The sequence below is a fragment of the Mauremys reevesii genome, linkage group 6, assembly GCF_016161935.1.
Source record: "Mauremys reevesii isolate NIE-2019 linkage group 6, ASM1616193v1, whole genome shotgun sequence".
Taxonomy (NCBI): domain Eukaryota; kingdom Metazoa; phylum Chordata; order Testudines; family Geoemydidae; genus Mauremys; species Mauremys reevesii.
The window spans coordinates 95502162-95646340 of NC_052628.1; the positions used below are offsets into that span (position 1 = coordinate 95502162).

The following is a 144179-nucleotide window of genomic DNA, read 5'->3' on the forward strand; positions in this document are numbered from 1 at the left end:
CATGAACAGACTCACTCCTAGGCACCATTAACATTCAGAGGCAGACCTGGTCACTGTCTCCTATTCCCACTCCAGGCTTTATGCCTTTTTTCATGCTCCACATTATGATTGGAACAGCCTCCTGACTTATACCATATTCCCTATATCTTCGAATCACTCAAAGTAAACTAGTGATAAAATGCACAGGCCAGTTTTTGTTTTTCAACTTGACTAAGTCAGTTCATGTTTTTGGATTGCCCTGATTATTTTACAGAGATTTGAGGATTTGTTTCACATATTTTGAGCGTGTTAGTGCCATTTTTTGTTATAGCACTATATAAATAATAAATAATCCTGTGCGATTGTCACAGTGTGAGCATCCAAGAAAACTATGATAAAGCCACCTAATGATGACATTAAGTCACTATTTCTGTTCTGCTTTAAAAAAAACCCAAAAAATGAGTTTCAGTCATTATGAGTATCTCTTTACTTAAGGAACATTGCCACCTAGCAACAGCCTAAAAGTATCCTCTCAGGCTGTGGGACAAAAGCTATAAAGAACAGCTTCAGCAGCAGCTCCTAGAACATTTCAAATAGCATTGAAAATTTTGTTTTTGTTCCTTTGCCACTAGCATTCAATGCCAGCTGGCTTTCTGCAGAACACAGGAGAGAAATAGTTAGCAATTGACTTTTGGAAGCACGCTTTAAAAGGCAAGGTAGGTACAGTAGTAAAGAAATTTAAAAGAAAAGCCAAACTATGAGCTAAATCAGAGGTTCTCAAACTGTGCGTTGGGATCCCAAAGTGGGTCGCGACCCCCTTTGAATGGCGATGGCAGGGCTGGCTTAGACTTGCTGGGGCCTAGGGCTGAAGAAAGAGCCCCACTGCCCAGGGCCAAAGCCAAAGCCTGAAGGCTTCAGCCCTGGGTGATGGGACTCAGGTTGCAGGCCTCCTTCCTGGGGCTGAAGCCCCTGAGCTTCAGCTTTGGCCCTCCTGCCCAGAGTGGTGAGGCTCGGCCTTTGGCCACCCTCACCCAGGGCAGTGGGGCTTGGGTGGGCTCAGGCTTCAGTCCCCCCTCCTGGGGTTGTGAAGTAATTTGTGTTGTCAGAAGGAGGTTGTGGTACAATGAAGTTTGAGAACCCCTGAGCTACATTGTTCCTTTAAGGAACAGCATGCAGTAAGGGACAAGGTAGAGGCACATCAAACCTGGAGACTGCTCCGAGACACATCATGCGTCATGCAGCAAGGAGAGATTAGTTGCTACATGACCCTTTGATAGTGTACAGAGTGGACTCCCTCAGCCACAGACCCATCTTCATTTGTCCCTTCCTTCCTCCTCTGGAAAGTCTAGCACCGGCTGTAGCATTAAGCTTGCAAAGTGCTTGCACTCTTTGAAATACAGTTGACTTTGTGTTTAAAATCAGAACTGGTATAAATTAAAAATAGACATCAGAGCATATGGCCTAGAAAGATGTTTGAAAAAACATTTAGAACAAAAATTAGTACAACTAATTCAGCAAAATGATGGCTCAGGGAGAAGACACAATTTGCCAGAGTGACACACAAAGACAGGCCTGTTAAAATGGACTCAGGGATTGTCTTCTTGGAGAAGAAACATGTATGTAGTGGCATTGCACTGAATCATCATCAGAATACAATAGTGTAAGTGAACTCTGTACAAGTAAGTAATGATGATAGCCACAGTTATAACACTTTAGACACTTTACCCCAAAATAAGAAACATAGCCAAAGAGGATACACAAAACAGTACAAATTTTGGATCTCATTTTTATTTTAAATGAATATAAAACACTAGCAAACAATGTAGTTAAGTGACACTGTATGATACGGGAGAATAATAAGGCACAATACGTCTGTAGAAATGTTTAAGTCTCCTAAAATATGGATGTAAAAACTCACTCTAGCTCCGGTGGAAGAATAGATTAATCTGCCATAAAACTCTCTGACCACACCCTCATGGGTAGTGGGAAGCTTCACATAGAATTTTCATTTTTAATGCTCTGAAAAGCCAAATTTAACATAACTGCTTTCATAACTCTCAGAGAATGAGGTCAGAACAGCTACACAAGACCAAAGTACTATAAAATCAGTATTTTCCCAAACCCTTCACTGGTACTAACAGGCTTTACTAAAATAGCTAAATACTACTTAGATTAATTGAAAAGTTATTGGAAGCTAAAAGAGAGTTCCTTATAGCTATGTTAGCCTCCAATCAAGGCCGGATTTATAACTTACGTGCCTCTAGGCACATCATCTTCAGCGCCCGCCCTGCCTACAGCTAACCTTCATGTTGCACACAGTTTTAGAGAGGTCAGGTGCCCCTAGAACGCTGATGTCCCTAGGCATGTGCCTACTGTGCCTAACTGGAAATCCAGCCCTGCCTCCAGTATCTAGTCAATGAAGAAAGAGAAGAAATAAAGGGAAAAAATTGGAATAAGATGCAAAAATTACATTATATTAGAGATAGGTGACAACTATTCCTTTGGGATAGAATGTCTAGATTACTTTTATTGGCCCCTTAGTTGTCTGCGTAAACATTCAGCTTTTTGTGTATAGTCTCCAGTCTGTTTGTGTGAACTCCAGGTGTAATATAACTTCTGCTGTTTGAAATGCTCTAAGTCTTGCCCACACTCTTTCCTTACTGTAGATGTGACTCAAAGTATTGAGTTATGTTTAATAAAATCAGCAATATTTTGCTATAGACTTCTTAGAATTCTGTAGTTCGACTGCACGGAGAGGCTATAAAATGGTACTGCACAGTCCCTGTATCCTGTGAACAACAGCTCTGTGTATTAACAGAGGAAAGATCAGGGCAGGGGCATGGTCAGTGGATTCATCATTACACACAGATCCACTGGCTAAAGCAGGGGTGGGCAAACTACGGCCCGCGGGACTGTCCTGCCCGGCCCCCGAGCTCCTGACCCAGGAGGCTCACCCTTGGCCCCTCCCTTGCTATCCCCCATCCCCCGCAGCCTCAGCTCGCTCGCTCCGCCGCTGGCGCAATGCTCTGGGCGGCGGGGCTGCGAGCTCCTGGGGCAGCGAGCTGCGGAGCCCGGCCTGACCCAGTCTCTGTGCTGCACGGTGGCGGCGGCTGTGTGGCTGTAGCGCCGCCAGCCAGCGGTGCTCCAGGCAGTGTGGTAAGGGGGCAGGGGACAGGGGGGGTTGGATGGAGGGCAGAGGAGTTCGGGGTGGTGGTCAGAGGGCGGGGGTGTGGATAGGGCAGAGGTGGGAAAATTATGGACCGCGAGCCACATCTGGCCTGCGGGGCCATCCTGCCCAGCCCCTGAGCTCCCTGCTGGCCCCGGCCCCTCCCCGGCTGTCCTTCCTCCCCCGCAGCCTCAGCTTGCTGTGCTGGCAGCGCGGCATCCTGGCTGGCTCCGGGGCTGGGTGGCGTGGTGCAGGGGCAGATTTACAAGTGAACACAGGGTGCCCTGACAAAGACCCCCCAACAACAGGGGGACCCAGGGCCAGGCACTCGGGCAACTCAACACTGGCTGCACTGAAATCATATGCAGGCGGGCGGTGCAGATGGCGGGAGCGCAGGGAACGCAGGCGGAGGACTCACGGGGAGCACTGGGAGGCCACGCAGCCGGCCAGAGAGAAGCAGCCCTTTGAAGGGGAAACTGCCGCTTCTCTCTGGCTGTGCGGCTGCCCCTGCTCCTGTTGAGTCCTCCGCCCATGTTTGCGGGGCCACATTCCAAAAGGGGCTGGGGGGGGGGAAGATGGATAAGGGGTAGGGTCCTGGAAGGGGGCGGTCAGGGCAGGGGTCCTGGAAGGGGTGGTCAGGGGTGGGGGTGGATGGAGGGGGTCAGTTGGGGACAAGGAGCAGAGGGGTTGGATGGGTTTGGAGGTTCTTAGGGGGGCAGTCAGGGGGCAGGAAGTGGGAGGGGGTGGATAAGGGGTGGGGGGCAGGCTGTTTGGGAGGGGGCACAGTCTTCCCTACCTGGCCCTCCATACTGTTTTGCAACCCCAATGTGGCCCTTGGGCCAAAAAGTTTGCCCACCCCTGGGCTAAAGCCTACACACAAGGCACACACATTGGATCACATATACTACTGCACCCTTCATGAACATAAGAACATCAGAACGGCCATACATAGTCATCTAGCCCAGTATCCTGTTTTCTGACAGGGCCAATGCCAGGTGCTTCAGAGGGAACGAACAGAAGAGGCAATCATCAAGTAATCCATCCCCTATCATCCACTCCCAGGTTCCAGAAGTCAGAGGCTAGGGCCACCCAGAGTATGGTGTTGCATCCCTGACCATCTTGGCTACAGATGGACCTATCCTCCATGAATTTATCTAATTCTTTTTGAACTTGGTTATAGTTTTGGCCTTCATAACATCTCCTGGCAATGTGTTCCACAGGTTGACTGTGCATTGTGTGAAGAAGTATTTCCTTTGGTTTGTTTTAAACTCCTGCCTATTAATTTAATTGGGTAACCCCTGATTCTCATGCTTTGTGAGAAGTAAATTAACGCTCCTTTATTCACTTTCTCCACACCATTCATGATTTTATTGACCTGTATCATATCCCCCTTAGTTGTCTCTTTTCGAAGATGAAAAGTCCTAGTCTTTTTAATCTCTCCTCATAATCTCTCCAACACACAGCTATTTAGTTAGTTTGTGCCACAGGGACCAGGATTTGGCTTAAAAAGACTGCAAAAATGTAAACTTTTTTTTGCAGTAAATAAAATACAATTGAATGTAAATGAATAAAACAATATTTTCTAATGAATCAAACTACAGTTTTTTATTTAGAAAGAGTGCTTAGTGTGGGAGACTTTGCAGGCCCTCTGTGAATGAGTTTACAGACCCCACACTAAGGGTTTGTCTTCACTACTGGGGAGATCAACGCTGCCCTGTCCTCATCATTACTTACCACTCTGCCAATCTTTGGCCTTGTCTTCACTACTGGGGTAAGTCGACCTAAATTACGCTACTCCAGCTACGTGTTAGAATAGTATTTGGCTAAGAAGGCCCCACCACTCATCTGCTGCAGAACATGCTCCAAATGGGGACCCTGCTTAAAAGAGGACTCTGACAGTCATACAGGGGAGTGTGAAGGGGAAGCTATCTACAGGAAGGAAGCAAGAGAGTTTGTAGCTTCTGGGGCAGAGGTATCCACAGGGCAAGGGCCTGGACTGTGGGTAAGACCTGAGTGGGAATCCAGGGGCCTGACTCTTTTTCTCTCTGTCCCCCACCCAACAAGGGAGAACAAATGGATACTGAAAAGTGAGCTGGGAAGCCCCAACTGACTATCTGAATTGTGAAGTGTGTGTGAGCAAATCCCTGCTGGAAGGGAAGCAGATTGCTGGGACCTTGCTCCAAACTGAAGAGAGAACACGGGGAGGTAGGAAGTGTCCCAGGGTGTGTGTGTGAATTGGGGTATCAACTAGAGAGCTTGGAGTCTCTTCTCACTCCTTCCCTCTTGGGCCCTGGCTGGCCCAGTGGACAGGGAAGACCGGGTCCTCCTCCCACCCTCCCCTCCCGCTTCATCTGATCAGGAGAACCTGGGGGATGGATGCACTCTAACTTGGATTTGCCCAGGAAGACCATTTGAAGATTCTGGGAACTGTTGAGCCATGTCCTGCCCGTTAGACCTGCTGCCCCCCCCAGTGAAGCCCGTTACGCATTTAGTAATAGGGTGAATGTCACCCTTAAAGCTACAGTCCAACATATTGTATTTACTGAAAAGGCAAATCCCTCTCTAGTTACAGCTGCATTACAGAATGTTTGGCTAGATTTATTAGGATGTGTGGGTAGCTACAGGCTGTCAGTGGTGAATAATTTAGAGAAAATTTTTGCCATATTGTAAGATAATGAGGGCTATATTTACATTCTGATCATCCTTGAGCCTGCTCTATGGGCTGTCCTCAGCCTGACCCTTCAATCTTATTCTCGACAGATAACAGAACTAACGTATAAAGCACCAAGTATAAAACCAAATAGCAGCTTTTCATTTCATTTACATGTCAATGGCAATGTTGCTGAGATTCATAATTCATCTGCAAATCTCAGTTCACTATAGTTGACAGAAATTTGACAGCAAAATGCCTGGCTGGAAACCATCCAAGATATAGCAGTTGTATTCACTAAGACTTTACCTCCTATGGAATTTCAAACCAATCTTACACTTTCTATTTTTCATGTACGGTTATCTGAGATGTTTCTTCTCAAACATCTTATTAAGCATTAAGCCAATGTTTAAATACAAGTTCAAGAAAATACGAAATGCATAACAATTCTTCAGCAGTCACATGAGGGATACAGAGATTTGGAAAGGCCTGCATTATCCCATGCCTTTGATTGGTGATGTAAGTATAAAACTAGTAATAGTTGTCACCGTTTCAGGGTAATTGCAACTGCATTCCCTTTCCGTGGTCCCTCGAGGGCACCCACTAAAAGACTTTTGACTCCCAGCCATCACCTCTCTTGAGCAGAGACCTGCATCTCACTCCCTCCTTACCATTGGTTTTAAGGCTATACAGCAACCTGGAATTACATTATGATATCCCCAGAAAGCCAGACTGCCTAAAAAGTTCAGTGGCTGTGCATTGCTTTTTCTCAAAAGACTATGACCAGTGTATCAGCCACATTTATTATTTACGCCAGAGCTTCTTCTAAGCGTTATAGAGAAAACATATTAAACAACAGAAGAATCCACATGCACACTAGAAAGCTTACTAGAGGTCTCCTCCAATTTCAACCTAGAGCTGTTGTTGGATTTAGTCAGTCCTGCAAAACCTACAACTAGTTTTTCCCTATGGCCACCAGTTCATCTCTCTTAGATCCAGAAGAAACCCCCACAGCTGGACAGATTGGCTGTTTCTTTATACAACTCCAAGCCTTGGATGTTTGCCTCCTATAATAGGTAATCAGCAATCAATAACTCTTTCCTCAGGCATATCTGCAAAAGGCTGGATTTTTGCATAACTGGAGTTGAGGAATTTGTATTTACCGCTCCCCTATGGACTCCTCAGGAATGCCACTTAATACTTATTGTGCCAAAAGTCCATACTTGTCTGAAACACTTTCAGTGTAGTCTTATTTAAACTCCCAAGCCTCACATCTGTCAAATCTCACCCCAGTAAGATTACACATAATCTCAGTCCACAATAATATATAAATTTAACACAAAATAAGGTCTTTCAACAAATAGCCACCTTCTTGGGACTTCTGATACAGTTAAGAAAATATCAAAGAAGGGAAATTAATGCAGAACAGAGGAGGAATTTAAAGAAATACAAAAGTGATTAGGGACACAATCAAAAATATTAAAAAAAAAAAAGCATGTAGCATATGAGTGAAGATATATAATAGTTCTTTTTTGTTAAAAGTTATTTGGCCAAACAGCACTATTGCTTAAAAAATGGTACAGATCTAATGAATGTCTCTGGAGCATAGGCGCCAACTCTGTGGGTGTTCCAGGGCTAGAGCACCAACAGAAAAAAATTAGTGGATGCTTAGCACCCACTGGCAGCCAGCTCCTCTCCTACCCCCCCAGCACCTCCTACCCGCCAATTAACTCCTCCCGCTCCCTCGTAGTGCCTCCCGCCTGCTGCGATCAGCTGTTCTGCGGCATGCAGGAGGCACTGGGGGGAAGAGTGGGGATGGGGTGCACTTGGGGGAAGGGGGTGGAACTGGACAGGAAGAGGCAGGGTGGGAAGAGGGGTAGGGTCTTGGGGAAGGGGTGGAGTGGGATGGAGCCTGAGCAGGGGTTGGGCACCCTGCGGAAAGGAGGAAGCCGGCACCTGTGCTCTGGAGAAGACAAATACTATGTCTTTTTTGCTTGTGTTTCAGCCAGTGGCACCCCTAAAGTATGACAAGTGTTGGGGGCATTTTGTTCTATGACTTGTGCTCAGACTCCATGAATAGTGAAGGCTTTAAAGGAAAAACTACCTCTTTTATTGGTACAGATTGTCAATGCTTCCTGAAAGAATGGCTGATTAATAGTTTCTCTGAAGGAAATATCCATACAGCCTCTACTCTACAAACCAGCACCTGATGTTGGCAGTCTGACCAACTATTTGTATCTCATCTGCCTTTTCTGGTTAAAATTATTGAAAAGGTGGCAGTGAAGCAATTTGCAGAGTATCAGGTGACCTCCGGTCCCTTGGATGCTTCTTAGTCAGGGTACTGACTGGACAGGCACTGAGATTGCACTTGTATTCATAGATCATGTTCTGATGATAGATGAAGATTTTGATGTCTAATATTATTAAATCTGTATGGAAACAAAGTATTCTACAAATGTTCTAGGGGCTTTAGCTTATTTAACTTTAGACGATATCTGGCATTAGACTTTGATCCTCTAGTCCCTAGGCAAGGCAACAAACATAACTTGTAAAATAAGCAATTGCACTTACCCATATTACATCATCAGTAAAACAAATACCAAAGGGATGTGGCCAGCTTACATCAGGCACCACCTGAATCAAAATCTCTAGCTATGTGCTTAAAATGGTCTAGCTCAGGGGTTCTCAAACTTCATTGCACCGTTATCCTCTTCTGACAACAAAATTACTACATGATCCTGGGGGCGTGGGTGGGGCGGAGCCCAAGCCCCGGGTGGGGGCAGAAAGGGCCGCAGCTTGAGCCTCACTGCCCTGGGTGTGGGGAGAAGAGGTGACAGCCGAGCCCCGCTTGGGGTGGAGCTCGGCCTTCTGCTTCTGCCCCGACTCCCAGCAAGTCTAATATTAAAATGGGGTCACGATCCACTTTGGGGTCCCGACCTACAGTTTGAGAACCACTGATGTTCAGTCTATGTCCATCATTTGTGATCTTATGTCACTAAAGCTTCTGTGGACCATGTAATGGCCAGCCAGGTAGTGGCATTCCGTAGTAAACATGTTATGTAATTTGTTAGTCTTCCATCCTAATACATCAATACCAAGAAAGCTGCCAAAACTGAAACAGTACTGATGGAGGTAGTTGCTGGGTTCGGCTTGAATATGCACATTGCTGACCCTGTCCTGTTACTCAGTATGGAGCAGCTGACAAAGATGACAAGAACTGAAAAGTCAATCTGCCACTCTTTAGCTTTCTCATGTTTCACTACCATACAACAGAGTTAGCATAACTAACTCCACAGCTTCATAAGCTTGATGTTACAGTGTCTCCACAGTGACTGCTGAAGGGCACAGAACATATCAGTGGTTGCTGCTATACAAACACCCAAATCTTTTGAACATCCTTCAGTGCTATGTTGTTTCTCAAATATATGACAATTGTCAGCTTGATATCCCATCCAGACAGGTTAATAATGAGCTGGTTGTAATCTGAAACTGGAGACTGCTCGATGGTAACGGCCAGGGATGTAGTTTTGTCTGGATTAATATAGTCCAGTGCCCACTGCTTCCTGCCTGCTTGCCTGGCCATCAGCTCACCTAACTGAACCAAGACAAAGTCACTGATATATTCAGGTTGCAAAGCAAAATGGCATTCAGCTCCATGCTACTAACAGTTGCCTCCTGAAGCTTATCCATCAACCAATGAATGCTGAACAGCCATGATGACAGGACACAGCCTTGTTGAATTCCCATTGAAATAGTAAAGCATGCCATGTATCTGCCATTGACTCGAACACTGTTTTCCATTCCAGTACAGAGCTCTTCTATCAATGGCACTATCTTCCAAGGGACACTAAGCTGTCTCATCAGATCCCACAAGCTTGCTCAATGTACTGAATCATAGCTTGATGGAATTTATAAAAAGCACTGCACGCATCTTATTTAATTCAGCCATAAATGTAAATTAATTGTTTTCACAAGAGGCAGGCATCTCTATCCATGAGTGAATTGCAAAATCTAGCCTTAGTGCATAGGCTACATATTTTCAGCATTTCTCACTAAACAGGGATTAATGCACATGTATACATAGTGTGTATGAAGTTATGTGATAACGGTACAGAGTCTCAGAAAGGTACTTTCTTCTAAGACTGTACAATAAATATTTTGTTCCTGCTTCATTGCAGTTTCTGTCTAGAGCCTTCACTCAACCCCTCCTCCCTAACTACCTGCTACAGACTTAAAGAAAAATACCTATCTTCATAGGGCTATATCTGTAGTAAGGGTTTTCCTATGGGGAGGTAGGTGCATGTCTCCTAAACTGTGCCTGCCCTCAACTTGGTTGTGCGTGAGTCGCTCAATTAAAGTGTATCAAACAGAAGCATGAGACACTTTACTTGTGACCTTTATTTCTTAGATTCCTTGACAATCTGGAATAAAAAATGACTTCTTTTTCACTTTGGCAACACTTGTAGTTTGTTATCAGGCGTTATAGTAATGCGGTGTCGGAACGCTCTCTCCACCTCTCCTTGGCTTGGATAATAAGCTGCAGCTCCTCAACAGCTGCCCCTTCTCCTTGGCAGGTGTAACAAATACTTTCCCTCCTGTTTCAATCTACTTTAGCCATTACTTGTCATGTCCATAAATCCGTATTGAATTGACACCAGTGGATCCTGTTACATGTAGAATGAAGGGTGAAGAGGAATTGTACAGAAATCTGGAGGATCATAATGGCAGGAAATTGTTTTTTGGGTTAACAAAAAAAGAGGAACACTGAAATAAAATATGAAGAGATCTTTGCGTGAAGGATGGGAACTGTATGGTGACTAACCCTAAAGAGGTGATAAAGCTATGGAAAAAATATTTTCAAAGGCTGTTAAATAAGAAGAGAGGGTTGTGAGTGCAAGAACTGCCAGCAATTATGAGGAACCCTCAAAAGGTATTGTTATCTGTGAGGGAGATAGAAGAAGCACTAAATAAAATGAATGCCAAAGCAGCTGGTGAAGATGAAATAACAGTTGATATGATCAACGCAGCTGGAGATACTGGAGTAAAGTGGTTCATAGATTACTATGTGTTTGCGGGATCAAGCAAAGATGATGACTGGAGAACATGACTGATTGTGCCTCTTTGGAAGGATAAGGGTGATGCAAATGACTGGAGCATCACCCTGTTAAGTGCATCTCCCTAAGTCCTTGAGAGAGTTCTGGAGGGAAGACAGAAGGGCAAGGTGGAGGAAGATAAAAGAGAGGAGCAACATGGCTTTAGGAAGGGAAGGAATACTATAGGCACAGTATTTGCAGTAAGACAGAAGTCTGAAAGAATGATAAATGGAAGGCATAACAGAGCATATATTGATTGTGAAGAAAGCAAATGACTTGGTTCTGTGGCAGCTGGTGTTTTGAGTATTGAGATCAATGGGTGGGGGACTTCAAGAAGTGGAGATAGAGGTGTTGAATTAAGCGTGGTAACAGTACATGGAATTTCACAGAGTTTTGATGTGGTGGCAGGATTGAGACAAGAGCGTGCTGACTCCACTTAACTTCATACTAGTTATGGAGTTCAGTAGGATAACCAAGCCTGTGGAGAGGCAAAGAAAACTAATGTATGTTGATGATCTGGCCCTTTTGACTAACAACAAAGAGGAATTGGCAAATATGGTATCAGAGTGGGTGTACATTTGAAGACTATGATTTTAAGGTAAACACAAAGAAAACTGAAGTTATGCAAATAGGAAGGTAGAAGAAGAGCTGTTAATTGAAGTTTCAGGAAGCAAGTTAAAGCAGAGGAAAAAAAATTGTGTATATGGGAAATAGACTTACTACCATCAGACAGAGATTTGAAAAAATGAGAAGAGGAACCCAATGTACATGGGCAACAGTGAAAAAGGGGGCAGGAGTACTGTGGAACTGGCAATTAAGTAACAAAGGAAAACTGTATGCTCTGTGTGCGTGTCTTTCCCAGCCTACCCTATGGTTTGAAACTGGGGAGGGGTCTCAGGGAGATAGTGAAGAAAAAGAGGATACAAGTAGTAGAAAATAACACACTGAGGAGAATGGCAGGCAAGTGGAAGGTAGCATAGGCGGCAGGTTTGTATAATTTTTGGTGGGGCCCAAAATGGTGGTGCCCCCCCGCTCCCGCCCTGTAGCCGTATATAAATGAAGCTACACAACCACCAGTGCAAGAAGATTACAAGGGTAAAAAAAAAGAAGTCAGTCAGAAGCAGCACACTTGCCTACTTCAATATTATTATATTTTGTTGTTTCTGTTGTGATGAAGAAGTGGAAATCTTAATATTTTCTCTGAATACTGTGTTGGTGCCTCAGTTTCCAACTGCAGCCAACCAGGGAAGGGGAAAGGGTGAAGAGATCAGGTGGCCTCCCAGAGAAGAAGAGACAGAGAGAGGAGGGAGGGAGTGTCAGTTTGAGCTGAGCTGGGAGTGGGGGAGGGACCCAGACTTCCCTGGGGGGGCCCCCCCAAGATGGACCTGACAGAGGGTTTTGACAACTGTTTGTGTTCTGTTTCTGTTGTAACTGTGTTCCCTAAACTGTCTGTGACCTCTGTGTTTCTGTGCTGTCTGCTGACTGCAGAGTTGGCTGCAGTTGGGGGGCTGGCTGCTGCCTGGTTGCCCCCAGGACCAGCCAGGCAGTGCATGGTGAGAAAGTGCATGGGAAGGAAGAAGGGTGCTCAGGCCTCAGCCAGGGCTCAGGGTGGGACCCAGAGGAGACTTGCCCCTCCCAGAGTCCTGAGAGAGAGGAGGCCAGAGTCCTGACTGGCATTTGGCATTCCCTTTCCACCACAACACAGTCTTCCACACCGCACCACTCCCCAGAGTCTCACTCCCTACTCCCTCTTCCTCTCCCCCTTTCTCCTCTTTTCCAGAGGCCACCTTCCACTGTTCTCTCTCTGTTCTCTCTAGTTGGCACAAATAACTGAAAACTTGAGCAGAGAAATGAAGTGAACTGCTGAAGCACTTGATTGAGCTTGGTTGGTGTGGATTTTGGTGGGGGAAGGAGGGTGCTGGGGTGGCTGGGGGGGGGGGGGTGGGGGGCATGGGCAGCAACTGTTGCATGGGTTGGAGCTGCATGGTGGAGAGTGGTCTGGTCTGAGTGGCAAGGGGGGCAGGGGGGGGAGAGGAGGGGGGGGGGGAAGGAGGAGGGGGGGGGAGGGGAGGGAGGAGGGGCAGAGGAGGCAGGCAGGGCAGCGGGGCAGCAGGCAGGGGGGGGACAGAGGGGAGGGGGGGGGGGGGAGGGGTGGGGGGGGGGGGGGGGGGGGTCCTGGGTTGGGGGGGGGGTTGGGGGGGGGGAGGGAGGGAGGGGGGGCTGGGGTAGGGGGGAAGGGAGGGGGGGGGGCAGGGGGGGGGGGGGGGGGCAGGGGGAGCCGGGGGGGGGGGGGGGGGGGGCGGGGGGAGGGGTCTGGGGGGCAGCTGGGGGCTGGGGGGGGAGGGGGGGGCAAGCCAGAGGGGCTGGGGAGGCGGACAGGCGGGCTGCTGCTGGCTGCTGATCAGCTGGAGGCTCTGCCTGGTTGGCCCGGCTCAGGGCTGGCTGCGCTGCAGCCTGCCGCTGGAGCCCAGAGCCGCCCAGGCTTCCCAGCGCGCCGCGAGCAGAAGCCGAGAGCTCCTCCACAGCCGGCGGGGCAGGAGGCTTTAAACCCAGCCGGCCCGGAAAGGGAGCCCAGAGCTGCGCGGGGCCCCCAGGGCCCTGGAAGGGAGAGCAGGCGCCCGCCAGCCGGCTCCTCTGGGCCTGGCTCTGCGCTGGCCGGCGGGGAGCCCAGCAGCGGCGCCTTTAGGTTTGCGCTCTGGGCCGCGGCTGCTCGCGCCGCCTGCCGGGGGCGGGAGCAGAGCCTTAACCCCCCAGCGCCGGCCGAATCAGGCAGCGCGGGGGAGCTCTGGGCTCCAGCTGAGGCCAGGCCCCTGCAACCTGGCTGCCTGCGGCCCTGGGGCCCTGAGCCCCGCCTGCCTGCCCAGAGCTGGAATCAGCCCGCTGCGCCCAGAGCGCCGGCCGGAGCTGGGAGCCTTTGGCTTTGGGCTGGCCTAGGCTCAGCCTGGGGCTGGGATGGCCTGGGCTTTAAATTAGAGCCACCGCAGCTGCGCAGAGAGGGCGCCGCCCAGAGCCTCCCGGCCGGGCGCGAGGGAGCCCTCGGCCGCTGGCCGCGCGCGCGGCGCGGAGGGCTGCCTTCTGCTTCTGCCCCAGCGCCTGGGGAGGCCAGGGCCGCCTGGGGATGGGGGGCTCTGGGCTCCCAGCTGCCAATCAGAGGCCTCCCAGCCGGGAGGCCTGCAGCCGGGGCCTGGGCCGGGCCTGGGGCTGGGGGCAACCTGGGCCAGAGCCATCCGGCCGGCCTCAGAAGCATGGGGGAGCAGCCGTTGGAGCCCAGAGGGCCCCCAGGGCGCCCAGAGCGCAGGAGCGCGCGAGGCTCTGGACTGGCTCTGCTGCTCCCTGCTGGCGCAAAGGCTGAGCAAGGCCCTGGCTTCAGGCTGCTCTAGCTGAGCAGAGCCCCTGCAGCAGAGCAAGCTGCCTGGAAGGTAGATTATGTCCATGGAAGAAGTTAGGGGGAAGATGGACTTGGGACTCCCACTGAAAGCATATGGTTGAGGTGGGCTGGACATGTGATAAGAATGGGAGAGTAACCAGGAAAGAAAGCATAAGAGATAGAAGACACCAAGAAACAGTGTGCAGGACCAAGGAAATGATGATGGGTCCTTTGAAGAGAAGAAGGACTGGAATCCCAACACCTACATGCCCAAGCCCTGGACCTCAAGGAGTGGCCAAGAACGGTGGGCACCTCCAACCTCATGTAAATGGCAAAAGGAGTCAAGAAACGAAGGTTTCTGCTGTGGGCACTGCCCTTAGCTGCACTAGGTGCTGGGCCTGCAGTGAAGGTGGGCCTTGCTGGAAGGGGGCAGCGGGGTGTCTAAGGCTGGGCGGGAGGGGGACTGCGTACTGTCTGGCAATGGGCAGCGTACAGACCTCGGAGCGTTGGCTGAGGTGTAGCTAGGTGACCAGGATGGGGAGAGGGATCAGTTGATGCGCGGGGGGAGGGGGGGAAGGGGGCGTAGCTTAGCGGGTGTGAGCGGACTCGGTGAAATCCCGCCTCCGAATGGAAGCGGAGCCGGAAGCTGGCGGCGCGGGACGTTTTGATCCTGCCCTAGGATTCGGAAGTTCGGCCCAGGAGCGGCTGGCAGCATTGCCGAGTAACGGCGCGCGAGACCTAGCTACACAGACCGCTCGTTGGACGCGGCCATTTTGAACCGTGGTAGCACCCAATGGGTCGCGAGCACCAGTAGTCACGTGTTAAGGGGCGGTTGGGAAACCAAGGAAACCTCCCCGCGCGCTGGCCGCTGGCTGATAGCTACAGAGGGGGTGGGTGCCGGGGTCGGTGAGCCCGGCTGGCTGGGCTGGGCTGGGGGTGGCGAGGCAGAGAGCGCGGTACCGAAGAGGCTATGGGGAGATGGGGGCGCTGGGCACGGGCCTGCCGGGGGACGGAGGGCGGGGGGTTAAATCTGTGAGCCGGGGTCGCCGTGACCACGCTTATTGGGCACGTGAGGGGGCGCGCGCATGTCGGGCAGCGCGGAGTGTGGCCCACATGTGTGTCGTGGTGGGTCTCTGCCAGTCGTGCATATTTGCGACTGATTTTGAACTTGCAGGTGGCGCTCGCTGTTTGGTTGCAGTGACTTATTTGACTCTCTGGAATCAAGGCTCCCAGTCTGTTTCCGTTACTGGCTGGCGCTAGTAAATCAGGTAACTCAGAAGTGAAGGCTTACATAGCTCTCGAGAGGGGCGTATTGTGAGATCAGAACGAGAGAAAAGCTGGGATCAGCCTAAGCAGAGGTCAGTCGCTTCCTGATCCCATTCCACACACACTCGGGTTTGGGGCTTTGCCTGTAACGATACAGATTCAAGTTCTACTGCTTTAATAAATGATTTACTTGGAACAGTTCATTGAACGCGTAGAACATGAATAGTTTTCTGTGATTGGATCTTATTACATAAATTATTTGCTTATGATATAAAACTCAGCATACTATACAGTATTATAAGGATCTTTTTAACAGCAAGGAAAAAGACAAACATTTGTTTAACAGCAGGGATGGTAGCTTTTGAGGGCATTTTGCATATGCAACTTTTGAACATTTTTCAGAGATCCTGGGCACCTATAGCATCTAGTGACTGCAGATGGACTTTTTTTTTTTTTTTGTGAAAAACTGATCTTTATTTTCCAGAAATATACAAACTTATTCTCTCATTTCCCCATCTTCTTCTTCTTCTTATACTCCTCTGATGTACAGGACATTGTTACACCTTAACAAAACTTCACCAAGGTGTCCTGACAATGCACCATCGATGTATTCTTCTGTGTTTGCAAGCTGCATGTTCATGTAGCCGTCGACAGACACCAGGTAGCCCTTGTACGCCATCCCCCACTTCAGCTTTTCTCTTAGACTCCAGCGGGCGCACGTGCGGCCCTGCGAGTAATTTTTGTTTTTACCGCTGCCTTGTGCGAGGCCGCGTTACCATGAGCTTGCCCCTGAACCCCAAGCCCTTCCTGAACGGGCTGACGGGGAAGCCGGTGATGGTGAAGCTGCAGATGGAGTTGGGAGGTTTAGCACTTGTGAAAATCAAGCCCTATGATAACGCTGGGTGGGAAGGGCCAGTGGCAGAAAGAAATCCATGATAAGAATGTTAGGGTTGTCTTTGATAAAATATATATTGGAAGTATATAATAGAAAACTGCTCGTTGTGGGAGGTTTAATACATCATAGCCCACTGTCTACTTTACCTTCATTTACTGTCATGTCTTCAGTCTGCAAGGCAATACATTCCACTTATCATACATATATACTTTCTTATGTTACATTGTCTACAAAATTAACACCCAGTCTGTGAAGAAAGGGAAGCAAAGTTGGACCATGTTCCCTCTTGTTGGTATCATTTATAATTGTCATAAGAGGCAATTCAAATCCTTCCTAGTAAGTTTTTCCAAAAGAAGCATATAAAGCTGTAGTTTCCACTGAAGGAGCTTCTTAATTAGATTGTGCTTGAGCTGTCAGTAAAACAGATGTGAAAATACAGTGCTCTGTTTTTGAAGTCTTCCTGAATCTTACAGCCTACAAGTAAATAAATGGAAGACTGTGCTTACTCCTGACTCTTCCTTGCAAGAAATATGAGAAAGTGGTTGTGTGAGAGACGCAGTGACTTAGTGTAACTTTTATATGCCTAATTGTTTTTTTTTTAAAAATCAGATTATTGCATCTAAAAGTGGAGGAAGTGGTTGACATTCTGAATAGCCAATGTAGTGGCATGGTGTTGGATTTTACAGTTGGGTATTATTGGTTATGGAAGCATAGGGGTTTGCTTGTGTTTGTTTGTTTAAGGCCAGGTTAGTGTGTTCATATTCTATGTCTGTGTGTAACCATCAACTTCTTGTCACATACTAACATCAGTATTTGCTTAATCTCATGCAATGGTTGATCACAATTTCTAGTTCAGGAGGAACTTTTAGGAAAAATATAAGTTTCATGCCTTGATGGAGATGTAATATATGCAAAGTATGTCATTGCAACACACAAATTGTCTAGTCAGCTTCTATATTTCCAAACACTTTTTCAAATTATTTCTGTAGGTTCTATCAGTACAGGATACTTGGGGCTTGTTTGCACTTACAGTGCTGGAGCAGCATAGCTGCTGTAGTGCTTAGTGAAGACTCTGTCTATGCCATCGGGAGAGCTTCTTCTGTCAGTATAGGTTTTCCACCTCCCCGAGAGACAGTAGCTATGTCGATAGGAGAAGCCCTCCTGTCAACGTAGCGCTGTCTACATCAGGAGTTAGATCGGTATTACTATGTTGCTCAGTGTAGTAACATAATTATACTGACATAAGTTTGTAGTGTAGATCAAGGCTCAGTTTTGATTCATGTATAAAATTCCCATAACTCTCTTAAAATATTTGACCTTCTAAGCATCTCCAATCTCAGGGTGGTCCCAGAACCTTTTGTTGGTCTCATTATTTGTATTATGGTTCAGGGTGGATTTGATTTAAATCACTAGTCAGGAAGCCTTAATTTAGTCATGGATTTCTACATAAAAGTGCATTCTTGTTGGTTTTATAACCTTTAATACATATTCTTCACAACTCAGAGATAGATGTAGGTTTCATTTTTAGAAGGTACACATTATACAATTTTAAGTGATTTATTTTGAAAATTTTGCAGATTAGTTTTACAGCTATATCAGAAAATGAATGCTTGTTTGGTTATTTCATTTATCATAAACAATGAGGAGTCCAGTGGCTCCTTAAAGGCTAACAAATTTATTTGGGCATAAGCTTTTGTGGGTAAAAAGCACAAAAGCTTATGCTTATGCCCAACTAAATTTATTAGTCTTTAAGGTGCAACCGGACTCCTTGTTGTTTTTGTGGATGTAGACTAACACAGCTACCCCTCTGATACCATTTACCAAAGGTAATTGAAGCAGATAGTTCACCTCCCAATGGCTTCATAAATATCTCCAATTCAACAGGTTAATAATTAATATTTGGAGGATTTTCTTGCTATGCAGTATTAGGAGGAGAACACCAGACAGACATTTTAAATTGTTTTATTTAACTATAACAACAACTTTATGTATTCTGGATTTTTCTTCAACAGCAAACGTACAATATTTTAACAAAACAAGCATATGAATTTTTTAATTTAGTTAAACATTCAAGTTTTTTTTAAATCAGGTTTGTTTTTGTTAATTTTTTTTAACTAAAATAGTTAAATTAAAATTAAATTGACTATGTCAGCCAAGTCAACATAAGAAACTTAAACTATTGGCTTCTGCAGCTAACTCCGTCGTCTTCACTTTCATTTTCCTGTTCATTCATAATCTGGAAAAGAAAAGGGGGGGAAAAAAACAAGCTTTCCCGCCTTTTCAGGTCCCAAATGATTTCTCAGTTTGGAATGAATTCGTCTGAAGGAAGTAAATATTCTTTCTACACTGGCAGAAGAAGCTACTGCTGTTAAAAGTGAGATTATCACTTCAACAGTCTCTGACTCCAAGTGCTTAAGTGACTTCCACCAGTTCACTGGTGTGACTTTCTTTAAAACCTCATCAGCAAGCACATATTTCTTGAATGGTTCACCCTTCACTCTGAAGTTTATTATAGTTGGCATTATGGAGGGATGATTGCTGGATGTCCATGTCATAGCCAACTCCTCCTCTTCAGCAGATAAGGTTTGACCCTGGTACCGAGTATTGAGAATATTTGCAAGAAAATGAGCTGCAGATAGTGCTTCTCCCATTTGTTTTTTTAATGCTTGTAATTTAACTCTGTCATTGCATATTTCTCTTTTTAAGATCTCACTCAGTTCCTTCCAGTAAATACCGTGTCTATAGTATTCCTTCCCTTCCTAAAGCCATGTTGCACATCTCTTTTATTTTCTGGCCAATGGGAACTTTGGGGGAGGTGCCCACAGGCAAGGGGCTGCAGGGACTAGTGCTGGCCACTTTCCCGAGCAGTGCGGGGCCCACAGCACCACAGGGGCGGCAATCCCTTGGGCTGGATCCAAAGCCCTGAGGGGCTGGATCCGGCCTGTGGTCCGTAGTTTGCCCACCCCTGCTCTAGACCTTTTGCACACTGCTCAATTTCTCCTTCATACACTCTATCCAGCAATTTGCCTGTGACATCTGCTCTGTTGGGTGGACTGTATCCTGGTCTTAATGACTGAACCATGTTAATGAAGTGTGGGTTCTCAGTCATAGGGAAAGGAGAATATGTTGCATAAACAAACCAGGCAATTTTTTCATCAATTACCTCTTTTTGTAATCTGCTGGTTCTTATCACAAACTTATCCATGGTTGTTTCTGGATGATAGCGATTTTTTTTCTCTTTTTTGCTACAGGTGATATACTGTGGCCATCCATGATGTGACTGAAACACGGTCATTGGTAGATAACTCTGAAACTATAGTAAATTATGGTGATCTTTAAGGTGGATAGTCTTCAGAATCCTGTATATTGAGGATGGATTCTCCTAAACAAAATAAGTCAATGCAGTTATTTAATTATTACAATACTGCTCATTTAGTATTACTCATTGCATTCACTGACACTCAGTACTACTTTAAAGGTGAAATTGTAAAAGGAACATCTGCCTATTTCAGCTATTTATTTTTTTATCACAACTGCATCTAAAATGGTAGTACCATAGAGTAACAACTATATTTTTGCTCAAACGTGAGAATTCAAGAATAGTCCAGAAGGAAGACAGGCAGTCCTTAAGAAAGAAGTATGAAATAAAAAAGTTTACCAACCTGAAGATCCTGCATGTTCAGACATGTTTCTTTCATCATTTTCAAGGCAGCTTCCTCCTGAGAAGAAACACTTCTCATGATATTGTTTCATTCGGGCAGGCAGGCCTTGCATTTTTGTTGTTGCATTGTTTGCATTTTGCAGGCATGCCTGTCTTATCCACAGGTAGGGGAACTTCATTAAAATATTCCCAAACTGGGTCTCTTTTACAGCCTGCTGCCATTGTAGGTTTTCCTGTCTAGTGAGAGAATGGTATGGTAGATCTCAAATCAATGAAGGCTACACTCAGAAAGACCTCAAGACTTCTGGAATATGGTGCTCAAACAGTTTCACTTTTGTTTCTACCTGTCCCTCCCTTCTCACATTTATCTCTAGACTTCTTCTCCTTGTCCAGATCTATTCTGCCCCCAACAATCTTCTATTCTCTGAACTTTTTGAAACTTTGCACTTTTAGAGAGAGGTAAGGGATTAACTCTGCGTACACAAATTTGCAGAGGGATGATAGGGTTGAGGTCTGTTATTTCTCACCTCTATATATTATTTATGTATGTATTTATTAAACATTTTTGCTGTTAACAAGCATGTTACCTCTGGAGACACAAATCCACAGTTTGAGAACTGCAAAACTAAGCATCTCTGATGGTATCTTCTAGACTGAGCACTGAGTCCCATTGTGTAGATGGAAAGATTAATTTAAATAATCTATACAGAAGCCCCTGGAATCCCTTAAAATTGGGTCCCTAATCCATGAACTATTGGAATTCATTTACAAAACTTTTCTCAAACATTACATGAATATATTGTCTCATACTATAGAATTAGAATTTATAATCCCTATTCCATGATGAGATATCTTTGAGCTATAATGTATCTTAATTAAAACTATCTTTAGATAGGTTTTTTCCTCCGAAAGCATTTTATAAAAAAAATCCGATTTTTTTATTTAAATCACTGATTTTTATTGAACCTGTTACAGCAGGCTAGAGACCCTAACCATGTATTAAGGCCCCATTGTGCTAGGTGCTATACCAACACATAACAGAAATACTTAGATCATAAGCTCTTCTCATTCTAAAATGAGAGAGACTGATACATAGAAGAAGCACAGGGTAACAGTGAGATGATTACTTCAATTCTTTTAGCATAAGAAAACTCAATTTCTGTTCTGCCTGCAGTCAGTGAAGCAGCTTCTCAGTGGTTGCAACTGACAAGTTCTGGTTTTGATTATTTTCTATAGTTGGACTATCCCATAGTAGTAGATTAGATTCTTGTCCAGCAAAGCACCTGAGCACGTGCTTAACTTGGAACACGTGAGCAATCCTAGGAGCAAGGATCTCCCTGTATGTATCTCATTGCTGGATCAGGACGTAAGTCAGCACCAGCTTAAGGCATTGAGCGTTCCACAAGAAGCACCCAGCATGTGGCAACATGGAGCCTTGAAAGGTTAGCTTTGTAGTAGTTAGCATGTTGACTACATCTGTGAAGGTATCAGTGTAAGGGTTTTTCTTTCCTTCCATCTCATTCAGTTGGGTATAGTACTTTAAACATAATGATATTGTCTTTGTATATGTGCTGAATTTAGTGAATTGTTTGAATGTAAGCTTTAGTCTGGCTTTTTTAATACTGTGTGCCCGTATGTTAATATTGAAAGCATGTAACATTAAATCTACTGTTCAGTGGAATCAGTCTCTTTTATTTTTTTCTTTCTCCCTCAGTTTAGAGAGAAACTCAGCACATGAATAGAAATGATTGACTCAGTCAAAATAAGGAGACAGAGCACATTGGATTTTTACTCTCACTATGAATTTCTCTGTGCTGTTCAAGGCTCTGTCCCACTAAAAACTGTGAAAGCTAATGTGAATCAGGGCATTCTTGAGCTAAATGCAGATCGCCTCAAGGCTCCTGACTGGGCACCACTTCTGAATGCTATCAGGCATAATAAGACTTTGACTTCTGTTGTAATAAGAAGCTTTCATCAACTGGGTCTTGGAGAATCAGGTTTGTAATGAACACTTGAGATCTTAATTATATCTGTCTAGTTGGGAATTCATTACAGGAAAACTGGGAGTTTTTTTAAAAATGGTTCACCATCATGTCCTCTTAATTAGAGCACAATAGACCAATCTTGTGTTGAAAGCTGAGTTATCACAACATAGGATTGTGTGGTATGAATAGCATCAGCTGGAGACACTTAGTGGAGCTCTCTCCTTTCCTTTTAATGGTCCACTAGGTGGTGGTGATAAAAAAAAATCCAAGAGGTATAAAAATGAAATTTTAGGCATTACTTCTTGGGGATAGGAAAAACTTACCCTATGGCCACTTTATTTGTATCTGTTAGGGGATTCCCTCCCCCCCCCCCCCCCCCCCCCCGGGGTTTTGGCTTCTGTGGGAGATAGGATACTGGATTAAATGAACGACAGTTCTGATCCAATATAGCAATTGGTGTGTGTATGGGGAAAAAAGGAATAATTCTTCAGATATCACAATCATAAAACAAAGAAATAGGAAAAAATTCTGGCCCCACTTAAATGGCAAAAATCCCACTGATTCAGTGGGACCCGGATTTTATCCGTGATTCACTTTTGTTGTTTATTAGGGGCTGACAGACCTAAAACCTACTTTAGAAGACGAATTCCAGCAATTCGATCAAAAGACATGACTACTCAATTATGTAAAGCCATCAGAGGTTGTCTGAATATATCAAGTGCTCTAAAAAATTTGGAACTTGAGGGACTGCTTCTAAGAGAGCGAGATCTAATATTTTTAACAAAGGTAAGACTTCAAATACACAAAAAAACCCAGTGTATGCATTTAGCAATAAAGATGTTGGGTAAGATTCTATTTTGCACTTCTTAAAGGTTTACCACAGATGTAGGTGGAGCTATGGAGATTTAAGCTTCTTTTGCCCTTGATTATTCTCAGGGTTGGAGAGGCCGCTAGTGTAACTTAGACAGATCTGGGGACCTCTCAAAGTTACTGCAGCCTCTTCAGGTTGTCTGGCATGTTGCAGCCCTCCCTCTGACATGTCATCCCAGCACTACCCTGGCATGCCCCCTTCACTGGGGCTTAAGAGGGAGTGCTTAGAAGGCAGATTTACAGCTATTTTCCACAGTTTCTGCACTAGGAGAATCCTTCCTCAGACACAAATAAGGCTTTTAGGGACCCTTTGCACCATTCTGGCCCTTCTACATGCATAAAGGATCCATCGTGGGAGTGAGGACCACTACTTTTTCTTCAGATATGTGCTATTAAAATATTGCTGTTCAAGCATTTAAAAAATGTTTTCAATGATTTTTATTTTGAAGGGGTTGGCCAAGACGTCATCTTTGGAGAGCATGTCATTAGCACATTGTCCAATTGGAGATGGAGGATTGGAAAGTAAGTTTTGAAATTTCAAAGAAATAGCCTAAGGTGATCTGTGTCTTTTGTGTTACTGCTTTTAAAATACCTTTAAAAAAAAATCTCATTGTTCCATCCCTATTTAAAGCTGTATTGATTATAACAGAAAACAATCATGTTCACTTTGAACATTGTGAAATTTTGTGTGTGAAGTGCAAGACTTGTCATTGCTGTGACTATATATCTTTTTCTTTTTTTAGTGTTTGGTTTTGAGCATTCTTCACACTGAAATAAAGTAGTACCCTACTGTATGCTGCAAGCAAATAAACTCTTATGTTGAAAAGTTCTTTTTATAAATGCTTACAAGGCATGAAATACATTAGCTAGCATTTATATTAAGTAGAATATCTAAACTGCTTTAACATGCAATATAAAGCACTTCTGAAATATACCTATTTTAAAGATATTCCATGTTTGTATGCAAAGAGTTATGGAACAGTTAAAATATTTTTATTTAAAATAAATAATATACTTCACTCTTCTACAGTAGTTCTTCGTTCAAGGATCTAGATTCTTTCCAAATGCTAATTATGCCTTTATAACACTACCGTAAGAAACATGGTAAGTATTATTCATTTTAATTATCTGACAGTAATTTTTTTTTATCTTTTTAACTTTAGTAATCTGTCAAAGTGTGAGAAACTCAGCCAACATCAAATCTATAAATTTTACAGGATGTAATTTGACCTGGCGGGGAGCAGAACACTTGGCCAATGTCTTAAAGGTAACCTGCCTTTTGTAAAGGCAAATATTTAAATGGATTAATATAATGTATATACATTGTGATTCATAGCTGAGTCTAGTATGTAAACACAATTTATTTACATATTTTAATATTAATAACATTCTGATACCATAGGAAAAGCCCTAGTGTAATTTACTGCTAGTGTCACATTGGGTTCCCAATATTCCTCTTAAGATGATATCTCTTCAGTGAGAACTGGTGCTAGCAAGATATGCATATATGGCTATTTTTTTATTACATCCATGAAAATAATATAGGTTTATATGATGAGAAATAGTTCATGTCATATGAATGTTTAAGACTCCAATAATATAGCTCAGCACATTAATGTAATCACAGTTCTACATATCCTGGTTTGATTAAGTGACTTAGGCCCCAGTTAAACAAAGTACTTAAGCATCTGCATAACTGCAAGCAGTGAAATCATTGGGACTATTTGCATGCTTAAAGTTACATATATGCTTCTATACCACCCAGGATTAGGGCCTATGAGAGCACAAATAGTCGTTCTAATTTTAATTGTTTGCACTACACTTTAGCTGCTGTCTTCTTTTTGTTGATAAAGAAACAAGCTAAGCTTATGCACATCAGTAGCTCAAGGAAAACTACACCTCTACCCCAATATAATGCTATCCTTGGGAGCCAAAAAATCTTACCGTGTTATAGGTGAAACCGCATTATATCAAACTTGCTTTGGTCCGCCGGAGTGCGCAGCCCCCCCCCCCCCCAGCACTGCTTTACCGCGTTATATCCGAATTCATGTTATATCGGGCCGTGTAATATTGGGGTAGAGGTGTATTGTATTTTTGGCAATACAACCTCCTTTTCTATCCCAAGCATTGAGGTCCTGATCCAATGCCTATGGAAGAAAATGGAAGTCTTTCCACTGAGTTCAGTGGGCTTGGATCAGGACTCTTGCCCTTATGGGCTGTATTCAATCATTTGGAAGCTGTTAAAGCATGAGAGACAAACAGATGTGCTTAATTAGAGCTGTATAATTAAAAATATTGTCTAGATGGCTTTCTAGCTGAAATTTAGGCCCAAATAAAAGACAGCCTGGCTCCCAGACTGTCTGAAGTATACACAGAGGCTTTTGTTAAAGACTCTCTACCTTCTTTATTGAATGAGTCCTTATTTTCTGTTAAGCTTTAAGCCTGGCAAAGATGCCCAAGAATGTGCTAGCTTTTGCCCAATACCCTTATTGAACTCTGGCATTACTTGTCTAAAATTCTACCTGGATGACTAGAAAAAATGAGGACTGTAACGCTGCTTACATAGGATTTTTACAAAAGAGACGTGGGTCAAACAACGTTTGTCAGCTTCTCTGCACTGTCCTACTGTTTTAAAACCCTTCAGAACTGTACTATCACACGTAGAAAAAGTCTTTGTTCCTCTTTCTACAAAAATTTGGATTTGGTCCCTCTTTCATTTCCTGGATTAAACTTTTGTACTCCAGTCCTAGCTTCTGTTGTAACCACTCACATCATCTCCCCTCCTTGGTACAAGACAGGATGTCCCCTGTCCTCCCCCCTGTTTGATTTGGCTTTGGAGTCAAATACAAATTAGAATGCCTAGGGTTCCCAAGAGATGAAAATATGCCTACATGCTGATTTTATATTTTTATTCACTACCAACCCTCTTCAGAATATCCCCAATATTACAAACCGCTGAATTGTTCGGGAAAATTTCAGGGTAGAAAATAAATTGGCTCAGGTTGGCAGCTCTCAGTATCTCTCAGGGGTGCTTAACTTTGCACTCTCAGATTATAGTTTTCATTGGCAGCAGGTGGAAATCAGGTAGTTAAGAGTCCTCTTTTCCAGAGACCTAAAAAAATAGTCAAAATTAATTTCAATCTTTTATCACACAGATGGTTTTGGATTTACATAGATGTCAAGCCCTCTCTCTATCCAGACAGAGTTAGAATATTAAAAACGAATGTTCTCCTGTGACTTCTACTTGTTCTTAGCTCTTTGCTCTGTTTCTTTTCAAAATTAATAACACTTTTAAGAGCTCCTTGTGGGGTATGGGCAACAAGCCCAGATTATCCTTTGGAAAAAATGCAACTGCCTTTTAAATCAGGAGGCATCGGTCTACCCAACCTTAGGCTTTACCATAGTAAATTGTCCCTTCCCCTGACGCCCAGTCTGTCATAGACTTTAAGGCCAGAAGGGACCATCGTGATCATCTACCTGCATATGGCCGGCCACAGAATCTCATCCACCCATTCCTGTAATAAGTCCATAACCTCTGGCTGAGTTACTGAAATCCTCAAATCTTGATGTAAAGACTTTGTGTTACAGAGAAATCCATCATTTACTCTAGTTCAATCCAGCAAGTGACCCGGGCCCCCATGCTGCAGAGGCAAATGAAAAACCATAAGGATCTCTGCCTATTTGATATGGGGGGGAAATCCTTCCCAACTCCAAATACAGTGATTAGTTAGTCCCTGAGCACATGGGTGAGACCCACCAGCTAGACACCTAGGAAAGAGTTCTCTGTAAGCCCTCCCCCTCTGGTGATCCATCTCTGACTGTTGGAGATATTTGCTAATAGCAATTGCGGCTGGACCATCTGCCACTGTAGGCAACCTCATCATACCATTTCCTCCATAAACTTATTAAGCTCAGTCTTGAAGCCAGTTAGGATTTTGTCCCCATTATTCTCCTTGGAACTGTACTCCTTTGATGGTTAGAAACTTTTGTCTAATTTTAAGCCTAAACTTGTTGATGGCCTGCTTATATCCATTTGTTCTTGTGCCAGTACTGGCCCTTAACTTAAATTACTTCTCTCCCTCCCTGGTGTTTGCTCTCTATAAATATATCAGAGGAATAATCACATCTCCCCTTAGCCTTCATTTGGTTAGGCTAGAGGTTCTCAAACTGGGGGTTGGGCCCTCTCGGGGTTGTGAGGTTATTACATGAGAGGGGTCACGAGCTGTCAGCCTCCATTCCAAACCCTGCTTTGCCTCCAGCATTTATTATGGTGGTATAAATTTAAAAACACTTTTCAATATATTTAAGGTGGGTTTGCACTGAGAGGCTTGCTATGTGAAAGAGGTCACCAGTACAAAAGTTTGAGACTCACTGGGCTAGACTAAACAAGCCACCCTCCTCCTTCTCCATTCCTCTGATCCTCCTAGTAGCCCTTCTCTGGACCAGTTTGAATTTCTTTCTTAAACATGGGAGACCAGAATAGCACACAGTATTCTAGATGAGGTCTCACCCATGCCTTGTATAGTAGTAATACACTTCCCTAACTCTACTGGAAATACCTCACTTGATACATTGTAGGATTGCATTTGCCTCTTTTACAGCCACATGACCTTGGCAGCTCATAGTCATCCTATAATTGACCAGGACACCCAGCTTTTTCTCCTCCTCTGTCCCTCATAAGTCTTGTTGTTAGTCCCTAAGTGCATGACTTTGCACTTAGTACTATTAGTTTTCATCCCATTTTTATTACTCCTGTTTTCAAGGTCATCCAAATCTTCTTGTGTGATATTCCACTCCTCCTCCATACCAGCAATACCTCCCAACAATGTGTCATATGCATATTTTATTGACACGCTCCCACTTTTTGTGCCAAGTCATTAATGAAAATATTAAATGAGTGGTCCCATGAATGATCCCTGAAGAATTCCACTAGTAATTACCCTCCTTCCTAACAGTTCATCTTTCATCATGATCCCCTTTAGTCTCCCCTTTAATCAGTTCCTTACCCACCTTTCAGTTCTCATATTAATTCCCATCTTCTCCAGCCCCAGTTGTGCATGGAGGAGGGAATTGTCATCCCACTACCACCAGAATTAGTCCCAAACTTAGGCCTGGTCTACACTGGGTGGGGGGTCAAACTAAGGTACGCAACTTCAGCTACGCGAATAGCGTAGCTGAAGTCGAACTACCTTAGTTTGAACTACTTACCCGTCCTCACGGCGCGGGATCGACGTCCGCGGCTCCCCCGTCGACTCCGCCACCGCCGTTCGCGGTGGTGGAGTTCCGGAGTTCACGGGAGCGCGTTTGGAGTTCGATATATCGCGTCTAGATGAGACGCGATATATCGAACTCCGAGAAATTGATTGCTACCCGCCGATATGGCAGGTAATGAAGACGTACCCTTAGACTTCTACCCTTTCTTTAGGGAGAAATCAGTCACAGTTTTGCTGCTAGGAAAGCCTGGTGTGTGGTTGCTTCTGAGTTTAAATATCATCCCTTATTACATTGTCTTTAATTTGGGATAACTTGAAAAATGTAACTGCCCATAGACCTATTCTTTGGCCCGATAGGATTAAAAAGAGATTTTGAGCATAAACCACGTAATTGAAAATGATTCCTTCATGCCCTTTCCTCACCTATGCAAAATGTCTAATTCTACAATGGTAGAAGTTCCTAAGGTGTCCAGCTACCAAAGATTGGTACTCTGATGTGGTTGGCCTGCCGGCAGTGCAATAAATAATATTTGCAATAGTAACAACCAAGATGAACGTATAGATATATGGTCTGCATTTTTGGAAGTATTGGAATAATCAATTTAATTCCCTGTTGGGAACCTTGTTTGCAGTGCCCTCCAAGACCATAGCTACCACTCATCTTTTATTCCTTCCACCTCTTGTATTCCCCCCCCCCTTGGTCCTCTCTTCACTTTCAATACCCTTCTTTCCTTCTTTTGCTTCTTTTTTCTCTCTCTCCTCCCCCGCCCCCCTTTTCTAAAGAAGTGATTCTGGAGAATAGTTTGATTTTACTTGTATTACCTATCTTGTATAATCTGATAATGTCTCTCTATTCCAAGTTAGATACATTTCTTTTCTTTGTCATCTCTGTTATATTTAAAGAATAAATAAATTGCCAATGATGATGACTCCTCCACAACCCTGGGTACATTTTTTCAAGGATTAATTACCCTTAAAAATTATGTGCCTTATTTCCAGTTCGATTTGTCTAGCTTCAGTTTGCAGTTATTGGATCTTGTTCTGCCTTTGTTTGCTAGATTAAAGATCCCATTATCAAGCACCTGTATCCCATGTAGGTACATATAGACTCTAATCAAGTCACCCCTTAACTTTCTCTTTGTTGAGCTAAATAATAGACTCAAGAAGCTCAATCATTCTGAAACATGTTTTCCAGTACTTTAATAATTCTCGTGGCTTTTTGACCCTGCTCCAATATATCAACATCCTTCTTCAATTGCAGACAACAGAATTGGATGCAGTATTCCACAGTAGTCACACCAGTCCCAAATACAGAAGTAATATAATTTCTGTATTCCTACTTGAGATCCACCTGTTTATGCCTTCAAGGATCATATTAGGCCTTTGGCCACAGTGCTGAACTGGAAGCTCGTGTTCATTTGATTATTCACTGTGACCCTGAAGTCTCTGAGTTACTGCTTCCCAGAAAGAAGTCTTTATAAAAAGTCTTTATTCATGAAGACAGTTGTGGGGCTGGTATCATTTTACTGATGGAAAAATATCAGCACCTACCTTAAAAGTTCTAGAATGCCAGTTCTGAGGCTTAATTGTTGTTTTCCCTTGTACTATAAATTTTGGGTTTTAAAACAATAGTAGGACATGAAGAATGACACTGTTCCCTGTCTACCCAGCAATGCTGAGTGGTATATGGTGGGTGTGCTGTTTGGGAAATCTGTGTCTCTGAGAGAAGGCGAAGAAGCTATAAACTTGCTAGATGGCTTATCTCTTCCTTGATTTTGTGGTTTTTGCATTAGGTATGTTACATGTATATGAAAGACCTTTCTCAAAGGGCAGTTACCAGTGATTTTCAGTCAAAGTAGGAGGACATATCAAATGGAGTCCTGCAGGGATCTGGCCTGTGTTTTTTTTGTTTGTAATGTATTTTCATAAATGACTTGGATGATGGAGCAGAGAGTAGTGCTCATAAAATTTGCGAATGATACCAAGCTGGGAGAGGTTGCAAGAGCTTCGACGAACAGGATTAGAATTCAAAACGATCTTGATAAATTTGAAGAATTGGCGTAAAATCAGCAAGATAAAATTCAGACAGTTGTAAGGTACTGCACTAAGGAAGGCAAAATCAAATGCACAAATATAAAGTGGGGAATAACTGGCTAGGCAGTTGTATTGCAGAAAAAAGACTGAGGTTATAGTGGATCACAAATTGGATATTAGTCAACAATATGATACTGTTGCAGAAAAAGGCAAGTGTCATTCACGGATATTTAAACTGGAATGTCATAAACAAGAATGACATTTGGCACTGGTAACATCTCACCTGGAGAACTGCATCCAGTTTTGGGCAGTATGCTTTAAGAAGGATGTGGGCCAATTGAAGAAAGTCCAGAGGAGATCAAGAAACATAAGAGGTTTAGATAACATGACCTATGAGAAGATTGAAAGAATTGGCCATGTTTAGTCTTGAGAAGGTAAGACTGAGCGGGGACCAGGTAATGGTCTTCAAATATGTGAAAGGTTATTATAAAGAGGACGAACAGTTGTTCTCCATGTTTAGTGAGGGTTGGACAAGAAGTAATCAGTCTAATTTTCTGCAAGGAAGATTTAGGTTGGATATTAGGAATAACTTTCTAACTATAAGGAATGTTAAGCTCTGGAACTGGTTACCTTGGGGCTGTGGAATCCCTGCCATTGGTGTTTAAGGACAGGTTAGACAAACATCTCTCAGGGATGGTCTAGGTAGCCAATCCTTCTGCTGGGGAGGGTGAGGTAGATGACCCTTTGAGGTCCCTTCCAGCCCTATGTTTCTTGGTTTAATGAGCAAATCAAGTTTGCAATTCAAGACTTACAGTGAACATTACAAGCTCATAATGATTAAAACTATTTAAATATTTTTTTCAATAATAGAAGAGAATATGGTAGAACTATAAGGTGTGTTTAAACTGAAGTGTTGGTCTTTGTGAAAATAAGAAACAAAACATTTTAGCGAGTGTCTGTTAGTTAAGACACAAGTGTGAAAGAGGCTATATCTGTCCCTGCTTGATAACAGGCAGGCAGGGATATTCCTAAGGAATTCTCTGAACCTGGTTTATATTTTACTTCCTGAAATAATTTATCAGTAATAAGAATGAGAGTTAATGTGTAAGAGCATGATTGTGTGTATTTCTTCAATTCAGTAACATTGTAGTTAGGTTTTATTTCATTTCAATAATAGTAATTGTAATTGAATCATTATTGTAATTAATCTTTTTTGCATCAGTGTTGATGGCTTCACCTCACCACTAATGTTAACTTGTTCTGTTTTCAAAGCATCAGGCAATGAAAAGACATGGTGAAGCTTGGGCTGAAAGTCTACGCTATAGGAGACCTGATCTTGACTGCATGGCAGGTTTGAGGCGTATCACTCTCAACTGCAATACACTTGTTGGTGATCGAGGGGCTAGAGCCTTTGCAGAATGTCTTGGAGAGGACCTGTGGCTGAAAGGTATTGTAAAAAATTGTTTTGTGCTTCTAAGTAGGGTGACCATATTTCCCAAAGGTAAAACAGGAGACCGGGAGGAGCTTGAGTGAGTGTCAGTGCTCACCTGAGGCCTGCTGTTCAGGGCTGGTGTTGCTGCTCTCTTTCTCCCTCCCGCCTGTCCTCCCACACCCTGAACATTCCTCCATGTCCCAGTGGGAGGCATGCCCCACTTTTTTGGCAAAACTGGGCATTTGTTCCATTTGCTCTTGATAACTGATGATCAGATGGCAAGAGGAAATGGGACAAATTCCCAGTTATGCCAAAAAAATCGAGACCCCCGGGACAGGGCTTAAAAAGTGGACTTTCCCAGCCAAAACGAGACGTGTGGTCACCCTGCTTCTAAGGCACATTAGAAGTAGTCTTTAACAGTAGCTGATTTGCATCTGTAATAGCTGTATAGGTAATACATTTTTAAGTTTAAGTATTTAACAAGCTAGGGATAACAGTTACAAAATATAAAGCTAGTAGCCGATATGTGGAGAGGTTTTATAGAGGAAGAAATAATGTTTTCATGGTCATTAGTTAGACGCTGCTTGGTATTTAATTCTAATTTTGGTAACTGTAATTTTGTGAAACTTCTGAACAAATTTTGGTGGCAATCTTATAAGGGTCTTCATCTACTGTACATAAACCCTAAGGTGGCTATAGAATTCCAGATGTCTTGGCTTTCTTACAGCTCTGTAATCTGGAGTAATTTATTGGTTGTAGAATTTATTTTACCTTTCAGTATGTTTGACTGTGGACCGCATCTGGGAAAATACTGTGGCTGTACAACATGAAAGAATATTGCAAGAAATGGCAAAGCTACAGCAAGTTTAAAAGTATTGGATAGTATAGTTATCTGCATAGTGATGTGGTTGTAGTTTTCCCCCTGTGAAATACTGAAGCCAGTATTTAAAATCTAAGTTATTGAATTTATTTATTTTCTCCCAGCAGCTGTTGGTTGGTGTTCAGCACCATTACATTTAATATTGCCTTGCATATTAGATCTTGCTTCACTGCTGTTCAAGTTAGCAATTTTCAAAACCAATCATAAAGATAACTGAGTGTATGAGATGATGTGGTAGGGATTTTTAATTTAGTTTTAAATGTTTAGAAATATTGTATAACTGCTATCGTTTAGTGAAAAAGAGACATTCTAGTCAAGAGTATTCTGGATTTAAACATAAGCCTTTAAATTCTGCTGATATTTCAGTATTTTAAAAACTTTTTAAAGAGCAATCCTTTTTCTATTCACAAATATTTATTTTCTTTCATGTTTGTCCAGCAGCCTAAGTTTCTTCTAAGCTTCCTATTAAGCACTGCGCAGGCACTCAGGGCAGTGGCCAGGAGAGATGCCTCTCCACCAGCCCCGGACCCAGCCCAGCCACAGAGCTGCCGCATCTAGGGGACATGCGCCCCTTCCCCAGCCCCAACTCAGCCTGGTCTGGACCTGCCGCGGCTGTGGGAGAGCCGCCTATCCCATGGCCCCAGCCCCGGAACTGCTGCAGCAGGGAGAAGCTCCCCTTCCCCCCAGCCCAGGTGCTGCTATGGGGGGGGGAGTCCTATCTTCCCAGGACAGACTGCACCCCAAGCCCCTCAGCCGTGGCCCCACCCCAGAGCCCCCTCCCACACTCTGAACCCCTCAGCTCCTCCCCCACCACATGAATTTTGTTATGTGCACCAATATGGAGGTGATGTGTAACACATCGCCTCCATATTGGTGTACATAACAAAATTAATTCCGTACATGGTGGGGAAAAATTAGAGGGAACACTGCCAGCAGCTATATCTTAAATGTTAATCTCCATCCTGCATTTAAAATATTACCTTAGCTCTCCCTTGAGTAGAGCTGAGAATACTATTTATTTATTTATTTATTGATTGATTGGTTACTTGCAAGACTCTTAGGTACATGCATGTGGATGTTTTCATTATGGATAGATTAATTATTTGAATTATTGGTTCAAGTGATGCAACCGAGTAACGTTTAATCTTTTTAAACATTTCAGCTCTTGACATGCAGCAGTGTGGAATTTCCAACGATGGGGCAAAATCATTGTTAGATGCTTTTCAAACTAATACAACTCTAGTGATATTGGATGTAAGAAAAAATCCATTAGTTGGTATGTACTTTTATCTATCCTTCCATTCTGATTAAAAAACAAAGATTTTTCATTTATAACTTCTAAAAAATGTAGCAATTTCAGAAAAATTAAACCAGATTTTACTGAATATTTGCCAAGTATGTTTTAAATAAAGGGAGATGTTGACTTGTTTTATCTTGCTCTATTTGCGTGAATATTAAGGCTGTCAATTTAATTGCAGTAAACTCTCGCGATTAACTCAAAAAAATTAATCACAATTAATCACAGTTTTAATTGCACTATTAAACAATAGAATAATAATTGAAATGTAATAAATACTTTGGATTTTTTCTACATTTTTCATATATATTGTATTCTCTGTTATAATTGAAATCAGTGTACATTATTTTTTATTACAAATATTTGCACTGTAAAAATGATAAAAGAAATATTGCACTGCAGTACTTGTGTTAGGTGAATTGAAAAATACTATTTCTTTGGCATGGAGTGAAAATTACAGATGATGGCATAAATATACTGACACACGAAGAGAAGGGAGTGTGTCAATATATTTGTCATGTGTCAGTATATTTATGCCTGCATCTGTAATTTTCACTCCATGCATCTGAAGAAGTGAGGGTTTTACCTATGAAAGCTTATGCCCAAATAAATCTGTTAGCCTTTAAGGTGCCACCAGACTCCTCGTTGTTTTTGTGGATACAGACTAACATGGCTACCCCTCTGATGCTATTTCTTTTGGGGGTTTTTACAGTGCAAATACTTGTAATCAAAAATAAATAGAAAGTGGGAACTGTACTCTTTGTATTCTGTGTTGTGATTGAAATCAGTATATTTCAAAACGTAGAAAACTTTCAAAAATGTTTAAATATATGGTATTTTATTATTGTTTAACAGCATGATTAATCACAATTAATTTTTTTAAATCGCTTGACAGCCCTAATGAATATTTTATCAAAAATAATTTAATTTTGAAATTAATGAAATGAATTCATTTTTGTTTTCACTCTAGATCACACTTTGATGAAAAAACTTATTGAAAGAGTTCTCATGAATGGAAACAGTGCCAGTTCAGAGGTATGTTTCAGGCATTCTGGAATGACTTTTGTTTGTCTGTATTTGGATTTAAAACAAGCCATGATATTATGACACAACGTGATTCTGTACAGATTAGTTTTTATTTAATATTAAATTAAGTGTATGTTCAGGTTGCAGTTTAGAAAATGCAAAAGTTAAAGCACCAGCAGCAGCATTAACTATGCCACATTGAACATCCTGTATATCTTATGTATTTTACAATGTAAACTAATAAAACAGGAATTAGATATTTAATAAGAAAAATAGAAAACGGTGCATATGTACAAAATGACCAAGTTAAAAATGCTGTTGGAAGTTCTGTATCTTCTGGAAGTCCTGATGTTTAGTGGTCTTTAATTGGTCAACCTTAATGTCTCAGTAAAGCAGTTCTTTGTTTGAGTTCCTAATTCCCTAGGTTAGGAAAATAACACCTAAATAACAGCCTAAAAATATGTTGTTTTTTTAAATCAGTGAATTAAATTCTTCTTCGAGTGATTGCATATGTCCATTGTGTGCCTGCTGTACAGTTATTGGATATCTTTTTACCTCACTGGTACCCTTTTGGACAGCCATCAGCTTTGATGGCCACACCATCTTGTATTGTGCTACACAAGGTTAAAGGCATTATGAGGCCCCATCCCAGCTTCATGCGTAAGGTGTTCTCAGATTGGTACCTAGCACAATGTATTTCTCTCCCTATGTTCTTCTCCAGACCCCATTCCCACCAATGGGAATCTTGTTTCCCGACCCCAAGTGTAAATAGGGTGTTCTTCTCTTACTTGGAAAATACCAAACCTTTTATACAATCCAGTAGGTTATTTGTAGCATTTGGGGAGATGTCAGGGACCTGTTTACTAGAGGCTATCACTGGATTAGGAGATGTATGAAACATTGTTACATCTCAGGTAGGAAACCAGCACACCCTGCTATAAAATACACAGTCCAGGAGAGCCAATGTGGCTGTCAGGGTTCCTTCCCCACTCTGAACTTTAGGGTACAGATGTGGGGACCCGCATGAAAGATCCCCTAAGCTTATTTACCAGCTTAGGTTAACAGTAAGCTGCCACCACCAAGCGTATTCCAAATCTTAGGGGAGAGCCACTTGGAACTCTGCCTTCCCCCAAATATTTCCCAAGTCCCTAACACCTCCTGTCCTGGGTAGATTTGAGACTAATTCCTCCCCCCCAAGTCTTTATACCCCTTTTCCTTGGTAGGTTTGAGAGTATACCCTCACCAATTTGTCCTGATGAACACAGCTCCAAAATCCTTAGATCTTAAAATAATGAAAAATCAATCAGGTTCTTAAAAGAAGAATTTTAATAAAAGAAAAGGTAAAGTTCATCTCTGTAAAATCAGGATGGAAATAACTTTACAGGGTAATCAGATTCAAGGAGCCCAGAGGAACCCCCTCTAGCCTCAGGTTCAAAGTTACAGTAAACAGAGGTAAACCCTCTAGCAAAAGGAACATTTACGAGTTGAGAAAACACAGATAAAACTAACACACTTTGCCTGGCTGTTACTTACGAGTTTTAAATATGAGAGACTTGTGCAGAAAGATTTGGAGAACATAGATTGATGTCCGGTCGCTCTTAGTCCCAAGAGCGAACACCACCCAAAACGAAGAGCACAAACAAATGCCTTCCCCCTCCAAGATTTGAAAGTATCTTGTCCCCTTATTGGTCCTTTGGGTCAGATGTCAGCCAGGTTACCTGAGCTTCTTACCCTTTACAGGTAAATGGATTTTGGTGCCTCTGGCCAGGAGGGATTTTATAGAATTGTATACAGGAGGGTTGTTACCCTTCCCTTTATAGTTATGACAGCAGCATAATTGCGTTAGGCAAGTTCTCTTAATGAAGATAAGCACAGCAGCAACTTGGTGTCTGGTGAAAGTGTTCACTAAACTCCATTCCTTGGATTTTACATTGCGCTCCAGTGCTTAGTTTAGGAGACTTTTATACTACAATGCATATTTAACTAAACTCCTAGCTCGCTGTCCTGCTGGTGGATCTCATTATGTGTTACTCTCCCACATGTGGGAAGACTCACAAGACCTTGAAGAAGAAAGGGAGATTACTTACCAGTGACTGTTGTTCTTCAAGAGTTACATCTGTGTATTTCTTCTCTCTTCATACCTTCTCTTCTGTCTCATAGTTCTATATAGCATCAGGCCTCTGTGGTTAGGGAGAAGGAACTGAGACAATTGGAGATTGCACACCCTTATATGAAGCACCTCCCAAAAGACACAGCTTTTCAAAGCAATTCCACATCTCAATACCAGGGATAGTATATCCCAAAAATGGGAATACAAGTGTGAAAATGCAGAGGTGACTCTCCAAGAACAACTGTAAATGGCAAGTAGCCCCTCGTTCTAACTGTCAGACCTGCAAATTCAACCTGGACTCTGAAAGTCCAGCTATGTTCACTCTTGCTTGTATTTTGTTATTACTTTATTAAGCCTCATTTGCAGAATCTTTTTCTGTTGACTCATGAGCCAGATTAGAATCCAGTTAACTTTCCCATAATTGTAAGTATTTTTGTCCATAAAGTATGTAAATCTGACTCTCAATACAAGGAAGGCAGATCAGCTGAGAAAGACAAAGCTGTTTTTACATTAACATTCTTTTCTGATAATCACCACACTAAGAGAGAGAATCATAAAATCCTACCAGAATGCTCTTAATAATTTTATGCAATGGGGGGCGGTGGTAGGATTTTCTGATGTGACAAATGCTGTTGTACTGATGCCAAGCTTTTTGGAGCCAGTGGCTTCCAAGTGTCATCATATCTACAACATGGAGACACGTACTTTAAAAAGCAAACAAAACACCGGAATAAATACTTGGAATATAAATCTAGAAAAATACTGGTCAGACCCAGTCCTTTTTGAGAATCATCTAGAGCAGTGTGGTGTCACCTTGAAGGAAAACAGTAAATTCAAAGCACAGCTTTTCCTTTGATCTCAGTACACTTCAATTTTAGTGTGAATTCTTGAGATAAGTGTGCCCTATTGGCATGCCCCATCACTGCAAGCACTGGAGAAAAAAAAACAAAAAAACCTTGATGCTTTTTTAAAAAAGCTATATTTTATTTGTAATATAATATCTTACTAGAAAGTCTTTATTATGCTGGAGAACTTTGGCTGGAGCCAGACATTCCTACGAGTCAGCGCTGTAGGGGAGCATGGAAAGCAAGTGCCAGTTTTTCCTTTTTACAGAGCATGTGCTGTTTTTCTTACTATAAAAGGAGAACTGTTGCACAGAGGAAGAAAAATTGGATGGGGTGCTTTAGAGGTGTTCTGGGAACATTTGCCTGCAGATAGTATCATGTTATATTTATATCCAATTAAGTTGGAAATTATTTTGTTAAATAATAAGTGATCACACCCTCTAAAAATCTTGAAGATTTTTAACTCATTCCTGATTATTGAAAACTCAAATTGTTAGCAAGTCTACATAAGTGAAGTTTATTAAATAAAATATTCAATATAGAAAAGTAATCTTTAGCATATTAGTTATGAAACTCCAAAGCTAGTACCTTCTGAAATATCCATTACTAAAATGAAGTTAACATTTTGAGATTTTTGTGGTTTTTTGTTTTTGTTTTTATTTAATGTTCTAGTACAAGTGGCTGACATCTCCTGCTTCAAAGGATGTTCTCAAACCTAAATCAAAAAAAAGAACTATTGTCCTAGGAAGTGGTCGGAAAGGAAAAGCTACTATTCGTATTGGTAATACTGTCTTCCCTTTCTCTTTGAAAGAAATCGAAAGTTATTTCTAAGTTTGTCAGTTCTTGCTTTCTACATGACCCCATCTGTCTAGAAAGAAGGCAGTGAAATTGGTCCCAAGAGGATGGCAAATACAAATTGTAATGACACAGTTTTCATTGACTTTATACAAACACTTCAGCTCTGTATGTTGATTTTACTGTACATGTTGATCTTAATAGTGAGAGAAAAATAAATAGAATTTTTTTGTGAAGAAGAACAGCGAGTGGGAGGAAAATAGATGTAGTGCTTTTGGTTATGAAATAACCATTGAAAATACATTCTTAAACAATTAGCCCCTAGCCACCCCCCAGATTTAAAATACTAGCTGCTGATCTCTTGTTCTGGTCTTATGTTGATCATCACTCTAGTCATTAACTGGGATACCTTTTATGTTGATGACATTAGACATAGCTAATTGTACTTTCCTTAGTAGAACATAGGTAGAAAAACCTCAGCTGTAGAGTTTCCCCTCTTTTAGTTTGGGAAAACTGAATTTAATAGAAATGAATTGTTTCAGCCAAATTTCATTGCTTCCTTCCTGTTGGTGGCATAAAAGAGACCAGGCCACATTAAGGGTTTGTCTAAACACACAAATTTGTATTGCTTTAACTTTACTGGTATAGTCATAGTAGTACAAGCCCCCCTAGTGCAGTTATATCTGCATAAAGGTTCTTTTATCAGTATCATTTATTCCTCTTCCAGGAAGCACTGTTATACCAGTATTATTGTACCCATATGAGGGATTCTACTGATATAATTATTTCAGTAAAATTTGACACCCTAACCAAAATATTTCTACTGGTACAAAAACTGTGCCTAGGCCAGGCCTTATTCTTTCCTTCCCCTTTTTCCTGGTGCTTGGTAGAATTAGTGACATTCTTTGTGAGTTCTCTGTTCCATGTACACTGGATTAGTGCTTTTTGTGCTCCATTCCCTCTTCTGTTTGAGAGGGTAGCAATATTTTCAATAGATTGTGTACTTAGGCTCATGCAGAATGAACTGAGAAGTGACCAAAGATACAAAAACAAAAGATCCAGTAATTTGGGAGCAGCATAAGCAGTGATCCCCTGTGGCCAGAGAAGAACACTTTATGGAAAACCAGATGAAATTTTGAAGATCAGGATTCAACAACTGAATGCCAGAGTCAATCTAAAAAGAAGCAGAATAAACAAAAAAAAAAACCCAACCCAACAGCCCTGAAAATGTGTTTTAGAATAGCTAAAATTTGCCCAGTGTTCTATGTGTTTCCTAAAATATAAAAGTTTTCTCCAGATTCTCTCATTGCTACCTGATTCAGATGCCTACTTCTGCTGATCCCATGTCACACCAAATAACACACAATCAGTAGAAAAGTAAAATAAGCATGGGAACCTCTGAATGATGTGTGCTGCATCAGCAAGACCCTTTCCTTTCCTCCCAGGATGGCCTTACCATACTTTACTCACTTTTTCAACTGCTATGGCTCTTGGAGGCTTGACAGCAGATAGTTGTCTCGTTTTTTCATGTCTCAGGCGTTCCATAGCAGACTCCATTGCCAGCATAAGATAGGATGAATCTGGCTCTATATATAGATGGCAGTCCTGTCACTTCTTTACTGCAAGTAAACCTGCCAATTTGAATACATTATTCAAAAATTTCTTATTTTGAATATGTATCTCTTAAACATGGTTAATGAGTGAAACACATGATAGTATAAATATTTTTAAAAGTTACTAAAATCATACTTAATTCCATTTCTTTGGCTGTTTATCTTTTTTTAATCTTTGCTTCAGTGATTTGGAGACACAGAGGTAAGCATAATAAGTCAAACTGCACAATCAGTTTCAAAGGTGGTTGTGAGGGTGGGGAGGAAAATTCCTGCTGCTGCTGCTAATTTTTTTTAAAAAACCCTTCTTAATCCTAGTTACTTGCTAAACTGTGACCAGGAATTTGAAATCCCATCAACATCAGTTATGTCCTTTTACTCTTCCACCAGATTAGCAGGATTATGGGATGTCCTCCAGAGAAATATAACTCAAAGTTAAATAATTTATTTCCATATTCAGACATTTCACTAGGTAAATGATATAACCTTCATGAGCACTTCTTGAGTCTGGCTGGGTTCTAACTGATGGTTGACCAAAGGTGGGGTGGGCACTTAGCTGTACAGTTAGGAATGTGGTGCAGTCCATACTGTAAGCTAAATCAGCCTCTGGGCTAATGAGAATAAGGATATATTCTCACTCTCTTGGTACTGAAGAATACCGGAGCTGTTTTCACTCAAGCATTCAAAAACGAAAAGTTCATTCTTAGTCAGAAACTTGCCCTGAAAAATTTCAGCTGGAAAGGTTTATGTTTGAGACAGTTATGAGCAGCTGAAAGAGGATCCTTAAAATGGAAATGCGTAAGCAACCTTAACTCTAGCTGTCTCTCCATGTTGTAACTGTAATGAACTCTCTCTTCCCTCCCTATCCCTGCTGTACGATACAGGATTAGCATCTAAAAAGCCCATACACCCTGGAAAGAGTCCATCTGATAAAGATACCTATTCACCAAAACCATTACCACCAGGTGCCTATGGTTTCCTACCTTGGCGTACTGCAGAGCGTGCAAAGAGGTGCAGGTGAAGTATTGAGAGCATGAGTAAGAAAACAGAATATGCATGTTGTATCTTGGATTACAGTAGAATAAGTGAATGTGGTTTACAGAGGTCATACTGTAATCGGGTGAGAAACTTTTGTTTGTTTGTTTGTTGTTGGGCCATTGACCCACTGAAAAAAAAAGTGGTGGGGCACACTCGTTCAACGCACTTGCTAGGCGGTGGGGACTCAGGGCTTCCCCCTGCAGCGGGGCCAGATGGTGTTCGCCAATCCAACCCCACAGGGGGGCGCTGAGACTCGGAGCTTCCCCCCTGCCGCTGCAGCTCCAGACCCATGCTTCCATGCTGCCCTCTGTCCCATCGCCCGGCGGGTGAGTTGAACGTGTATGGCTTGCAGGCTGGATGAAAATGAGCAAGGGGCCGAATCCGGCCCATGGGCCGTAGGTTCCCCACCCCTGCTGTAAATTCGTATCTGTACTCATTTAAAAACAGATTAGAGTACACAAAACAGATTTTACATTGCATTCATAATCCTTTCTGTTTCTTGAATTTTGTAACTTGTCTGCCCATAGCTGCAATTGGTTAGTTTCTTCAGCAATAATTAAACTACGCAATTATAACGTGGATGTTTCAAAAGAATTCTAAAACTTAGCTGCACATAGATTTTGTTTTCTATACAGGGCTTTTTTAAAAATAAAAACATGGACTATTTCAGAGATTATAATTGTTTTTCTAAACCAAGCAGATGAATAATGCTATTGAAAAAGTGATCATAAATTTGGTACCTTCTAATTCAGCTGATCCATTCCTTTTGTTGAGTCATATCACCTAGCATTAGTGACAACACTTTCTAATGCTTGTTACTCCTTTTAGCTCTGCAGTGCTAACACAATTGAAAGAGACTGAGCAGGGTACTATTCCTTCTTGTACATCATCAAGAGAATTGTTTACTAAGTTCCAATCAGTTTATGCAACCATACAAATAAACATATAATTTATCTTTTTGTAATGTTTTCCCATCGGTCTGCTTTTGCCACACAGATTCACAAAACAGCCACTTTCTTTACTACTTTCCTTCCTGGCTTATTTACCTGTCTTTTTATTTGCTGTATTTTTCACCTAATGTGGAGTTAATTGTATTTCCCACATCTGCTCACTTTCTGCGACCTTTTAAAAAGACAGAGTGGGAAATTCTTCCACAATTGATACAGCAGTAAAGGCACAAGAAATTGATCACTGGATCTAGGTGATGGAAGATCTTTGTTGAACCTCATCATCCAGGCAGGGTAAGGTATGCAGAAGTTTGTAATCTGCTCTACATAAGTGGAATTGAGCAGCTCCTCAGAATGGGAGACTGTGTCTGTGGTTAGAAGAATGATAGAGTTGGGGACTCAAACAGTGAAATGGCCCAAAGCTCTTCTCAGGTTAGAAGAGGCTTGCAGGAGGAGGTAATGGCCATGCATAGCTCCTAAGCTCTACAGGAGTTGCCTGGCCCTCCTCCTCCTCCTCCTCCTCCACCACCCCACCTTGGGTGACAAAACTGACTCCACGCAATAGCAGAATAAATGTGAACTTCCACTACCCTAGCATAATCATAACCACAAGTGTTAACACTTAATCGTAACTTGAAAAGTTAATTGGATGCTCATGAATGATGCTGCATAATTCAGTGTGGTTTAGCTACATCAGTCAGCATGAGGGATGCCTTGCTGCCTAGTTTTTAGGCCTATTGTGTGACATACTACAAACAGCTTTGGCTACACCTGAGCTAACCTACTGAAGACAGTTGGTCTGCACAAGTGTTTCAGAGGGCACAGACCAGGCCACAGAGATCTATGCATTCATGACTTCTATTGCATCTTGTGTCTAAGGGTGAAGCCACAAACATTGAAAAACTCCAACTGGTACAAACATAACAGCAAAGGCTGCTGTAAACATATTATTCTGGGACTCTGCTTTCTGCATTAGCTCCCCATTGAGTATAGAATACAGTTCAGGGTTTCTCTCATGATACTTAAAGCCCTCAATGGGATTGGACCTACCTACCTGTGATACCACCTCCTTTCTGACTGTGACCTCCCAACGTATCTGTATTCCTTTAGCACAATAAAATTGTCAATTGACATGGCTCCCATCACCATATCTGTGAGTGCTTCCCAGATATTTAAAGATAGACATTAATATTGTTATTTCTTTCTTCTGAGTTTGTTGGTGAAATTATTTCACTGGTTTATAGATGTTTGTTAGGTGGAGGCCTGTAAGTGCAGGGGACAGAACTTTCACAGGAGCTGGATCTAGTTTGAGGCACTCCCTCCTGTGAGGGATAAGACAGATCATGGACCTTCCCACTTTCAGAATTAAATACAAAACTCATTTCTTTGACTTACTTTCCCTCTAAATATTTTTGCACACCCACAAACAGTCCCCATTCAAAATATTATAATCAGGCTATTTCTGCTAGAGATTGGGAAGGAAGAAAGTGTAATTGTTGCTATTTCTGGGTTGTTTGTTTTATGTTTTTTCTTTTTTGGGGGGGAGGGGCGTGGTGGCTTTTTTTAAGGGGCTCAGATACCAAGGCAATAGGAGGGCTTTATAAGTACTTAAAAATACTGAAAGCATAACTTTTGAAGGCACTAGGAATGCACAGGTGTAACTGAAGGAAAAATCTGGTTTGCCACAGCCTTTCTTGCTGTTGGTGATGCACAAGAAGGAAAGGATGCAGCTTACCTTTATGAGCCTAGGTGCAGATCTGGCTTTTAGTTAACAAGTGAAAATAGCTCTTCTTTCTTTTTTCTTTTAAGCAATAATTTTGATCTTGTAAGCATTGAGACACAAATTTGGAATCCAAAACACCATTTTTACGTAGTTCCTGCATGAACAGATTTGGCCAAGGAAACATACAGAAAAACTGTACATGTAGTTACAAATAATTTATAACGTTAGAGGCCAAGATGTGCAGAACTGGATGCCTAAAGTTAGGTTCCTAAATCCATATTTAATCATTTAAATAAGACCTGCTTTTCAAAAGTGCCAAGCACACAACGTCTCTTGTAAACTCCAAATGCAGCTGCCATGGTGCCATATCAGGCTGCTTATTTAGGTATCTAAATATGGACTTAGGAGCCTAACTTTAGGCACCTAGTTTTGAAAGCGTGGCCTAAATCTTGATTAGAAAGTAGAGCTACTTTGTTGTACAGAACGATATTTTAGTGAGTTTGTTCAAAGGATCCTGTCAAGTATTTTTATACCGTGTTTTAACTTTTATTTCTTTTGAACATCTTAGCAATGTGTGTTTGTAGGATCAGGACCCTTAAATCAAAATTATACCTTGAAATTGCAATGTTGACAAATTACAATATTTTTCTCAAAAAACCCACCTTGATTTAAACATATCATTGTAGGGGATTCCCAGTGGATGGTACCCAGGAGTTACCACTGAAGTTCCAGGTATGATTATCTATTACATATCAGTAGATAGGCACGTGATGCGGTACTGTAGCTAATATGCTGAACAAATAAAAATCCCTTGTACCCAGTGAGCTTCTACTATAAAAACACAAGGTGACAAAACAGAAGTGGAGAGTGTTTTTTATGGCTTAAATACTTCCTGGAAGCATGGAAACTACATGTGTGAAAACACTTCATGGTCGCACACTAACATTTGGGAAGAAATTTTTTTTAAGCAATACTTGAGGTTTTATTTTCTTCCTTTGTGTCAGGTTTTTTTATTGTCAAATAAGTGGTTTCAATGCTATTTTCTGAAAAAAAAAATTGTTTTAAATGAAGCAAATCTAATTGTAAGACTCAAACATAACTAGGAAGAAGATAATTAAGATGGCATGGCTTTGAATTTTTATTATCAAGGATGTTTGTGGTTCAAAAACTCTACACTACAACATATCTTATCCACTCTTCAGGCCTTTGTGAAGTCTAATTCCATACTGATTTAAACTGAAATAAATGTCCACATGAGAGGATTGCACTGATTTCACTAAATCAGCACAGTGTTCTTGTGTAGACAGGCCTCAGTTCTTTTTTTTTTTTTGATTAGCTTAAAAAATGTCAAATTGTTTTATAGAAGATATTGAGGGAAGAATACTAATGAAATCACTGGCACTAATCACCTGCTTTGAAGTTGACATCATTTCACCTGTTACTGAAAGCATGACCATCTTATTGATGGTCATTTAAAAAAATTGGCTGTAGGGGGCAGAGAACCCTGACAGATACAGCAAAATGTCAGCAAAATTTGCCATTCTTGTATTTAGATGTGATTTTAATGGAATAACGTCACTTTTGCTGTCAATTGGAATCTGGGCTGATCAGGAACCAAAGCAGCTTCCAGCTTAACTTTAGCATTTCAGGGAGCTGCTCCTAGTTATGCCTGGGCTACCTCTGAGCATCTTTGCAACCCAGAGCTGTGCAGAATTACTGAAGCACTGTGCGCTATACCTCTGCCTCTCCTGCCTGCAGGTAAGCAGGCAGTCCCCCACCTGCCATACCAGAGCTTAGGAGATCTCTGGGTAAGACAGTGGTTAGGATTTATCTTATGTAGTACCTGTGTAGGGGGAATTCTCCCCTTGGTCAGCTAAGGGGCTTTTATGGCCCCTGTGCTCTGTTACAGCAGAGTTCAGGGACTGAGGGGAGAATCCTTCCACATGTTTTTATTTGTACTATTAGGTGTCTTACACGCTCCTGACACTGCAGTGTTTCAAAATAACATCTGTCAAACTGCTGTTTTTGATCTTCTTGAAGCAGTGAGGCTAAATGTGGTGTCACTCACAACCAGTGCACTATATGTTCTGTGGAGATGTACTTACATACAAACATGAAGAACCCTGGCATAATTGTAACAAAAAATTACCATCCAGGCATAACATTTACCTCTGTGCCCATTGTTACGATAATGAAACAATATTTTAATAGTTCATGGTGCTTAAAAAATACTCTTCCTGGTTGACTAGAATGTTTCAAGTCTAGTATAAAGAGAGGCTACAAATAAAGTAAAACCTTCTGACGGGTGATATACTCTGCTCCATTTTGGCATAGAAATTTCTTTGCCAAGGATTTATCATACTCTTTCCAAATGCACACTTATTTCTAGATTGTGTGGAACTATTTAAAATGAACATGTTATAACTAATTCAGAAGAAAGAACTTTGTGGATGACGGCTTCTAATTGGAAGTGTTCACTAATATTATATGACTTATTTCCTTGTTAAGCATTGTTTAATAATGCTCCTATGTTCACTTACTTCATATAAGCAGACAGGCATTCCTGTGAAAGTGACAGTGGAAAGTGCTTCTGCATCTGAAACTGAAGAGACAGAAGGGACTTTAGGGGACATTATGCATGATCCTGATTTGACAGAATCCCTGGTTAAAACTAATGTAAGACGATATCAGCAATTACGGGTAAGAAGAAATAATTTTGTTCTTCAGATTTTTCAAAAGATGAGTGCATAGAGCTTCTATTTTTCCAGAAAAATGGGTTTTTAGAATTAGGTTTAAATAGGTAAATAATCACTGAAATGGAACTCTAAATATTTGCATGCTTCCGTTATACTGTATGGCAGGGGTTCTCAAACTGGGGGTCAGGACCCCTCAGGGGGTCTCAAGGTCATAACATGGGTCATGAGCTGTCAACCTCCACCCCATACCCTGCTTGCCTCCAGCATTTATAATAGTGTTAAATATATTAAAAAGGGTGTTTACTTTAATTTATTAGGGGGGTCGCACTCAGAGGCTTGCAATGTGAAAGGGGTTGCCAGTTTAAAAAAAAAAAAAGTTTGAGACCCACTGATATATGGTATATAGGCCTCAATTCAACAGGGTACTTTAAGCAACTCCTGTCCTCAGTGGTTAAGGAGAACAGTTTATTACCCTGCTCTTTACAAAAACATTTTACATACTTGAAGACTGTTATTCTGTCCCCCATCAGTCTTCTCTTCTCCAGACTAAACAAACCAAGTTTTTTCAGTGTTTCCTCATGGGTCATGTTTCTAGACCTGTAATAATTTTTGTTGATCTCCTCTGGACTTCCTTCAATTTATCCTTTTCTTTCTGGAAATGTTGTGCCCAGTGCTGGACACAGTACTTCAGCTGAGGCCTTATCAGTGCTGAGTAGATATTTCACATATTTAGTTTGTGAGCCACTGTAAGCCCCAAATTGTTTTCTGCAGTACTCCTTCCTAAGCAGTCATTTCCCAATTTCTGTTTGTGCAATTGATTATTCCTTCTGATGTGGAATACTTTGCATTTGTCCTTATTGAATTTCATTTTATCTAATTCAGACAATTTTTCTAGTTTGTCAAGATTATTTTAAATTTTAATCTTGTCCTCCAAAGCGCCTGCAACCCCTCCCAGTTTGGTATCTTCTGTAAACTTTATAAGTGTACTTTCTGTGCCATTATCCAAATAATGTATTAAGATATTGAAGAGAACTGGACGCAGGACAGATCCCTGCAGGGACCCCACTTGACATGGCCTTCCAGATAGAGAGTAATCAATGATTCACAGTCAGAGTACAGTTTTCCAACCAGTTGCACATCTGCTTATCATAGGTTTGTCTAGGCTATATTTCCCTAGTTTGTTTATGAGAAAGTCGTGAGAGACCGTATCAAAAGCCTTACTAAAGTCTAGATATATCACATCTTCTGCTTTTCCCCAACCACAGGGCTTGTTACCCTGGCAAAGAAGCCTATTAGGTTGGCTTGATGTGATTTGTTCATGACAAATCCATGTTGTCTGTTACTTATCACTTTATCATCTTAAATGCTTACAAATTCATTGTTTTTATTTTTATTTTTTATTTTTTTTTGCTCTGTTATCTTTTAGAGTATTAAAGTTAAACTGACTGGTCTATAACTCCCTGGGTTTTCCTTAGTGCCCCCTTTCTATAGATAAGTACTATATTGCACTTTTTGAGTCTTCTGGGATCTCTTCCATCCTTCACGAGTTCTCACAGATAATCACTAATGGCTTAGTGATCTTTTCAGCTGGTTCTTTAAGTATTCTAGGATGTATTTTGTCAGGCCCTACTGACTTGAAGACATTTAAGTAATTCTTAATTTGCATTTTCCCCTAATCTAGCCTCAGATCCTACCCCATTTACACTGATGTTCACTGTTAGTTGTCGGATCACTGCTAACCTTTTTGGTTGAAAATGAAACAAAGGCTTTTAACACTTAAGCTATTGCTGTATTTTCTGTTACTGTCTTTCACTTCTCATTTGAGGAATGAGCCTACCTTGTCCTTGGTCTTCCTCTTGCTTCTAATGTATTTGTAAAATGTTTCATGATGTACGAATCTATTAGAGCAATAATGAGGTGGTTATTTCTGCTGTTTCGTTAAAAATTCATAGAGGGAGTAAATGTATTTTTAACATATTTTTTTTTATTAAAATACTTTAATGTACTTTTTACAAAAATGTTTTAAAAAGTAAATTGAAATTAGTTACTTTAAAGCTCCATTTGCAGTCGAGCTTTATAGTAACATCTCTTTCATTTCCTCATTATTCTTCCTGATTCCTCTGCTTGGTATCTATAGCAAAATGAAGAGTGATAGCAAGACTCCCTGACAGCTGCTACAAACATCTTCATACAGAGTGTGTTATAATGATGTGTTGAAGAGAAGGAAAATAAATGGTTTGTTTTAATGGCTCAGTAATACTGCTATGGTAATATAGTAGCATTACTATAAAACACTCCCCCTCAGGCAGAATAACTAGACACTGAAATGCTAGTCGTTGAGAGTCTAGTTTGCAAAAGATATCTTGCCACCAAATTTAACATAATTTTAAACCACACACTTGCAGTGGGATTTGCTTCAGATTACACCATTTGAGCTATCATTCATTGTATCTGATTGTACTGATTAGGTTCTTAAAGATTTATCCAAGGACATATATAGGTTTTTATGTAATCAAAAGAAATAAAATAAAAATAAAATATTAACTTATTTAGCTTAGTGGCAGATTTATGTTTTCTGAGCATAGAGAGTGATTGGGATCTGGAGCAGACAGCAGAATGACTGTACTTCAACATAGGTTCTCTTGCAAAGGGAGAACCTACTACATGTCTTACTTGAAAAATCCTCGACAGGGAAAGGGGATGGAGGATAAAGGGAGTAGGTATTTTTTATATTTAGAACAAAGCTTCTCTTGGAGGGTGGACAAATTCAGTACATTTTGAAACATACCTGAAAAATGCCTTCAGAGTGTCCTGCCCTTCCTATTAACTGAGGGCCAGATTCTGATACCTGTCACATAGAGGCAGTAGTACCTGGTGCAATGGGTAGTTGGTTTATTTCAATGCGACTATTCAAGGATCAGAGTACTATTGAATGTGAAAAGGGTGACATAATGTGGCATTTAAATTTATTGCTTCCTTTTGTCCTATGCTTCTTGCCATAATGGCAGCTTACAGTCTCTTTAATTCTTATGTTCAATAAAATAATTTAGTTACTGTAGTTCATATTTGAAACAAGATAAAGCAATTCTGAAATTTTAAATGAAAACCCCAGTGTTTTTCAAAACTGAATTAAAATAGGAACTGATATAGTCCTTCCCTCCACTAGAGGGAATCAGAAGTGCTTGAACTGGCTCTCATGCATAGTGGAAAGCTCTAAGGATTATACAGTTGTAAATAGTGATTTAAATGGTGGACTTCACCCTCCACATAGTCCAATCTCTAACTTTATATAAGCACTGCAGGTGTTTATATAATATGTGAAAAGAGTTAACCCATTTTTTTCCTTTTAGTTTTTAAAAGCTAATCAGTCTGGTAATTTATCTAGTATTAGTGATCTAATGTGAAACCATAACTGCAAAGGCGTTAAGGGCAGATTTTGTTTTCTCCTTAAACCTATCCCAGCAGTATCCATGGAATTCTTTAAGGCTCTTATTACAGTCTTCTCTCTGTGTTTCACTTATGCACGTCAGAAACTATCTGCAGATATAACTCCCTTGACAAACTTAAATAAAAGGCTTTTCTGCATAAGGACTGCAGAAGAGGGTAAACTAACAAAAGGACACATTTCAAAAGTGAGTACCAAGGCTGCACAACAAACCTGGAATATACGCCCGTTTTAGTCTGACAAATGGGTGCAATTAAGTCAACTTCATTTGAAATTTTGGCTTCTAATAATACTTAGGAGGAGATTCACCAGAAATTGTTTTTTTCTCTCTACAGTGCAGACATTTATTTGCTAGTTCCTAATTAAGGGCCTAATCCTGCAGACACTTACTTTCAGTGGTAGTGCCTACCACTTCTTTGGGACTGTTAACAGTAGTAAGCAGTGTGCCAGTAGTGTTTGCATTATTGGGCAAATGTATAAGACCTAATGTACTTTTGATGGGCAAGTATGTAATAATGATAATTAAGAAATCTGTTACATGTGGTATATTAAACTGGCAGAGCCTAGTTAAAGAATTTATTTATTGACTTGATATTACATAATGTAATAGATGGCCATGAAATTGTTAGACCTAAAGAATTATTGTAGGGCTGTTTGCAGTACCATTTTAAAATTTATCCTTTATTATTATTATTTTATTATTTATTTTATTTTATTATTATTTTATTATTTACAAGCCTCTATTTTCAGGGGTTTAACTGTGCTATAAACTTTTGCCCTGGGAAGAAATGTAGTGACTTAGCCAGAACAGCAAACATTAAAATAAATAAACTTTGCCACCCTTTGAATGCTGAACCAAGTTTCTTCCCAGGGCAAAAGTATATATTGGTATTTTAAAACCCTAAAAACAAGAGAATTACTTGGTAACATTAGAGGAAAACTTAAATGATGCAAAGAGCACTTTGAGAATCGGTCAGATCCATAAAATCTATGGCTGACTCCAAAATTCTTCTTCAAGCATTGCCTGCCTGGATTCCAGGATGAGGCGGTGTATGCACCTCAGCATGCAAATATGGAACTTTCTGGATGCTAGTGTCTCTGGTGCACATCAACCTGCATATCTTGTTGTTGTCCTCCCCTACCCATCAGACAATGTCGAAGGAGATGCAACCCCAACTATTATGCAATTTCTTCTGATGTAGGCAAGAAGCAGGAATGCAGTAACATCTGCTGTCTGTTCCCTCAGAAAAATCTTTAAGGGTTTTTTTTTTAATGCCCTTAGGGTATTTTTAATGTAGTGTTACACATTGGCAAAAAAAAATAATCAGTTTTGGCATTATTGGAATGTTTTCCTAAGCATCTCTGACTCCCCCCCCGCAAGTCCCCCTTTTTCTTGATTTGTGATAGCGAAGACCAACTCCCCTTTGTAATGGCATAAAGTCTGCCGTAGACAAGTACCTTTAGCGCTTGTGAAGGAAGAAGTCTGTATCCAGCTAGATCTGTCTCTAAGATAAGTTTCTGTGAGGCTTTCTACATATCAGTAGCTGTCCTTGCATAAACTCTCGTCTGGCTCTGAGTACCTGGAGGAAAATGAGGCTGTAGAAGGCCCATTCTCATATTTTTAGTCTGTGAATGATCCTGTCACTTGAACCACCAGCTTCCCTAACTCAGGATTTCAAGAAACTCTTGAGAAGCCTAGCTGAAGTCCTGCACTTTGAGTTGTTTGTAACTTGTTACTGAGTAATTCTGTCAACACCTTTTTTTAACTGTGTGTTCTAGAACTTGCAATAGACCTCTTGCTTATCCCTAGATCCATTCCTCCCACCTCCTAAAAGAGCTGACTTTTTTTTAAAGTTCCACAAGAGTATCGTTTTTAATATTCCTCCTGTCTCAGACACTCTGATCAGCTGTGGTTCATGGGAATTTGATTGACTGCATCAATGTGTACTAACTTCCCATCTTACCCACTATTTTGGAGTCTTACAGTAGATTGTTGATATTAGAGGAAGGAACTGAATGCCAGTTTCGTATCTGTTCCCTAATGTGAACTTGAGTGATGGTACATGTAGCACCAAAAGACATTACTATCCAAAAAGTTCAGAGGCTGTGCACAATACCTACATTTTGGATCCATGCATATAATCATGTGGGAGAACCACAGTTATAAGGACAAGCAACTGTTGGTTTTGTTTTTTTAATTTGGTGCCACACAAGACCACATTAGTTATAGTACCTTAAATGGGATAACGGATGGAAGAATCTTTGTTTCTAAGTGCTTCTAATAGTAGTGTTGGCCAATCCTGACAAAATAAGCTCCATGTGTGACCTATCACTTGAGGAGAGGCAGCCAATTAGCCTCTCCAGCCCTTGTCGTATACATCTCTGCTACAACTCTGCTTTACTTTCCTTTTAGCCTATGCAGCTTTCCATCTTCACTGATCAGTATTCAAGACTCTCTCATACATTGGTGGTCTTGGAGCATGGTATAAAAGAGGAGTATAATCCAAAATGTCATATTCCTATTTAATCTTCCTTTCTTTTATCTGAATTTGTTAATTTTGATTGACACCTTTATTTTCTTTTGTTGCCTTATAATAATAATAATAATAATAATTATTGTTAATCCTACCAAAGTGTTTGGGGTCCTGAAAAATAAAAAGATTAAAATATAATTAAAATAGAAATTTAAAATAAGCTCTTTAATCCAATCAAGTAACCAGTTGAGGGGAGATCTAATATTGGAAGGTAACACCTATAACTTTGAAATCTTCATATTTCTGTAAACATTCACAGTCCTGGATGATAAATGTAGCTATCAAGTAAAAATGCATTTTACTTTTTCTAAACCCACTCTGAGATTTGACCAGTTAGGCTTATTTATTTTTAAAACAAGACAGACAAAAAGAAAAACAGAAACGATCCCTGAATTTATAGTTGGCAACACAAGAATATTGAAAAATGTTGGCAATAACATTTAAAGTTTTAAAGTAAACATTTTAGTCACATTTAACTTTTTTATTTTCATCTGGCTAAATGATATTGCCATTTTATTAGAAAACAAAAAGTACTTTTCTCTCCTTCCTTCACCATCAAATCACCCCACTGCCTCAAAATTACATATTAGTAAACCAAAAATGACATTCTTGCAGACAACTATATCATATCTATAATGTTATGGACTAAAAGTATACATCCAGTTAGAACACAAATATATTTATAGCGTATTCTAGGTGTGTCTGATACTTTAAAGATAATATTCTACTTTCTGACAGACAGAGTTGGAAGAATGTCTATTAAAATTAAAGGAAGAAAGAAAGGCAAGAGTAAAGGCTGATGAACGGATAATGGAGGTAGTTATTGTTTGTTTAATATTTAATATCAGTTCACATTTGCTTTTGTAGCTGCATACGTCGTATTATCTAAATGTTTGGAGTAACTATCAATGACAATTATGTGTGCATTAATATGTTCTATAATGGTCAAGCCAAATTATGTGAACTAGTTTTTTAAAAAAATCTAGGGTTTTAATTGCTTTAAAATGACTAGTTCCATTCTTTTCTATAGAGGCTCATAGTACATTGATGAGCCTGGTATATCTGAATGCTTTCCAGTAGTGTATTAAGTGACATGACTAACATCCGTCCCGTGTTGTTTGTTCTCTCACCATCACCAAAGAAATGCATACAAGGGAGTGACTTGTTAGATAGAATGCTGTTTTTTAATATACATGCTGCTATATGCTAGAGAAGGCAAGGTCAAAGAAATGCATATTTCAGTTGGCATTGCAGGTGGTGAGGTTTATGATGGTCTTTAGTTCCTGAGGGTGTTCATTCCACAGACTTGGATTGGCTTCTGAGGATGTTCTGTCTTCCATACACATGAACTTCACCCTTATTATGAAGAGCTGCATTGTGGCACAGGAGCATAATTGATGACCATGGTCTTCATCATGGAGCTTTAGGAGATTCTTTTTAGATATCCTGGAGCACCTTGAAGATAAGGACCAAAACCTTGAACTTGATTTTATATTCTATGGGAAGCCAATGTGGAACAGAGGACAGGGTTGATGTCTTCACAGTAGCCTGTATTGCTGAGAGAGACACTGCAGCATTCTGTACCAGTTAGTTTCCTAAATACTGCAGGCTTCATGCCCAGGTATATTGCATTGCTGTAGTCCCAGCTAAGAAAAGATATGAATAACTGAGGTCAAAGTAATGTGTGTCATTTACCAGCTTTAGAGAAATGGCAACGTTTGTATTTAGTAATGTGTGTTTGCCCTCTTGGTCTCTCACTGCTGGTCCCATTTCAGAGCCTTGAACTCCAGTTTTAGCCCAGCTGCTGTTTCAGTGTGCTTTCAGTATCTAGCATCCAGGCCACTTCGATTGTTCACTTTTTGTTAAGAGTGATTAATCTTTGATTGCTTGTGATTTATAATAGGCAATCAATTAACTATTTCTCTGTGGAGTTACTAGAAAGATTCTCCTGGTTAGAGAGTAACAAGTAAATAGGATTCCTTTAAACAAAACTCAGCTTCAAAGAAACAGAATGAGTGGATTTGGGTTCTTATGTAGAGTTTAGATTGGGGGTAAATGTTGGGGTTTTAATGTGGCAGTACTCTTCCAAGCTCAGCCCATGTGAGTTGCCATGAGGCATCACTCCCAGTACAGGATGCGGATGTCCAAAATATAATTCTGTGTACACTCTAGGCTCCATTGGACAACTTGAGCTTGGCTGTCCCTCAGTAGATTTGGAATAATATCTGTGGGCACTTCTGAGCTCCTAGGGCTTGGCTTCCCATTGGTGGGGTGCTTAGATGTCTTGCTGGGCTTTTTTGGCTTGGCTCTCCCTTAATGGGGATCAGATGCTCTACTCTGCTAAGCCCCGTGTTTGGGGAGGAAAAAGATAAGTCATGGTACTCTTTCAAACACCACCCATGGTAGATTTGCAGATCTGTAAATCCCTCTCCTTTCTTACATGCTTTGATGAACAATGAAATACTTAGGCCATGTCTACACTACCAATTATATTGGCAAAGCTTATGTCGCTTAGGGGTGTGAATAGAACACCCCCGAGTGACACAGTTTCGCCAGCATAAGTGGTAGTGTGCACAGTCCTATGTTGTCAGGAGAGCTTCTCCCACCGACATAGCTACCATGGCTCATTGTGGGTGGTTTAATTACCATATGTTGACGGGAGAGCCCTCTCCTGTCAGCATAGAGTGGCTACATGAGAGATTATGCTGCCGTGCAGCTGCATCAGTGCAGCTGTGCTTCTTGTAAGGTCTCTAGTGTAGACATAGCCTTAGAGTTGACATTCAAATCATCTTCAGTGCGCATCTGAATTAAGACCTCACTAAGAAGTATGAGGGACTGTTCACAACTTTCAAAGCTATTGTTACAAATTCAGGAGGACACTGCTGCACTGCAGACTTGCTTTTTTTCTTAAATGAAAGCTAAAATTCTCAGTCACAAAAAGGCGGCTGGCAAAAGGTGCCACTGTACTGGACCAATATGAGATCTGGTTTAGACACATATAACACTAAATATAAAGAGAATACTAACCTTTGCTAAGAGATGTCTCTTTGTTGATGATGATTACACTGTCTTGGTTGTTTAAAGTGTTTCACAGAACACTTTTTTCAGCTAAAAGAGTGCAGTTGGAAATGCCTTACATCCTTTTTCAAGGCTTATATCATCCTCAGTGATAACATTGTGATACTTACTTTTTTCTCACCCTTTTTTGTAGCTGGAAGTTGAAAATGCCCGATTAAGGAATCTAAACTTCTCTCTGTCTGAGGTTCTTCATGCGCAGTCAGTAACCAACATGATTCTGGAAGATGAAGGTGTTCTGGGCAGCATTGAGACCTCTTTCCAAAAGTTTCATGCTTTTTTAGACCTTCTTAAAGATGCTGGGTAGGTTATCGTAATATCTGAGTATTTTACCTTGTTCTATTACATCTTCCACCTGTTCCTGCCCTATCTTCCTCCTGAAAGGACATGCCTCCCCTTCAGGTGTCTAAGAGGATCTCATGGGTCTCCTAGACACCTGGAGGGGAGGCATGCACTATCAGGAGTAAATAGAAAATAAACTTCCCCTCTCCCAACCTTTTTTCCTCAGTAGAACCAATGACTCAAACTAACCCAAATCCAAATTTACTTACCTGTCTCTAGGATAGACTTTCAGGATTTCCAACTCCCTCCTCTTTTTTTCTTTTTCTTAAGAGACAGAAGCTTCTTCTCCTTCCTTCCAAGCATTCTTTACTGGATTCACCTCCATTTCCCAGCAGCTCTGGAAATATGGCTCTCAGAAATCCTAGTGCTGAGAGGGAAGGTCCTTCACCCTCTGCACATGGGACCTCTGGTCTCAGACTCTGATCAGAGGCAGCAGTCTAAGTTTGTTTTGTTGACCCTTCTATCGTCTTTCCAAGAGCAGTTTCTCTCCCCCACTGGCTTTTTGCTTATCTCAGAAGATACAGTATGCCTTTGCCATGACAACCTTGGAATGGAGTAGCATGGCCTGGAGGCTTTCCTCTGCACTCTTAAAAGATATACACTTACAAGTCTAAATCAAAAAAGAAAAGCAAGGCCACACAAAAGCTATGGCAGAATTAAATGAACAAGTTAGTCAAAATATTTTTGGACCTTAAGTTTGGCTCTTTATTTCTTCATCTCAAACAAGACCACTAAACACAGGAAAATCTCAATCCAAAAATCTCTAATGTATTTGGTAGGCCAGATGATTAACAGTTGAATAATTAGTGGCTTTCGATCATTCTCCCATGTCTTATGAGCAAATATAGCTTTTGTAAATTTCACTCACACAGCTCTTTCCATCACCCAATCCCTGATTCAGCAGTGATAGAGGTGGTTTTCCAAATGGCTTCTACTCCAGAAAATAATTCTATTACCTCATGAACAAATTGCTCTTGGAGAAAGATTGAAGAACTTTTTTCCTCCTGTGCAGATAACACTTCAGACATGTGAACTCTCCAGTTAGGAAGAGACTGTCTATAGAGCTCCTAGACACTGCTCTTCTGGATTTTCCTGTCTTCTTTCCTTCCTCAGAACTCAAACAACAAGCTTGACCAGACAGTGATAAGTCTCATTGGCTAGGAACCATTGTTCCAAATCCAGCAAAAGAGGCAATTTCCCCTGCCCCCTAGATTTTGGAGGGATGAGGTGAAAAAGAGAGGTTTGCCTTGGTCTGGGCCTTTTCAGATTGAATCTAGAGCTAGGCAATGTTTTTTTTTTTCAGTGAATGCATTTTTCAGGGCACCGAAACTTTATTGAATTTGGCCAAATAGTTTCAGGCAGAAAAAAAGTTAAAAATTCAGAAATGTCCAAATGAACATATTTTAATTGATATTTTTCTAAACAAAATGTCTATTTGAAATTACATTTTTGTTTGACAAGAAAAACAAAAAATATCAGGTTTTTTTGGTTTGAAATGAACCAAGTTTTTGTTCCAGATTTTTTTGGTTCAACCACCACACCAAAACATCTGGATTCTCTGTAACTTGAAGTCTTTAAATTATGATTTGAGGGCTTCAGTAACTCAGCCAGAGGTTCTGGGTCTATTACAGGAGTGGGAGGGTAAGATTATGTGGCCTGCAATGTGCATGAGGTCAGATAAGACGAGGATCATGATAGTCCCTTCTCGCCTATGAGTTGTTGAGCTGGGGACATTATCCATCCAAAAGTTATACATGCAGATTGTTCTACCCCCCTCTCCCCCAGATGGTTTTCAGGCTAACTCCAGAATTTGCTCTCAACAGAAATTTTGCTTTTCACTTGTATCAGTCAATTTTCTGACCTGTTCCTGTCCTATACTCTATCACAGTGGTCCCCAACCGTTTTCGTCTGGTGGGCGCTGGATGATGAGCCACCGAGGACTGTGGCCAGCGGACAAGCATCCGCCGAAATGCTGCCGAGAAGCGGCAATGTCAAGAGGTGTTGCCGCTGAATGCCACCAAGAAGCAGTGTCATCAAGAGGCGTCGCTGCCAAAAATCAGCATTTTTGCGGCGATGCCTCTTGATGACACTGCTTTTGGGCGGCATTTTGGCGGATGTTTGTCTGACAGCCAGTAAGTGGGCACAGATAAATGTCCCGTGGGCGCCATGACAACCGCAGGCACTGCGTTGGGGACCACTGCTCTATCACAACCTGGAAAAACAGTTGCATACTTTGTATGTTGCCAACAAGGTGAAATTTGACTTGCACCATACATAATCTTGAAGGAAGGCTGGCATGGTAGAGAGGTGTTTGAGAGAGTGTACAAAGCTTCCAGGTCTGCTATGATAAAATTTCTCTTTCATATGTTTATGGTGACTATGAGGCTACGTCTATACTACCCGCCCGGGTCAGCGGGTAGTGTTCGACTTCTCGGAGTTCGATATATCGCGTCTCATCTAGACGCGATATATCGAACTCCAAACGCGCTCCTGTTGACTCTGGAACTCCACCACCGCGAACGGCGGTGGCAGAGTCGACGGGGGAGCCGCGGACTTCGATCCTGCGGCGTCTGGACAGGTGAGTAGTTCGAACTAAGGTAGTTCGAGTTCAGCTACGCTATTCGCGTAGCTGAACTTGCGTACCTTATTTCGACCCCCCCCCTCCCCCCCCCCCCGTGTAGACCAGGCCTGAGAGGATAAAGTAAATGATCAAGCTACAAATTATCCAATAAGGATTTCCTCTGCAGGGGTAAAAGCACACAGTACCAAGACAATGCTGCCATGTGTGTAGTATGCCATATATTTCAAATAGATCTGCAATATAACTGTTTTAGTTGTCAGTGCATTCCTCTTCTAAGTGCTTATGATGCTGATGCATCAGACCAAGCCAAAAGCAGCTTTTTGATGAAGGGCACTCTAATCTTCCCTTGGTCTCTTTCAGTAAACATACTGGTATTTTTAAATATATTAAAATGTTTCTGATACTTCATGGGGTCAGTCTGAGTTGGAAATTTTTGTACTCCCCATTGATGAGGGAAATTTCCTACTACTTGCTGCTTCCCATCAGTGCTGGAGTTGTGGATCAGCTAGTATGTACTTTGGAAGGGATAATAAATGAATAAGTTAAATTAATTGTACTTTTTTTCCTCACTATTGTTTTTTGTGTGTGTGTGTGTGTTTGTATTGCATGTTCCTTTGATGTATGTTTCATTCCTGTCGTTAAGAATAGGATTAATTCACTTGTCTCAGATTATTCTTACTAAAAGTTCTTTAGGAATGAGACTCCTTAAGTCAGAAAGACCTTTTGAAATACAAATTTTTCCTTAGAAAAAAATGTTCTTTAAGAATGACTGTTTTTTCATGTTTTTAAATTAATTTTTATCCTCTCTTCCCTATATACTTTGACAAAAACCCGTTAACATTGACTGTCGTTTGAATTTTTTCCTCTCAGGTCACTATTTTGTATTCTAGAACCACAAAATGTTGTTGTAATCCTGTTAGTTGATCTGTTTGGAAAAACTGTAGGGTTTTCTTCTCTCCAGGCCAAACTGTGATTTTCTTCCTCACATTGAATATTATCTGACTGCATATATAGCCCCATTGATTTCACTGGGAATCTGGGATTAATAGGGAAAGATAATCATTGTTAATAAAAGTATTACAATCTGCCTCTCTGGTAGTACAGGGCAGAAAAAGTAACCCATAAGATAGAAGCATCTACCCTTCCTTTCCCAGCACCCCTTCCATCTCTACTGCTTCTTCGCTTCCCAGTTGAAGTTGTCTTAGTTGTAGTGCAAAAGCAGGAGGGCAACTCCTGTAGCTTATAGTTGCCATAATTTTTAATTATCTTTGGACTCCCCAGGCTTTAGAAAAGCCTAAAATTAAAAGGGAAATTTCAAACAAATATTTATTTTGCAACAGCTCTCTTCCTTCCTCTGGTACAGGTAACTACTGCTCATTCCGGAAAGATGACATTTTACACACATATTCTTTTAACAGACTTGGGCAACTTGCTACAATAGCTGGGATAGACCAATCTGATTTTGGTTTGTTGGGCCATCCCCAAATGAATTCTACTGTCAGCAAACCTGCTATTGTACAAAAGGAGAAATCATATGAAGAAGAAAGACAAGAACAAACACAGAATAGCAAAGTAAGTGTGTGTGTGTGTGTGTGTGGCGGGGGAATCGGAAGTACAGTAACTCCTCACTTAACGTTGTCCCGATTAACGTTGTTTTGTTGTTGCGTTGCTGATCTATTAGGGAACAGGCTAGTTTAAAGTTGTGCAATGCTCCCTTATAATGTTGTTTGGCAGCTGCCTGCTTTGTCCACTGTTTGCAGGATTCTCTGGAAGAGCAGCTCCTCCTTGTGGGGATTAGAACCAGGGGGGTCGGCAGTCCTCCATCAGCTCCCCTAAATTCCCTGTAAGGTATGTGGCTCGGCAGCTGCTAGCAGCAGTTCAAGTGGCCCTCCCCCTGCAGTGCTGTTCCTGACCTGCCCTCTGCCTTGGAGCTGCTCCCAGGAGCTTCCTGCTTGCTGGGGGAGGGTGGGAGAGGGGTGCTGATATCAGGGTGTTCCCCTGCTCCTGACCCCCTCCAGTCCCCGTTCACCGCTCCATACCCCGTCTCCACAAAGTGGAGGCAGGGCCGGCTCCAGGGTTTTTGCCACCCCACGCAGCAAAAAGAAGAAAAAAAAAAAAAAAAGCTGTGATCGCGATCTGCAGCTCTACTGCCGCCACTTCAGTCTTTGGCAGCAATTCAGCGGCTGGGCCTTCGCTCCGAGAGGGACTGAGGGATCCGTCGCCGAATTGCTGCCGAAGACCCGGATGTGCTGCCCCTCACCCTTGGCCGCCCCAAGGAGCCGGCCCTGAGTGGAGGAGGGGGACAGGGCTCCGGGACAGAAAGGAGGGAGCTTGCCGGAAGCTGTTGCTTCCTGTCTGATCTGCTTAAAAGGGCAATATACTTGAAGTGGGGTCAGCGTACTTAAAGGGACAATGCACGTCTCTCGCTCTCTCACTCACTTTGCATGCATTCCCCGAACACTTTGGAAAGTCAGTGCATGTGCTGTAAGGAGGAGGGAGTGGTGCGCTCCAGCTGGATAGCATGGGCTCAGCATCATGTTCAGTTTTTTCAGGGAAGTGTTTGCAGCTACTGCCCTGCATCTATTGTATTTCCTCCCTCCTGCCTCAGTCCATGCTGCCTTGTAGAGTGTGAAGCTACATTAACAACAGCATATTAACCCTTGAGGGCTCAGCCGAGTGCTACTTCATCATTTAGCAGCAAGGCATTCCCTGAGAAATATTCCACCCTCTTACTCCACCACCTCAACCAAGCTTCACAATCATTCATTGCTGTGTACAATATTAAACTGTTTGTTTAAAACTTTTGAGACTGTTGGACTAAATGGAAGTGAATTCCAGAGTCAAGAGCCCTTCAATAAGAACACCCATTCTAAAAATGTGCCGATCTGGGGGCTGTCAGCTTGAGCGTTCCAGAGGATCTTAACTGCGAGGTTAAAAAATGAGTCGGTATCCAAAACCTTGTCTACCGCAGAAAAAAATTTGTTTTGCTACAATATCATTGTAACCCTCTAGCATGCTTGTAACACACTTTGCATCCACATTAAGAGTACTCCAAATGGTTTACAAGCATGCTACCAACTGCAGGACACTGTGGAATTATGAGGACTGGTCTATACTCTCTGATTAAATCAAATCAGTTTTAATATTAGTTAAGCTGAGTGAGCTTTAAAACTAGTTGGAGTGTTACTGTAGATGAGGATCTTCTTGCTAGAACTGTTTTAGTGACTGATTTAGTTGTGGTTCTGGCCTCTGGAGCCTTGTCTATGCTGTCTGTAACTGATTTTAAAGCTGGTTTGAATCTTTTTTTTTTTTTTAAACTTAACCCATTATAGGAAGGCCTGATTATTTTTCCTGCCCCTTCCTTCCCGCCCTCCCCTCCCAGTTTAAATGTATGTTTGTTTTTATCTGAACATTTTCACCCTGGAGGGTGTTAGTGCCGATGTGAATGCAGACCAACTGAAGGGTTCATCTAATCTTTCTACTGCTGTCCACAGTACACCAGTGGCTTCAGAAAATCTCCCACCATGCACTGCTACTGGGAGCTAGAGATTATTATTTGTATTACCATGGCAACGAGTAGCCTCGTCATGGACCAGGACATGATTTTGCTAGGGGCTGTACAAACACAGAACAGATTGTGGGATAGGTACTAAGAAAGCATTGCAGTTTAAATAATTTAGGACAACACTAGTGTGGACACAAGGCAAGCCTGTTATGGTTCTTAAATAATTCTGCATGACTAGTTTGGCTTTATTAACTCTAATGTGCTTTAACTGGTTCAGTGCAACTGGTTCAATTTTAAGGTGTAGACAAGGCCCAAAATAAATGGAGCAAGCAAAACTGTTGCAATATGCCTGTTTCTTCTACATTAGTTTTCCCCAACCACTCTCAGTATCACTCTCCTTCCTAAACTACTTTTTCCAGAAAGTTCAAAGGATGTTCTAAAAATGTACCCTCATCCAATTTCATTACGTATGTATTTTACAAAGATGACTGTGTAATAGTACAGTAAATTAGTGGCTTCCTGGCTTCATTAAGAAATTTGATTTTATTTTGAATCTTTTGCTTCAGAATGTTGGTGGAGACATCAAAGTTTCGCTTCCTGGCTTCATCCATTCTCAGGTCCTTGTGAATAATACCTGTGCCATTCCCAGAGAAATACAAGAATTTCAGGTCACTGTTCAGCAGCAGCAAGGTTTATTGGGAGAAACCGAAGCTCAAATGGATAATCAAAGAAAGGAAGAGGAAACATCCAAAAATAGCAGGCCATCATCCTCTGAGAAGAGTGTCAAATTAAGTGAACAGACAAAAGGACATTCTTTGAAGCAATCAGCTACTAGTCAGTGTTCATTCTCTGATTCCAATGTAAATCTGAAGAGTCAGGGTAGCAAAAAATTCAGTGCCGCTTCTAGTGAAGACAGCCAAAGCAGTTCCTCAAAAAAACACATCAACAGAACAAATGAAACTGGAATTGTAAATGTTGTAGTCCGAGGAGATCAAAGTAAACACCAAACAGCAGATCATTCTAGAAATGACACAGAAGGATTTGATTCTGAAATACAAGAAAGTATCCATTCCATGAAAAGCATTTGAAATTAGTCTAAAAAGAAAGTTCACATTGTTTTCCACATGTGTAGAATAAAAAATGTCCATAGTTTCTTTTTGAGAGAAATGTATGCTTTGAAAAATTTGTAAAACTTTTCACACTCTTGACTGTTTCTGTTTCATATAACCGTAATCTTTTCTCATTACACAGTTTTTAGCAAAACCAAATGAAACATCATCAGAATGGTACCCTTCAATGTTGTCTGAGTTTAGAAAGGCTCTGATGTGATGCAGAGGGGTGTTTGATTTGCTGTGCCGTACAAGTGAATATAGATTTAATAAATAGTAAAGTTTTAAGCAAATAAAATGAATGAGACAGTACTAATTATGATTTGCATTTTTAGTTGATCATATTTCAAACCATTGTTTAGTTGTAATTGCATAGCCATTGGTGCCTAAGACACTATGGTATATTCTCCCTTCATTGTTTATGCATAGCTACCATTATTATTGGGAAAATCAAGGGTGAGTCTAAACCCCTTGCTAGTTAATACTGTTTATTAAAGTATGTTCTTGGTTCATAATTATAGACACAATAGTGGTTTTGTATCTTTTTGGCAGTAACACGTGAATTGAAATTACAGTAATTCTATTTAAATGATTTGTTTTCTTCTTTTTTATTATTATAGAACGTAAGCCATAACTCTTACTGGCTCAATTGAAAATTTCAAGCATTTTTGTTGTTTTCAGACAGTGGAGTGTATCTCTATTTAATCAGCCTATATTAGGTATGGTGATTCTGTTTTTGTATTAAGACAGTTATTGATTGCATTCAATCACTAGCATGTCCCACTTGAAATTTTAGTTTCTGAGATGGTGATTGTTATTCTGAGATAGTGAAACCAATTTGATTTGGCTTCATAGAGATGGCTAAGAGGTTTAGTATTGGGATCATTTCCTGCTTGCTGGTTCAAGACTAGCTAGTGAAGTCATTACTGTCAAATGGCTGTTAAATGGTCTTTTAAAATGAATTAATTGTGTTGGTCCAGTTCTTAGTGGACAAGTGCCCTTATCACAAAAATTCATATTCTATCTAATGTGTCCTCTTGTTAGTAATCTTAGCAGTGATGCCAATGACAGAATGAACATAGAGCCTGAAAAATCAGATTTTGATGCTGCTGAGAGTAACAAAAATACCTAGGAAGTTAGAACTACCTCCTTGCCCTAGAGCAGGGATGGCCAACCTGATCCTGAGAGGGAGCCAGAATTTACCAGTGTACATTTCCAAAGAGCCATAGTAATACGTCAGCAGCCCCCCTATCAGTACCCCCTCTCCTGCTCCCAGAGCCTCCCACTCACCGGGGTGCGCACTGCTCAAACCCTGGAGTGGGGGCAGGGCCTCTGGCAGAGCCAGGGTTTGAGCAGTGCGCACCCCCCAGCACAGTGAAAAGTTGGTGCCTGTAGCTCCAGCCCCAGAGTCGGTGCCTATACAAGGAGCCACATATTAAATTCTGAAGAGCCACATGTGGCTCCAGAGCCACAGGTTGGCCACCCCTGCCCTAGAGGACCCTCCAGAACAGCATTGAGGCACTCTGGTTTGGGAATCCTTTCAGTCCATTTAATGAAGAAATATGAAATTTCAGTGATTATGAAAGATTGACAGCCCTAGAGATTGAAGTTTCTTGAATTTAAAAGAACAACAAAATTGAACTTTTTTTCCAGCAAAATTGTTTAACCTTATCATATGGGGAATTGCTTCTAGTGGAAAATGTTATCCCACATAAATGGAAAAATATTGAAAGAATATGGAAGTCTGGATGAAACTTTGTTTCCTTTCATAACAGAAGTCATGAGCTGGGTCAACTAATGGCTAGAAATAAGATACTTCTTTGTAAGCCAGGAAATTTTCTTATTTTCAATGAAAAACCCATTCTGTATCTTGTGGGTGATATCTAGCTTTCTAGTTAGCGATAAACATGTAGTATGTTGTTGAAGCAATGGTTTCCTTAAAAGTTTTTAGTTTTAAACTATCTGTAGCAATTAACCTTAAACTTCTAATTTGTACCCTCTGAGTATGAAACATATAAAACAAAATTACTAATTCAAGATTTTGTTCTAGGCTTAAGTCGCCTGCATAATATTGAAATGAACTGTTTTATTTTATTTGAATTTCTGCAGATACTGAAGGAACTGAAAAAAGTCCACTTGATCTCTCTCTCTCTCTCTCTCTCTCTCTCTCTCTGGTCTTTCCTCTTGAATTATTTCTGCCTAATATTCTTGATAGATTTGTGGGAGATGAATCCAAAAGAATACTTTAAATAGAAACATTATGTAAATATTTTTAAAATAAAGTTTGTAAAGAATAAAGCATTCTCGTCCTTTTGTCATGAGGTTTCTAGTGAAAAAAGTGTAGGCTTGTGAATATTAGAAAGGACCCCTCTGAGATCATCTAGCTATTCTATCTTTAGGGGACTCTTGTACACATAATGAACAGCAACTGCTTTATAACCAGAACCATCTGTAATATGTCCTCCTAAAGAGCGAATATGAGGGACTCAAGACCACTGCTAACTGAAAAAAGTGAAGTGTCCAAAATATTGTTTTTCATTACTGTGTTCAGTTATCGAGAAAAAGGAATAATGGCTGTAATGAAGAGAGATCTAGACAACATACATGTGTTGAAGTGTGGCTTTTTTCAAGATTGTAAAGCAAGCAGTTATTTTCAAAAGTTGGCAATTTTTCTGTGGAAAATTGAACTTTATTTTTTTAAACAATGCATGCATCTGATAGCTCAGCTGTTCATATTTTTAAAAGAATTCACTCTAGAGGAGTTGGAAGTGATGCTGTTAGTCCCCCAAAGCCATATGGATTAGTGGATTATGCACGGGGCTAGGAGAAAGGAGGTATTAAAATCTATTTCCAGCTTGTCACTAACTTTGCTTATTCCTGCACATTTAAATAGCACCTTTACAGTCATCATTTAATTATGTAGTAGGTTGATACATTTACCCTGATTTCACTGATGGGGAAAACTGATTATCAGAGGTTATGGAAAAGGTCACAGAACAAGGTTTAGCACCACAAGTTAATGTCTAATCTGCTAGATCACCATGGCTTTCAAGCAAATGACATTACCTGTTGGTGTTGACAGGGGCAAGTGACTGTATCAACACAGGATGAATAATAATGAAATGTCAACAAGACTGTAGTGTGAAGAAAGCAGCTGGTGCTTGATGTATGGATTAAAACCTTTACAGAAGAATTGGGCTATACTTGGCTTCTGTAAGCAGTCACATTTCCCTAAGAAAGTCATGCACAAGGTTATGGTTAAAGGGAGACAGATGTCTTTGAGTGACAGCAGGTTCTTAAACATGCTTTGTAGCAGGTAAGCAGCAGTATATGACAAACCTGTATAATAGTTTTATCAGATTGTTTAGATGCTGAGTAATACTTAGATACAGAAAATTAACAATTTGAAAATATCTAATAATTTCATATTGATGTCTCTACTTTAGTTAATCAAAAGTGACCTGATTTATTGAAGATAAACTCATGTCATTGAAGATGATGTGATCCTGTTTCTCTGGCATACACCAGGTAGAGTGGTATGAGACACATTGTGGTAACTGGGTAAAGAGAAGCTACATGCTTGCTTCCAAGAGATGCCACAACTTTTGGCATACAGAGAGTACTGGGGACAAAATGAGCATCAGGTAACAGGATGTGGCACTAGCTGTGTCTCAGTTACATTTATTATTTTCTTTCAATTCAGAGCAATAAAATACTCTTGAATAAACTATCTGTGCACCTTGCCAATTATTCAAAATGCAAAAACAAACAAAACACAAATGTCAGTCAGCTTGCTCCATCTGAACAGGTCTAAATACCAATACCACCTAGTACGGAGGGAGAACTGAAATTCTCAAAGGCCAGCTGAAACAAATGAGTCCTTCACCATGTCCTGAAAGTCAGCAGATGTAGGCTATACAGTAACTCCTCACTTCATGTTGTAATGTTCCTCAAAAATGCGACCTTAAGTGAAACGATGTTAAGGGAATCCAATTTCCCCATAAGAATTAATATAAATAGTGGGGCTTAGGTTCCAGGGAAAATTGTTTTTGCCAGACAAAAGGCATTATATACATTTTAAACAAGCAATTTAATACAGGTATAAGGTTTTTTTTAAACAATTTTAAAGAAACAATTTAATACTACAGCCATCACTACTGAGTATGAAGCTTGGTTGAGATGGTGGAGTCAGAGAGTAGAAGAGAATGGATTGTCCGGCTGCTCCTCTTGCTGTTCTTGCAAGCACAGGCACTGACTTTGCAGGAGGTAGGGGGCTCAACCCTCAGCCCATCCACTCCACCCCTTCCTCCAATCCCCCACCCTTGACCCACCTCTTCTCCCCTTGAACCTCCTCCCCCTTTACTTCATGCACTGCATCCTCGCTCCTCCCTCCCTTCGTCCCTCCCCTCTGAATGCTGCAAGCCAGCTGATTGCCCCAGCAGGAGGCGGGGGGAGGAGGGGAAAGGCGCTGATCCATGGGGTCTGCCAGTGAATGGGAGGTGCTTGGGGGAGAGGGCACGTAGGGAGGCTGCCAGTGTAATAGTGGAGCAACGTAGTCTAGGCATGGCCCAATATCTAAACAAATACCTTGCTTCAGTCTTTAATTAGGCTAATGAGGAGCTTAGGGATAATGGTAGGATGCCAAATGGGAATGAGGATATGGAGGTAGATATTACCACATCCGAGGTAGAAGCCAAACTTGAACAGTTTAATGGGACTAAATTGGGGGGCCCAGATAATCTTCATCCAAGAATATTAAAGGAACTGGCACATGAAATTGCAAACCCATTAGCAAGAATTTTTAATGAATCAGTAAACTCAGGGGTTGTACTGTATGACTGGAGAATTGTTTACATAGTTCCTATTTTTAAGAGAGGGAAAAAAAGGTGATCCAAGTAACTATAGGCCTGTTAGTTTGACATCTGTAGTATGCAAGGTCTTGGAAAAAATTTTGAAGGAGAAAGTAGTTAAGGACATTGATTTGAGGTCAATGGTAATTGGGACAAAATACAACATGGTTTTACAAAAGATAGATTGTGCCAAACCAACCTGATCTCCTTTGAGAAGGTAACAGATTTTTTAGACAAAGGAAACGCAGTGGATCTTCCTGGACCCTGCTGTACACTGGGCACGTGGCTCTTGGGGAGAGCCAGCACTGTAGGAGGGGCCTGATAATTATTCCTGTCCCCACACTTTTCACAGGATGTGATCATTGTGGAAGATATCTCACTGCTGAGGGTGAGCAGGGAATCAAGGGAGGATCTTCTCCAAGACTACGGCTTCCGCTCTGGCCCCTATGCGACTCGCCTGTATGCAGCAATGGTCCCTCCCTTCCCCCTCCCCATGACAGCACAGTGGTGCAGGAAAATTACTGTTAATGGGGCAAGAAAGAAAGCAGTTCTGCCGAAGAACCAGTGGCAGCGGATTGCCCAGTATCTCCACGAATTTCCTGGAGATCTCTGAGGGAGGTTCCCATGAAGTGAGGGAGTCTATCAACAGCCTGTTCTGCCGCTCAGACTAAGCATGTGGGGGTACGTGCATCATACAGAGACAAGCCTGCTTTCTGCAACCTTCCTGCTCCCAACAACTCGCTTCAGTGATTCCCAAAATCAGATCCATTTACCAGGGTCATCCTCTCCTCTTTGCGCTTCGCTATGACTGGCTAGCCTCCTCTGGGGTGGAAAAGAGCACCTGGCTGCATGCATCTCTGACCTCTGAGTCATCCTCTGCCTCTGGGTCCCCCTCTCCCTCCACATTGTCGTTCAAGATTTCCTCCTCCTGGCTCAGTCCACTCTCGATTGGCACGTGAGCCACTGAAGTATCCACAGTTGTCTTCACGGTGGAGGTGGGGTCGCCACCGAGTATCGCATCCAGCTCTTTGTAGAACTGGCAGCTCATGGGTGCAGCACCGGAGTGGCTGTTTGCCTCCCGCACTTTGTGGTAGGCATTCCGCAGCTCCTTCACTTTTACCCTACACTTCAATGTGTCCTGGTTATGGCCCCTTTCTGTCATGTGCCATGAAATCCGTCCGTAGGTATCATAATTCCGATGGCTGGAGCGCAGCTGTGACTGCACTCACAGGCACCAACTTGTTACGTCTCCGCAGAAATCCCTCGCATCATGCGCTCAAGGTGCCAGCTCAGAATCTGCAGTAGCAACAACTGAGAAAAAGCCAGTGACACCAGGTGTTCCACTTGAGAAGTGGGAACTATCAAAAGATCAACCTTACCTGTGAGCTGGCCAAGTATGAAGAGAAGGCTGAATGAGAATGGACTTGATAGGATTAACTGAAAAGCAGCAGCCTGGCTGGTGATCCAGTGACGGGGTTAACTTCAATAACGCTGTGTAGAATTTATTCTGGAAAAGAGATCATTTTGCTGGGGCGTGACTGATTAAACATATTTATCTAATGTAAAAAAAAAAAAAAAAAAACTTTCGTTGGCAACAGTGGGTGCTCGCACCTCCCCGTCCCCGGCCCTGCCCCCAACTCCGCCCCCTCCCTGCCCCTATTGGACTCCTCCCTGAATCCCCGCTCTGGCCCTGCCTCTTCCCCGAGCATGCTGCGTTCCTCCCCCTTCTACTCCCTCCCACCGCTTGCTGCACTAAACAACTGTTTCGCAACAAAAGCACTGGGAGGGAAGGGGGAGAAGCATGGCTCGGCGGCGTGCTCAGGGGAGGAGGTGGAGGTGAGCTGGGGCGGGGCAGGGAGCTGCGATGGGTGCAGAGCACCCACCAATTTTTCCCTGTGGGTGCTCTATGACTGCACTGCGTCCTTTCCCCAAATGCTGATGAGGTCCAGCAGCTCGGCATTGCTCCAAGTGGGGGATCACCTGGTACGTAGATCAGGCATGGCCACCTGGAAAGATGCGCTGAGACCACTTCACGCATCACTGAGCAAAGAGGAAGGGAACTTTCAAAATTCCAAAGAAATTTACAGGTGGGTTGAGGGTTGGTCACCTGAGGGCAGGGCAGTAGAGTTCAAACCGATGACCAGAGAGGTGAGAACAGGCATTGTGGGACACCTCCTTGGAGGCCAATTGCAATGCTGTGATCGATCATGGTGCTGTAGGCCAGGCGCAGAAAACTCTATGCCGCTCATTGGGGTGGGTTTTTTAGAGCGCTACAACTGCGCAGTTTCTGCGCACCAAGTGGCTTGGTAGTGTGTACACCTTGGGAGTTACAGCGTAGAAAGCTGCTTTACTGTGCAGAAATTTGGCAGTGTAGACAGGGCCTTACTTTAAACCTTCCCAATAGCATTTTGTCCCATTGGGCAAAATAGCATAAAACCTCTGTCCAAATCTTACAAGATCTTAATTCTGTTGCTAAATGTGCTATTACACAGTTAGTTACAGTATGTCATCTATATACATTTCATAATTCTTTACAAAAATTAAAATTAAATACTTGCTATCTATCTTGAAATGCCAAGGGGATTATCTTGCCATTTCTCCCATATGATGAGAGACTCCTAAACAATCAGCTTAGGAAGTACACATATGTGATAGGCTAATAGAAGTTCTGGCCCAAGGTGTCTCTTAGTTTATTACTTTAGCTCATGGTTCATTTAAGGGTGTGATTCCCCCCTGCCTCCTCATGTTGGTATTACTTCCGCAAAAACATTAATTGTAAAGATTATTGCTTCACAGTAAAATGCATCTTCACTGAGACTCTGGATTCTAATATTAAGAGCTGTGTAGTGGTGGAGAAAATTACTATTTAAAAATGATATTTAGATCTGGGGAATGAAGCTTTTGATTCACTTAACTGCACTATAAGATCTCATTGTGAGGTACCAAAGGTATTGTGTATATATGTGTGTCTATAACCTGGCGGGACAAATGCCCTAGCCTATATCTTACAGTAAGTATTTTGGTGTCTTATTTTAAAGTAGTTTGTACGTTGTGTCAAAGATCATTAAAACCCAATTGACTAAAATTATTATAACTTTGACCTCTTTCAAAGGTCTATATTTTGTAGAAGGGAGAAGGCTTTTTTCCTTTAAATAGGGCTAAAACACCTAAATGTTTCTTTGTTCGCTGTTTTTTAAAGGATTTTTAGTCGAGATGAAATAGTCTTACATCAACTCTAGTACACGTAAAGCTGTAGCCCTGATAATCCTTTGTCTGCCCACATCTTCATCATTTTATTTCTACACAAGTACATACAAAGTACCAGGTTTTACCTGTAACTACTTTTTATTACTAGAGACTCAGAAAAGACTCAGTTTTGTTCTTATGGAAGTCAACAGTAGCAGGATTGGGCCCTAACTCAAGGAGATAAAAGAAAACAAAAACCCAGACATAACCCTTACAGCAGTAACACAGATTTAAGGAACCATTCTACTGAAGGGCAAAGTTTGACTCATGAAGAAATGCCATACTATAACACAGTGATAATTGTCATCAGGTCTTTCTGTACTCTTAAATTCTGACACTGAAGTAGCAACTACCAGTGCCACTGATACTGTTTTTAGGCACGTCAATGTAAGGATCTGTGGGACTAGAACCCAGGTCTGCAAAAATGGAATAGCCGATGGTCCTACATGAGCACTAGGAGGTCATGCAGTGTCACAACCAATGACCACTGTGGAGTTTAGGTGCTGCAGGAAATATCACCCAATGGGTCCAGGGTGACAGCTCCCTGTGGCCTTCTGTTCACTATTTAACCCTAGAGAATGCCCCAGGATATTGTCTGGGTAATTTTGCAGACTGCTCATCTTTTTTGCTGATCTCCAATCTCTGACCCCAGCCTGGTCCTGACTCTTGCCTTCTGATTCTAATCTGACAGCTATCTTTGCTCTCCTGTCTCTGGCCCTGACTCCTACCACCTGATTCCAGCCTGGTCTCTGACCCTGGTCTGACTCTAATCCTGGCTTTTGCTTATTGATCCTAGAAGAGGCACTGTCTTTCTTAGTTGTTGGGGGGGGGGTGCTTGACCCCCCTCTCTGCTCCAGGCCACGTCCCCACTTCACCCCTTCCCTCAAGCCCCCACCCCTGAGCATGCCCTGCCCTCCCCCCATCTCTTTCTGCCCCCGCTCCTCCTCCTCCCTCTTGCGCCTCTTGCGCACTGCTGAACAACTCATCGCGGTGCATGGGAGGCCCTGTGGGGGAGAAGGAGGAGCTGATTGGGGGTGCTTCTGGTGGGTGCTGAGCACCCACTATATTTTTTCGGTGGGTGCTCCAACCCCATAGCACCCATGGAGTCGGCGCCTATGGATCCTATCTCCAGTGATTACTCTGATTCTGTGCACTGACTACTGTCTTGTGACCATTTGTGAGTTGGTGACACCAGCCCAGCTGTGATTGCTAGACCAGCCCATCTACTCCCTGATCCCTTACAACCACAAACACCTTTGTGTTCACTGCTTAAAGGCAGCAAGAGCCTTTATGATCCCCATGATCCACCACATGATCTGTAGTCTATATATAATACTCAGCTTTTACATGTGCATGTGTTATTTTCTGATCTTTCTGTACTAATAATGCACTCTAAACTCTTTAAATATATTTTAGTCAATAAAGAATTTTAATCTTGCTGAGGCCAGAGCTAAGGTTGTGTGGATGAGTATAATTGTGAGAAACTAGATATGTGTGCTGTTTGGGGCTGTATGTTGGAACTGTAAAGGAGAAGATGAGTATGAAGGTGTCTGAGAGGTAAATTAAGTGAATTAGGGATGACATGGGTGTCACAGCTGAGGACAACTGCACCTATATTTCCCCCTCGTGGTCCAGTAAGGGCACCCGATCTAGGTTCCCAGCTCCTCAGCCATCACCTCTTGGGTGGAGACCTGTATCTCTCTCCCTCCTCACTGGGTCTTTTTTCCCAGGTTGCACAGTTCCTTGCCTATATTGTGAGTTCCCCAATAAGCTAGATGTCCCAAACAGCCAGTGTCTCCATTTTGCTTTCTCTCCCAAAGCTACAAACAGCATAACTGCTCACAGTTATAAGTTACCACACGGCCCATTCCAAGCAAACACTTTTATTCTTAAGGTGAAAGCCTCACAGAGAAAATATATTAAAAATAATAAAAGTATGCATGCTAATAAGCTTACCAGAGATCACCCCCAACTCCCGCAATGGATCTGGTAGGTTGTCAATCTTTCAAGCCCCACACAGGGTTTTTTTCTGTGGTTCCAAGTTCCACTTTTTGCTCACAATTAGAACCCATATATATATAGATTAGCCTTTCCTTTATACAGATTGGGTCTGGGATCTTCAGAGACCATGAATATGTAACCAGTTAGACAGTGGTGCTCTCCTCAGGGCATAGCTTCAAAAGATTGGATCCAACTGTGGGAATTTGCGTTCCCCTCCTCCCAGGAATTTGCTAGGAAACCCACTGAGTTCCTTCTTGTCTGGTTCATTGTTTAAAATAGTCCTTTGAAGCTCCTAACACTTCTCAGGGTTACATAAAATCCCAAAATAACACATAAACTTTGCATTTATAGTTCAATGGATTCCAAAGCTATTGAAACTTAATTCAATAAGATCTCTTAAAGATATTGCAGTCTTACTAGGTATTAAGGAAACTGGAGATTTCCAATATTTTTAGTAAAAAGTGTTTAAGAAATGCAGTTTAGAAACCTTAACTTTAAGTTAACAAAGGGGTTTTTGTGTGGGGAGGGTGTATAAAACTATTAATATCGTGAATGTGCATGCAAATTCATTATGCATTTCTGGTCGTTAATGTTTTACATGTTTGTCTGTAGTTTTCATGTTTGATATGGCAAACATCTGATATCAATACATTGACTTTTTGCCACATACTACTGAACTACTTACATATCAGTCTTTTAAGCCTTTTTGTCTCCTTCATTTGGAATCTGAAGCTGTTATACACATTTCACAACTGTAATACATAATAGTGGAGCCAATGACAGAATATCTGATCAGGAAAGCTCTTTGGGTGAATTCTCTGAATCCTATTTCAAGCACAGGCGACAACTTTCCATTGTGCCAGGGGGTGCTCAACCAGCATCAGCTGTGCCCCAGACCCCGCCCCCACTCCATCCCTTCCCTCAAGGCCACACCCCTGCCCTGCCTCCACTCCATCTCTTCCCACCCCTGCTCCAGGAGGAAGGAGGGGTGGGTTCATCCGTAGACTTCCTCATGGAAGTGGCTGTTGTTCCATTTCCAGACTCAGCAGATTCTGTGGTTTCTGCCCGTCCTTCCTCCTGCCCATGAGTGGAAGGCTGTGGGAGAATCTCTGAGGGAGATATTTACAAATTTTTCCTCTCTTTTAAGAAGTGCGAGCTGGGATTCCCCACAGTCATGGCTGCTCCATATGATACGGGTGATATTGTCAAAGAGCTCAGCTGAACACTGCGTTCAGCATTCCCCATTTTTTATTAAAGGTGTGATGGAATGAAGGGGAATTGTTTTCCCCCAGAGCTGAATAGGTTTGGGGTTGTTAGACTTTTTCAGAAGAATTCCGTATTCTTCCTGGGTAGTTTCTGACTGATGTATTGCACCAAATGGGGAGCTGCATTTTAGAGGTGACAATGAGAAACTTTGATAATCCTATTTCAAATGGCCTATTCCTGCTCTCATTATTCACATGTAATTTTGTTTGTGGTGTACACCCAAGAATGAATTTAGCCTGGGTGCACACAGATGTAATGGGATCAGGCTGTGGGCCACAAACCTGATAAGAGTGCATGTGAGCACAGACTTAATGTTGGGGGCAGTGCTAGTAAATGTATCACAATACATTTGTAGGTAGGTGCTGGATACATACAAACCTGACTTGATTTTGGTGGGGCGAGAGGGTATGTGAATGCACATTAGCCTGAATGATGGGGTATGGGCAGGCTAATTACAAACTAACAATTGGTGTGTCTTAAGGAGTGCATGCAATCTTGCTTACTGGGGGAAAGGGCACCAAGCTAGCCTCTTCCAACACAACTGTCTACTACACCAAACATCCAAATTGACAAGTTTTTTTGGGGAAAAGTAACCAGGTAAAAAGTAGAATAGTAAAAGGTGGCAGAGTTCAGGTATGGTGTTTGGTCTGTTTGAATGGAAAGGCTAATTATCATTCTGTAACGATTATTTTTAATATGGAATTACTGTGAACTGAGACACTGATTCATCAATGTTTTTAAGCATGTTCCTAAGTGGAAGCACTAACATCAATGGGATGGCTCACATACTTTGTTAGTCACGTGCATAAGTACTCTCTGGAATTGAGATTTTAAGGCTGAACAATTACAGAGTTCTTCTTCGAGTGATTGCTCCTATGCATTCCATGTAGGTGTGCGCGCCGCGTGTGCACGGCTCTCCGGAACATTTTTACCCTAGCAACTCCGGCGGGCCGGCTGGCGCCCCCTGGAGTGGCGCCGTCATGGCCGGCCCGTCCGCTCCTCAGTTCCTTCTTCCCGCCCGTGACGGCCAGTTGGAACAGTGGAGTGCTCCCTTACCTCCACAACCCTAGTGTTTCTCCATAGTTCTAGTGTAGATAGTGTTAGTAGTTAGTTAAGTTCTTCTTATAGTTGTGTATATATATATAGTGTATAGTGTATAATAGTTAGGGAATTAGAGGGTTACCCCTCTTCTTCTGCCCCGGTGCGGGCTTATGCCCGGAGCACCGGGTTTCAAGCCCTGTGCGGCTTGCCAGCGGCCTATGCCGGTTAGCGACCCGCACGACTCTTGCCTCCGCTGCCTCGGAGAGTCGCATCGGCCAGATAAGTGCTCTATTTGCATAGCCTTTAAGCCTCGTACGAGGAAAGAGAGAGACTCTAGGCTGAAGCACTTATTGATGGAGTCTGCGCTCCAACCTCCGGCGCCAGCTCCAGCGGCACCGCAAACCGCCTCGACGAGCAGCGCTCCGGCTGCACCAAGCCGCTCCGGCACCGAGCCGGCACCAAAGACCCGGCACCGCTCCCTCTCCCCGGGGAGGAAGCACAAGGCGCCGAAGACGGCCACCGCGAAACAGCAGCGGAAGCCGTTAGCCCAGCCGCCTCCGACGAAAACGGTGCAGGCTGAGGCAGTGCACGCGAAGTGCACCGTGCCGTTGACTCCGGCGCCGCATGGCCCGTCGAGTCCGGCTCCGCCCAGCTCCCCGGTGCCCACCGAGGAGGAGCTGAGGATCCTGTCGACGCCGGAGGCGTTCGCGACGGCGAGAGAGCTGATCGAGGCGACGGCCCCGTCATATCAGCCGCCGGCACCACTGGTGAGGACATTCAAGTCCCTCGGCAAGCCAGCGATGGTGCGCCCTCCATCCCCGGGCGACCGTGGCGACCGCGGCTCCAGAATCCGGACTCGATCCCGGTCCATCTCCCGGAGACGGTCACCGAGGCACCGCTCCCCATCCCGCCGGAGATCGCCATCGCGACGCCGCTCAGCGTCCCGGCACCGGTCGCAGTCTCGGCACCGCTCTCCATCGCGGGGCCGGTCGTACTCCCGGCAGCGCTCCAGGTCCCGGTCACGAAGTCACCGGCACCGCAGCAGGTCCGCGTCCAGGCACCGCGGACGTCGGGACTCGCGCAGCCGTTCAAGGCGCCGCAGATCTCGCTCGAGGTCCGGTTCCCGGCACCGCCGGTCGAGCTCCCGACGTCGCCGGTCGAGCTCCCGCCGCCGCCGCTCCCCTTCTCGGCACCGGAGATCCAGCTCCCGACGCCGCAGATCTGGCTCCCGGCACCGGAGATCCGGCTCCCGGCACCATGCGCAGCACAGGTCCCGCTCGCCACTGGACCCCCGAGACGCCTGGCACCGACCCCCGGCACCGGAGGGTCGTCTCACGCCGGCGCTGGACGCCCGCCCAGGCACCGCCACGGCTCCACCCTGGCCCTCAAGGGAACCCTCCGTAGCCTCACCCCAAGGTAGTGCGGTGGATTTCAGGGCCGGTTCCATTCCGCCAGATCATGGACCCCAGTATTGGGGACATTGGGTACCCTGGGCGCAATATGAACAGGGGCCTCCCCTGCCACCCAGGCAGCCGGGCTCGGCACCGTCGGTACCGGTGGCCACCGTCAGTAGAGCCCCCCCGTCTCCACCGACGCAAGCCGCCACCCACGACCTATCTTTGGGCCAGGACTCGCTGCCACCAGATTGCCAGGTGGGGGAGCACCAACAGGAGGAGGTGCTGCCGGGCCACTCCTCGTCGTCCTCTCCAGATGAGGCGGTAGCAGGGGCCTCGCCATCAGGGCCCCCGCCCATTGACCTCAGGGCACACCAGGACCTTCTCAGAAGGGTGGCAAAGGCCATTAATTTGCCCATAGAGGAGGTGCAAGAAGTCGAGGACCCGATTACGGACGTTGTGGGAGACGACGCCCCTGTCAGAGTGGCGCTCCCATTTATTCGTACCATTCAAAAGAACAGTGCCACTATCTGGCAGTCACCTTCCTCCGTTGCCCCCACGGCGCGAGGCGTCGAAAGGAAGTATTCCGTCCCGCCCCAGGGATACGAATACTTATATGTACACCCCACCCCGGACTCGCTGGTGGTCCAGTCGGTCAATGACCGCGAACGGCACGGACAACCTGCCGCTGCGCCGAAGTCGAAAGACGCCCGGCGCATGGACTTATTAGGGCGTAAAATCTATTCGGCGGGAGGTCTCCAACTCCGCATCGCCAACCAGATGGCCCTGTTATCTCGATATACTTTTAATATCTTGGGGTGCCTTGCAAAATTCACGGAGCTAACCCCTCAGGACTCCCGCCCCGAATTCTCAGCGCTGCTGGAGGAGGGCAAGTTAGCCTCCAGAACCCTGATCAAAGCGGCCGTGGACGCAGCAGACTCAGGGGCTCGTACGGTAGCATCCGGGGTGACAATGCGCCGCATTGCGTGGCTACAATCTTCCACCCTCCCACCTGAGGTCCAGTACACCCTCCAGGACCTCCCTTTTGACACGCAGGGACTGTTTTCTGAGAAAACAGATGCCAGAATTCAGTCCCTAAAGGATGGGAGGGTTGCGATACGGACCCTAGGTATGCACACGCCGGCCACGCAGAGACGGTCATTCCGTCAGCAGCCCTACCGACCCTTCAACCAGGCCAGGGCTCGGCCGCTTAACAACCCGGACGGCCTTCCGCCCGTAGACCATCGGGGGGGCGGCGCAACCAGGCGCAGAGCTCGTCCAAGGCCCCGCAAGCTCAGAAGCCGGCCTTTTGATGGGACGCCCGAGGACGGCCCATCACTCTCCCCCCAGGATCCATCCCTTTTGTTTTCCGGTCGCCTTTCCCGCTTCCTTCCGGCGTGGTTGGCTATAACATCGGACAGCTGGGTCCTCAGCACCGTCCAGCACGGCTACCGCCTACAGTTTATTTCGCCCCCCCCCCCTCCCACCCACCTTCCCCGTCCCTCTTCAGGGACCCCTCTCACGAGCAAGTCCTCTTACAGGAGGTCCAGTCTCTGTTGAGCGTGGGTGCTATCGAGGAGGTGCCTCCCTGCAGACGGGGCAGGGGATTCTACTCCAGATATTTCCTCATCCCCAAGGCGAAAGGAGGTCTTCGTCCCATCTTAGACCTCCGGGAGCTGAACAGATACCTCTGCAAGCTCAAGTTTCGGATGGTAACCTTGGGGACCATTATCCCTTCCTTGGATCCGGGAGACTGGTTTGCCGCCCTCGACATGAAGGATGCCTTCTTTCATGTGGCAATTTACCCCCCCACAGACGCTTCCTGCGGTTCACGGTCAAAGAGACCCACTACCAGTTTGCGGTGTTACCCTTCGGCCTCTCCACTGCCCCGAGGGTGTTCACCAAGTGCATGGCGGTCGTAGCCGCAGCTCTCCGTCGTCGCAGAATCCACGTATACCCATATCTCGACGACTGGCTGATCCGTGGACGCTCTCAGGCGCTGGTGTCAGCTCAGGTCTCAGAGATTCTGCACCTGTTCCGGTCTCTCGGCCTCCTAGTCAATACCGAGAAGTCCCAATTGCTTCCGGCACAGCGCTTGGAGTTCATAGGAGCGGTCCTCGACTCCAACCTCGCCAGGGCCTGCCTCCCGCGACGGGCGATGGTCTCGCTCATTCGCACCTTACAAGCCTTCCCGTCTACGACGGTGCGGTCCTGCCTCCGCTTGCTGGGGCACATGGCAGCGTGCACCTTTGTGACCGCGCACGCGAGGCTGAGGCTCCGGCCGTTCCAGATGTGGCTGACGTCGGTGTACCGCCCTCACCGCGACCCTATAGATATGGTGGTCACGGTCTCGGACCCCACTCTCCAGACGCTCACCTGGTGGCTGCATCCGGAGGTGGTCTGCGCAGGGGTTCCGTTCCGCCCGCCTCGCCCGTCGGTCACCCTGACCACAGACGCTTCGGCGCTTGGATGGGGGGCTCACATGGGAGACCTGCACACTCAGGGCCTCTGGTCGGCCCAGGAGCTCTCCCTGCACATCAACGTCCGGGAGTTCAGAGCGATCCGCCTGGCTTGTCTTGCCTTTCTTGCTCACCTCCGGGACCGCTGCGTCGCGGTATACACGGACAACACGGCGGCCATGTTCTATTTGAACAAACAGGGCAGGGCCCGATCCTCCCCGCTGTGCAACGAGGCGATGCTCCTATGGGACCTGTGCGTAATCCACTCGATTCGCCTCGAAGCGTTCTTTCTACCAGGAGTGCAGAACACGCTGGCCGACCGTCTGAGCAGGTCCTTCGCCTCCCACGAGTGGTCCCTTCGCCCCGATGTGGCTCACACCATCTTCCAAAGGTGGGGATTTCCCCAAATAGACCTGTTTGCCTCCAGGACCAACCGGAAGTGCCACAGGTTCTGTTCGTAACAGGGTCGGGCTCTGGACTCCATCTCCGATGCGTTCCTCATGCCCTGGACGGGTCCCCTTCTATACGCGTTCCCTCCGTTCCCGCTAGTCCACCGAGTACTGCTCAAGCTGCGGAGGGACAAGGCCCGCGTCATACTCGTCGCTCCGGCCTGGCCGAGGCAGCACTGGTATACCCTGCTCCTCGAGCTCTCGATCCGGGATCCCATTCCCCTACCGTTATGGCCGGACCTCATCTCTCAGGACCTCGGCAGGCTTTGTCACCCGAACCTGCAGTCGCTGCATATTACAGCCTGGTTCCTGAGTGGTTGACCGACGCAGAGAGGACCTGTTCCGTGGCGGTGCAGCAAGTTCTGCTTGAAAGCAGAAAACCCTCCACACGCTCTACCTACCTCGCGAAGTGGAAACGCTTTGCCCTTTGGTGCGATCAGCGAGGTCTTAACCCCTTCTCGACCCCTATCCAGACGGTCCTCGACTACCTCTGGTACCTGAAAGGCCAAGGTCTCGCGATCTCGTCCCTGAGGGTACACCTGGCGGCACTTTCGGCCTTTCGGCCCGCTGTAGATGGTCGCTCCGTGTTTTCCAACCCCATGGTTGCCCGCTTCCTCAAGGGGTTGGACCGCCTCTACCCGCAAGTGCGTCCGCCTGCTCCAGCGTGGGATCTGAACCTGGTTCTCACCCAGCTGATGCGCCCGCCCTTCGAGCCTCTGGCCACGTGCTCTCTGCTCCATCTCACCTGGAAGACGGCCTTCCTCGTGGCAATCACATCCGCCAGACGAGTCTCCGAACTCCGCGCCCTGACGGCGGGTCCCCCATATACCGTCTTCCACGGGGACAAAGTGCAGCTTCGGCCTCATCCGGCCTTCCTCCCAAAGGTGGTGTCGGCCTTTCACCTTAATCAGGAGATCTTCCTTCCGGTCTTCTTTCCAAAGCCGCACGCCTCACCTCGTGAGCAGCAGCTCCACACCCTCGACGTCCGTAGGGCCCTCGCCTTTTACATTGACCGAACTAAGTCCTTCCGGCATTCCTCCCAGCTCTTTGTCGCGATTGCGGAGCGCATGAAAGGCGAGCCTGTCTCCTCCCAACGGATTTCTTCCTGGTGACATCCTGCATAAGGGCGTGCTACGAACTTGCTCGCGTCCCCCCGTGCCGACTCACCGCACACTCGACGAGGGCGCACGCCTCGTCAGCCGCCTTCCTGGCCCACGTTCCCATCCAGGACATTTGTAGAGCGGCCACCTGGTCTTCCGTCCACACCTTCGCTTCCCATTATGCGTTGGTACAGCAGTCCCGAGACGACGCAGCCTTCGGCTCTGCGGTGCTACACTCCGCCACGTCTCATTCCGACCCCACCGCCTAGGTAAGCCTTGGGAATCACCTACATGGAATGCATAGGAGCAATCACTCGAAGAAGAAAAGACGGTTACTCACCTGTAGTAACTGGTGTTCTTCGAGATGTGTTGCTCCTATCCATTCCAGACCCGCCCTCCTTCCCCACTGTCGGAATAGCCGGCAAGAAGGAACTGAGGAGCGGACGGGCCGGCTGAGGTATATAAGGGGCGCCATGACGGCGCCACTCCAGGGGGCGCCAGCCGGCCCGCCGGAGTTGCTAGGGTAAAAATGTTCCGGAGAGCCGTGCACGCGCGGCGCGCACACCTGACTGGAATGGATAGGAGCAACACATCTCGAAGAACACCAGTTACTACAGGTGAGTAACCGTCTTTTTTCTTTTTTATTCTCCTTTTTGGTTCAGTAGGTATTTAATTCAAATCATTACTACTATAGGTTGCCATTTTATATAAAATAATTATTTATAAGTAACAAATATCTATGATAAATACATAAATAGGAACAATAAATAAATAATAGACTGACATAAATATCCTGTTACAAATATCATAAAATGATCTGAAAATATTTTCACAGTGCACAGATAGAATAAATAATAACAACAGCTTTTACAATTCCACTGCATCTCATTTTAAATCATGTATAAAATATTACTTGATTTCGGTTAGTACAGTACTTCTAAAAATGTTAGTATTTAAATTTCTAAACTTCATTGTGAGTTTGTCCTATATTTGAAAACCCCATAATTCCACATGGATTCTCCTGCTAGCACTGAGGCATAAAAGACTGCCTGTCTTTTATGAAATAATTGGTATCTCTTCACATTCATCCTGGGAAACTTAGGTTCTTTCTTCCTGGTCAGAGAGTCCCATTTTCCATCACTGCAACCAAACATGTCTCCAGACACCCAACTTGCTGATGAGTCTATGTTGGAATCTGAATGGAACTCCCACCTCAGTTTCGGAGAGATTTTTGCAAAAGCGGCAGGAAATATGTTGGAAGATTTCCTGGATTGCCACCTTGACATTCCCCTTCAGGAACACTCGAGGCTTGAAAACCTCTTGGGTCCACCTGAAACGTCTCTCTTCATTCTGACATTAGAGGAAAACTATGCACATTTTTTTTGTTTGAAAGTTTTTCCAGTTTACATTTGTTATACTGTGGTTAAGCTGCATGTTACAGTTCAGAGATGAGATTTGATTAGAGAAGAGTTGAACCACAGAAATATATAGCAAACACATAATGTCAACAATGTTTAAAGGTCTAACCCTGTCTTAATTTTCTTGTAACTTTTTTGCATCGATATCCTTCATTTTGCAATTTAAACTTTGAGTAAATCACAGCATATTATCACACAAATTGTAATATGGGCAGTTGGAATTTCAGTATAGAGTGAGTATATTGCATAATACAAGGTCAAGCATTATGGAGTCTTAGAAGTCACTGTGGGAAGGATCAGTAGAGAGGAGGGAATCCACTGCAGGGTACAATTTCATCCAACTGTTTTAACCTCTGTAGTCGCTGCATCCTCAGTTGGAATGAAATAAGATTTGGTTGAAACACAAAGGGAAAAATAAATTTTCCATTGTATTAATGTCAATTAATTAAATGAAAATATCTTTTCTACACCTCATAATCTCACAAGTCTTACGCTATATTCATATTTTTAAAAAATGTCTCTAGGAAACTTCTCAAGCTGTGGTATATGATGAGGACAAATTAATAAATAGCAACCCTGGTCATAATAGAAACACACTACATATGTAGAAGTCAGAGTACTTTGGGGGTAGAGGGGAAGTATCATTATTTGATGACCAAAGTACTGGTGAGGTGGCAAAGGATTCCAAATATATGTACTTGGTTGCATGGACTGCCAATTATGTAATACATAACATCACCTGATATGTGGGAGATTATGAAGAATTGCAAACCTAAATAAAAGTAGAAACACAGAAAAATAAATCCATATAATTGCAAATCTATTTCCAGTACAGAACTGGAAGAGCCTGAAGCTGCTGCCATGGAAATCAATTTCTATTTGGCCACTGATCCTGTAGAAGAGGATCAGGCTCTATGTAAGCAGAGTTATAAAATATCCGCTATCTCTGTTCAGCTGTATAATTGACACTAGGCTGTCATTTTGGAGTTTCCATCAGTGAAGGGGAACAGTTTTCAACCCAAAAATTGAAAAGGAATTTTCATATTAATAAAAAAAAGGAAAAGAAGAAAACAAACATATCTGTTCATGTCACTTCTTTTACATCTCCCTGCCCCATCACCTCAAGCACTTTCTTTAATCATAATCTAGAGTTTTGCCTAAACTATTTGGAAGTGTCATTTTAAAGAATGCAGTTTAACTTTATAGGGACCCAATCATACCAGAGGCTCTGCTCCTCAGTCTATATTCACTCCAGTGGGAGTTCTCTGTGTGCATTTCCTGGCAAGTTGAAGCTTCAGGCGATAATATTTATATGAAAGAGAGAGAAATTTTAAAATCTGAATCTTAACAAGAAAAGCTAAAATAAGAAAGTAATGCTGGGCAGGGGTTAGCTGGTCCGAGAGGTGAACTGATTCTGGCGAAGGGCCAGCCCCTGTCTCAGGGAATAGATCCACGAGGGGGTCATCTCCCTGCTCCTCCCACTGGCCACACACGGCCAGTACCAAATTCTCCCTGTCAAAGTATGGCTTCATCATGTTGCAATGGTACCCATTGGCTGTGAGCCCAGTTAGACAGTTCCACTATATAGTTTACCTCATTCAGCTGCTTGATGACCTTAAAGGGCCCATCCCAGGCAGCCTGTAGTTTGTTCTGTGGATGTGATGAAGTAGGGTTTTATTTATCTTGTTATGTTGCATGTGCATCTTGCTGTCCTATACAGTACCAATACTGCATGTGCCTTAGTTTCCCAGTGTACTACACCAATACTTAGCTGGTGGGAATTGGGTGTGTGATTTTGCTTCTGCCCTCAGGGCAAGTGAGACTGCCCAGCTACTTGCACCTATGTAACCTGAGACCCAGGCAGGGGGTGCAACCAGGTGACACCTTTGGCCCGGGGAAGCGAGACAAAGAGAAGGAGGAGGGGCATCAAGGGGGGGTGTCAGAGGTTGGGGGGCTGGAGGCCGGCAGTCTGCGTGGGGGGACTGAAAAAGGGGAATCCAGGATTCCCAAGATGGACTTGGCTGAAAGTCACTGATGTCTGTAATAGCAAGCTCTGTTCTACGCTGTGTTCCTGTCGATGAATAAACCGTCTCTTTTACACTGGTTAAGAGATGGGTGCAGGGCCCTCTGCCTGTGCAGACTTGCTGTGGGAAGCGCATGGTGTGAGAAGGGGATGCTGAATGCTCCAAGGTCAGACCCAGGAAGGTCAAAGCTATGTAAGCTTCTTGCCCTGCAGACAGTATGCTCCAAGAAAGGAGGCTCCCCCGGAGTCCTGACCAGGGCCAGCTCCAGGCACCAGCCAAGGAAGCAGGTGCCTGGGGCAGCCAATAGAAAGAGGTAGCATGCAGGGGAGCATGGCTAGGGCAAGCACTGACTCGCAGAGCGTCGTCCCAGGCAGCCTCCCCGCCTCCTCCAGTTTACAGCGGCAGAATGTCGCAATCTCAGCTCTACCTTGCATGGGGGCGGAACGATCACGCTGCGGGCTCGTGGCCACTGGGCCAATGATTGCGCTACTCGCATCCCAGCGGCCAATCAGAGCGTGGGTATAAACAGACTCGTGTGACAGGGGCCAATAGGAAGCCAGGCCGCTGAGTGTGATTATTGCCCTGTGCTCTAGCTGGGCCCGCGGGCGGCCGGAGCAGCATCTTTCGGCCATGGACGCGAAGAGGCAGGTGGTTAACTTCAGCGCGGGACCCGCTAAGCTGCCGCGCGCGGTGAGTGTCCGCGGCTGCGGGAATTGCGGCAGCCTGGCGCGGGGCGGGCTCCGCGAACGGGAGTTTGCGCGGGGGCTTGGCCGAGGGAGGAAAGCGGCCGCCCCCGGGAATGGAACAAGACGCTGTTGCAGCGGGAGCGCTCGGGCTTGCACCGGAGATGGGGGGGAGACGGACTCGGCGGCATTTAGCCCGGGGGTGAATCCGGCTCGACTGGAATTGGGTTGGGGGTGATTCAGGCTGGCAGCCCCCTGTCCCCCCGCACCGCCGCCGATCGCTCAGCACGGGCCGGGGGAGGCGGTGCCCCCGGGGGGAAAGGGAGGGGTAAGGATTGAAACGGGTAAAGCAGAGGCTGGGTGCCGCTGAAGTCAGCGAAATCTGCGGGCGTGCAGGCACCGGCTGGCTGGCTGCTTCTCCTGTTAAAAGTATCCTCAGCTCGGCACCGCAGATGCAGGCTCGGAGACCTGCCAGGGGTCAGTGTTACCAGGGGCTGTGATAGGTCAAACTCCAGTTTGAAACCAGGGATCTTTCTCCTGAAGCTCAGACTGTGGTTAAGGGAGAGCGCCCCTCTCGGGATGCTCGCTCCAGTACCTACGGTTAAAGCAATGCCTGCATTGCAGGTGACTTGTTTTACTGTTAACCCAAGTGGGTAGCTACTAGTCCTCTTCCCTAAACTGCTAAACCTTAAGCATGTTGGTCATCTGTAATTAATTTTGTTCCAAGGCTAGAGACTTAGTCCATTGCTTTCAGGTATAACTCATTGGCATGTTAGGTAATTTCTCACTGTCAGTTTTTTGTGGCATATTGCAGTTTTGAGAAAAGGGGCTGGTTCCCATTTGGTTATTGTCATTGCAGATCTGCAGACTGTGAAAAATTAAGTTTAAAAATGCATACTATTAACACACCAGTGAGTTTTCTTTCTAGAAATAAAACTTGCCCTTACTACTGGGGAAAATAAAAGGTGAAAGTAATCTAGTTCTCCTAACTGTAAAACCTGATAATTTTGTAGTTAATTGTTGGATACACCACTTCAGTATGGGAGGTAAGTATTTGCAGAGTCATTAGTGTAACTACACCAAATTAAAGCTCGAGCTAAGTGAAGGAGCATTCTTTAATCGCTTTTATATGGAAAAACTGATAATGTCTAAAGCAGGGGTAGGCAGCCTATGGCACTAGTGCTGAAGGCGGCACACGAGTTGATTTTCAGTGGCGCTCAGACTGCCTGGGTCCTGGCCACTGGTCCGGGGGGGGTCTCTGCATTTTAATTTAATTTTAAATGAAGCTTCTTAAACATTTTTAAAAACCTTATTTACTTTACATACAACAATAGTTAGTTATATATTATAGACTTATAGAAAGAGACCTTCTAAAAATGTTAAAATGTATTACTGGTACGCGAAACCTTAAATCAGAGTGAATAAATGAAGACTTGGCACGTGACTTCTGAAAGGTTGCCGACCCCTGGTCTAAAGTATAGACTCAATGCTTTGGAAAGTTGCATCAGCAGCTATCAGTTATCCAATTACATCTGGGTGGAGGAGTGGCTCATGCTTTAATTTAAAGCTTCCAATTTTCCACACAATGGTTATGTACTGTCAGCATTTTTTGTTTTTAGGACTTCTGTGTCTGGGTTTGTTCTAACACATTCTTGTTATGTAGCTGCTGTTCTTTCTCAGAGTCAGGAGTCTATGGAGCGGCATCTAATGAGTTTTCTGGAAATATTTTGTAGGTTATATTGCAAATAAACTTGTTTTTTCTAACAGAGCATTTAGCCAGGAAAGCACTCTTTCATTGGTGCTGCTCTAATGTTTAATCCTGCAGTCATTTAATTGCGAAGTATTAGTAGTCATGTGACTATATGGGATTACTTGTGTGACTAAGGACTGTTTTTGTGAGCGAGGGAGGACAGGATCAAGCTCTACAATTCGTTAGTTTGTTTTTGCCCCCCTTGTTTGGAAATTGCAATACTCTTGCAATGGAATGTTTCACTTCAGTTTTAGTAGGGTCTAATCCTGCTTTCCTTGCATTCCCCAAACTCCCATTGAAACAAAGGAATGCCAGGAGCTGTTGACTTTTTGCACATTTTGTTTTTTAGACTTGGGAGAGGGAGATTGTTCATGTGAGAGAGGAAGAAGCATATTCTTTTGTAAAAGTAATCTCCCTCCCTCCCTTTTAATTAAAAATTGCCCCGGAAACAATGTTACTAATACATAACACTGTTTTTGTATCTTGCTTGTGTTTTGATAATTTTTTTCCTCCTGAGCCAATCTGCACGTGCTGTCCACTAGTCCAAAGTTCAGTCTGCAGCTATCAAAAGTGACACTCTTTCCAGATCAGTCAGGTGGTGACCACCTGGTACCCTCAACAGGTCATGCAGATTTCTTATTGGGAAGGCAGTTTGCTTAGTGTGACAGGGATCCCAGGGTAGCCAGCTGAGTTCACTCAATTAGGGTGAACTGCAAGGAATGGGGCAAACAATCCCCAAAGCTGGGGGATATTCCAATACTCTAGATTTACCAAGCCAGCACAAACAGCTTTTTTACCTCCTCACTGGTTGCCCAGAACCCAACAACACAGTTCCCTTAAAGTAACCCAGCCTCAGTCCTCCACCTCGATAGCCAAGTCAAGAATGATGAGGGTTTCTGAAAATCTTATTTCATCATATAAAAAAGAAAAGGTTCTACCAATCCCAAAGGAACGAACACATTACCTCCCAGGTTAATGAATATTCCAGATTGTACCCAAATACACGCTTATGACAAATTCTTATTAACTAAAGTAAAATTTATTAAAAAAGAAAAGAGCATGGTTAAAAGATCAACATTCATAGACATGAGTTCAGTTATTGAGGTTCTGATTCATAGCAGAGATGGTGAGCTTTGTAGTTGCAAAGAGTTCTTTTAGAATTTAACCCATAGGTTATAGTCCAATGTCCAATATTATATTCAGGGATCTCAATCTTGTGACTCAAACTTCCCCTAATGAAGCATAAGCAGATCTGAGATGACAGGATCAGGACCCACAGTGTTCTAGCATCCACTTGACCATAGAGTCCTGGGTAAACAATAGGCAACCAGGGTGACTTTGAAGTAGGTTTACTTCCTAAACATCACCCGGTAATTACTCACACAGATGAACATAAGGCAGGGGTGGCCAACCTGTGGCTCCAGAGCCACATGTGGCTCTTCAGAAGTTAATATGCAGCTCCTTGTATAGGCACCGACTCCGGGGTTGGAGCTACAGGCGCCAACTTTCCAATGTGCTGGGGGGTGCTCACTGCTCAACCCCTGGCTCTGCCACAGACCCTGCCCTCACTCCACTCCTTCCTGCCCCCTCCCCATAGCCTGCCATGCCCTTGCTCCTCCCACCCAGAGTCTCCTGCATGGCACGAAACAGCTGATCAGGAGGTGTGGGGAAGGAGGAGAAGGTGCTGATTGGTGGGGCTGCTGGTGGGTGGGAGGTGCTGGGAGTGGGGCGAGTAGGTGGGGGAGCAGATTGGGGGGCTGCTGACTTATTACTGTGGCTCTTTGGCAATGTATATTGGTAAATTCTGGCTCCTTCTCAGGCTCAGGTTGGCCGCCCCCCCCCCCACACAAGGTAATTGCCTGTCTTTCCACCATTCGCAGATTTGCTATACATTTAAAAGAGAGATGAATACAGACATCCTACAGTTCATTTAAATGTTAAGATGTTCTTTTGATCTCTGAATTAACAGAATACAGCATAGACAGGGACTGTTGATTACATTGTTGACCCCTTCCAATATATATGTAAATACACAAACACACCAACATTATCTCCCCATATTTCTTTAAGGGTTGAATTTGAGTCATTCATCCTGCAGGATGCTTAACCCTTTCTGGTCATGCATCACACTTAGTTTGTGCCATTCTCCAGAGTGCATGATTCCTTGGCAAATCCATAAATGGTGTGCTTATGTTCGCCAAGGCGAGCTCTTTGTTGAGTTCTTCACTCTCCTCTCTCCTTTGAGGGGAGACGGAGAGAATATTATTTTCATTTTGTGAGCTAAGAATTATTCCAGTTGTGGGCAACATGGTTTAATGGTTAGACCCTGAGTGCAGCTCACTGGTGTATGATAGCAACAGGAGAGGACATGCTGGGGCATCAAGTCACTTAGGCCTAGACTTTCAAAAGTGACCAGTGACTTTTTGGGGGGGCACATCGTTTTATTTATTTATTTATTGGGTGCCCAACTTGAGACACCTTAAAGAAAGGTGATTATCAGGAAGAGTTGAGCACCCGTGCTCTGAAAAATCAAACCCATTTAAGTTGCCTCCAGGTAAGCCATCCAGAATTCACAAGTTTGCTTCTGGCCATAACTCTCAACCTCAGTTTCCCCATCTGTATACTGTAGATAATGCCAATTTGCTTTTATTGGTGATCTACAGATAGAAGGAGCTAATATATGCTCCAAGTTTTGTTGTTAAATCAGCACAAAGGAGGTGGAAAGGTCCAGCAAAACCATGCAAACACTGTAATAGTCTGGACACTGAACCATAGAACTATGACTTGAGATGAAGAATACCCACAGTGGGCACATGATTTGATTATCCCATCATCTGACAAGCTTGTAGATAAGGTGAAGTTATAGTAGTATCTGAAATTTCAGTAATTTTATAATGGACTGAGAAATGTCACATTGCCACAATCTGCAGTAGTTGGGATGTTTATGCTTCAACGCTGGCACACAATGATGACAAATTGATTTTTTTTGGGGTGGGTAGGTATTGCTAGAAGCACAGAAAGAATTGGTGGACTACAAAGGACTTGGTATAAGTGTACTTGGTAAGGCTTTTTAAAAATTATTCTGTGTTTTATGGAGTTTAGACGTTTAGCTGGATTATGAAATAAGTATAAGAAATTCTGAGCTGTAGATTTCAATCAAGTGTCGCATTTCCTTTTAAAATGTATCACCCCTTTAACCTCTGGAAGGTGTCTGAGTCCTGAGGATCTGCTTACACATTAGTGTAGAGAAGAAAACAATCATCCACTGGAAGGTTATGAAGTGACATGTGGACAGAGATATTTTATATTTTTATTTATTTTATATTTTATCGATTCCACACTGAGGCCCAGAGTCAAGGAACACAACAAATCATAGCTAGTGCTTCTGGATCTTTGCAAAAGATGTTTGTTCATTAATTTTGTCAGTGGAGAAGAAATGCCTTTTTGATGCCACTATATTATATTTATCTATATTGTATAAATCTTCCAAATTTATATGAAGCCACGTTTATATTTAAGAAGGAAATATGGTGTCTTGTTTGCTGTCTTTTGTGCCATATGCATGTCTGTTTCACTGTTCAGAGCCCAAACTTGCAAAACAAAAAACAAAGAAAGGAAGAAAAGAAAAAGTTTATGCAATGCACTTAGCAGTCTTGCTCTATAGGATCAGAGCCTTATTTTGTAATAAGTCACAAACTTCTACAAATAGAGTGAGTACAGGTCTGATAATGAGAATTAATATTAATGATTCTTAGCTCTTCAACAGGATTATTGAACAAAGAAGCCCCTTAAAAACTACACTTTGGTTACAGAGCAGCTCTATACTGAAAATATACTTGGATTGTTACCAAAAACAGACTTAAAAGGGAGGGAGTTAGAGCATGGGCCTGGGAGTCTGGCTGGAGACCTGGGTTTTAATCCAAATTCTGCCACTGTCTGCTTTGAGGTCTTAGGCAAATCCCTGGCACCAGATTTCAAATCTAGATGGTTAGTACCATGTTTAGCTATCTTAAAAATTGCTCTGAATTTCAGAGGTGTAGCGCACCCAGGTGTGGGATGAAACTTAACTGGAGCTGCAGATGCATGTCACATGTGAAAATCCAGCCCCTTACTCGGCTAAGCTTCTGTGTTTGAAAAATTGGGCCTTAATATCTCTGTCTCAGTTTATTTTTTATAAAATGGGAATAATACATAACAGCCTTTTTTGTGTGGTTCATGTTCTTCAGCAGAAAGGCACCATGCTCTGACTCAGCAAAGCACTTAAACGCATGCATTAGTGCCTTGGAGCTTGATCCAGTGCTCATTGAATTCAGTGGAAAGGCTCTCATTGAATTCAGTGGGTTTTGGAGCGGCTGCTTGCTGAATTAGGGATGGACTTACGAATGTGATTAAGTGCTTTGCTGAGTTGGGAACTATGTGAGCAAAGTATTATTAAAATATTAAGCATTGTGGTTTATATCGGGGACAAGTGGCTTACAGAAGGCTTTGCCGCTTATCCAGCTGTTTTATAAAGTCAAGTTGTGCTATGGTTTTTTTCACATTATCTCTATTTTTTTCCCACCCTATAGAAATGAGCCATAGGACATCTGATTTCTCAAAAATTATAAACACAGCTGAAAATCTCTTACGTGAATTGCTGTAAGTTTTGGGTATTTTTAACTATGATTAATGTGAAAGCCCTTTACATCAAAGCACCTGTTTTTCAGATACTATAGCGATAATAAAACATATAAATTTGGGACTGAAATTGATCTTCCGTTTGCTAGTTTTTGTTTTATCTGAGTATGCCTGAAGTGTTTTTATTAGGTTAAGAAACTTTTCATATGCTTTTATAGAATCTTATTAACTCAAAATAGTATGTTTTTAAAACTCCAATCTGTCATGGATATAGACCTCCTAAACGACAGCAATCCTGTTAGATACAATTGTACATGCACGTTTTTAAAATTTGGTCTCTTAAAGTTAAACTCCACTTTTAAGCTAATTAATTGTACACTTTTAGCATACATCTACCATAACAATAGACCAATCTGTAAATCTTTGCCTTCAGGAGTCCATTCTTTTTTCTAAACAGATTGTTTCTGACATTGAAATTATATATTAAACGAAATGGAAAAATATAATTTTCTGTGAGACTAACAATAAATCCATTCATGAACATTAATTCTGTTGTAAGTATACACCATCTTACTTATTGTTTATACATGCTACAGTAGAATTAGTACTAGGGAATGGCTTTGTTTATTGTTAGTGTCAGAAACGAGCAAGGTTTTTTGTGAGACCATCTTAAAATGTTTTGTATTGACCAATGAAATGGCTCCTCATACCTAGATCAAACCAATACCAAACTGTTAACTTTTTGCTTTAATGTCTTTGAAATGACCCTATCTAAAACTTGTATAACTTTCATAAGACTTTTGCAGCAAGCGTAGCAGCAAAGAGTGTACTAAGTCCTGTGCATAATTTTGTTTGAAATAGAAAATTAATTTCCTTCTTTTACACAGAAATATTCCAGAAAACTATAAAGTCATCTTCCTCCAAGGGGGTGGGTCTGGTCAGTTCAGTGCTGTTCCACTTAACCTTATTGGACTAAAAGAAGGAAGATGTGCAGATTATGTGGTTACTGGAGCTTGGTCAGCAAAGGCAGCTAAGGAGGCAGAGAAATATGCCAAAGTGAACATTGTTCATCCTAAACTTGGAAGTTACACAAGTAAGTTGACATTTAGCTTGCTATGTCTGAAAATCTTGCATGTAGTCACATCTAACAAGATTTTCAAGTTGCTCTAGCAGAACAATTCTCCCACATTTGAATCATTCCAGAAATGTTTGTGAGGTTACTGAATAGAACCAGTTAAACACTTGAGCGCCCAACCTTTAGGTTCACTCCCTCTGGGGCATCTGGCATTGGCCACTGTCTGTAGACAGGATACTGGGTTAGATGGACCTTTGGTCTGATCCAGTGTGGCTGTTCTTATGTTCTTATGTTTTAACCTTTTTTGAACTGCCAACGTCATCTATGCGTTCTGCCTGACAGTGAGAGCCATTAGACTGTTCAGTATTCTCCTTTGAGGAAGGAAGGGAAACCCCATCTCTCAGGACTTTTTAAAACTAAACTGAGCAGCCCCTAGAAACTCTATGGTTGCAGTCACTTGCATGCTGGGATAGCTGCCCATAATGCAGCTCCCAATGCCACTGCAAGTGCCGCAAATGTGGCCACGCCAGTGTGCAAGCAGCTGTCAGTGTAGACCGACTGCAGCGCTTTCCCTACTGCAGTCTCCAAAGGCAGGTTTAACTCTGTCTCTACGTCTGCAAGTGTAGCCATGGCTTTAACATCATCCTGTTGTTTCCTAATTTTTGCCTATAATGTTATGAGCTCTCTTGGACCTATTAAAGTTAATTGGAGTTTTTCCTTTTTCTTCAGTGGGTGCAGACTAGAGGCTTTAGGGATGGGTGCATTCTTCTTTATTCTCAGGGCAGTAGGCTTTTTTTTTGTACCTAGCCTACAGGTGAATTTGATTTGTTGCTGGTAAAAACTATTGTTACCTAGTGTAATAAAACCACTCTCAATAGCAATTTAAAGTTCAGTGCCAAAGTAAAGTTACACACCAGTAAAATTAGAGTGCTGAGTCTAGCTGTTTTCGGTAACCTTTGTTTCTCCTCTTATTATCTGTCTCAGAAATTCCTGACACAAGCAGCTGGAATCTCAGACCGGATGCCTCTTATGTCTACTACTGTGCTAATGAGACTGTTCATGGTGTGGAGTTTGACTTTGTACCTGATGTCAAAGGAGCAGTCTTGGTGTGTGATATGTCATCAAATTTCTTGTCCAGACCAGTAGATGTTTCCAAGGTACAGTATCAAACACGCTCGCTCTACAAAGTGCAGTCCAACATCTTCAAACTTGGATTAGACAAAAAGGTGGCTGGACTGTGTTGAGCATTCTCCACTCCCACTGAAGCTGTTGGAGCACAGGCCTCCTTTTTTTTAGGTACTTTTATAAGGAATTAGGCACTCCAGTCTGAATATTATGTCTCTAATGTGCTATCTTGTTCACTAAGAATTGGACACATCAGATTTTATGTTTAGTGTCATGTGAGTGCTCTGCACTGTTCACCACATTAAAAGAGAGACAATCATGGCCTTACACTAAGAATCCTCTAAGATAGATAGTTGTTTGTATTGTCGTAAGTGATGCTGAAGGCTCTCGAGTATTAGCTTTTCCTTCGAGTGGTTACAGCGGGGACAAGGTGTCGGGACTTCTGGATTCTACCCCTGACTCTGCCATGGACAAGCTGTATGACCATAGTTAAGGCTACGTTTGTCATGGAGGTCATGGACTCTATGACTTCCAGAGACCTCTGACATTCTCTGCATCAGCCCCTGGAGATGTGGAACTGGAGCTGGCAGCCGTCAAGGCCCTGGCAGGGTTCCAGTGACAGGGGCCCCCTTGCAAGTTTCCAGGGACAGGTGACAGACTCTGGAGGGGGCCTGCCTCAGGCTTCCTGGGATGGGCAACAGCCTCACACAGGGGAAAGGGGGACGCCTAGGGCAAAGGGCTGGGGTGTCCCATTTTCTCTATGGGAAATATGGTCACCCTGCAGCTCCCAGCCACCGTGGGTGCAAGTCCAGCCCCCCTCCCCCCCCAAACGCCCATCAGCTTCCAGCTGCTCTGGGCAGAGGGGGAACCCCAGAGTTCCCAGCCATCATGGTGGCAGGGGAAATCATGGAGCTGCAGCAGCAAAATCAGACAGGTCATGGCTTCCATGAATTCTTGTTGATTGCCGTTGACCTGTCCATGACTTTTACTAAAAATAACCATGACAAAACTCTTAGCCTTTACCATAGTCAAGTCATTTAATCTCTGTGCATCAGTTTGTCTCTCTGTGAAGCAGGGATATAACACTTACCAGTATTTCTCAAGTGCTTTGATATTCTTGCATGAAAGGCACTATGGAAGTATGAAGTGTTATTGATTTGTTTACTTTTTCACTTGTGAAACATAGGCATCGGACTGTCCATTGCAACTTGTGCCAGGGGAAAGTAGGGTCAAATAGTTCATCTCCTATTTGGGTTTCATTGAGTCTCCTTTCCTTTACTTCCCTTTGAGTAGCTAGAGATTATAGGGTGCCAGTTCTGGACCAGTGGGGGTTTGTTGAAAATGCTGCTATGTGTTTTCAAGCAATTTGTTTTGGGGTACTAACAGATGGAGACAGGCTTCTCTGAGAATAATTTGTGGCTACTAGATGGACCCTTGGTAGACAAAGTGAGATGGTTCTTGAAGTGAACTGCCTCAGATGAAAGAAGATATTTAATTTTGACAGTACTGATAAACAAAGGAAAATGTTGATTATCTGAAATTTGGAAGTGACCCCTGAAATCAAAATGATCCTCCTCCACTCCTCAAAAATTGGGGTATGTTTTCTTAGCCATTCAGATAACACTGCATATGTCTTGACATTTATAAAGAGACAGATCTTATAACTATATAATATTCCTGATTAAGTCATTGCTTCTAAGAAAATCCTTTTCTTTCTATTAAAGTTTGGTGTCATTTTTGCTGGTGCCCAGAAGAACGTTGGCTGTGCTGGAGTAACTGTGGTAATAGTGCGCGAGGATTTGCTGGGGTTTGCACTCAAAGAATGCCCTATAGTATTGGACTATAAAGTACAAGCAGGAAATGGCTCATTATATAACACTCCTCCATGCTACAGGTAACTTGTTCCTCCAGCAAACTACTAGGCTGGCATCTGCTGCTGTTGTCAGAAAAGGTTTCAGAAACTGAATGTACATTTTGCTACCAGGTCACAAATAGGCTGGAGGATAAAGTACAGTAAATCAAATCATTATGACTTTGAGTGAGGGAACTACTATTGTAAGCCCCAACCCTGTGTTTTAAATCAGGGTTGAAGGAGGGAGTTGAAAGAAGTTATTATACAGTATTTACTTTTTAGATGATAATTCCATGCTATGGCAGTTTTAGGGCCAAATTCTGTGCTGACCATAAACTGAAGTAGGTCCAGTAAATTCAGTGGTGATGCCTCAGCTGATGCAAGGAGAGAATTTGGTCTTTAGTCTTTATCTTCAGTCAGTCCAGATTGATTTAGCTCCCATCTTCAGCAGACAAACCTAAGGCCCAAATATCCACACGGGGAAAAAAACCACAGGGAGTTGGAAACTCCCCAAAGTTCCTTGCATGGAGTTTCCCACAAGACCTTCCCTCAAAGGCCAGGGCTTATTCCACTTTCCCTCCAACTGCCAGAGCAGCCAGCATTTCAGACCCTAGAGCATGCAGATCCCCAGCAACATACTGAAGGCCAGAGCCATCTACACCTAGATCTTCTGTCTCCACAGCATATCCAGGGCCCCCTTTCCCTGCCCATGGAATACCTCAAGCAGTGAACCCCCCTGCAGGGTGGAGGGGACAATGCATATCTCGCCTCTACATTGCACCTCCTTCCTTCCTTCCCGTGTAGCCTCTGGGAGTGGGGAATGGTACTGTGGAGGTGGCTGATCCCTTATCTGCATGATGGGCGGAGGAAGAAGGGTAGCTATGTGTGGAGGATCCCTTCAGCAAACACAACTTTGGGCCTTCCTTTCAAAGTGCATCCTGCACAACTGAATCCCTCTGTATCTTTGTTGCTGGAAAACATTGATGGCAGAGACTTATTCTTTTAAATGACTTTTTTTCCTAAAACATTTTCTATTGTTGCGACATCCATTTACTGCAATAGCTGTTAAAGTGAGACTGTAGTCAAGAGTGTGAAAACTGGCATCTTGGTGATCTTGTATTTATCCTCCGTCAGAGCTTTTCATAGTAAATTTACGCCGATTACCACTTCAGGATCAATCTGGCATCCAAAAATAAAACTCTTCTCTCTGCTTCATAATCATCAACAGCAATCAAGATCATAGAATCAGAATGTATCTGGCAATTTTGTGACTAGATGAGGCACAACAGCTTGCTCTTCCACAGCTACTGCATAATGACGCTGAACTGCTGACAGTAGCGAAAACAGGCTTTGCTAGTGGAAGATTCAAAAGACATGCAGGCCCAATCCTGCCTCATCTATAGTAAAACTTTTATATTGACTTCAGTGGGATTGGAAGCATTTCCTGTACAGTTTGTGCAATATAAAGGTGATTTAATAAAATACAACCATTGTTCTAATCCAAATCTCACTTTAAAAAAAGTGTATGCCCTGTACCCCGGAATGCTGTTTTCTGGGAAACTTTAGAAAGAGTACACAGCTTTTTAAGATCAAAATCCTTTGGTTCAAAACTTACATTAATACAATTTTATGGCTTGTTTTTTCCCACGTGTCAGGAATTTCAGCATTGTTTGCAGCATAAACTAGGATTGGGCCGTATCGAACATTCAGTACATATCATAGGCATGATAATCCTTGTATTTGGGGTCTACCTTAATGCCTTAACTTAGTATATATGTGCAGTGGGTCAAGTTACCAGTGATGTGGGCACTGTAACTTAATGTGAATCACTGAAATGAAATATGACTTTTTATATTTATATTTATTAATGGCACACTAAATCTAGAGACTGTACGTTCATTTCAGACTCTGGCTCTGGTGCTTTGTACTCCAAAGTGCATCGCACCCTATAGAGCATGCACATTTGAAACTGGTGGTACTGGGGCCCAAAGATGGCATCTCCTGCTGAGTCCCTCCTGAAGTCCTCTTAAAAGTTGGACAGGCTGTTCAGGGGAGGAGGGGGGTTGACCGTGTCAATATAAAGGTCTTTGTACATGTATTTACATATTTGCTCTCCCTGTTTACTTAACTGGGTAACAAAGTGCTGTGTATGCTCAGTAGGCTGTTTTTACTGGCTGATTAAAAACCTTTATTTTGTAACCACTTATTTTCCTGCTCGCCAAAGTACACATTCTGTACTGAATACTATGTATTTGGACCTGACAAGTTTTAAATCCAAGCCATTCATGGTTTTTCAAATGCAAAAGTGTTTCAATTTGACAAACAAAAAACTCACCATACCTTGAAACTCCAACAGTGCTGATTCCACATTTGAGAGGCAAACAAAAATTCATTTCTGGGCTGAAAAGAACACTGAGAAATTTCAGTCATTGGTGATAATTTGTTTCTAATAGAAATGCCTTTTCAGCTATAACTGCATATCTATTAATAACATCAATTGGAGTGGGAAATGCAGTCACTTTGATCCAAAGTCTCTTCCTCCTTCCCACCCAGTACTTGGCCAGGTTTTACTTCATGCCAGTGAACCACATTGGAGGATGTTCCAGAATCAGTGTTTAAGACTGACCTAAATTTTTGGCAGGATACAGATCTGTTTGGCTTGGTTTTAGGATGCCTGTTCTGTTCTGTAAGGAAATGGCAAAGCTTCTTTCCTTTCCTTCTGCCTCCCCCTATTCTGTTCCAGGGCTAGCTGGCAAATAGGCAGGAAATATTAACCGAATTTGCATGAGCCACTTAGCAGAACATTGAATTAAATTAATGTGATGCTGATAGTCTTAACCTATTGGCACTAAAAGTCTTGACTTTCTGACACTAAGCTCCTCTGCTAAAATTAATAGCAAATTTGCTGGAGAAATCTCATTTCTCAGTTCCAAGGATTTATTTTATATTTAAAGCTTCTCCAAATCCTTTTGACTGGCATGGCAGAAGGGTAGGGGATTTTCTCTTGCTGTCTGGTTTAAGAGCATCACTTAGGGCTCAGACCTCCAAACCTTACTTGCCTAAGTCGCCCCACAGACTTGGGTAAGTATGAGCTATTTGCAAAATTTACCCCTAGTGGAAAGGCTATGCACCACTTAAATCTTCAAAATAGAGATCAAGTGATGCATAGGGATAAATGACACTCCGCTGTCATGAAGATTGCAGGGGTGAGCCCTCAAAGCCATAAGCTGCTGTGTTAATTTATAACATGGACTCCATAACCTCTCTCCTTCCACAATGCGTTTCTGAAGTGTTTAAAGATTTAGCATCCAAGGGGAAATTAAAGACAGTGATGTTAAAACAATCTCTTGGTAGATCTGTATGAGAGAGATTTGTAGGGTAATGTTGTCTAAGAACTTCCTTGGAAACTCAGAAGAATTAGTAAAAGCAAACATTTTGGAAATATGCCATGAAAACTTGTGAACAGTTTATGTAAAGTGGTGTAGTCGTGGGAAATGCTTGAACTTGAACAAGCAGACTTTTGTAGCCAAAGCAGAAAGGCAAAAGGCTTTGGAGATTTTTACATAATACTGGGTAACTGGCTTTGAGACTGTTGATTTCACATGGCTACAAATCAACTGGCTTCCAGCTCTGTGCTTAGGATTTGAATTGGAATTAATAAATATAAAATATGTATTGTTACCACAAGAATAATTGTTTAATGTGAAAAATAACTTTTTAGATGACAATGGGGTCATGGACGTATGTTTAATGGTCATGAAAATAAGACTAGATTTCTGGCATAAAGCAGGCAGGTACAATGCAAGATCATCCACAAAGCTTTGTCAGTGTAGTGGCACTGGGTTTATAACATTATCTGCTGTTCCAGCCCTGGGTCTCCCTGAGATTTCTCTACTGAAATTGCCAGTTAGTCTCTGTTCTGCAGTCCTTACAGAGGCAAAATGCCCAAATGAAGTCTATGGGAGTCATGCCCTGGTAAAGACTGCAGCATCTGTCAATAGGTGGTGCAATTATTTTATGGAGAAAACTCCACTAGGAACTAGGTTACATCCAGCAGACTTGTCACTTATGAAGTTAACAGTTACTCCTATTAGGCCCAGAAGTTTCACCTGCTTTAAAGTTGTCATTATTGGGAATGTGGTCCAGATGCTAAATGTGTAAGTTATTAAAAACAATAATATATCTCTACTTAATTGTTGAGAAATTTTCAGAATGAAACATGACTATTACTTTTTCCATTTTTTTTCAATAATATGACTTCATAATGTTTTCTTTTGTTTCCTCAGTATCTATATCATGAGTTTGGTCCTGGAATGGATAAAGAACAATGGTGGGGTTCCAGCTATGGATAAACAGAGTTCAGTCAAATCACAAATGATTTATGACATTATTGACAAATCCAATGGATTCTATGTGTAAGTTGCAATAACTTGTCTTGGTTTTTAAAACGGTGAAACTAAAACATTAAGAGTGCTGCTAAAACTTTTTCCAAATGCTAAAATCATGGGCAGTGGGAGGGGAGTTAATTAGCACAAGCATGACCTTAAACTCCTTTTCTCTGGTCAATGTCCAAGGATGAATCTGAATCTGTTGCATTGGGATGGGAAGTTATTTAAATCTTAGCCTGTACAGCTCAATTGCAGAAGCATATTAAGAGCTCTCGTCTAAACACAAAATTCAGTACCTAGGAAAAAGCAGTCCATCTCTGCACCGTCAGGGATGCATGGGCAGAAGCTTTTATGCTATAACCTACATTTGATAGCCGATGTCCCTGAAAGTACTTTGGCTGATTCAAAATACACATGCCAAAATGGGCTTTAATATTCTAACAAGATGCAGTATGTGCTCCCCCACCCCAATCTCTTCTTCACACCAACTCTTTGTACAGTCTAGAAATGGTGCTAAACTCTCTCCCCTGTCCTTTCATCCAGGGACCAGTGAGTGACATGCTCGTACTCACCCATAATGCTGAATCCTACTTTTTACAGAAATCAGTGTCTAGAAACTCCCTTTGGAATGAATGGGAGGAAGATCAGGCCTAAAAAGCATTAATAACTTGCTTATGTTCATCAGATACATCTGAAAGTGTTTTTCAAGGAAATTTAACATTATGGCAGATTTGGAGGGTTACTAGTTATTTATGAGCTGAAGGGACCCAACGTTAGACAAAAGTTGATATTTTAAACCAGGGTAACTGTTTAATAAGTGACAAACTGGCTGGCGAATATTATTCAAGTTCTGCAGAAATATTTTGCCTTCAGGATAAAACTAGAGATTCTCAGATTTAACCAGTTTTCCAAGTTAGTTATGATAGGAGAAAGTCAGAGGAGGATTTTCAATGAAAATTGTTTGCAGCCTTCATATGGAAAAGATATAGCCTCTTTGTAATATCTGATGCTTTCAGCCTATCCATCTCATTAGTGGACATAATCCTTAGCCTCTGGCAGTATAGTGACTGAGGTTTAAGTCTGCTCCATTGAAGTAAAAGTGAGTCTCCCCCCGCTCTTCCCCCATTGACTTCAGTGAGAACAGGCTCAATCCCTGTGAAACATTTTGTGACACACACAAAATGTATGGCTGTGACTGGCTGGCTTACAAAGGGTATGTCTACATGGAGCTGGGGGAGTAATTTCCAGCTCAGAGACAAACCTGTGCTAGCTGTCTGATCAAGCTAGCATGCTTGATATTGTAGCCATTGTGCGGAAGAGGCTGGCTGGTCTGAGTACCTGCCAAGGATCTCAGATAAGAAAATATTCATGATGGCTAGCCTCTCTCACTGGTTGTGTTGCGGAAGATACACTTCTGTTTTTAGTGTGCTAGCTTGATCAGAGTTAATGCGGGTATGTCTTCTTGAGCTGGGAATTACACCCCCAGTTTGAAGTGTAGACCTACCTATAGTTGTGAGCAGGGAATTAAAAAACAAATGGGGTAAATAGGCTGTGTTTGAAAGTCACAAATTACTAATTTCTGAGTTGTATGCAATTTATTATGTATTACAACCTTTTATACTGTGCCTCTGATTGAAAGTAAAGGCTTTGCAGAAGCTGTCTGTCCAGCTGTGATATGCCTCCTAGGCCACGGAATGCCTCACTGACAAACCAGGGTGTGATAAGTCTTTCAATGCATTGACAAACCTACCATATTTAACACAATACTGCAATCCACTTGGAGCACGTGTACTTTCTTATATGATGTTATGAAACAGCTAAATCAAATGATTTATTATTTTAACATATCAAACAATGCAGGTTATTAGTATAAGGATCTTGCAAAAGTTCCAGTGGTGCAACAAGTTACTCAAGTGTGAGAGTGTTTGCAGCTTCAGATCTTAAGTGATGCATATTTTCCATTTTTCATCTGAAGCATATGAGCAACTTTCATATACAGAGCCATGTGACCAATCATTCCTTCAGCATGAAGACAAATGCAAAGGTCAGCTGTGCAAAGTAACTAGCAAGTTAGTGAACACCTTCATGAAGAACGTAGAGGAGCTGGATTCCCTTTCTCACCCAAACAATGTGATGATATTGAAAGCAGTTTAATTTTGAAAGTAATTCATTACTAAGTGACACCTGACAGAATCCACATAGTGGCTCTGTAGAACAGAAACTTGCAGCTCCATGTCTTCCTTCTGTACCAGGAAGAACTAGTGCTGCTGGAAGCCTTAAGGTTGAAAGGTTGCTCCTTACTTTTGACGAAGTCATCCATCCTTCTTACAAAACATCTATCCTCATAATACATACGTGGTTCTGTTTTTAGGCTAAGATTTTCAAAGGAGATTAAGGGAAGGAGATACGCACATCCCATTGACTTTCAATGGGAACTGTAAATGGGACTTTCAGAAGCACCTACATGACATAGGAGCATTGAAGGTCAATGGACTTATGCTCCTAAATCACTTGGCTGCTTTTGAAAGTCTCACACTAAGGCATCTAAAGTCTTGGTCAACTTACCACGGTAGTTTAGACAAAGTTACGCTACTTCAGTTATGTGAATAACATAATTGAAGTCCTATGTAGCTCAGGTCGACTTACTGCGGTGTCTACACCATGCTGTGTCAATGGGAGACACTCTCCCACGAACTTACCTTGATTGTCTCAGGGAGCTGGAGACTGGAGTCGACGGGAAAGCGCTCTGTCATCAACTTAGTGGGTCTTCACCAGACCCGCTAAATAGACACCACTGCATCGATCGCAGCAGTGCCGATCTACTGGTAAGTGTAGACATGGTCTAACTCTTGGATTGCTTTGAAAATCCCAGTGTGTCTGGGCTAGAAAATGTGGCTAAGATTAGGCTGAGGTTAGCTAACACATGATAGTTAACCTCAATTAACTTTTTCTTCTAGTCTAGATGCAGGGTAGCACTTCTCACCTTGATTTAACTGATCAAGACCAAACCTAGGGTGAACTGTGACCAACTAAATCAAGGTAAAAGATGACACTCTGTGTGTAGATGAGGAAGAAGTTTGAAGTTAGACTAAGATTAGACCAGCTAACCTCAACCTAGCCTTAACCATGTTTTGCAACTCCATTTGTCTTGCAACTACACTCAACCATGTGCATCATAACTGGGATGATTCAGCCTTCACCAGTCCTTTGGCTCCCGTGTTAAGCAACATCACTGCTCACAATGGTCATGGAGAAGAATGCTACAGTCAGAATGGCAGAGAAAGATCAGGGGAAACCCGCACCTCCCACCATACACAGACCTCTTTGACCACCCAAGAGCGCGCTTGTTGTCAAGGCACCAGTTATGGGCCTACTGGCCCAGCGCAGATTTCTCTGTGATGTGGCTGTGGTATAGAGGATGGTCTGCAGCTGATGTCAAACCTTTATACTTAAACTTACCTGGTTTTGATTTTCCATGCTGCTCGAGGGCCCGTGTGAACAGATTTTGAATGGGTAGGGTCAATGTGCAGCCAGCCTACACACCTGGGGCCAACGAAAGAATCTCACGTGCGGCTGTGGCCAAAGATAGGCAATGTCACACATCACTGACAGCTGCCTTCTGACTAGATCTGGCGGTGTTCTGAGGGCTCTGCACTTCGCTGACAAGACTGCTGCAAATTGGCTTGGCAAGCTCTGCATCCAATAAGAATTCTATTGTATTCTCCACTCTTTCTACTTTAAAAAGGATTTGTGATATATTTTGGCACTGAAAACCTGTATGGGCACAACCTGCACTCCTCAGTGAAAGTTTGTGTGTGCAAGGAAATGCAAGATCAAATCTTTCATTTGTTATCACAGCAGTATACTATTTAAAAAAGAATCATACTATAAAATCAACATTCAAGTGACCCCTGGCTGAAACAACAGGAGAGAGTGACTTTTGTGGCTAACCAAACGTGATTACTCAGGCAAATACATCCATTATAACTTCCATAGATGGATTAAAAAAGAACCTAGATTAAGGACAAAATGTAATTATATTTTTCAGATGCCCTGTGGAGAGAGAGAGCCGAAGCAGAATGAACGTTCCATTCCGCATTGGCAATATTAAGGGTGATGAAGCGCTGGAAAAGAAATTCCTTGATAAAGCTGTGGAATTGAATATGATCTCCCTGAAAGGACATCGGTAAGTACAAGCCCGGGATGAATTCATTTGTTATAACTTTTTTAGGTCCCTGTGCAAAATGAGGCAAAATGGTTGCCATTCTCCCCCAGTACTATAGCAGCACTATCATCTGAGTGGGAGTATTGGGACTGGCAGTCCTGAGGTTGTAATAGGAGCTGCTGCTTCTTTGGGCTTGGAAGGTAGGGAAAACTTCCTTCCTGTTCTCACCATCTAAGTCCTTTGGAAGTTCTTCCTAGTCTGGTTATTCAGGCAGTGTGTTGGGCAAAGGGGTTATATTGGATGTAGAAGTCCAGCAACAGAGTGGGAGTTACCCAGTTTGTTGCACCCAATGCAGCATGTATGATTTCCTGCCCTATGGGCTGGTGTCATATGTTTGCATTTGGTGCAAGGAGCTTCTGGCCCTCAGAGACCGTGTACAGACTCTGGAGACCAGGGTGGCTGAGCTGGAGGAGCTAAGGGAGACATGGGGGGTACATAGATGAGACTTTCTGGGACACAGTAGAATGGTCCCACCCCCGGTCTGACAGCCTCTGTGCTGGGGAGGAGGATGAAAGCCTCGGAAGGAGAACATCCAACTGGAGCAGAGGGAAACAATCCCATAGTTGGGACCCTCCTCCCAGATGATGTTGTGGTATCTTGCGCTGAGGATACCCCTCCAGGGGAAGGAACTTCAGTTATTAGGAAGAGACAGGTATTAGTAATGGGTGATTCGATCATTAGAAACCTAGATAGCTGGGTTTGCAACAATTGGGAGAACCGCATGGTGACTTGCCTGCCTGGTGCAAAGGTTGCGGATCTCTCAAGACCTCTAGATAGGCTTATATGTAGTGCTGGGGAGGAGCTGGTGGTGGTGGTACATGTAGGTACCAATGACATGGAAGGATAGGAGAGAGGTCCTGGAGGCCAAATTTAGGCTGCTAGGTAAGAGATTGAAGTCCATGACCTCCATGGTAGCATTCTCTGAAATGTTTCTAGTTCTACACGCAGGGCCAGTTAGACGGGCAGAACTGCAGGGTCTCAATGTGTGGATGAGACGATGGTGTAGGGAGGAGGGGGTTAGATTTAATAGGAACTGGGGAAGCTTTTGGGAGTGGGGAAGCCTATACAGGAAGGATGGGCTCCACCTAAACCAAAACAGAACCAGATTGCTGGCGCTTAAAATTAAAAAGGTCATAGAACAGTTTTTAAACTAAAGGCTGGGGGAAAGCCAACAGATGTGGAGGAGCAAGAGGGCATGAAACTGTTAAGAGGTGCCGGTGGATGGTGTGAGGCTGGTAGTGGCCCCCAGCGCGCCGGGACTGGGTCTTCTTGGAGTTGGGTTGCTTGGGAATGCAGCCCAAAGCTGGTGGTAAACTCCATGTAAGGCTAAATTGTACTATAGAATCTCTATGGATAGTAATTCCATGCTTGAAAAATAAGAATATAGCAGTAGGGCTATATTACAGACCACCTGACCAGGATGGTGTTAGTGACTCTGAAATGTTCAGGGAGATTAGAGAGGCTATTAAAATAAAAAACTCAATAATAATGGGGGATTTCAACTATCCCCATATTGACTGGGTACATATCACCTCAGGAAGGGATGCTGAGATAAAGTTTCTTGGTACCTTAAATGACTGCTTCTTGGAGCAGCTAGGCCTGGACCCCATAAGAGGAGAGGCAATTCTTGATTTAGTCCTAAGGGGAGCACAGGATCAGGTCCAAGAGGTGAATATAGCTGGACTGCTTGGTAATAGTGACCATAATATAATTAAATTTAACATCTCTGTGGTGGGGAAAACTCTGGCCCAACACTGTAGCATTTAATTTCAGAAAAGGGAACTACACAAAAATGAAGAGGTTAATGAAAAAGAAATTAAAAGGTACAGTACCAAAAGTGTAATCTCTGCAAGCTCCATGGAAACTTTTTAAAGACACCATAATAGAGGCTCAACTTAAATGTAAACCCCAATTTAAAAAACATAGTAAGAAAACTAAAGAAGAGCCACTGTGGTTAAACAACAAAGTAAAAGAAGCAGTGAGAGGGGAAAAAGGCATCCTTTAAAAAGTGGAAGATAAATCCGAATGAGGAAAATAGAAAAGAGCATAAACTCTGGCAAATGAAGTGTAAAAATATTAGAAAGACCAAAAAAGAATTTGAAGAACAGCTAGCCAAAGACTCCAAAAGTAATAGCAATTTTTAAAAATACATCAGAAGCAGGAAGCCTGCTATACAACCAATGGGGCCACTGGACGATCGGATGCTAAAGGGGCACTCAAAGATGATCAGGCCATTGCAGAGAAATTAAATGAATTCTTTGCACCGGTCTTCACTGTTGAGGATGTGAGGGAGATTCCCAAACCTGAGCTATTCTTTTTGGATGACAGATCTGAGGAACTATCCCAAATTGAGGTGTTATTAGAGGAGGTTTTGGAACAAATTGATAAACTAGACAGTAATAAGTCTCCAGGACCTGATGGTATTCACCCAAGAGTTCTGAAGGAACTCAAATGTGAAATTGCAGGACTACTAACTGTCATCTGTAACCTATCATTTAAATCAGCTTCTGTACCAAATGACTGGATGATAGCTAATGTGACGCCAATTTTTAAAAAGGGCTCCAGAGGTGACCCTGGCAGCTACAAGCCAGTAAGCCTCATTTCAGTACCAGGCAAATTGGTTGAAACTATCGTAAAGAACAAAATTGTCAGACACATAGATGAACATAATTTATTGGGAAATAGTCAACATGGCTTTTGTAAAGGGAAATCATGCCTCACCAATCTACTAGAATTCTTTGAGAGGGTCAACAAGATGCAGACAAAGGAGATCCAATGGATATAGTGTATTTAGCTTTTCAGAAAGCCTTTGATGAGGTCCCTCACCAAAGGCTTTTAAGCAAAATAAGCAGCCCTGGGATAAGAGGGAAGGTTCTCTCATGGATTGGTCAGTTCTCAGAATGGAGAGAGGTAAATAGTGATATGCCCAGGGATCTGTACTGGGCCCAGTCTTATTTAACATAGTTTATGAATATCTGGAAAAGAGGGTAAACAGTGAGGTGGCAAAACTTGCGGATGATACAAAACTACTCAAGATAGGTAAGTCCCAGGCAGACTGAAGAGCTACAAAAGAATCTCACAAAACTGGGTGACTGGGCAACAAAATGGCAGATGAAATTTCATGTTGATAAATGCAAAGTAATGCACATTGGAAAACATAATCCTAACTATACACATACAATGATGGGGTCTAAATTAGCTTTTTCCAAGATCTTTCTTGAGTGGTGTCATTGTGGATAGTTCTCTGAAATCATCCACTCAATGTACAGTGGCAGTCAAAAAAAAGTCAACAGAATGTTGGGAATCATCAAGAAAGGGATAGATAATAAGACAAAAAATATCATATTGCCTCTATATAAATCCATGGTACGCCCACACCTTGAATACTGTGTGCAGATGTGGTCGCCCCATCTCAAAAAAGATATATTGGAATTGGAAAAGGTTTGGAAAAGGTCAACAAAAATGATCAGGGGTATAGGACGGCTTCCGCACAAGGCGAGGTTAATAAGATTGGGACTTTTCAACTTGGAAAAGAGGCGACTAAGGGGGGATATGATAGAGGTCTATAAAATCATGAGTGGTATAGAGAAAGTAAATCAGGAAGTGTTATTTACTCCTTCTCATAATACAAGAACAAGGGGCCACCAAATGAAATTAATAGGTAGCAGGTTTAAAACAAACACACAGTATTTTTTCACACAATGCACTGTCAACCTGTGGAACTCCTTGCCAGAGGGTGTTGTGAAGGCCAGTACTATAACGGGGTTCCAAAGGGAGCTAGATAGATTCATGAAAGATAGGTCCATCAATGGCTATTAGCCAGGATGGGCAGGAATGGTGCCCCTAGCCTCTGTTTGCCAGAAGCTGGGATTGGGTAACAGGGCATGGATCACTTGATGATAACCTGTCTGTTCATTCCCTTTGGGGCACCTGCCATTGGCCACTGTCAGAGGACAGGATACTGGGCTGGATGGACCTTTGGTCTGATCCATTATGGCCATTCTTATGTACATGCTTAGGAGAGGAAGATTAAGATGTTAGCCTGGGACTTGGGTGGCCTGCGTTCAGTTTCCAGCACCACCAGAGACTTTTCTGTGTGACTTTGAGCAATTCATGTAATCTTGCTGTGTCTTAGTTCCCTATCTGTCAAATGGGGTTAATAGCACTTCTGTATCTCATAGGAGTGTTGTGAGATTAAATACATTAAAGATTGTAAGGTGCTTAGACATTAGGATAATGGAGGCCATATAAGTAGCTAAAATAGATGCTTGGCTCCTATTGACATCAAGGGAAGCTGCGTGGACATTTCAAAAGATGGAATGTTGCCTCTCATTACCATGAATTTGAATTATCCCCCATATACTGAGGGGAAGATAGCTGTGTGTAGTTAATGGTAAGCACACCTTTACTGATATGTACAAAAATAACTGTTTTTTGCTCTCAATTCAGATCTGTGGGAGGAATACGTGCTTCTTTATATAATGCTGTGACAATAGAAGATGTTCAGAAGCTTGCAACATGCATGAGAAGCTTCATGCAGATGCATCAGCATGAATGTGCATGAATTGGTGCAATGCTGCACATATATGAAATAAAACATACAGGGTTTTTCATTTATTGTGATGCTGCATAAAATGCACAACTTTAGCAAACAAGAATTTTGTTTTAGTTCATATACCTATTGTAGGTAACTAAATAAGGATGAAGGGCCCAGTCCTACAATATCTTGAGCACCCTCAACTTCCATTTAAGTTGAGGACACTCAATACATGACAGGATTGGTCCCTACATTTGCAAAGCAAATAACTTTATTGGCAATCTAACAGTGGATAGTATTGTAATCTATGTAGCTCAGATTCTGATTTTAGTTACACTGCTGCAAGTGTTACTATGGATTTACACAGATATTGTGATCATAAGCTATCCCAGTTGTGTGGAAAAAAATCTTGTTTTGTTACTCTTTTTGTAACTGTAAAAATCTCCCCCCTCCCCCAAATTAATGCCTTGTTCTCACTAAATTTCAGTAGTGCTTGGTACCATATGCTTGGTTCTATAAACAGAATTTCATAAATACTGTGAACACGCACATGAGGCTAGAACTGATGGTAATTGAAAATACTTGATTGGTATGTCAAATACATTCCAAGAATGCATCTCCATAGTCCTTGGGGAAACTGATGTTGGCATTTCCTGACTTCAGACCTACTCACCAGCATGAGGCTCACTACCCTGAGGAGTCCCACTGACTTTAATATAGTGATAAGCATTATTGTAGTAAGTGTTTGTATGGTTAGGTCTTTTATTTGTGTTGTCATGTAGAGATGTAACAAGACACATACTTGTATGTAGTAAAATCAATGTGTAAGATGTTTGTTTCTGTGTGCATTTTATATCTGAAACCAGTGTAGGGTATTTAATTTTTTGTGTGGTTTTTCCCCTCCCCACAAGAACTGCCCTCATTTTAATTTAACACTCTGTTAAACTGGACTCCCAAGTTTTACTCGATGGAACACCTGATTACTGCATCCTCCTCCTTACTGACTGACCACAATCCTATCTTGCTCCTTAGCAGTCCAGCTCACAGTTTCCCTTGCCTGATATTTCCTCCTTGGTTGCTTCACTAGCTTCCTTTGTCTTCCGCATCACGTCAGCCTTCTCATCTTACATGTGGGGCTCTGAACAAATCCAGCTGGTGTAAGTCTTGGCTCCCGTCTTGTTTCCTTCACTCTGCCAGAGAGAACTGTACCCCTCCCCGACTCACCTACATGCCTTTAATCCATGCTTTCCTGGACACCTAAAACTCCCTCTCTAGCCCAGGTTTCAGGGACCTTCTTTCCACACATAACTTTTCCTTGAAACTCATTTGTTCTGCATAGGCCACAGTCACTAGTCAATGCCAATAAAAATGCCAGCAGCCTTTTGTTGAAACAAAAACAACAAAGGAACAAATGATTCTGTTAACACTGTCATCTAGGCCTCCTAATGTAATTGTTTGATTTTTCTGTCTTGTTCAGACTGTAAGCTCTTTGGGGCAGGAATATGTCTTTTGCTTCTTATATACTGCCAAGAACAGGGTTAAAGCTTTAATAATCTTAATGATGGACCACTTCATCCCTGTGTAACTTCACTGAAGTCAATGGAATTACATCACCGGTGAATTAAATTCCAATTGATAGGTAGTAGTTTTATGACTGCTGTTTTAAGAACTCGTTGCCAATTTATTTGTTTAATTTGTGGAGAAAATAAAGTCTTATAACAGAACACCGAGTGAACAATGCATCTGTTTTCTTTTCAGGGCTTTCAGACTATATATTTTTTCCCTTCTTAGTGAGGGAATAAGACGTAAATACACTTGGATAGTATTTTAGTCCCGATCCTGCATATTGAACAGTTTGAACCTTTCCATTCAGATTGGCATTTGCCGTTGACAGGAGCATTTGCCCAGGCCACTCACCAAGTTCCTTTTCAGACTTCCATTTCCAAAAGTCCCGGCATCATACTCACTCGTGTGCAAACTTCCTTCACTAAGTATGCACTTTCTATCCCTCCCCAGCTCAGCAGCCCTTCTCTGCTAGCATAGACTCCCCTCCTGTGCCGTAAAATAAACCAGTATTGCTGCAAGCAGCCCACCTTGGTGGGCTGTTGCTGATGGATTTGCCCACCATTAGGTCCCTCTAGCTCCCCTCCAGATTCATTCAGCACATACTGCTATCTAGGACTCTTCACTCATGGGAGAGGATTTAGAAAGAACAATACAAGTTGGAGGCAGTCATGGAGATCAGGGAGGTCAGTCGAAAAGGCAGCCAGGTGAAGGATTTTTTGATCATAGGTGTTGGGACTGTAGGGAGAGGGAAAGTGGAGGCAGCAGGCCAAGAGACAGTTAGTAGGGTTAGAACACCTGTGAAGAGAGAGTCTCTAATCCATCTATTAGCTGTCATTTGTTGTGATCTGGTAGATAAAAATTTGCTTTTCCTAAAAGATGGGGTTTCATTTTTTTTTAAATGATACTCCTAGGTATCATCAATGGCAGGGATAATTTAACAGTAGCTAGAGAGTTGTGATGGTCAGAGGTAGGGAAATTACCTCAATCCTGCCTTAAATTTTTGGTGGGGAGGAGGGGGTGGAATTTTAAGAAGGGGCTTCAGGAAGTGCTGACAATCCCTCTTCCGCATATCACTTGCCACAAAGCAACATTTTCAACACTAAAATGTCATTTCAATGAGTTGCAGCTCTCTGAGGTGATGTGTGAGAGAGACTGACATGGGGGCATTCTCAGCTTTTGAGGAGGGAAGCAAGGGATCCATGGGGTCTAAGTCTGGCCAGGAAGGTCTAGGAATTTTTCTGAACTCTTTTCTGCCTCTCCTCTGTGAAGGAATCTCTTCCTCCCCCCCAGCTCCTCCTCATGTCTGAGGGTCTCCTTCCCCTTGGTGTTTATCTTTGGTGATCTTTTGTGAGTTATATGCTGTGCTGGAACTTGAAAAGGCTGTGATAAAAACATTTACTTTTAGACTTTTTCCCCTCAGTGTAAAATCACAGGTCACTGTTTTTGCCATGCACAGGCAGCCAGCTGAGGAGGCTGTACACTAGCTGCCCACTCACTGATCACATGGAGAACATGTTGGCCAGTCTCAGAAAGGGTCAAGACTAGAAAGGAGCCATGCTGTGGCAGTTTTGTGCCTCCTTCCATGTTTTTACACATTGGGTGTATAACTAAATCCACAGTTTTAAAAATGCAACATCAAATAAAAGCACTTTTCTACTTACTCAGCATGTCTCATGCAAAATCTGAGGTCATTAACTTGGGGCCAGCCTGTATTGTGAGGGCTGTCCCTCTCCTTGGCATTGGGCCTTTTCAGGGCATAGTTGTGGTGGTCTTTCTGAGTCTGGACACCCAAGGATTTAGTAGTAGTTATGAGCACACCCTTACTCACGCAAGTAGCCTTGTTGGAGTCAATGGGGCAATTCACATAGTGAATGATTTGAAGGATCATGTTCAGTGTTTCAGCTGAAACTGAATTTTCTTCTTTTTCTGGCTTAAAGAGATTTTGCTCCTAATTGTTCCTTTTCTTCAGCTGGTACTTTTAAAAGCTTTTTTAAAAACAAGTAATAGGGATCAATTCTTAAATGGATTATTTGCTATATTCAGTTTTATATCCCCTTCCCTATCCTGGAGTAAATGTTAGCAGAGAAAAGCAGGGATAACCCTAAAAATGGACAGAGTACTTTGAGAGATTAGATATTGTCAAATTATGGTGAAAGTATTATTAGATCTGGCATTATATCAACGTATGATTAATGTTTGTTGTATTACATTCTCTGAATGGAAAATAAAATCAGAATGAACCTCTTCACATTTGATAAGAATGTGCATAATTAAAAAGCGAAATGTTACTAGGTTTTATATGAAATCAATCACTTTAATTGGCGAGAGGTATCTTTTATTCCTGTTGGTAATTGGGCTCTTGATAATTTTAAATCAGAATTCATGACAGTTTGTGATAAATAGTCTCCTTTTAGGCTAAGGAAGCTAAGAAGTTATAATTACCCATGGATTACTCCTGAATGGTTGGAAGGGTTTGATCAAAGAGATGCAGGGAGATATATAGAAAAGCTGGTAGCATGTGAACATTTATTGTTTTTTTTTAAGTAGCTAAGGAATAAAAGTGTATTTGATGTGACAGAAACAAAAGCTGCACAGTATTTGAAATCCCACAAAATAAAATAGATCATCTGGGAGTTCACAGTGCATGGAAAGAGAAAATTGGGTATTTCAGTAAATGAATTAACCTGCCAAAAATAGAGTTGAGAGAATTGTGAGATTGAAATTTGCTGAAATTGTAGGAGAAATTGCCATTAGGATGATTAGAAATTGTAATTTATAAATATAAAGAAATTGGGTCACAAATATTTTGGCATGGGATTCTTCTTTTTCCTTTGAATCTGAAAGTCATTAGTAGATAACTAAAACTGAGGGGCTTTATAGATGTACTTAAGTCAGTTTATAAATGTTCATTGTATATGTGAGAGAACTGTTTGTATTGAAAACAAAATATTTTAAATAAGTGAATTTTGAGGCCAGATGCTACTTTTGTACTTGGACAAACCAAAATTCAAATTCAGAACAATCCTGAACTTTTAGAAAATTTTGGTCTATCTTCAAACTTTGCATGTTGGGGTCCTTCTCTAATTTATATTTCAGACTAGCTCAATACCTCACTTGTAGAGTACCTGTTATATATTAACTATTCTCTACAGTTGTGATGCAGTAAAAAGAGTTTTAAAAAAATCCATATAGGGGTTATTTAGGAGCCTTTTCTGGCTTTGATATTTTGCTTCCTGGTTGACTACTTTGTATGCTGTACAGAGAAGTGATATCTCTATAAAAACCTCATTAAACTGAACCTATTTTAGTGTGCAGTCTTCCCTTCAGATTTACTGTATAGCCACTGCTAGGTAGACAGCAAAATATGTTAATAGTCCCATTGCCCGTGACCCAGAAGGCTGGGGAAGCAAGGAAATCATTGTGGACAGGGAGGGGCTATGCAATAACTTCTAATCTTACAGGGTAGCCACTACAACCCCTCTATGCCACTTACACAAGGGAGCCACTATGTGGGGCAAAGAGACGTGTGGCCTGGCTGCTGGAGAGAGTACATGAGAAATAACTATTTAGTATATTCCACTCCCCAGTATTAATGACTGATGGGGTGGAATGCAATGAAAGTTACTGCTGATACAGTTATGCTTACAAATTAAATGATTTTCTTTCAACAGCATTGAGTTCCCAGTGAATGGGATGTCAGACAAAGCACAGCCTTCAAGGACTTCTGGTGTATAAGAAAAGATGTCTGTAATATCTTTTATGACTACTATGTGTGACTCAGTTTCCCCTGTTCAGTTTTGTGTGCTGCCTGACTGAATGCACAAAACTAAATCAAAGGAAGCTGAAGAGAGGTTATAGAACCCAGCCTGAAAGGTAACACAGTGACTGAGATAAGTCAGCCTCATGTACATAGCTTCATAACAGTTAAGATAACAATGGCTGGGCCATTAATTGGTGGGAGAATTTACCTAGCTGGTTTCATCCAGGCTAAACCTGGGGCAGACCCTAGAAAAGGGATGGGTGGGTTTCTTTGTTGTTGTTTTTTGGGTGAGCTGCAAGAGGCTGCCAAGGATGTGTCAGTGAAAAGGCTGACAATCTGACTGAAACTTGGGGTATTTTCTACACCGCAGCTAGGAGTGTGCTTTCCAGCTCTGCTAGCCAGACACACGCTAGCATGTAAAAATAACAGTGTAGCTCGGAGTAGCATAAGTGGTGGCTCAGGAGAGCTACTCAAGTATGTACCTAAGGGAGCCAGGCTGGTCTGTATTCAGGGTGCTAGCTTGAGCTGCCACCCCTGCTATCCCTGGCTACCCTGCTATTTTTAGCATGCTAGTGTGAGCAGAGCTAGTTCGTCTATCTACCTGAGCTGCACAGTATGTTCATAGCTTCAGTGGAGACAAACCCTGAGACAGAGTGACCAGGAGAGGGAATAAGCTAGCCCTCTTTGAACTATAGATATAGGTAGGGGAATATGCATGTAGGCCTCTTTGGGTACATCTACACTGCAGCTGGGAGTGAGCTACACTACTCTAAAATAACAATTTGGACATGGTGGTGTGGGCTGGAGCTCAGGCTGTCAAGCCTGGGGGTGGGGTGGGTGGACTTGAGGTCCTGATTTCCAGAAACACCTGCTCAACTATTGTTAATGTGCTAGCTTGGGCCTTGCTAGCATGAGTCTGTCTACTCAGGGAAGCTCACTCCTAGCTACAGAGTAGATGTATCCTTGGTTGTTTTAAGTTTACTTTTCTGATCGCTGTATACCTTTTGGGCAAAATAAATCACGCTTTGTTTTGAAGGTGCTATTTCTGTACATATGCTGTCACAGGCTCCCAAAGAGAAACCCTTGCAGGGAGCAACCCTGGCTGTACCTCCTGAATTAGTCACAGTTGGTACTCAGAGAGCTATAACCCAGGTCCTGGTCTGAGTCAGTGAATTCCAGAGTTCCCCTCCAGGAGAGGCAAATACCCTAGGCCTGACTCCTGTGGGGTGCACTCAGAGAGACTCCCAGAAGGGACAGTTGTAGCTGTGACAGGAGGATGCCTCTAAAAGTTCAATCAGAGGACTCAAGTTACATTTTAACAAGTTTTCATTAATTGTTAAATGTCTAAAGCCCCGATTCTTGTGAAATGTTAGTTTGTGGTCTGGTCACGTTGATTCTATGTAATTTTTACATGTGACTTTGAGATATGAGTTCTCTGGTCAGTATAAGAACGGATAGATTTAAGAATTTTAAAACGTTGAGCAAGACAGATCCAGGATATATTAACTGGAAAAAGGTGCAAAAGGAGGGGTATCTGCAGATTTACAGCATCACCCCTCTTTCCCCAGAAACTGATGGTGCTGTGTGTGTATGGAGTGGCAGGATAGGCTGGAGTCAAGAGTTTGGCACCACTTCCAATGGTATGTAATAGAGCAGGACAAGATAATAGTAACCTGACAGCATCATGTCGGCTGTCCACCTCAGTGACCTTCACATCCCTACCCTCTGAGGTGGAATTTGGGGCTGCCTGAAATAAGTGACTTCACAGGAACATGGTTACCATGAGAATTGTGCTGTTGTGGGGCCAGTCTCCTCAGGAATGGCCTCCTCTGCTGAGATCTTTGGGTGTAAAAGGTTGAACCCTCATCTGGGGGATGAACTCTTGCTAACAAGTGTGCAGCTCAGCCTACTGAATATTAATGCACTCAGCCCAAAGTGGGAAACAACAGGCAAACACCCAGCCTCTCAGTCACAGCAGCAAAGTACAAAGTTGTAATTAATCTGGAAAGTCCATGACACAATGTGCCTGCAGACTGTGTCTAATATTGAAAGTATGTGCCAACAGCCAGGCTGGAGCTGCTGAGCTTTCTGAATGTCTCTGTATTCAAAACTGCAATAGGCCTAATTAGCCATTCCTCCATAACAGAATACTCTATCAAATACAGGTCTGATTACTCACTATATTGTAGCTCAGGGGTTGGCAACTTCTGGCACGTGGCTCGCCAGGGTAAGGAGGGCGGCGGGAAGCCACGGCCAGCACATCCCTCGTCCTGCACCACTTCCCGCAGCCCCCATTGGCCTGGAGCGGCGAACCGCGGCCAGCAGGAGCCGCGATCGGCCGAACCTGTGGACGTGGCAGGTAAACAAACTGGCCCAGCCCTGGTGAGCTGCGTGCCAGAGGTTGCTGACCCCTGTTGTAGCTGATCACAGGTATGATAATACTCTCACAAGGTCTGCAGCAGCTCTGGTGCTATTGATGCTGGTCTCTTATCAGATGGGTGTGGGTCCAACTCATAGGGGTTAACAAAAGGACCGATACTCAAAAATCCAGTCTTGGCTGGCCAACCAGTGCTATGCCATACATCAGGGTAAACGAGAGAGACAATTAATATGGAACACACCATAAATTCCAGCTCTTGGGCCTCCATATTGTTTATAGTAAAATATACTGATGTATTCTCATATTACCTAAGTATTACTGAATAAGACATCTGTACATGAATCTGATCTCAGTTACATGACTCCAGCATTACTGCATAAGTATTACTGTATAAGTAATACTGGAGTCATGTAACAGATCAGATTCTGGGCCAGAGATGTTTGGGGAGTCAGTGACAGAGCTGGGAATAATACCAGAGATAAGTGGAACAAAAGAATAAAAAATTATCAGCCGTATGATTTCCAATCTCAATTGCTTGTAGATGTTGGCAGCTAGGAATGCTGAAAAATCTGGGCATTCATGTCCTAGGGGAGAGCATGTCTCACATCACTTAACAGATGCTGTACCTTGTTTGTAATGTCGTTTTAAGTAAACACAGACTCCCATTGTTATGAAAAGGACAGACGAACCATTCATTCCATAACGGCTGGGTGTTTCTATAAGACTACTTAGAAATCAAGCTCTGTTGTAAGAAACTGTTCCGTGAATGGGATTGTTCTAACATTTTGTATAAACAAATATTTACCATTAAGCATCTTAGTATAGAAACAATTGTTCATAACTTCTCTTAACACATTCCCACTGTTATATTAATTCCAATGGAATATCTGGGCCCAAAGAGTCAAAGGTATTAACATGACCCTGTAACCAGGGCCAGCTCTAGGTTTTTTGCCACCCCAAGCAAAAAAAAAATTTGGCTGCCCCCTGTCCCAGCCCTGGGCTCTTCGCTGCACCCCCCTGCTGCCCCAGCCCTGGGCTCTCCCCCCACACCCCCTGGCTCCCCAGCTCTGGGCTCTCCCCTTTACCCCCCACCATTGGCCCCCCCCACACCTCCTGCTGCCCCAGCCCTGGACTCTCCCCCCACCCCCACCTGCACCCTCCTTCTGCCGCAGCCCTGGGTCACTGGTAACTCTCTCCCAGGGCAGGTCATTCAGCAGGAATTTTGGATGTGCACAGAACACAGACAGGACTGGTTCCCATATGGTTACAGAGCTGCAGTAAAGTGGAACAATTTTCAGCTTGTGTGATTGGAGGATATCTGGATGCATATTATAAGACGTCCTCCATAAATGAAGAAAAGTTGAGGTGCCTTTATTATTCTTTTGTTCCACTCTTTCTTTCTATGGGGAATTTGCCAATGCAATATCACTGTCTTCCTTTTAAACAAACAAAAAAAAGGCAATGGCTGTTGAAAATAGCAATTCCAGTCCTAATAACCACTGGGAAGCATTTCTTGCTCAATTTTATCCTACTTTTTCTGCAGCAAGTTACAGTGGATCAGTATATTTGATTTGGGAGAAATGAAGTAACAGCTGCCCAAACTGATCTTGAGCACTCCTGAATGTTGAGGTGTTCAAATCTGGGAGGCAGGTGCTGGGGTGGGGCTGTGGCTCCATGGGGGAGCATGGCAGCATGTATGCAGCAGCATGTCTGGCGCTGCGTGGAGCCAGACACGCTGGTCTGAGTGGCACGGTAGGGGGGCTGGGGGATTGGAGAAGGGGTAGGGGTTCTGGGGGCAGTCAAGGGACAGGGAGCAGGGGTTAGATGGGTCAGGGGTTCGAGGGGCACTCGGGACAGGCCCATGGGAGTCCCAGGGGTTTGTCAGGGGACAGGTAGGGGTGGGGTCCTAGGGGAAGTTGGGGGTCTCAGGAGGGGGCCATTGGGGACAAGGACCAGTGGTGCTTAGATAGGGGGTGGGGTCCTGGGGGGCAGTTGGGGTAGGGGTCCTGGGAGGGGGCGATCAGGGGACAGGGAGCAGGGGGGGTTGAATGGGTTGGGGTTTCTGTGGGGGGCAGTCGGAGGGAGTGGATGGTGGGAGGGTGGGGCTACCCTCCCTCCCCGTGGAGTGTCCTATTTTTTGAATGTTAAAATATGGTATCGCTACCTTTCACAATGCAGTTCTCCATTCACAGTGTGAGGTCCCCCCGCTTCCTTTCCAGTTGGTAGTGGCCAGGGGAATGCTGGGAAATGTAGTTCTTTCCCTGCTCCAGGGCTGGCTTTATAGGCAGGGAGCTAACCAAGGAACTACAGCTCCCAGGGCCCCCTGTTGGTTCTCAGCTCCCATGCTGGATCCCTGCGGCCCCTGCAAATGGGCTGCCCCAAGCATGTGCTTGCTTTGCTGGTGCCTAGAACCGCCCCTGCCTGTAACTGTTCCCTATTACAGTTTTAAATGGGGTTTGCATACCATGGCAAACATCCCTTAAGAATTCTTTTAAAACTTTTATTAAAGATTTAGAAAAATGAGGAAAAATAACTAAAATATTAAAAATATGCAGGATTAAGTAAGGCCTTAATTTCAGCCATATCCCCGGATCCCTTTTCCTTTAGCCAGAAAGAGTTTTTGGAAAGAACCACCTCTTGTTTGACAGTCTCTTAAATGGTATTAAAGATGGTAAAACCCATCCTTTAGGGAAAAGAGAAATAAGTTAGTTGAAATGAGCTGAAGTTATTGTTGTTAAACTCCTGTCCATTCCTCCCTGCCACCCCCCCCCCCCTCTCTCTCAAACACACACACACCCACCCACCCCCCCAGCAAAGGTAGAAAATGCAGCTTCTGTCTCTGGTGCTGACTTTCATTTGCAGCCTCCCTGCTGGAGAAATATAGGGATTACGCATAATTTTATTAGCCATGTGAGGATCTGGTAAACTTGTATCACCATTGGGCTGTGTACAACTTGGCTTTTATCTGCCCTTACAGCAGTGTTGCAAAATATATCATCTTGGCTGGCTAAGGCAGACTCTTACTAGACAGAAGGAAAAAGGAGATGGCTAAGAAAGAGAAGAAATAAGGTACGGAAGCAAAAAACACACGGGAGGTGAGGCAGTGACAAAGTCTCACGTTCCAGGTGGTGGTTGTGATTTAATTAAAGTAAGTGGAAGCAGCAATGTCATCTGGGTCTCTTTCTCTGGCCTGGTCTGATCAGGACTTCTCTCAGGATCAGGCTTATGAAGGCCCAACAATATTACGGTAGATCCCAGGAGACAGTAGGAATGGCAGCCATGGTAGTAAAGCTTGCTGCAGAGGTTGTTGTATGACAGCTGCTTCTTCTGCTAATTTTCCCTCAAAAGTTTTTCTTTTTAAAATTTTTTTTATAAGAAGCCAAAAGGAAGTGGTGGCTGGAATAGCCCATCCCCTCATTATTCACTAATTAGGCCTAATTTTTGACACACTAATTCATTTAGTGTGAATGAAAGGTCCATTCATTTCGGGACCTACACTTCTTTTGTTTATCAGGCATGATCTTTACACAATTCTTGTATTACTTCAGAAGGCCTTTTTGTTTGTACTAATTCAGTCTTTCAGTCTCCCTTTTGCACCTTTTCCCATCAACATTGATTGTTATAGGTGATTGTGACATTTTAAGAACTTTCACTCATTTTTCGCAGTAGAGCTCAAAATTTGGGTAAATTTGTAGGCTAATTATCACAACCTTTCCCTCCACCTCTCCTTTCTTCACTCCATAAATAATACTGGACACTACGTTATAGATGGGGCTGATAACACTGCCTGTTACAGGTTGCTTGACACTTCCCATTATAAGATCCTGTATTTGGTTGCTTATAACTTTGCCAAACTTTAACTGTTTGAGCTGAAATTTTCCATGCCAGATGTGTGCCTCAGGCTGAATGTTTTGGGAAAAAATGTCAGCCAAACAGTTGAGCCATTTTTGAGAATGAGGCTTGGGAAAAATAATTGTCTTTCAATGTTAAAATTTGGTTATCTTATCTCTGAACAGTTCTAGAGCCCCCATGCTTTGGAGCAGGGACAACAAATTTGGTGGGGAGGGAAAGAGAAGGCATTTGTGTCAATTCCTGGATGTGCCTCTTCCCATCTGCATGAAAATCTGCCCAGATTTGCCCAAGTTTTCAAAGGTCTATAAATCAGTTTGCACATGCTCAGTCGAGATTTGTGATTTGCAAAACTAAAATCTCATGATTCCATCTTCACTGAACGTGTCTGAGCCTCTCACAGCTACTAGTGCTGATCAGACTGCGCATGCACCATCCCATGGAGTGACTGAGTGTGCTGCAGCTAAGGGGATGAATCCAGACTTTCTCTGTAGTGGCCCCTCTTGGCTGTGGTGGAGCTGGGTGCCAGAACTGAGAACAGGGAGCCTGTCTTTCCAGTGCTCTCAGTGAACCCCCAGCTGGGCTCATGCAGTGTGGAGAGAAAGCCATCGTATTCAAATGCGTAGGGGACAATGCAGGAGGGAAAGGAGTAGAGTGGGACAAAGAGTTGGTGGGACTGAAATGGGAGAGGTAGGGGAGAGAAACTGGGACTGGCTGGGCAAGGAGACTGGGGCTGGGAGCTGGAGAAGGAGGGGTGGCGAGGCTAGCTTGATGGCTTTTGTGATCCCATTCTTAGGCACCTAACTTTCCCCAGGCATTGTGTGGAGAGCCTGGGCACCTAACTCAGACACCGCAATGCTGAGCCTATTGATCTAGCTCTTGGTGACTTGCCCAAGGTCACACATGGAGTCTGTGGCAGAGCTAAGTTCCAACCCATTGCTTTAATCCAGAGGTGGGCAAACTACAGCCCGTGGGCCACATCCGACCCACGGGACCGTCCTGCCTGGCCCTTGAGTTCCTGGCCAGGGAGGCTAGCCCCGGCCACTCCCCCGCAGCCTCAGCTCGCCACGCTGCCAGCGCTCTGGGTGGTGGGGCTGCGAGCTCCTGCTGGGCAGCATGGCTCGTGAGCCGCCAGCCTGCCCCGGTGCTCTAGACTGCGCGGTGGTGTGCCTGGCTCCTACTTCAATAGAAGTTGGTACCTAAATACCTTCCATGGTGAGCGGGGGGGTTGGATAAGGGATAGGAGGTCCTGGGGGAAAGTCGGGGATAGGGAGCAGGGGGTGGTTGGATGGGGGTGGGGTCCTAGGGGGTGGTTAGGGGCAGGGGGTTCTGGGAGGGGGCAATCAGGGCACAAGGAATAGGGGGAGTTGGATGGGTCAGGGCTTCTGAGGGGGGCAGTCAGGGGATGGGAAGTGGGAGGGGGCAGATAGAGGGCGGGGGCCAGGCTGTCTGGGGAGGCACAGCCTTCCCTTCCTGGCCTTCCATACAGTTTCAGAACCCCGATGTGTCCCTCAGGCCAAAAAGTTTACCCACCCCTGCTTTAATCAATAATACCTAAATATCTTCCAGGATTAAGCAGGCTGTAAGAGCTATGCTTCATTCAGTGTCCAATTCCAATTCGCTGCGCATAATATCAAAAGCTTCACAGCACCCTGCTCAGACTGTGTCTGGGAAGCTCACTCCTTAAAGGCCCACTTTCCACTTCCACAAAGCCCAAGCGTTCTGACTCAGGGTCATGCACCTTAATAACAGGACTCACCCGTCTGGGGACATTAGATACACATTAACATATAGCAAGTCTTTCCTAGCATTACTTTTCTCGGTAAGCATTTGCTGTAGATGTCACAGGGACAATATACAATCACAAATGGAATTATGATTAGTAGGTGAGGAGGATGAGACCCTGTAATGAAGGACAAAAAGTTAAAAATCTCTCTCTGAGCAGTGGAAGGCCCTCAGCTGTCTCCTATCACTTAAGAGATTACAGCAGAGAATGAAACAGGCTCCAGCTGTTCATGGTGCCTCATCAAGAGGATATAAGAAGTTAGGTTAGCAGATGCCAGGCTTTTTAATCTGTTGAGCAGGGGTAGATATCAGGCAGTATGTGCTAGGATTTCCCTGCATGTTGGAGAGAAATCTAGACTACAGAAACCTGTATCTCCAAGTGGGAGACAGTCTCTAGTAGCTGGTGAAAAGGGGACTGAGCTGATGATTGTTCTTCTCTAGCTTTTAAAAGGGATTAAACTATTTATTTTTCCCTTGCTCCCTCTAGTCTCTACCTTTTGTTGCCCTTGAAAATGGGGTTTAGACTTCTTAACTGCCCAGGTGAAAGGGTTGTTTCACTCACCATTAAAGAGACTCCTTTTTATCACCTGTGGCTTGTTCAGGAGCCATTGCTTTTGGGAATGCAGAGGTGGCTAAATCCAGAAATCCCTTACACTGCTGTCCCATCTCAATTGCATAATAACTGCCACTACACCTATTAGTGACCAAAAACCTTGAAAATGAAACTAGAGGTGCTGGTATATGAAAGTCATAGTTCTCTAGGTCTCTGTCATTGTAGATACCTCTCCTGGCAAAACTATGGAAACAGCTTTTAAGATAGTTTTATCCACAGGTGCATCACTTTTATTCTTTGCTTTAAAGAAGGTGTTTAATTCTCCAGAAATGGTTTTCTTTGGGTGTTGCTGAGAACAATGCGAAGTGAAGTCAAGGAAAATCATTGCTAGTTTTACTATCTTACTATTGCCAGAAATCTTTCTACTGCACAATATTTTTTCTGCAGTATGCTGTTGGCCATACTAAACAATTTAAAATGTTCTATAAAAATAACTTAAAAAAAATATAACTCCACCAGCAATGAGCCGATTCAAGCAATTCTTTAATTGCCCATTAATGTAGTCCTTGGGTGGCAGAAGCAACTTGGCCTTCAGTTCTGTACCATACAGTTTCAATAGGCATGCATTAATAGCCCATTAAAGCACACTTTGTAATATCTTATTTCTTAACTCATATTGCCTACTTTTAGGTCTAGGGAAAAGAGGATATAAATTGGATTTATCTATTCTTCAGCAATCTGAATTTTTAAAAAGTTATCTCCTATTGATCACACATTAACTATAAGACGGAGGGATCTCAATAATCTGCTTTGATTTTGCTTCATTTAAAAACAGTTGGTGCTAATTAGTAAGCATGGAGCAATTCTACAATGCTGTTGTTTCAGTGTAGAGTCAGTTGCTCAGGAACCCATATTTCCCAGCAGGGTTTGCCCTAATTTCTGTGGGGCTCTATGTGAAGTCATATGTGGGGCCCTCATTCTATTACATTTCTCAACTACTACTGTGTTTCCCATCTCAAAGTACATGATAGCGCTCTTGTCTGCTACCTGTGATCCAAATACAACTCCTCTAGTGACTCTCCCACCACTCACCCAGACATATGGACCATGAAGTCTAGAGATGGAATTAAAGCACAGTTTTCTAAATAAGGATAGGAAGTGAAGAGATTTATTCTTTGCTGTGGTACAATTACACTGGTACCAAACTGAAATGCAGAGGAAGACTAGAGATGGCACTCTGGCTGGCAGAAAAAATGTGTGCAGGTGGTGCAGGTCCCTACCCAGCTGCAAGTGTTTCATAAAAAGCCACAAGACACAGACAAGATGTGTGCAAAACCACCACAGCAAGCATATGACCTTGTAATTGTAACCCATATCCTCCACTGTGTGACCTGATCCCTCTATTTCACTCCTCATTTGTCCTGTCTCTTCTTAGATTATAAACTCTGCAGGACACAGACCGTGTCTTTTATTTGTCTTTAAAGTGCCTAGCACACTTTGGATTCTAAATCAATCTTGACTGCATTGGATGAAGAATGCCCATCACTTTATTTTACAGAAGATAAAACAGGCATGAATTTTGCCTTTATTCCTATTCAGGAGATGTCTGTTTGCTCTTCTTTAAGGAGGCTGCTAATTCCTTTTGTACGCTGTCATCAGGGAGTGATGGCACTTGGTTGCTAAAGACGGAGCCACAAATATTATCATGCAGAATGGCTATCATCAAGTGAGAGCTTCCTTGTAAGTTGCTCACTTTAGGCTAGTTGCAAGTACTTCTTTTTTCTTATAAATTGCTACATATGACTTGTTGTTTTCATTTGTACGGTGGTAGCACCTGGAGGCCCCGATCAGGGTCCTGTCACATTAAGTGCTGTGGATACGTGTAACAAAACGATCCCCTGACCCAAAGAGCTTAAAGTCTATTTCATGTAGCCAGTCACCCACTGTGCAGTCTAATGCTTATGCCTTTTGTAAAAGGATCTCTCAGCAGTTGTAGTACACAGCATTATTACTCTGCATCTGTCTTTGATTGTACCAAAATACTCAATATCTAAGCAAAGGAGAACGCCAACATAATAAAATGAAAACTGAACAAGGTTGAAAGTTGCTTGAACAAAATTTCACTAGTGCCCCAAAACACTATATGTTCTTTTCAAAAGTTCTACCCAGCAAAACTGCCAAAGACTTAGATTATCTGGAAATGAACAATAGTTAAGGAATCCACTTTGTTTTCCACAGCCATATAATCCTACAACATTCACTGCTTTCCAATCCAGTTTATCCCTACAGCACATTCAAGCCAAGGTTCTCATGGTGCTTAACAAATATTAATGAAAGAAACTTTTAAACACTCCTGTATGAAACATCTTGGTGGATTTTATTTTTTATTATCACGGTCTTCAATGAGCAGTTGTAAAAGATCCATACCCAAGCAAAAAATCCAGACAATAAGAGTGACTATTAAATGGGGATTATTTTTTGCTTTCTTTCTCCCTGTCTAAATACTTTAAAAAATCTTCCATTTGATCAACAAGGAAAAATAGAAGACATAATATATTCCTAATTTTATATATCCAGGTGTAAAGTGTAAAATATCCAGCAGTGTAGCATAAAAATTAATATATGGGCCTTTAGTGTTACAAAACTCAATTGTACAACAATAAATGTATTTGAAAAGAGAATCAATGTGTTATCCTTAGTTGCAGCAAAAAAGAGGTCAGATTCATTAGAATTAGCTCTATTCAAATACCACTGAGTTTTGAGCAGTGACAGGTACAATAAAAAAGTTGGTGGAAAAGAATCTGCGAGTTTCTCTCACTTCTGAAGGGTTTGGGCATTCTGGTGTTTTCAAATTGCTGCAAAATTTTGGAAAGCAGCTGAGGAATAGTAGCATGGCATTTGGAGTAGATGGTTAAGATTGTGTCAAGTTTTAAACATGGGTTCCCAAGGGATTAAGGAAATTGCTGTATAATAATGTAATTTATTGGTTGAGCTTATATAGTAGGTTTACTGATTCATCTATCCTGGAAAGACTCTGGCATTGACAATTCTGGCCCCTGCGTCTGAATCTGGGCTAGTCTCTCCTCCTCACATATACATTTAGGAAATGTGTGTGATTAGGAGTGGAGTAATTATGGAGATTGATCCCCTATATGTTATGTGCAGTATGTTGGAGCTTTTTGGAATATTTGCTTTCCAGATCCCAGTTTCTTTTCTGTGAACCATTCTCTGTTGTATTAAACTGCTAAATAATCAGACACAACAGTGGCTGCTTTTACTCCACCGTAAAGCCCTTTTAAACCTGTTCTGTGAAGCATTCCAATCATAATGCCAACTCTGTTTGCTCATTATGTTAAACCTGTTCATTCTATTAGATTCTCAGGACATTAGATCTATCTTCAATATTTTTAACCCTACAGCATTTGCAAAATGTGTATGTGCTGCCTAATGGGAGGCACTCAGATACTACATTGATGATAAGTCCATGTGTTCAGACTCTAAAAATAAAATATGATTTTTTTCATATACTACAGTAGAACCTCAGAGTTACAAACACCTCGGGAATGGAGGTTGTTCGTAACCCTGAAACGTTCATAACTGAACAAAAAGTTATGGTTGTTCTTTCAAAAGTTTACAACTGAACATTGACTTAATACAGCTTTGAAACTTTACTATGAAGAAGAAAAATGCTGCTTTCCGTTCATTTTTTTAGTAGCTTACATTTAACACAATATTGCACTGGATTTGCTTTTTTTTCTTTGTCTTTGCTGCTGCCAGATTGTGTACTTCTGGCTCCAAATGAGGTATGTGGTTGACTGGTCAGTTCGTAACTCTGGTGTTCATAACTTTGAGGTTCTACTGTAGTGTACAGTTTTTGCTGCCTTCCTATCTACCATTGTTTCCGAGAAGCTCTTTGGCTAGTTTAGGAGATGCAGCATGAGTTTATCAAATCAATGCATATTACAGTCTGCTTAAGAATTTACAGCAATAGATTATGGACCACTGTAGTGAAAGCACATGCATTATTTGAATGACAGGAAAAAATGACAATAAAATGTCCTTGTCAACGGCAAAGGAGTCCAAAAAAATCAACTAATTCAAATAGAACAGTCTGAAGGGAGAAGGCTGATTAGAAACTGGATTGTAATTTGGACAGTAAATCCTTCTCATGATAGTCCAACAGTCATTAACTATCTCTGCTGCAAGAGAAAACTGGACTATTAACTTCCTCAGACTGAACCAGAGGGGAAAACCAATCATTTCTTTTACAAGCAGAAGGAAAGGCTCTGCTCAATAAAGATCAATTAAACATTTCTCATAAAAAAGAAGGCTTGGTAGCTAATGCCAATGTAAATGGATATGTGACCATCATAACATTTCTTAGTGATTTTTAAAGGTCATTACTTACTATTTGCCTTTTAAATTTCTTAAACTTCAGATTCAGTAAACGTTTTCTGATTTGGCTGTGGTTAATAATTCTGTTGGGCACTGAGTGGTCTTACCGGAACACAGGATTTGTTATATTGGATGAGACTGGTGACCCATCCAGTCTAGTACTTTGTATCTGGCTGTGGCCAGGATCAGATGTTTCTGAGGAATGTGTAACCCTCCCTTAGAACCCATTAATCAAAGCACACAATCACATTCTTCAGTAGAATGTAAGCATGTGCTTGACAGTAAGCATGTGATTAAGTGGTTTGCTCCATCAAGGCTATAAAGGACAAATGTACATTAACATTCTTGTACAGGATGTTTCCTTCTAAACCCAGGCAGCCATGTCTTGAAGCATGTGGGTTGGTCTTCCTTATAAATATTTGTCCTGGCTAGTAGGATGACATTCTAATTATCTAATTGCTCTGTTTTCTTTTTTGTATTTCAGTAAGATCTTTATCTCATTGTTATACTGCGTCAGTGAGTTCCACAGGTTTATTATACATTATTGTCTGTTACAGCTGTCCCCCTGCTGGATTCCTTTCCCCCCCTCCTTTCTGTTTGTGCTAAGTGGCCGCCCCCCTGGCCATTAAACTGCTTGCTACCAAAGTCACAGTCTGGCCCTGCTCATGGGAATGGCTTGTGCAGACTGACTGGAGCCATTGCTCTGCTCAGGGAGGGGGCTTCTTTGTTCAGACCCGGCTCAGTGTAGGGTGCTCTGCCCAGGTATGCAAGACCTAAAATGGCCAAATAGTTAAGCATATGAGTCATATCTGTGACTCAGAACTTGCCCAGACATGTTCTGTGCTCACCTGCAGTTTTTCCCTGCCTTCTCTCCTCCCTTGTAACAAGGGGAACCAATCAGAGTTACTGGCAGAAGACTGCCTGAGTTTGCCTTTAAAACCAGACATTTTCTGATCAGACCTCGGAGAAGGTCTTTGCTTTGCCACCTGGTCTGATCAGCTAGGGGTCTTTGGGGGGCCCTCTCCCTGCTCTCGTTTGTTTTTGAGCGTACCCCCGTTTTTAAACTCTCCTCCCATGAACAACGAATTTGTGCCTGGAGATCTCCTGATTATTGTAAGCGAATCGAGTCCTCTCTGCGTCCTCTGATGCTGAAACTGCTGTTCCTGTTGCTGCTTTGGGGATTGGTAAGAACTCCCTCTTGCAAACTCCCCCTGTCCTAGCTGCTGGCTTTCTTTCCCCAGCAGGCAGACCCAAGTTAACTCCGTGGTCTGTGTTCTGTAAGTGCTCTGCTTCTAGCTCCGCAGCGCCTTTGCTGCTAGAAATAAGCCTGTGCCGCTGCTCCCACTGCTGCAGCCACCACCTTAAAACCACCCCCCCTTGGAGCTGTATCCTGGGCTCACACCACTCTGCCCTCTAAAACTAACCCTAGTATAAGGTGCACCCATTAGGTTAGGTTTAGCCTTTAGTCTAGATAAGTTGTAATTTCATTTTGCATAGCTGTGGTTAAGTTAGGTTTAGAAAATTGTTTGCATTGTACTCTGTAAGTTAGGCTTAGAGAATTGTTGTATTGTGTTTTGTTACTTGCTAATTTGTGTAGTCTTGGTTAAGTTAGATCATAGATAAAGACCTTGCTGTGTTCTGTATAATTGTGTTTCCCCCGTTTTCCCCGTGCCCCCACCCCCCGGGGCTTTCCCAGTCTCTTTGCTGCTTAAACTTACAGCCTGTTTGTTCTCTGTGTCTCCCTGAGTTTAAATCTCCCTCCGCAGTGCCTCTGCCTTTGGTTTCTGCTCCACCTCGTGCTCTCTCTCTTTTAATTCCTTCCCTCATGTGTTCACCCTGCTCCTACTGCTGCCAAACCTCAATTGTATTGCTAAAGTCTAGCATAAAACCCCATTGGTTACTTTTTCTCTCTGATACACCTCACATTCCACATTTACACCACTGTGACACATTTTACCTAAAATTGTTTGCTATTTAACATATTTTATCCATAACTGTTAGTTGGTTATATGCTGCTGTGACACACCCTTTACATAGAAATTGTTAGCTACCTGTTACATTTATACTTCAGTGTTAATTGGTTACCAACTGTATTGTACCCCACTGTATTGTACCCCACTATTGAAACCCCCTATACTATTTGCTAAAAGAAACCCCTCCCCAATTGTCTATCTTGACACCCCCCATGCCCCTCACTAATGAATTTTCCCTGTTTTTGCATTTTTCTTAATAAAGTTTATTTTGCACCCCACCAGTGCAGTAGTTGTCCCCCAAGATACCCTACCTGCTGGCAGGGACAATTATAAAATAAATGACATAATTTTATCATTTTGAAATATGTTTCCTTGGGTTTTCTCTTGTTCTTGTACTATAAAACCTTTTCTGTACCATTATTGCTGTTGAAGGCTGGAAATATTGAAATTGTTGTCTGGATTTTGAGAATAGCAAGTAATTTTTAAAGAATCTGCACTTATTTATCATTTGTTTCTGGTATGGCTATTACATGCTATAAGCTTTTCAAGCAGAAAAGAATAGATGGTCCTGTCCTGAGGAGCTCACAATCTAACTACAGACAAAGAGGTAGAAAAGAACAGGAAGGGGTACCAGTTATAAGAAGAGTGGCCAGTCTTGGCCACATTGTGGTGATATAAGGTTGTGTTAACCAGATTGGTCATTTTCTTTCAAGGAAAAGGGTAATAAACTATTCCCAGTCATTACTCCAATTTATCATTATCAACCTATATGTTATGTATCATGATAACTAGTTTGTAAAAAAAGAGAGATATTTTAAGGGTTTAGTTGATATCTAGGTAGCTCACCAAAGCACCAGATCCAGAAGATGGAAAATGGATTATTCTAATTTGTTCAATCTATCAGTAGCTGGATATCACAGGAAACAAGATTACCACAAACAATGAAATTACTGGTTCTCTTTCAGTGTACTGTCTGCAATAGTTGAAAGCTTGGCTTGTCTACCAGTATGTGCATTAATGGCAGACAAAGCTCCCAAATGTGTCTTCCCTTTTTTCAGTAATATGCAGACTGGACCCTATTTTTTATTATGGGCCAAATAATACAGTTCTTACTCAGGTAAAATCCTCAATGAAGGTCAAAGTGGGATTGCCCTAACTGCAGATTTTGACCCTAGACTTTCAATGTGGGCCATATCTCATATACTATTAGATGGGCCAAATGAAAGAACTCTGGGAGTCAAAAGCTTTTCCTTGTACCAGAGATAGCGTTCCAAAAAGTGTGTGTCTCTCCCCAATAAATATTCTATTATTTTCACTGTCTACATTCAGAGGGGTAGCCATGTTAGTCTGGTTCTGTAGAAGCAGCAAAGAATCCTGTGGCACCTTACAGAGACGTTTTGCAGCATGAGCTTTCGTGGGTGAATACCCACTTCTTCGGATGCAAGCAGTGGATACCCACTGCTTGCATCCGAAGAAGTGGGTATTCACCCACGAAAGCTCATGCTGCAAAACGTCTGTTAGTCTGTAAGGTGCCACAGGATTCTTTACTGTCTACATTGGGGATGAGTGAAATATTGCATACAGAGAGGAGAATTCTCTCTAATTTCCATTCCACTCAACACAGGTTTACAGATTCAGTTGGAACTTGAATGTTATTGGATTTGCACTCTGCCTAGGGGAGACTGTGAAAAAACAAGGAAGGAAGGGGTGAGAGAGAAAAATTGTAACATAAATACAGTATAGAGGGCATCTGCTTCAGCAAGTCTGGCGAACGGGCATTATTCTATTCCTGGCATACAGTTCCCTTTGACTAGAAAAGAATGGTTTGTTAATTTTGGTTTGTTGAAATCTGCAACTTCCTCCCAACAAAGTAGATGCGTTTGCAAACCCTGAGACTGCACAAAGTCCTGTCATTTGTATTATTTGGAATGGTGGGAATGTAGTAAGGATTGAGGGGTACATTTTCATAGAGCTGTGTGAAACTCCACTGAGGTCAATGGGAGTTCACTGTTTTAAGGGAGATCAGAAAGTGGCTCATTGACTATAAGGAAAATCATACAACTAAAAGGAACACACAATGTTTTCGGAATGTACCCCTAAGTGTTTTATAATAGACTGATGTCTTTTGGGTCACTCATGACAACAAGGTGTAATGTCCACTTGTAGAGAGCAGGATTGTGTGTGTGTGTGTTGAATAAGTCTATATGCAGGTTGCCTTCCAGATTAGATTGTTTCACACCTGGGGAACTTGTGGTTCAGTTTCCAGCTTGGTCTGCTAGGTCAAACAATTACAAGAGCAGTAATTAGCTGGCAGATTCTCCTGGGCTTACTCTGGTCGTCAGGGAATGGTGAAAGAAATGGAAGCAAAAGTATCCAAGATCTTCCCAGAGCGACGGAGAGATACCTCTGTGATAAGGAGAGTTTCATATTTTAGATATATAGATGCGGATGGGATTTTCCAGTATTAAGATGATGTCAGTTTGTTAAAATAATTGGGTCAGATTCTGCCCTCAGTTATATTTTTGTAACCTTGTTGGCTCTGTATGACTCGGAAAAGAATTTGGCCTCAGGTCTTCATTTTTGACAGGAAAGGCCCATGTAGTTAACAGCAAAGAGACATGGAAGATTGGATTAGATGTTATAGAAGAGGTCGGGTTATAGCAAGTAAGGGAGATATAGATCAAGAGCTAGATCTTTGAAAGACAGATAATATACCTTGTTATGTTGTAGAAGGTTTTGTGCTTTTGTTCCAAATCTGTTGTAATTTGAAACATATGGTGGCTCAGCAGGAACCATCCTTCATTATTTCCAGATTGGCTGTGTGCTCCTGGTCTGTATGATGTGCATTCTTCTGCAATACATTGGGAAAGGTCTCTCTTGCAGAGATTTTCAAAGCTCATCTGAAAAATTTAATTATATTTAGATATAGCATTGTTACTTTTGTGTAATATAGTTTTCCCCAAACCCAAACAGTTCAAAAGCTTGCAAATCAGAAACTGTGCATTCCAAGGTGGGCTATTTTAGAGATGGAGCGTGAGATTCCTGATTTTGGAATTTCCTTCATATTGGGGCAAATTAAACCCCATGACATTAAAAATTAGTTTGCTTTGCACAGAGGTTAGTATTAGCAGATGGTTAAAATATGAAAACAAATGAAAAGTAAAGTGGGGTTAAATTTTGAGTACAATACCTTTGGAGGCCCCTCACAATATGAAAGATCTTCATTAAAGGAGTTTTCTTATTACTGAATGGATTGAGGGATAGATAACATTCACTACCTCCATACACCCACCCCATAATCCCTACATTCTCTTTGGAAATAAAAAAACAACTAACTGTACTGCAGATGTTTTGGAATTTAATAATTGATTGGTTTAAGATTTGACTTGGTATATTTCATGCTACTATTAGTTATATTGAGGCTTTGCATTAATCATTTCCTCATTTCTAAGGTTAATGTTTTTAGAAGTCATTGCTTGATGAGATCATGCAAATTCAGCTATCTGTGAGGCTGTTAAGAGAGAGGTTTTGAGGTCTTGGCTACATAAGTTCTTGCAAAATACAGTATTTCAGGCTACCAAGAAATGTTATATGCAATATTTTAGTGGGAGGGAAAAATCAATCTTGAATCTTTTAGTCTGGCAATCACAAAGCTACTGCATTGATTCTGTTCAGTCTGGTTTGCAATTTATTCTGACCTGATCTTATCAGACTTGAACTTGACTTTGTCTGGGAAGTATTCATTTGAATTTGATTAATGTTTTGCATATGGTTTTAAAAACAGTGTTGAGCTCTTTCCATAAACATTAAATTATAGAGCTTACTCCACTTTTTGCTGTCTAAAGAATTTGGTGTTAACTATAAGCTATTGACACAAGAGGGAGACAAAGACTTGGTTAAAATGAGAGATAACTAAGCAGGGCACTGAGACTTCTATTTTCCCTTAGCCATTCAAATATCAGACATCAAAGAAGAGCCAGTATAGGATTATTATGACTTTATATAATATGGCTACTACAAAAGAAATATAATTTACACGTGATGTAGGTGTACTCTTTATCATGTATTTTATTGTTTTCTAAACTGCCAAGAATATTCTCAGAAGCACAAAGCAGCATTAAGAAACAACCATCCTTTTTTTGATTAATTAGCACCAATGGAGTAAGAGCCAATTTCTTAAACTAGAGTCAGGAACGACCTTCCCTCACACACACTGGAAATGGGTGGCACTAAAGTAATTTTTGCCAGCAGATGAGAGTCACATTCCATCACACTAGCATTATTTAATCGCTTATTGTAGCCAGGTCTGGTTATATGTAGTTCTTTTGTTTTCAATGTAACTCTTTTGTGCTTATGTGTGTGCAGTGTTTTCCGGTGAATAATAGATCTTAAGAAGTCTCAACAAACAGGTAGTGGTAGAGATTCACTTTTTAAAGCCCTCCAATATTTTTCTGGTATACAACATGATCAAACAGTACTCTCTCTCTCTTTGTTGTCATTTGTGCTTTTCAGGTTTTTATTGAAGGAAGTGCCCAGGGAACTTGACAGATTTCCAGCTCTGAAGACTGACACCCCATTTCTCCATGGAACAGGTCCAGGAGCATGGCAAGCTTCCCCACTCTGCTCTGCCAAAGTGAGTCAGTCCTGACTCTGTGGAACATCCCCTAGGGAAGTTTACCCTCTGTGCCTCTCATTTGTTGGCCTCTCTGCTGAGAAAAAGGGTGCTAATTAGTGATTAGTGATCACAACCACATGTGATGTGGACACTTGTTTGCTAGGAACTTTACTGAATCCAGCCAATTCACTTTACCTTGGCCATCAAACAGCTACTAGAGGATTGTTGTTGTTATTATTGTTGTGTTGTTGTTGTTGTTATTCTCTTTCAGTATTACATCATGAGGATTAAAAAAAAACAACAAATAGGCTTCACAACATACAAGATCTTCAAGTATAAGAAGGGGAAAGCTACTGGCTCAAATTTATCCTGACCACTGACCAACTCCATAGGTTTGGGTGGTCAGGAGTTTTGTTAAGCCTTCCACAGATTTCCTGCTTTTTAGGTGCTCAAACACATTTGTTCTTCGTTGGTTTTCCTTAAAATTCTAGCAGTGGCTAAGGGTTCTGTCATCTAGGGGGCGGGGCTTGTGATGTCTTGCGCTTTTAACATGTTCATAAGCTGCTCATTCATACCCTTAGGGATTACTCCAAGTGCTCTGGGTTTGTCTTTGTTCTAATGTTGCATAATTGTTCCACTGAATGGAAGAGTTCTTCAGACTTCACTGTCTTCTCTTCTTGTTTGTCTTTTATGTTTCTGTTTGCTGATATGGCAATATCAATTAACATGGTCTCATTTATATTCTTTTCTAGATCAAGGTCCAGCCTGCTTGAACTGTTTGGTCTGTGATAATTGCCAGATCCCGTAAAATCTTTAGTCTTTTCATTCACTAGTGCGCTTTCAATTCGGTGGTCATAATATTGCATGGTTAGTTTAAATCTGTACCTGCTTTTGAGGCTCCAGTGGAGACACTTGGTGACCTCATTGTGTTTGTTTATGTATTCTCCCGCAGCCAGGCTTCTGCATGCACTCAACACATGTTCCACCATCATCTTCCTTTTTGGAACACGTTCTGCAGTTTGTGGAGCAGTTCTTTCAGACAGTTTTGTTTTGAACGAAATTAAGCCTTAAGAACTGCTCTTCTGCACTCATAATGAGGCTCTGTCTCTCTTTTGAAGTATCCTTCTACAAGCCATGAGTTTGTTTACTTGGGATCACCAATGAGTTCGATCTTTCTCCACCACTGTCCTTGCATTGATTTCTGTGTACATCTTTTGAGCCTTTCTTTGGCTATTTGATTTCTCCTTTTATGCTTTCTTGCACAAGGATGCACAATTGGTTGCTGCTTGTTATCATGACCAGATGATCTTTTACTCTGGCTGACTCCTTAGACATTTTATTTTTAGATTCTTCATTATCAATTGCTTCCTCTACAGATAGCAAAACCCCTTTGAATTGTCAGATGTACATCCTGTTCACCTCTTGACTAATAGTCATTACTCTATGTATCTCCAGGAGCTTCCTTGTTTGGATGTCAGATTTTTTCTTCTTTTGATTCCACTTGATCACTCTGGTGGTGTACCATACTACTGGGATTATCTACATATTAATGGCTTGGATGAAAGGCTTCTAGTTGACTTTTGTCCTTAGAATAGTTCTTTTTTGACTTTCTTATATTCTGACTCCATCAGTTTCATGATTCTAAGCTATTCTAGGAGCTATACTGAGAGATCTCTTAATAGTACCTTCGTTAACTGGTATGCAATCTGATGTATTAGTTTGCCCCTCTTTACAGATGCCAATTCACATTTAGCCAAACCAACCCATATCTTTATATCTTCACCAAACTTTTCTGCACATCATCAATCTTTGTTACTCATTTTATGACCATCCATATAATTTCAAACAATCTATGTATAACAAATGGTTGTTGCTCTTTGCTGATATGATAACAACAATTGACCTCACAGAGAACTGGTGATAAGGAATCCTGTTGAAAGTTTCTTTTTTTAATTAGAACCTCATTCATGAAAGTCCATTCCAGAGAGAGTCAAGTGTTCCCGTTAACCATACATTGCTGCAGAAAGGAAATGATCTTTGGAGGAAACTTCTGCATTTTCAGTGTCTTTATGACTAACGGATGTGGAATGCTGTCATATGTCATGTGGAATGCTTTTTGGTCATCTAGCCACCCTATCGCTAAATTCTTCTTGTTTTGTTTTGTTTTGCATCTTTTGTGATCTTTTGTCCCTTTCGTGTTTACTGTGCAGCTTTTTTGGTCCGTAAGCAGCATTCCATTGTGAGCTAGCGCTACCCAGATTGCCTTTGCCAGAATTGCCATGAGAAGTTTCCGCATAGTCAGTAAACCCATGATTGGTCTATAATTCATAGGCTTCTTTCTTTTCTTAAGTAAGGACGGTTCTTCCTGTGACCATCCACCTGTTCGTCACATATTTATTATGTTGTTCAGGGAAACAGTCTTGGAGAGTTAGGTATTTCAGCCAGATTCTTTGCAATTTTTCATTCCTCTCAGTACCTCATCTATTTCTAATTATTACTTATTATTATTTTGGTAGCACCTGGAAACCCCATTGTGCTAGGCACTGTACAAACATATAACAAGGAGAAAGATCCTAGCCCCAAAAAGCTTTCAGTCTAAGTTTTAAATGAGAGAAAACAGCTGGATATGATAGAGAGAAAGCACAAAGAAACAGCAAGACAGATGTGAATAGTGGAATAAGCAGCGGTGATGGTGGTTTCAGCACACCGGCTGCCATTACAACAATATTTTTGTGTTTATACCTGTAGGCAAAACTTAACAGATAAATCGCTAACAAATACTCTTACAAGGAGGAGAAAAATATATACAAAGGTTGCTGCATATTACTATAAGGGGTTAATGTTTCAAAGTATGTTAAAGTCTTTGAAAGTGTACTTCACCAAGAGGGATGGGTTCAGCAATTTTTTGTCACTACAGTCCTGAGCTGGAGTCAAACTTAGAGGTGGAAGGTTCTGTATTCCACTCCCTTGAAATTATCCAGCCTTCCTTATGTTATCGTTATCTACAACTAGATGAATAACACTTACAAACTGCATCAAGGAGCTATGTAGGAGATCTATATCTAAATCCTATATGGCCGCATGTAATATATGGAAATGTAATAACACTATAACACTATATCACACTGTCTATTTTAAGCAGCATGAAACATGGGCAATTTTCATGCTATTAAAAAGGATATATTTCTATAGGTTTTATGAAAATATCCATTGGCTGGCGGTACCCAATAAGGTAACTGGACTTGGGGTGCACACATGAAGCATTCAGGTGACATTTAGAGTGAGCCCTGGATAGTATGTATTGCAGTTGTCCATTATAGAGGCATTAAATACCTAGGCCTTTTTTCTAAACCAAGTATATTTTTTAAACAGAAAATGGTTTGGCCCTGATGTCACTGACCAGCCAAGCTGTGTTTAGAAGCCATTTTTGCTGGCACAGTGCTTAAGCAGAGTTTTAAATTGTTTCTGAAGATGGTTCCCAGCCCAGCAGGAACAGGGCTGTTATGGGTAATTGGCAGATGCAGTGGCCTTGTTTAGACTAGGCTTTTTCTTAAAATGTATCACTGTTGCACTGGAATTGGTGCACCTCTTCCTGTGGTAGTGCTAACATAGACAGGCTGCTGGGGACTTCAGGCATTTTAACCATTGTTTCAACTCAGAGTAGGTCTAGACAAAATGATGATGGAAATGCCAGTGGAGCTGCACCAAAGCCATTGCCATTGCAACAGTGGGAAACTTTAAGAGAATGCTAATGTAGACACAGCCAGTAGCTGTGGGTCACATCTTTATTGCAGTTCCTCTAATTATAACAACTGTGCCCTGCTTTCCTCGCTCTTCATTTCCCTGGCTACTAGTGATGCAGAAATGAGAAGAGACGGTTTTAGCAATATAGTCTAAAATTGCCTCAGGAGCGCTAGCCCATTCTAGCTGAATGGAAGAGCAACACAATCAGGTTTACTAATATCAGTGTGTGTTCTGAGTGTGCCACGTGCCTTAGAGATCTGCAGTGTGGAAAAAGATCTCTCTTGTGGTCTGGAATGCAGAATTTTATCTGATGAGAATCTTTTGTAAATGTGAATTTATTGTATTTGTTGTAGAATTCAGTTAATATTTTGGGGTGGGGCTGGAAATGGAAAGTTGCAGCCTTTTCACAAATAATACTTTTGAAACACATCTTAAAAATTTGGCATTGACATATGTGCACTCTCAGGTTGAGATAGCCTTCCTCAGATAGGAGACTCCTAAACTGATTTCTTATAACTTCTTGTGCAGGAATTGTGTGTACAGTATAATTCATTGTTTTTAGAACTAGGCAAGAACAGTCTAAAGCTCTTTTTACTTATTCCTTAAGCAGTTGTCAAGACAGTCTTGGAGATTCCAGTTGCATAAGTCTCTTAAGAGTTTTATCCTGTTTTCACACCCAAAGACATGAATAATATTCAAAAGCTGAGGATGAAGAAATGGAGGTATTAGAATTAACCTCTGTGCTGCTGGATGGCTCACAGGACTGGAACTAGGATACAGAACTCATCACCCCTAGGCCATTAGTCCAACTCCAGTACAGGTCAGCATTTATCACCATGTTTTGTCTTTTTCTGAGTGAGCAGTTGACTGCAATACCTGGACCATATAGTCAAAAGTCATAATCACAGATGCTATAGGATATAATGGACATGGTGACCGAATAATTCTTTGTCCTAAGAGGTGGTCACTCCAGGTCATGGTTAAAACACATTGGTGGGATGGGTTAAGAAAATAAGAACATTTCCCTGCTACTTGTGTCATTCCTTTAGATAAAAATAGCTCTTCAGTTTCTAGTGCTGTCTCTTTTTATCAGCACTAAATCTCTCTCTCTCTCTCTCTCTCTGTAAGGATTGTGGGAGTGTTTGGGAGTGAGTCTGAGAATGAATGTGCTTTGTCGTTCTCTCTGTGTTTCTTCCTGTTGGCGCAATGGGATTTTGTTTTTATGTGTTTTAGTTTTGTGGTTGTTGTGGGTTTAACTTCAGGATTTCTTTTGTTTTAGCAGGCTTTTGTCTGCCATCTGGGCTGGCATGATCAGCCCATAAGGACAGAGACCTCATTTCTTGTGGATTCTCAGGGCTTAACCCATTGCCATGGATTGTGGATTTTGCCTCCAGGTTCTGCTTCAGTGGAGGAGCATGTTCTAACTGTGGGAAAGGTGACTGGGTTTAAACATGTGAGGTGTGCCTCCCTCATGAGCAAGGCTGCTGTGTTTGTTGCCACCTTAGTCTTGTTGAGCAGGTGTATGGAGGGGATTGTTGTGTGAGGTGATTTTGTCCCTGTTGTGCCCCTCTCCTCACCTGCTCTTAAAGTCACAATATTTACACATTTTATAAAAAAGGAGGAACATTAGCTGGCTAGAGACCTGGCAAGTTATGGTAAGATCATTAGCTCAGTTAGGAGGATTCCTTTGGGTGCTAAAGCCCCAGAGATTTGGCATGTCTTGTCCTTTTTATAGATAGGTTTATATGATACTAAACAATGTTTCCAACGTGTTGAAAGTTTCCCTGAAGTAGAGGACCAGGGACTGTGACTATATTGTGTTTGTTGCCACTAGGACATGGGCTGTTTTCATTGTGGGACTCTGACACATTAGGTTAATCAGTGCCCTAAGGAGAGGCAGGCTTCCCTTGGGAATGGTTACCCTGTTCCAGAGAATAAAGTACAGGATGCGGTGGCTGTGGCAGGCTCCAGATGTCACTCGGGATGTTGGTTCTGGAGGGGAGGGTGAATTCCCCCTTTACCACCTGGGGGAGATGGCATTAATGGTTTTGTGGTTCCTGACTCAGCTGTCTCTTGGCCTGACTGCAAAATGGAGTCTGAGCCTGTTGCTATGGAATCCTCAGTCCTGGCTGAGGACTCTGGCATTCTGACAAAGCCTTAAAACAAAATATGGCCCTTGAAGGCATAGAGGGTTGCAGTTTCTGAGGGTGCTGTGAAGCAGGCTTGTTCGGTCAGTGCAGTTGGGAAGCACACCGTTGAGGGTGCTGCTGAGGGTGGTTCTGTGGCTGGAGACATGGAAAATTCTCAGGTAGCAGTTTTGTGCTCGGTCCCAGCAGTCCTCTACTTCTGGTCTCTGTGAGCCCCCACAGGTTGGTAGCAATTCTGAGTCTGAGAGTGTGGAGGATGGTGAACTCAGATTCTTTGGGTCCTGAACACCTAAAGGGGGATATACCCCAGATGCTATTAGTAGGTTTCTGAATGAGACAAAGGGGAAACATGGAGTAGAGGTGGCATATTTGGTTTCCTGATCTTAAGCTGTTTTTGTTGTCTGCTCAGTATACTATGAGATGTGTCTCTTTGTCTGTGTTTGACAAACAGAAGTGGTATAGATTGAAAAAACTGATGACCAAGTGCGTGTCTTTTTGATTAATGGAAATGTTGGGGGTTAATGGACATAGGAGAGCCTGGTGTTTTTCTTTGAGGTTTTGGTGCTTTCATTTCTCGCGTCTGTCTTTTTCTTATTTTTTCTGACAAGTACTGGTCTGATGGACAATTTTTTATGTGGCTCTCAGAATGTGAATGGATACAGAGACAGTAAAAAACATATCACACTCTTTGAATACTTGTCCCAGGAAAAAAAGGTGGACATTTCACTTTTTGCAAGAGACTCACACAGAGGCAGGCAATCAAATTAATTGGCTTGCTGATTGGAAAGGGGAGGTTTCTCTGAGTCTTGAGTCCACTGCAAGTGCAGGGGTTGCCATTTTCTTTGTGGACAAGGTGAAGCCTTACTTATGATTGTGATGTCCAGGTTTTGATTAAATGTCACCACTCTTTTGAGCAGTCTTCCTCAGCTTGCATAAATTGAGGGGAGTGAGACACTCCTGCTGAGGGCTTGGGTGATCTCGGGGGGCTATTGTGGAGCCGAACTGGCTTTAAGGCGCTGGGTCTGGACAATCAGACTTGGGATGGAGTTATGGAAAAGTTGGAGGGGAGGTTGCAAAGGTGGAAGTGGTGTTTGCCTCAGCTCTCCTTCCAAAGGCAAGTGTTAGTCATTTATAATTTAATTGCCTCTATGTTGTGGTGTAAGATAATTGTTTTGGGTCCTTCTCCATTCTTTAGAAAAAAGCTCAGAAGGTTCTTTTGGACTTTCTCTGGGATGTCCATTGTGGAAGGGGGGTCAAGGTCTCCTTGATCTTTTGAGCAGAGTTGCTCCTTTTTGGTTACGGTCTCTGCAGCAGCTGTTGTTTGGGGATGAACCCTGTTCCCTGGAAGCAACTTGCCTTTGCTTTTCTTGGGTTGGTAGGGGGTTTGGATGTAGATCAAGAACTTTTTTTTGTTGGACCCTGGATATCTCAATTTTGAGGTGTCTCCTGGTTTTCATCAAAGTCTTTTTAAGGCTTGGAGTTTTTTTAAGATGGCATCACAGGACAGAGAGCTGGAGTTCCCAGAGCTGCTTGCTGAACCCCTTGTTTACAATCCTGCCATGAGGATTCCTAGCCTTGTTTCTAGGAGTTTTGTCTCTTCCCTTTTTGCAGCAGGTTTAACAAAACTGGTTCATTTAATTGATTTTTACATGGGTCTCAGCTGATATTTTGGCAGTCAAGGTTGGTTTTCATTCCATTCACTAGGTTTCTCGGTTTTTATCAGAGGTGGAATCAGCTCTTCCTAGAGGCAGTATTGCCAGTGTGGACAGTTGCCTCCTTGAGTGAACCATTCCTGATTATGTTAATGCTTCTATTTTCTTGCCTGTTGCTCCTGCTCTGGACTGAGATGTTGACATGCCTGACAGTTTGCTTGCCTTCAATAGGTCTTCTGAATTTCCTTCCATAGCTTAGGCCACAAATCGTTGGATATGCTTATGACAAATATTTGTCATTTTCAAATGCTTCTTGATTATCCTGATATGGTGTGGAAAAGACAGCTTCTGGTGGCGGACTCCATCCATCCAGCCTGGCTAACTATATACAAGCCTCCGATTGCAACGAGATTGGTTTGATCTCCAATGGACAATTCTTCATGGGCTTATTGCCATGAATGTGTTTGTTCTTAGGTTGACTTGCAGGTGTCCATGTCATGACCTTTTTGTGACATGGAGGAGACTATTATTCATATGTTTCTTGCTTGTTCCATGTTACAGCCATTATTTGTTTGACTTCAGGGTATATTTTTTGTTATTGTCCATTGATTTCCCCCTCACCCCCCCATATTTATTTTTACTGTTTAGTACAGGTTTACAAATAAATGTGTGGTATGCTTTACAAGCTTTATTTTGGGTCAAGCAAAGATGGCCATTTTAAAAGCAGATAACATAAATTGTTTGGTATTGGGATTGCCAATGTTCTTTGGGTTTTTTTTTTTTAGATTTGTAGTGGTTTTACACAGTCATTTAGAGTTTAAATATTATACACTTATAAGCAATTTGGATCAGTTTGTTCAGCGATGAGGTATTAGAAATGCACTTTATGCTGTTTGGGATGGGCAACTGTTTTTGAATCTGTAATTTATTTTTCTGACGTTACTGTGTTTTTGTACTGATATTATTCAAAGTATTTTAAAAGTCAAAAGTCTTTCACTTTCTTTGTCTCCCTCACTCAATCACATACTGCGGGTGCTGAAGTAATGTGAGTAATTGCAGTTCCCTTCTGACTGTGTTACTGAGTGTGTGTTTCATGTGTGTGCTAGAGGTGTATACTAGGAAGTGCCAGGACCAGATTATTGCCTCAAAAAAACAGGAATGGAAGAAAAAGTCAGAGGATGGATTTCACACCAAGCATCAGTGTTAATGATTGTCAAGATCATTGTCACTGCTCACAGGGAATTAAGATTTTGTTCTGGGGCAGTATAACTCATCACATAAGAGTGAAAAAGGATCAAGAGTACTAGTTTCTGCATCACAACAGACATACTTCATAATAATAAGCAGAGAGACATCACCGCTGTCACATCAATATCAATGATTCCATCATGCAAACCCTGTCAGTGGTATCCCATTATTTAAAATATATAATACTCTACTCAGAGACTGCAACACTAAATACACCGGAGAAAATAATATAAACAAATTTGCAGAGAGCTAAAGAAGATCAGATCAACACACGTTAGCAGTGATTCAGTAATTTTCAGGTGTGGACTCCCCAGAGTAGGAAGAAAATTTACTGACACAAAAACTTCAAAAGTGAGGAACTGGCAAGGAGTAAATATGTTAAATGTGTAAACACCTAACTTAACAAAAATAAACGAATACCTGAAATTATAAAATAACTATTGGAAAAGCTAAACATTATTGCCAGTAACCAGACTGGTTGGGACTGTATGGGGAAGCTTGCTCATTTGAAGCGTGATCCAGAGCCAATTGAAATCAATGGAAAAATGCTCATTAATCTCAGTGGATTAGGCCCTTGTGGCCTGATCCTACTTCCATTAAAGGCAACTGCTGAACAGCAATGTATTACAAGAGAGCAAGCTCAGGCTGTTAAGTACTGAAATGACCAATAGGCAAAGTACTATGAATGACTATTGAAAAAGCATGTTCTTCAGAAGCGTTGGAATTTCAAAGTCATGTAGCTTTCTGTTCCCTCTTAGAAATGCAGGGGGAAAATGTTATTCCTTTACTTCCCTTTGATGCCATACCACTCTTGTCTACTCTCACTGGGAAGCTGCATGCCAGAGACTGTACAGTGATAGAAAGGGGAAACACAAAGGAAGGAAAATAAAAAGATTTTCAAGAAAGCACACCCATTTTCTGAGGTTTTGACAGGGGAATATTGGTTTATGTGCATAGAGAAGAAAGGGAAAATGTGTTATCCAATATTCCTGATACACTCAGATTTTACTGTGTATGAGGAGACACCATGTCCAGTAAGCCTATTTTTTATCATTGTGTTGAAACTTCTGGGGCCCTGTCAGTGGTGCTGGAACTAAGGATGCTGCCACACACCTTGGCTTGAAGTAGTAATAACAAACACCAAATACATGGTTCCCATGGTTTCAATCATCAGCAGCCCCAGCATAAAAATTGTCCCAGCACCCCTGTGCCCAGTGCAGTGGGAGTTTATTTAAGGCATAAAGGCAAATGTTTCTGATACCAAATGTAGACTCTGAGACTCCATAAGCTGCATGATTTTTTATTATACTTGCACATGTATGACATATATGCTATTCAAACGTAAAATATTTTAATGGATTTATTAAGTTCCTATATGAATTATAAATATGTACTTCACAATTCTTGTCAGCCAGATTGCTTCTTCAGCCCAAGCCATTTTATGGAATAAATTTCCATTAGATGTTAGTGGAATAAAGCAAGGAACAGACAGACTCAATATAACTTGGTTGAATGAGATAAAAAGGGAGGAAGGAGCTCTACAATTACAGATTGACAAGTTGGTTTAATATCCAGTAAAAGAGGAATGCAACTCTGGAGCAGCTGGATTAATTTAGTAATATGGCAAAAAAATTGATAATTATGAATTTCAGCATGTCTCAGGAGTTTAGTGAGACCTGAAGGTTTAGAGTTCAACTTCTGACCAAACAAAAAGTGCTGCTATCTATAATTATCTTGGGGATCTTGCTATGATTAGCGAATGTAGGCTTAAAAATAAGAGAAAAAACTATCTTTAAAATGGACAGAAGTAAAACAATATGAAGAAGTAAATCAGTAAGTGGTC

At 42.5% G+C, this 144179-nt stretch overlaps 2 protein-coding genes across 11 annotated transcripts; both read left to right on the forward strand.

Annotated features, from left to right (window-relative positions):
- Positions 1-14935: 14935 nt before the first annotated feature.
- On the forward strand, positions 14936-63758 carry CEP78 (centrosomal protein 78). 10 transcript variants are annotated; one of them, XM_039545171.1, is made up of 17 exons: positions 14936-15035; positions 15430-15613; positions 21792-22074; positions 22673-22848; positions 23382-23454; positions 24096-24199; positions 31452-31626; positions 33654-33767; positions 34759-34823; positions 38442-38550; positions 41059-41191; positions 44569-44614; positions 46433-46582; positions 53296-53373; positions 55769-55935; positions 59974-60127; positions 62627-63758. In XM_039545171.1, exons 3-17 carry the CDS (start codon positions 21822-21824, stop codon positions 63146-63148), a joined length of 2319 nt encoding a protein of 772 aa, XP_039401105.1. In that variant the 5' UTR covers positions 14936-15035; positions 15430-15613; positions 21792-21821; the 3' UTR covers positions 63149-63758. The 10 variants fall into 10 exon arrangements, with proteins under 10 accessions (XP_039401105.1, XP_039401108.1, XP_039401109.1 ...); XM_039545174.1 differs by having other exon boundaries at positions 15430-15523; XM_039545175.1 differs by having other exon boundaries at positions 14944-14976; positions 15430-15523.
- A 21199-nt stretch (positions 63759-84957) lies between these two features.
- PSAT1 (phosphoserine aminotransferase 1) lies at positions 84958-110393 on the forward strand. Its single transcript, XM_039545853.1, has 9 exons — positions 84958-85107; positions 89850-89910; positions 91419-91488; positions 92355-92560; positions 93527-93699; positions 95392-95561; positions 99806-99934; positions 103956-104093; positions 108582-110393. The coding sequence occupies exons 1-9, from the start codon at positions 85048-85050 to the stop codon at positions 108694-108696; spliced, it is 1122 nt and encodes a 373-aa protein (XP_039401787.1). The 5' UTR covers positions 84958-85047; the 3' UTR covers positions 108697-110393.
- The last annotated feature ends 33786 nt before the right edge of the window (positions 110394-144179 follow it).

What these genes read in the sequence shown, in the direction of transcription:
- CEP78 (XM_039545171.1), top strand. Translation starts at nt 21,822, where the DNA reads ATGATTGACTCAGTCAAAATAAGGAGACAGAGCACATTGGATTTTTAC. An exon ending in ACTGGGTCTTGGAGAATCAG is followed by an intron (nt 22,075 to 22,672) that starts GTTTGTAATGAA and finishes GTTGTTTATTAG; the next exon opens with GGGCTGACAGACCTAAAACC. An exon ending in GACCTTCTTAAAGATGCTGG is followed by an intron (nt 55,936 to 59,973) that starts GTAGGTTATCGT and finishes TTCTTTTAACAG; the next exon opens with ACTTGGGCAACTTGCTACAA.
- PSAT1 (XM_039545853.1), top strand. Translation starts at nt 85,048, where the DNA reads ATGGACGCGAAGAGGCAGGTGGTTAACTTCAGCGCGGGACCCGCTAAG. An exon ending in ACTTGGTATAAGTGTACTTG is followed by an intron (nt 89,911 to 91,418) that starts GTAAGGCTTTTT and finishes CCCACCCTATAG; the next exon opens with AAATGAGCCATAGGACATCT. An exon ending in AATCTCTTACGTGAATTGCT is followed by an intron (nt 91,489 to 92,354) that starts GTAAGTTTTGGG and finishes TCTTTTACACAG; the next exon opens with AAATATTCCAGAAAACTATA.